We start from the raw sequence: 144,179 nt of genomic DNA, 5'->3' as shown, positions 1-144,179 counted from the left end.
TTTTTTGAGGCATAGGACTTTAATTTATATAAAGTCCAATTTACTTTTTTCTTTGGTTGCTTGCACTTTAGGTATCAAATCTCAGAATATATGGCTTAACCCAATGTTAGAAAATTATGCTTGCCTTTACTTCTAAGAGTATTCTAATTTTAGCTTTTATCTTTATATCTGTTTTGAGTTAATTTTTGTATACTGTGAATATCCATTCGTCCCTATACCATTTGTTGCAAAGACTACTCTCACCATTGATTGGTCTTGGCACCCATGAGGAAAATACAGGTGTGTGTGTGTGTGTGTGTGTGTGTGTGTGTGTATGTGTGTGTGTGTGTGTGTGTGTGTGTGTGTTTTAATTCTCAATTCCCATCAATCTATATGTCCTTATGTCAGAACCACAAAGTTTCATGTAACTTAGTAAAGTTTTGAAATCAGGTAGTGCAAGCCCTTCAAATTGTTCTTTTTAAAAATTTAAAAATTGTATTGGCTATTCTGGGGCCTCTTACACTTCCATACAAATATTAACATCAACTTGTCAACTTCCGTAACAACAACAAAACAGCTGGTGTTTTGGTGGTGATATTGGATTTGTAGACCAGTTTGGGGAGCCCTCGTCATTTCTCCTCACTATTTCATGTGTCCATATGATGTCCTTGATTCTTAGTGTCTCACTGTCGTTAAGTTTTCATCTTGTATTGTCTAAGTGCCTGCTTTGGCTGATACGTTCTCTCTGCCTTTAGTCTGTTTTTCTTCCAGTTACTTGTTCTGTTTGTTATCAGGATGATTTATCATCTAAAAGGCTTAAGATCCTTTGGTGACTCCCCAAAGGTTTCACAACTTATTCAATCATTCACATAAACGCCTCCAATTCCCTATTGTGCCAGGCATTATCCTGGGACTACAGCAGTAACAAAACATACAAAAGTAATTGCCCTCATGGAGGTTACATTCTATTGAGATGTAATAGAATAAATACAATTACTGCAGTATATAATGAGAAATGCTATGGCAGGGACAAAAAAGAAGGGATAGGAGAATGTGCAGTTTTAAATAGGGTGATCAGCAAGGGCCTACCTGAGGTAGCTGAATAAATATCTGAGGAAATAAGCGTGCGTAAGTCTGAGAAAAGCTTGCAGGCAAAGCAAATGGCCACTATAAAGAAAGTTGGTACCATGCTTGAGGAACATCCGGGAGGCTAGTAGGCTGGAGAGGAGGCAGGAAGGTTAAGAGATGAGGCCAAAGTGGCCTCGTGGACCATTGTTAATGCTGTGGCTTTTCCTTACAGTTGGGAAGTCGTCGATTTGAGCAGAGTAATAACAGGCTGTTACATGAGTTTTAACAAAACTGCTTTAGCTGATGTGTTGAAAAAAAAACTGTGTGTGTGTGTGTTGGAGGGTTAAGTTGAAAGCAGACCAGTTGTGGTTGGCAGCCTCTAAAATACCCCTAATTCTTCCTTTCTTTGGAGTTTCACACTGGTGAGTGATCCCCTGGAGTGGGCTGGACCTAGAGACATGTTTCTAATAGATAGACTATGGCAAAAGGGATGGGATGTCATTTCAGAAATTGGGCTGTAAAGAGACAGTAGCTTCCATTTTGCATGTTCTCTCTGGCTCCCACCTGCTCACTGGTGGAAGCCAGCTGTGAGTTGCCTTTAAGAGGCCCACGCAGCAAAAGCTGAAGGTGGCCTCTAGCTAACAGCCAGTGCGGAACAGGCTGTTGGTCCAGCAACCCACGGGGAGCTGAATCCTGCCAGCAACCACGGGAACAAGCTTCCGAGCCGATCCTTCCAGGTGAGCCTTCAGATGAGACGGCGGTTCTGACTGACGGCTCACGGCGGCCTGAGGAGGGTACCCTCCCTGAGGTACCCAGGCACTCTGGTTCCACGGAAACTGGGAGATGGCTATTTAAAAATGCTCAGTTTGGGGATAATTTGTTATACAGCAACAGATAACTAATGTCAACTAAGAAGTTTATGCAGTTATCTTTTTTATTAAATATATTTACTGTTTATAGTTTTACAGATATATCCTACCCCTTCCTCCCCTCTCCCCCCATTTCCCCACTCCTACCTACCCCTCACTCCCAGGGTATTCGCCACCCTATTGCCCATACCCATGGGCAATGCATGTAAGTATATGAGTTTTTTGGTTTATTTCTTCTCACCTCCCAAAACCACATCGAGGTGTGTTAATCTGTTCCATGCCTCCATACTTCAGGTTTTTTGTTGGTCAATCCATTTTGTTCATTAGATTCCAAAATAAGTGAGATCATGTGATATTTGTCTTTCTCAAGATTGGCTTTATTTCACTTAGCTGCTAAGTCTCTTACCCATTGGGACAGCATGGATGGGCCTGGAAAATATGCTGAATGCCATTATCTTGATGAGAGATGATGGTAACCTAGGCCAGGGTAATAACTGAAGTTGAACTCTGGATATATTTTAAAGGTAGATTTAACAGGATTTTCTGAGGAATAAGACATAATGGTGGGGGTAGAGGAGGGGGGTAGGGCTAGTGTGGTTATCATAGTTAACGAGAGTTCAAAGACCGTTCCAAGAATTTTGGCCTGAGCAACTAGAGGAATGGAATTGCTATTAACTAAGATTTAGAGGATATGAGAGAAGCAGGTTTTGGAGGAAAGGATCAGGAGCTCATTTGAGGATACACGTGTATGATTCCTGTATAATTTAATAATTTTTTGAGTATGTACATGTATAAATCATGTGATAAAGGGTGAAGTAAGAATTGGAAGATACATACTTAGGAATTGTCAGATTGTAATGGTTAAAGTTTTCGGACAGGATTAAACCACCGAGTAAATAGGGACAGAAAAGAGTTTAAAGACTGAGTCCTGAAACGTTCCAAATTAAGATAACAGTTTGGTGCGGAAGAAACAGCAAGGAAAACGGAGATGGAATGACCAGTGAGGCAGGAGGAAAAACAGAAGTGTTGTAGGAGCCAAGTGAAGAGACTGTTCCAAGGAAGAGAGGAATTATGTCAAAGGTTGCAAATAGCAGAAAAACACGTATCTCCAAGTAAATACTGTATTTGGCAACATGGAAGCCATTGCTGACTCTGCTGAATAGACTTCAGTGGAATCCCGTTAGGGAAGGGAAAGCCTGACTGGAGTGGGTTCAAGAGAATTAAGAGGAATGGGATCGGGGTACAGACGACTCTCAAATAAGTTGTTATCCATGGTAGCTGGAAGGGGAAGCATAGCCAAGGAAATATTTTGTAAAGGCGGGAGAAAGAATGGTATGGTTGTGTGCTGGTGAAGGATCCGGTAGAGAGGGAATTAATGCTGCAGGAGAAACCGGCAGCAGCTGAGTAAGCAAGAGTGTTCTTCCTGATAACATCCCCACCCTCCGCACAGCACAGCCTGCCTGCCGCCCTCTATGTGTGGGTGGGTGTTTGCACCTTGGGGGCTTTTCACAGTCTTGTCTTGGAGTTTCCACTTTCCACACCCTTTCCTTTAAACGATTCATACGAATTTTTACAATAGCAATAGCAACAAGCCCTCTTCTTGAGTCCCCATCCTGGGAAGTTTGTCTCTGCTGCCACAGCCTGATGTAGATGGCTTTCCTTGGTGCTTCTGGGCCCTCCCTCTCGAGTTAGTATTTTAGCAGCACTTACCGTACACCCCATGGTAATCCTGTGTGTCTTCCATAGACCGTGAAGGACAGCATTGGTAACGAGGCTATGCTCTATTTGATTCTGAACTCGTCAGCCCACAGTGATCATACATTACATCTTTGGCATTGATTTACCAGTTAAGAACGTTATTTGCTGATCTTGTATTGAATTTGCCTTCTTTCTAAAATCTATTTGTAACCCCCAGATTGGTACTGGCAGCACCTAAGCAGTCATTCGAGGCTGCATGGCGAGTGACAGAAATTTGCATTGGCTGCCTCACACATTCCGAGCTGAAATTGAACAAGGTGATGTTCTGCCATTAGGTTTCAGCTCTCAGACTGTAAACAAGTATCTTTTTGTGACATATTCAGTTTCCCACATTTTTGTGCTATGTGTGGGTGATTTTGCTATTTAAAATGGCCACCAAGTGCCGTCTAGTGTCCCTAAGCACAGGCTGTGATGTGCCGTACAGAGAAAATACAAGTGTTAGATTAGCTTTGTTCAGGCATTGAATTAGAATTCTGAGGCTGTGAGTTCAATGTAAATGAATCAACACTATATGAAATGAAGTATTTTTAAAGAGAAACATAAAACAAGGGTGTATATATATATATATTTTAAAATGTATTTTATTGATTTTTTACAGAGAAGGGAGAGAGATAGAGAGTTAGAAACATCTATCAGCTGCCTCCTCCATGCACCCTACTGGGGATGTGCCCACAACCATAGTATATGCCCTTCACCTGAATTGAACCCGTGACCCTTCAGTGGCCAGGCTGACTCACTCTCCACTGAGCCAAACTGGATAGGGTAAAAAGTTATATATTGATTGGTTGATGGAAATGTGACCATAGGCTTGCAGGACCTGTTTTTACGGTCACTTTATAGACCATAACTACTGTGAATTACTAGTAGGACTGACTGTAGTTTGACCTCATTCTAAAGTTGCTGATCAGGCTCTCTCTATTCCCTATAGATGGGGAAGCGGGTGGATTTAGACTGTCACTTGTAAAACAACCCTAATCAAATGACTTTCTGTTTATACCTTTCTATTAATGAGAAAAAGTGAGGCTCCAAGACAGTAACTTATAACTGGCTAATAAGTGGTAGAGCCATGATCTGAACCATGACTTAGTTCCAGAGCCTTTAAAAATCGTTACAGTGTTCCTATTTGTAAGCACCTGATTCTACTTTTACAAATCAACCCATGAACAATAGTCATTAAGGACTAGAACAATACTGCACAATAGCTGTCTCATATTGCATTTGTATGTAATCTTCAATCAGTATTTTTTCTTCTATGGCAGGATTTTTAGAAATAGATTTTACTCAAGATTTTTATTCAACAGAATAGAGACATCATGGAATGAACTCAACGATGTCTCAGTAGCTTAGAAGTGGTTGTATGACTAGCCAGTTATTTAGTTGTACATCTTTTGTTGTTGTTAATCCTCACCCCAGGATATTTTTTCCATTGTTATTTTTAGGGAGAGTAGAAGGGAGGGTGAGAGACACACAGAGACACATTGATTGGTTGCCTCCCAGTGTGATATGGCCCGACCGGTGCTAGGATTGAGCCTGCAACTGAGGTATATGCGCTTGACTCTTCAGTCCGAGGCTGGCTCTCAATGCACAGAGTCAAACCAATTAGCGCAGTGTGTACCTCTTGATTACTAGAGTTGGCAATTGTGGGAATTGAGAACATGCAAGTATAAGAAAAATTCCACTACTGATCACTGTGACTTTTGAGGGTTAGTCTGTTTCACACATCAGTCAAATGAAGATTCCTTCTATCAATATATCAACAATCTCTGATTCCATAATGCCTTCATGTGAAATATATGCAACCAGCTAGCTTCAATCTGTTGGGTCATTCTGCCGTAGAACAGATGTCCTTGAGTAGCCGTACGGGTTAAATAAAATAAAACTTGCTCCATATACACTGGCAGAATCCATCAGACCTGCTCTTCCCTGCTTCCACAGTTGTGGCTGGCAAGTGGTTACCTGTTTGGCTCCAGCCTTTAGTTAGGTGTAGCATATGACTAAGTTCTTACCAATAGAATAAGATTTGATGAGTCTTAATTCTGGACTAATGTCTTACACAGCATGACTTCTAAATTATTATATCTTCCGTCAACTAGAACCCATGTCAACGCAACCTCAACCAAATAGGTGGTGATAGTGCCCTTGGATGACACATCATCAGGATGAAAAAAAAAATTGTGAATCCCTGGATGACTTCATGGAACAGGCTGGCTGCTGCCTGCAACCCTCTCTGGAATGTAATAACAGAATGTTACACCTCTCCTCTTTAGGCCTGTATATTGCTGTTGGACATGTTGCACTGATATGTGGCCTTAACTACCAACTACATGCACTGAATGTAAAACGGTATTTCTAAGGGAGACAAGAAAACTTATTGGATACTCAGATACTTTTCATTTCCGGGTTCATTAACCTGCTAACCAAGCGGGACCTATAAATACGTCAAATGTAAACAATATCGGGAACGGGTAGGACATATAAATATGTCCTTGAAATATATGTTGCGCCCCGAGAGGAACGGTATATATTTTTTGTAATCTTTTTTTAAAAAATATTTTATTGATTTTTTACAGAGAGGAAGGAAAGGGGAGGAATAGAGAGTTAGAAATATCGATGAGATGAGAGAGAAACATTGATCAGCTGCCTCTTGCACCCCCCACACTGGGGATGTGCCGGCAACCAAGGTACATGCCCTTGACCAGAATCGAACCCGGGACCTTTAGGTCCGAAGGCCGACGTTCTATCCACTCAGCCAAACCGGTTTCGGCTACTTTTTGTAATCTTTATCATTGTTTGTAAAATTTATAATTTTTTAATTCAACGTGTCCATTTTTTTGGTCGGTATTCTTTTCTATTTTTTTTTTTGTAATTTTGTATTTTCCTTTGTGCTTTATATATATAAATAAATGAATATATATATATATATATATATATATATATATATATATATATATTTCATTTATTTTCATTAAGTATAAATAAATAAAAATATGAAATTACGTTCTCCGGGCGTGACGTACTGACACGTCCTAATGAAAGAGTACGCGCCCGTTACAGGTTGTGTCATTAAAAAGGGAACTCCCCGGTTAACAGGTTAACAAATCTGAAACTTATAGACATAAGGAAAAGGAACTCTAGCTTTTTGGTTCACAAACTTTGGTGTATCTGAGTTTTTTTGGTTTACTTATTTTTAATCTATCTAGTCCTGTTTCTACAATAGATTTCGAATTGGTTCAGCAGGCCAGAGCTCCAAAAGGAAAGAAGATAGAGCCACATGATACAGCTGAGAGAAACGTTCCGTGTACCAGGTGTACCGGTTAATAATGCGGATTTTTTTCAATAGATGAAGTTACACACATGTTGATATATATGTGATTTGATATGTATGCTGTTTTGTTGTATTGACAACAAGCTTCAAAACTTAGATATTTTTACGCTTAAAAATGTTGAATTTGCCGAAACCAGTTTGGCTCAGTGGATAGAGCATTGGCCTGCAGACTGGAATGTCCCGGGTTCGATTGCGGTCAAGAGCATGTACCTTGGTTGCAGGCATATCCCCAGTATGGGGTATGCAAGAGACAGCTGATCGATGACTCACTCTCAGCAATGTTTCTAACTCTCTATCCCTCTCTCTTCCTCTCTGTAAAAAGTCATTAAAAATATATATATTTTTTAAAATGTTGAATTTGTGCCAAAAAAGGGAGTATTTGCGGGAAGTCTTAATTATTTTATTTTGAAGAAAAGTGCTGCTGAATGCACTTTTGGGAAGCTTATGGTGAACATGCTCTATCTCAAGATACTTGTGAATGCTGGTTTAAATGCTTTAAAAGTGATGATTTCGATGTGAAAGACAAAGAACGTCCAGGTCAACTGAAAAAGTTTGAAGACCAACAATTACAAGCATTATTGGATGGAGATATGTGTCAAACCCAAAAACAACTTGCAGAAAGATTAAATGTTGCTCAGCAAATAATATCTCATTTACAAGCAATGGGAAAGATTTTGAAGGAAAATGGGTGCCACATCAACTGAACGAAAGACAAACAGAAAACTAAAAAGTCATCAGTAAAATATTGCTTCAATGGCACGAAAAAAAGTCTTTTTTGCATGGAATTGTGACTGACAAAAAGTTCTTGCCTGAAAAGTATTAACTCACCCGTCAATTTCACCAGATCTTGTTTCTTCAGATTACCATTTCTGATTGATGGCACATGCATTTTCTGAGCAGCACTTCAAAACGTACAAAGAAGGAAAATTGGGTCTCTGAATGGTTTGCCTCAAAACAAAAAAATTTCTATTGGGATGGTATCCACAAATTACCTGAAAGATGGGGAAATGTGTAGCTAGCGATAGACATTACTTTGAATAAAGCACTTTTGATGTTTCTCTTGAAATTACCATGTTTTCTTTGATTACAAAATCCACATTATTAACCGGCACACCATAGTGCAAAGTCCCTGAGGCATAAGTTTGAGGAACAGAAGGGAAGGCAATGAGCGAGGGGGAGTGGCCTGGGATGAGGTCAGAGGGATAGGCAGGAGCCACATCTCAAGATTTTTTGAGCCAGCACTTTAGTCTGAATTTCTAAGTACAAGGGACACCTTTGGAGACATTACCAGGAAGCAAACTTAATTGTTTGGTTTTAAACGATGACTCTGGAGAATGATCCCCATGGTTAGTAGGTTACTCTCTAGGTTAGAGGTGATGCTGGCTTGAACTGGTGTGACAATGGTAGAAGAGGGGTGAACAGACTAGAGATACACTGAGTGGCCATATTACTATGATCTTTGAACGCATAATAATCTGGCCACTCAGTGTATATATATAATAAAAGGCTATTATGCGAATTGTCCACTCAACCAGGCTGGCCAACCACCCATGTCCCCTCCCGCTGGCCAGGATGGCTGAACCCCACCCATGCACGAATTCATGTACCGGGCCTCTAATACACACACACACACACACACACACAGAGTGTGGCCAGATTTTTATGCATTCAAAGATCATAATAATCTGGCCACTCAGTGTATATTAAAAGGGGATTAAAATTTTAATGGTAGAGCCCTAGCTGTTTGCTTCAGTGGATAAAATATCAGCCTGAGGACTAAAGGGTCTCAGGTTCAATTCTGGTTTCAAGCTTGATCCCAGAGCAAGGGGAGGGGGGGGTGAGGGGGGGGGAGAGAAGGAGGGGAAGCGGGGGAGGTGTGCAGGAGGCAGCTGATCAATGATTCTCCATCATTAATTCCTCTTCCTCTCCCTCTCTGAAGGCAAGAAAAATATTTAAAAAAATTTAATGGTGGATTATATATCGGAGGGGAGGAGATAAAATTTTGTTTTGAACAATTGTATGGATGATGGTGTCATTTACTGTGATGGGGAACAATTGGATTACCTCATCTGGGGGGGGGGTGTGTAAATGTAACTGGTACTGTTTTCCATTTCAAATTACACTTGTTCATTGCTGGTAAATGATTGACTTTTGTATTTTAACCTTGTGCCCTGCAACCTTACTATAATCATGAATTCGTTCAGAAGATTTTAAAATTTATTTTCTTCATACATGGTCATGCCATCTGTGAAGAAAGACAGTTTTGTTTTTTCCTTTTCTTTCTGCGCTAGCTGGAACTTTGAATAGGATGCTGAGAGGGATGGTGGAAGGGGCTTCTTTGTCCTGTACCTGGTCCTAGTGGGAATCCGTTTTTCATCGTTAAAGGTGTTAGCTGTAGACTCTTGGCAGATGCTCTCCAGTTGAGGAAACTGCCCTCTGTTTACTGAGAGCTTTTTTGGTTTTTAATCATGAATGAGTGTTGAATTTCATCAAATGCTTTTTCTGTATCTATTGATGAGATAATATAGTTTTTCTACTTTAGCCTATTGATGTGATACATTGATATAATTAATATACAACACCATATAAGTGTGTGTGTGTGTGTGTGTATATATATATATATATATATATATATATATATATATATATATATATATATATAAATTGAATTTTTACAGAGAGGAAGGGAGAGAGATAGAGAGCCAGAAACGTCGGTGAGAGAGAAACATCGACCAGCCGCCTCCTGCACACCCCCCACTAGGGATGTGCCTGCTACCAACGTATGTGCCCCTGACCGAAATCGAACCCGGGACCTTTCAGTCCGCAGACTGATGCTCTACCACTCAGCCAAACCGGTTTCGGCAACACCATATAAGTTTAAAGTGTGCAGCATAATGACTTGATTTCATGGAATCTAGAATGTTGAACCCAGCCTTGCATACTTGGAATAAACACTGGATTTGATTTTTTTTTTTTTTTTTAGCTCTATTATAAACTTTATTATTTAAATGTCTTTAACATTGTGTAAGTTTAAGGTGTATAGCATGTTACTTTAATACATTTACATATTGTAATAAGATTATCACAGTACATATAGGACAATAGTATTATTTGCATTCATTATACTGTGTCTTAGATCTCTGCGGCTTACCACTCATTATAGGTTTGCATCATAAACACCATTGATCTTGTCTCCCACTTCCCAGGCCTGGTAACTACCATTTTATTGCCTTTTTTATTTTTTTCAGATTTGAATTTTTTAGATTCCACTTATAAGACATATCATACAGAACTTACCTATGTCTGTCTTGTTTCAGTTAGCATACACAGTGTGCTCAAGGCTCATCTGTATTGTTGCAAATAGCAGGATAGCCTCCTTTCTCATGGTTAAATATTCCACTGTATATGTGGACATCATTTTTACCTACCCGTTGGTAGACATTTGTGTTGTTTTCATATCTTGGCTATTGTGAATAATGCTTTGTAAACCTGAGAGTATACATATCTTGTTGAAATCTTGTTTTCTATTTCTTGGGATATGTAAGAAGAAATGGAATTGCTGGATTGTACGAAGGACCTATTTTTGATTTTTAAAAATGTTTCTTTATTGATTTCAGAGAGAAAGGGAGAGCAAAAGAGAAACATCAATTATGAGAATTATTGATTGGCTGCTTCCCCCACGTCCCTTACTGGGGATCAAGCCCACAACCCAGGCATGTATGCTTGACTGGAATTGAACCTGGGATCCTTCAGCCCACAGGCTGACACTATCCACTGAGCAAAACAAGCAAGGGTTATTTTTGATTTTTTAAATAATCTCCATATTGTTTTCCATGGTGCTTGGACAATTTACATTGCCAACAATGTATGAGAATTTCATTTTCACATTCTTGCCAGCACCTGCTGTCTCATTTTCTTGATGATAGCCACTCTGACAGGTGTGAGGTGCTCTCATTGTGGTTCTGAGTTGCATTTCCTTGGCGATTAGCAATAGTGAGCATCTTTTCATTTGTCTGTTGGCCATTTTGATGTTCTCTTTAAAAAAATGTCTACCTCTTCTGCCCATTTGGAAATTGTATTGTCTTTCTCTTTGTTAACAAGTTGTATAAGTTCTTTGTAATTTTTGGATATTAACCCTTTATCCAGTGTGGTCCGTAAAAATTTTTGCCCATTCTGAAGGCTGTCTTTTCATTTCTATTGCTGTGCAGAAGCTTAATGAGTTTGATATAGTCCTATTTGTTGATTTTTGCTTTTGTTATCATCCAAAAAAATCACTGCCAAGACCACTGTCAATGAGATTCTTCCCTATCTGTTCATCTAGTCTTGTGGTATCAGGCCTTATGTTTAATTAATTTTGTGTGTACCCTGACCAGGAATTGAACCAGCGACCTTTTGGTGCATGAGACCACACTCATGAGCCACATTGGCCAGGGCATGTTTAAGTCTTTGTCTAGTGTGAGTTAATTTTTATGAGTGGTATGGATACAGGGGTCCAACCTCACTGTTCGGCATCTGTTTCTCCAGTTTTCCCAGCACTGTGTTGAGGAAATTATCCTTTCTTTCCTTGGGTGGTTTTGGCTCCTTTGTTAAAATTATCTGATGTTATATGCTGGGCTTAATTCTGGGATCTCTATTCTGTTCTACTGTTCAATGTGTCTGTTACTGCGCTATTACCATACCTTTTTTTTTTTTTAATTACGGCTTGTAGTATAATTTGAAATCTGGAAGCGTGTTACTTCCAGGTTTATTCTTTTTTCCTCAGGATTCTTTTTGCTATTTGGGGTCTTTTGTGGTTTCACACAAATTTTAGGATTGTTTTTTATATTTATGTGAAGATTGCCTTTGGTATATTGATTTGAATCTGTAGGTAGCCTTGGGTAGTATGGCCATTTTTAACTATTCATTCTTCCAGTCTATGAATATGGACTGTCTTTCCATTTGTTTGTGTCTCATTGATTTCTTTCTTTTTAAAAAAAAAAATATATTTTATTGATTTTTTTTTTTTTTTTTTTACAGAGAGGAAGAGAGGGATAGAGAGTTAGAAACATCGGTGAGAGAGAATCATCGATCAGCTGCCTCTTGCATACTCCCTACTGGAGATGTGCCCGCAACCAAGGTACATGCCCTTGTCCAGAATTGAACCTGGGACCTTTTTTTTAGTCCGCAGGCTGAAGCTCTATCCACTGTGCCAAACCGGTTTCGGCTCATTGATTTCTTTCTTGTGTCTCACTGATTTCTTTCGGCAAAGTTTTCTAATTTTCATTGTACAGATTTTTCACTTCTTTGGTTAACTTTATTCCTAGGTATTTATGCACAAGAGTGGGATCATTTTGTTTCATTTTTGGATGCTTCATCATTAGTGTATGTGACTTTGGACCCTGCCTCTATCCTAAAATTATTGATTCCAATTGTTTTTAAAAATGTATTTAAAAATTTATTTTTAGGGAGAGGGAGATAAACAATGTAAGAGTGAAATATCGATTGGCTGCCTCCTGCACACCCCATACCAGAGATTGAGCCCGAAACCAGGGATGTGCCATGACCAGGCATCAAACTGGCAATCTTTGCTGCACTGGATGATGCCCAACAAACAGACACACTGGCCAGGGCATTTCCAAAAGTTTTTTGACTAACGCTTTGGGATTTCCTACATATATGACACCATATCAGCAAGTAGTTATAATTTTACTCTATCCTTTTATTTGGATGCCTTTTATTTCTTTGTTCTGCCTATATGCTCTGGCCAGAACTTTTCAGTACTTACTGAATAGTACTAAATAAGAGTGGTGAGAGTAGGCATCCTTGTCTTGTTCCTGATCTCAAAGGAAATGCTTTCAATTTTTCTCCATTCAAAATAATGTTTGTCTGTCATATATGGCCATATTTGATCTTTATTACCCAATCTGTGAAACATTTTTTTTTAATCATAAAAGGATTTAAGTGCTTTTCTTGAGTCTATGAAATGATGATGTGATTTTGATCTTTCATTTTATTGATGATTTGTTACGTTTATTGATTTGCATACGTTTATCCTTGTATCCCAAGGATAAATCCCACTTAGTCATATAATCCTTTTAGTGTGATCTTAAATTTTATTTGCTAATATTATGAGAATTTTTGCATCTATATTTATTAGGAATATTGGTCTATAGTTTTCTTGTGGTATCCTCACCTGGTTTTGAGTTTAGAAGTGTGCTCACCTCCTTGATATTTAGGAATAGCTTGAGGAGAACTGGTGTTGTGGTGTTTAGTAGAATTCTCTAGTGAAACAACCTAGTCCTGAAGTTTTCTCTTTTGGGAGTTATTTATTCAGTTTCTTTGCTTCATTATTGGTCTGTTCAAATTCTTTTTATTTTTTCTAATTCAGTCTTGGTAGTTTGTGTTTCTAGAAATTTACCCATTTTTTTTTATAGGTTGTGTAATTTGTTGGCATATAACTGTTCATAATAGTCTATTATATGCATTTCTGTAGTATCCATTGCAATGTCTCCTCTTTCATTTCTAATTTTGAGACTTTTTTTTCTTTCTGAGTCTAGCTTTGTTTATATTTTCAAAGAACTAGCTCTTGGTTTCATTGAACCTTTTTATTTTTTATTTTATTTTATTTATTTATTTTTTCCCTGTGGAGGGGAAGAGACACACACACAGAGAAACATTGATGTGAGAAACACATTGGTTGCCTCCCGCATGGGATCAAGCCTACAACCAAGGAGCATGCCCTTGACCAGAATGAAACGTGGGATCCTTCAGTCTGTTGGCGGATGCTCTATCCATTGACAAACCATCTAGGGTGAAGTATGGTTATTTTTAAATGGTCCTTTCTTTTAAACAGTATAATTGTAAAAATACTATTTTTTAAAGAGTTGCATTCTTCTTATTCTGACTGTCCATTTATCATCTTAGTAAGTTTTGTGTTCCAGTTTACAGAGCTCCTTTCAGCAATCCTTGTATGGTACGTCTAGTGGCTGTGAACTCCCTCAGCTTTTGTTTGTCTGGAAAGGCCTTTGTATCTTTGAAGGATAACATGTTTTTGGCTGGCAATTTTTGTCTTTCAAAACTTCAAGCAAGTCATTCTACTCAACTGGTCTGTAGAGTTTCTGCTGAGAAATCTGTTGATAGCTTAAGGGGGATTGCTTTGTAGCTTATTGTAGCCACTTTGAAATTTTGTATCATTGACTTTTGACTGTTGTGTCTTGGAGAAGATGTTTTTGTGTTGAGATAAGATGTTCTTTTAGCTTCATTGACTTGTATATCCAGTTCTCCAGATTTGGAAAGTTTTCAGCCATTATTTAAACATGTTCCTGCTTCCTTCTCCTTCTGGTATATCTATTAATCTTATGTTGGCTCTTCCAGGAGTCTGAAAATTCTTGTAGCACCTCTTCACTTTATAAAAATCTGATCTCCACTTCCACCTGGAATATTTTTACTATCTTTGAGCTCATTTATTCCTTCCCTCTTTCATCTGATCTGTTCTTTCCAACACTTTCTAATGCATTGTTCTTCTCATTTATTGAGTTCTAGAATTTGGTTTCTTAATTTCAGTCTCTTCAATAAAGTATTCCTCGTTTGTTCATTTTATTCCTGAGATCACTGTATTGCCTTTTTGAGTTTTCTTATAGCTTATTGATTTTTTTCAAAAATGTTTAAAATAAATTTATTGTTGGAAGTATTACATATGTCCCCTTTTTACCTCCACTGACCCCTTCTAGCCCCACCCCAGCATAGGCCTTCAACGCCCTATTGTCTGTGTCCATGGGTTATGCATACAAGGTCTTTGGCTGATTATCTCCCACCCTCCCCTGCCTTCCCTCTGAGATTCTGCACTCTGTTCCATGCTTCTGTGTCTCTGGATCCACTCTATTCATCAGTTAATTTTGTTAAATTCCACATGAGTACGATTATGTGATACTTGTCTTTCTCTGACGACTTATTTCACTTAGCATGATACTCTCCAGGTCTCCATGATGTCTCAAAGGGTAAGAATTCTTTAATTTTACTGCTGCATAGTATTTCATGGTATAAATGTACTACAGCTTTTTTTTTTTTTTTTTTTTTTTTTTTAATCCACTCATCTGTTGGGCTGTTTCCAAATCATAGCTATTGTAAATTGTGCTGCTGTAAACATAGGTGTGCATAAATTCTGATTGCTATTTTGGGTTTCTTATGGTTATATTTCTAGAAATGGGATCACAGAGTCAAATGGCAGTTCCATATTTAATTTTTTGAGGAAACTCCATACTGTTTTCCATAATGGTTGCACCAGTCTGCATTCCCACCAGCAGTGTATTAGGGTTCCCTTTTCTCCACATCCTTGCCAGCACTTGTCATTTGTTGATGGTAGCCATTCTGACAGGTTGTTTTGATTTGCATCTCTCAGATGATTAGTGACTTTTGAGCATTTTTCGTGTCTCTTGGCCTTCTGTATGTCTTCTTTGAAGAAGTGTCTAAGTCCTTTGCCTTTTTTAAAAATTGGATTGTCTGTCTTTCTTTTGTTAAAGTGTATGAGTTCCTTATGTATTTCGAGTGTTAAGCCCTTATCAGATGTATCATTGCCAAATATGTTCTCCCATTCAGTGGGCTCTCTTGTTTTGTTGACGGTTTCTTTTGCTGTGCAGAAGCTTTTTATTTTGATGTAGTCCCATTTGTTTATTTTCTGAATTTCTTCACAATAGCTATCTTGAATTTTGTTAAATCACAGTATTCTGTGTCTTTGGGTTTGGCTGCTGGAATATTGTATTTTTTGTGTGTGATAGTATTTGGTTTCTCTTACCATCATTAAACAAACTGGTGGAGGGAAAAAAGCAGGGGTGTTGGCAGTAAAGGGAGGTGTGTGCTTGGGGTTTGGGTGTGTCCACTGCCTGGTAGGGACATCCTCTAGTAGAGTTGGAGGTGGTCTCAAAGGTTTGTGGGCAGACCTCTTGCTAGAATCTCAGGATAGACAGCAGGAAAAGTGTTTTCAACTCTGTCTGCCTTCTTCTCTTTCCTGCCTTCTAAGTTACTGCAATCACTCCTCAGAGAGAGCAACAGGTCCCTCCAGCTGCAACACAAGTGCCAGGTGGGTCCCCCCATTCATCTTCTACCGTCCACGGTCATGGTAACCTGCTGCTGCCACGCTTTTGGGTCCTCACTCTCTTCCCTGGTCCAAGCCACGTTTGGGTGCACAGGTAGATGGTGGATGATTAGTTATAGGACAAAGAGGAGGGGGAAAAGGAATGATTTACACCGCCATGATGCGGATGTCACTCCTCATTGGCAAAAATTTTACTAAGGATTTTTATATCTATGTTCACAGGAGATATTTGTCTGTAGTTTTATTTTTTATAATGTCTATAATTATCTGGTGTTGGTATTAGGGTAATGCTGGGCTCATAGAATTAGGAGATATTTCCTCTGAGTCTACCTTCTGTAAGAGATTATAGAGAACTGGTGTAATTTTTTTCCTTCAATGTTTGTTAGAATTTACCAGCAAACCCTGGGCCTGCTGCTGTCTGTTTTTGAAGGCTATTAATGATTGATTAAATTTTATAAAGGTCTATTCAAATAATCTATTTCTTCTTGGGTGAGTTTTGACACATTACATCTTTCAACGAATTGGCCAGTTCAACAGTCCTAAACTTTATAACTTTTTTAATGTAGTTGGTATCTGTAGTGATATCTTCTCTTTCATTTTTGATATTAGTAATTTGTGTTCTTGTAGGTAGCCTGGCTTAAACTGTATTGATCTTTTCAAAGAACAAAATTTTGGTTCATTAATTTTGTTTCATTTAACTGATTTTTGCTTATTATTTTTTGCTTACTTTGAACTTAATTTGGTCTTTTTTTATTTCCTAGGATAGAAACTTAAAATATTGATTTTTTTTTTTTTTTACCTTTTCTATTGAATAATATATACACTCAATGTTTTACATTTTCTTCTAAGCAGTGTTTTTGTTGCATCCACAAATAAGTTGTGGTTTCCCTTTTATTTAGTGAGAAATATTGTAAATTTTTCTTGAAAATTCTTTGTGGACCCACATGTTATTTAGAAGTGTTTGATCTCCATGTATTAGGATTTTCCAGTTATTAATTTCTAGTTTAATTCCACTGTGGTCTAAGAGCAGTCATAGTATGGTTTCAAATCTGGTTGGTCTATCTTGGTGACTCTTCAATGTGCTTTCTGTCACTGTGTTTTCTGTCACTGTCAAATAAAGCAGTTGATAGATGCCCATTATATTCAGTTGATTGGTGCTGTTTAGTTCAACAACTCTGTCCTTACTGATTTTTGGCCTGCAGGATCTGTCACAGGGAATGTTGAAAGTTGCTAGGAGTGTAGATCTTAAAAGTACTCATCACAATAAAATTTTTTATGACTCTGTTTGATGATGAATGTTAACTTATTAATCACTCTGCAATATATACATACAAATATAAAATCATGCTGTACACAGGAAAGTAAGGTTACATATCAATTATAGTCCAGTGTTTCCCAAACTTTTAAGATGGTAGTCCAAGACCTCTCAAGAAACCTCAAGGCCAAATGGTTTTAAGATAAATTCTAACAAACTTTCAAAATAGCTAATTCCTTACTATGCAAGCTTTCCCAGAAAACAAGGAAGTGAGAGGCCATCCCTGGCTCATTTTATGAAATTAATGTAATACTGACTCCAGAACCAGAAGGAAAAAAAAATCCAATAGAGTAAATAAAATTTATAAGCCCATTTTGTTTATATATATATATGTAAAATTCTAAATAAATAGTTAAATGAATCCAACATAGCACTAAAAATAATACACCATGAAGAATCAGGATTTATCTAATTAATGCATCAGAAAAATTCATCAATACACTTGTCCACATTAATGAATGATAAAGTAATTTAATATAACTAGTGGCCCGGTGCACGAAATTCGTGCATGGGGGCAGGGGGTGTCCCTCAGTCTGGCCTGCACCTCTCCAATCTGGGGCCCCTCAGGGGGACATCCCTCTTACAATCAGGGATCAATGGCTCCTAACTGCTCACATGCCTGATTGCCCCTAATCACTCTGCCTGCCAGCCTGCTCGTCCCAACTGCCCCCCCTTGCCAGCCTGCTCGCCCCCAAATGCTACCCCTGCCGGTCTGATAGCTCCCAACTGTCCCCCCTGCTGGCCTGCTCACCGCCCAATAACCCCCACTGCCAGCCTGCTCTCCCCCACCTCGCTGGCCTGCTCACTTCCAACTGCCCCCACCCTGCCAACCTGCTTGCCCCCAAATGCCACTCCTGTCAACCTGATTGCCCCCAACTGCCCCCCTCCACCAGCCTGCTCACCCCCCAACTGCATGCCCACTCCCCCCCCACCCCCCCCGGCCACCTGCCTTCCCACCCTGCCAGGGCTCTGTGATCAATGATGCAGAGGGAAGCCTTACCCACCAGGCCTGGGCTCTGCAATCAATAGCCGAACAGAGGGAGGCCCTGCTACCAGGCCTGGGCTCAGCATTGATCCCCTGGCCACGCGGCTGGGGCTCTGGGATCAATGGCAAAGCAGAGGCAGGTGTTTCCCACCCGGCCTGCCCTCTGCCATTATCCCCAGATGCTCGTCCAGAAGGTCTCTGGCCTAATTAGCATAGTACCCTTTTATTAGTATAGATTTTAATTAAAGCAGAACAATCATTTTGCAGAGTTCAACACCTGTCTATAAGTGTTAGCAAGATAGGACTAGAAAGGAATATTCTTAATTTGATAAAAGTTACATATATTCAAACCCTACAGCATATATCACAATATATGGGTAAACCTCAGACACTCCCTTTTAGATAAGAAACAAGATTAAGAGAGCCGTTATTACCACAAATGTGCAACCTAGTATCGGAAAGCCTGCCTAACACTGTCAGAAAAAAGCCAAGGGCATAAAAGGGGAATAAAAGTATATGCCCAAAATATTTACAGACCAAACAAAACACTGTTAAGTAATCCGGGGATTAAAAAAAAAGCATAAAGGAAATATTCTGATTCAAATGACAAGGAAAATAAAATTTGTGGGATGTATCTTAAGCAGTGTATCTTAGAGGGAAATGTATAGGTTTAGTGATGGACGAAAAAAGGTTTAATTAATGGACAGATATGCACAAAAAAAAAGAAACTAGACCACCTTCTTAAACCAGACACGACAATGAACTCAAAATGGGTTAAAGACTTAAATGTTAGACTTCAAATCATGAAAATCCTACAAGAAAACACAGGCAATAAAATCTTGTACATTTCTTGTAGCAGTATTTTTTCCTGATATATTTCCTCAAGCAAGGGAAACAAACAAACAAACAAAATAAATGGAGCCACATCAAACTAAAAAGCTTTTGCACACCAAAGGAAACCAACAACAAAATGAAAACACAATCTACTGAATGGGAGAACATATTTGCTGATACATCTGATAAGGGCTTAATATCCAAAATTTATAAGGAACTTATAAAATTCAACATGAAAAAAAACCCCAATCCATTTATGAAATGGGCAAAGGAACCGTAGACTCTTACCCAGAGAGGACATACAGATGGCCAATAGACATGAAAAGATGTTCAATGTCATTAATCATTAGATAAATTTAATGGCAGAATGGCTATCATCAATAAATCACCAAACCAGTGTTAGCAAGAATTTGGAGGAAAGGAAATTTGTGGTACATTTATACAATGGACTGCTACTCAGCCATAAAAAAGGAAATCTTACCTTTTGTGACAGCATACATGGACCTGGAGTTAGCAAGAATATATGCACCCCTATGTTCATTGCAACGTTCTTTACAGTAGCCAAGATTTGGAAAGAGCCCAAGTGCCCATCAGTAGAAAAGTGGATTAAAAAGCTGTGGTACATTTATACAATGGACTGCTACTCAGCCATAAAAAAGGAAATCTTACCTTTTGTGACAGCATACATGGACCTGGAGAGTATTATGCTAACCCTCATGCACTGCTGATGGGAATGCAGATTGGTGCAGCCAACTGTGGTGATTCCTCAAAAAATGAAAAATCGAATTGCCTATGACCCAGAAATTCCACTTTGGAGAATACATCTGAAAAAAGCCCCAAAACTAATTTGAAAGAATATATGCACCCCTATGTTCATTGCAACGTTCTTTACAGTAGCCAAGATTTGGAAAGAGCCCAAGTGCCCATCAGTAGAAAAGTGGATTAAAAAGCTGTGGTACATTTATACAATGGACTGCTACTCAGCCATAAAAAAGGAAATCTTACCTTTTGTGACAGCATACATGGACCTGGAGAGTATTATGCTAACTGAAATAAGCCATCCAAAGAAAGACAAATGTCATATGATTTCACTTATATGTGGGATCTAGTGAACAAAACAACAAAATAGTAACAGACTCATAGATACAGAGAACACACTGACAGATATCAGAGGGAAAGAGGGTTGGGAACTGGGTGAAAAAGGTGATGAGATTAAGCAAAGAAAAAACAAACAAACACAGATGCAGATAACAATATGGTGATTACAAGAGGGAAAAAGGGGTAGGGGAAATTGAAGAAGGTAAAGGGTGATGGAACGAGTCTTAACTATATGATGTAGAATTATATACCTGAGACCTGCATAATTTTATTAATGTCAACCCCCCAAATTTAACGAAAGGTTTAATTAAAATCAATTATCTATAATTCAAAAAATCCATAGAAGAAAAGCAAATTTAAACCAAAATAGAAATATAGAATTATAAAGATGAGCAGAAAAGGCAATAAAATAGAAAAGAAACAGTGGATAAAGTTAACAAAGGCAAAAGTAGATTGGTTAAAAAGATTAATAAAAAAGTTGGTTAAACCCCTAACAAAACTGGTCAGGTTAAAAAGTCAGGAAAAAGCTATTAATATATATATTAAAAAGCCGGAATATTATAGATACCATTGTCATAACAATAATCAGAATATTCTAGACAACTTTATATAAAAAATATTTGCAGTTACATGAAGTAGACAAGTTTCTTAAGATAAAATTTACCAAATTTGACAAAAGAAATAGAAAATATAAATACTTATGTATTTGTTTCAGAAATTGAATTTGTGGTAAAAATGTCCCCAAATATAAATTCCAGGCCCACATAACCTAAATGGTAAATATTGGCCAAAATATTAAAGAGAGAAATAACACCAACATTCGTACAAAAACTCTTTCAAAAAAGAGGGGAGGAGGAAACACTTTCCAAACTATTGTATCAGGCCAGCATAACCCAAACACCAAAACCTGGTAAAGATAGGGTAAGAAAATGAAATTACAGATCCACTAGTATATCCTTTATAAGCACATATACAGAAGAAGTCCTTATCACAGTGTAACTATATTAGAGACTATAAAATATTCCTGTGTATCTGAAACCTGTATAATTTTAGAGAAATTGAAGACATGAACTAAATGGACAGTTGTATCTTGCTCGTGGATTAAATGACTCAATATTGTTAAGATGTCAGTTCTTTCCAAATTGATTTGGAAGTCATAATAAAAATATTAGAATTTTTTTCATTTAGAAACTGATCATATAATTCCAAAATTTACTTGAAAATGCAAAAGACCTAGGATAGCCAAAACAAGCTTCATGATAGAGTGAGAAGTTATACTACAATACCTGGTTTCAAAGGTAAGTATACTAATAAAAGGGCAATATGCTAATTAGACCGGGAGAACTTCCGGACATCCTTCTGGACAAAGCCATGGAGGTGGGGCAGAGGCAGAGGCGGTTAGGAGCAGACTGCAGAGGGGGAGGCGGTTGGGGGTGAGCAGGCCAGCGGGAAGTTGGGGGCAAGCAGCTGGCAAGGGGGGCAGTTGGGGGCCATCAGGCTGGAGGGGGGGGTGCAGTTGGGGGCGATCAGGCCTCCAGAAGGGGCAGTTAGGGGTGATCAGACCAGAAGGGGGGCAAATTGGGGGTAACCAGGCCAGCAGGCAGAGTGATTAGGGGTGATCAGGCAGTCAGGTGAACGGTTAAGAGCCAGCAGTCTCAGATTGCAAGAGAGATGTCTGACTGCCAGTTTAGGCCTGATCCCACAGGGCAGTTGGACATCCCCCAAGGGGTCCCAGATTGAAGAGGGTGCAGGCCAGGCGAGCGATTACCCGCCCCCCCCCCCCCCCCCCCCCCGCCCCGTGCACGAATTTCATATACCGGGCCACTATTAAAGCTATAGTAATCAAGACAGTTTGCTATTAGTAAACATAAATGAATAGAATATGAGAATCCAGAAATAGACCCATATTTATATAGCAAATTAATTTTAAACAGAGACACCAAAAAAATTAAATGGAGATGTATATTTTCAACAATGAGAATAAATAAACATACCTTTATGGGGATTAGCTTCACATCATACACATGAATGAATTTGAGATGGATCACAGACAAACATAAAAGATTATAATGCTTTCAGAGAAAAAAAAAGGACAATTTCTTCATGACCTTGGAATAGACAGAACAAAAAAAGAACATAATAAGGGAGAAAAAATATTGACTACATAAAAAATAAAGTACTTCTGTTCCCCAAAGTCACCATGAAGGTCTTACTTCATAGGTAAGCCACAGACAAGGGAGAAATGCTAGCAAAAGACTTACATCTTTACATAAAGGATTCCAAAGACTCTGTATTGACAAGAAGGCTAAATAAAAAATGTCCAGAGACATAAACATTTCAAAAAAAAAGGATAAATTGCAATAAGCATATGAAAAAGAGTTAAATATCATTTGTCATCATGCAATTTAAAATCACGGGATCTAATAGAACATCTGGAATTCTCATGACATAAATGTACATAAAATGGCACATACAATCATTTTGGAAAACTTTATGGCCCAACAATCCTATTATTTCATAATGAAATGAAAATATGTCCACAAAGCATGTTCATAACAACTATTTATAACCACCCCAAACTCCAAATAATCCAAGGGTCCATAAACAAGAGAAAGGATTAGAATGTTCATAAAATGAAACACCACTGAGTAACAAAAACAAACGGGGAGGTATATGTAACAACACGAATGAAATGTATTTTGAGTAATAAAGACACCTACAAAAGTGAACACCTTGTATAATTCCACTTTTTTAAAAAAATTAAAGGACAGTTAAGACTTTCCTATGAAGAGAGAACGCAGGAATATGGTTGCTAAGGTCAGGGAGGGAGGAATACACTCCAGGGAACTTTTTGGGATGATGGGAAGGTTCTTTACTGGGTTGAGGAATGATTGCCAGCAAACGATAGAATATAATCCTAAAGTCTATGCACTTCGTTGTATACAAAGTTTACTTGAATACAAACCACTTTACCTCCAGAATCAGTTTTTAAAAAGTCTGATTTATCTGAGGGCTCTCTGCCACTCCCCAAAAGAGCTGTTTGGAGACATGTGGACTTATCTCCATTTACAGTAACTTTGTCTTTTAAGTCAGTTAGCTCTTAAAAATAAAACTTGAATTGCTTTTAAATTTACTAAATTTTATGGTGAAATGCTGCTCATAAAATTTTTTGTCTTAAATCGCTTACTCATTAAAAATACAATCCATCATATCTATATAATAAAAGCCCACGTGACCATTCTGGCAGAACCGGTCACTATGACACGCACTGACCACCAGGGGGCAGATGCACAGCGCAGGAGCTGCCCCCCTGTGGTCAGTGTGCTCCCAGAGGAGGAGCGCTGCTCAGCCAGAAGCCAGGCAGTGGCGAGAGCCCCTCTGCGGCAGCGCTAAGGAGCAGCGAACAGGCAGGTGGTAAGGAGGGATGGGTCCCAGACTGTGAGAGGGATGTCCACCTGCTGACTTAGCACAATCCCTGGGGGTCCCAGACGGCGAGAGGACGCAGGCTGGGCTGAGGGACCTCCCTCCCCCAGTGCACAAATATCCTGCACCGGGCCTCTAGATGTATAATAAAAGCTGAAATTACCCTAAAGGTTGTCTAAACCCTCACCTCCTTAAAAGAAAACCATGCTTAGATGAAGTGACCTTTCCAGGATTGTATTCATTTCAGAAATAAAAATACGTTACATATATCACACACCTTTGCAAATACTAATTCTTGGGCAAAGTTAACAGCTTACCTTTAAATGAAAGTTGGTTAAACAATTATGTGTGTTTTAACTGGCAACTGAGCAAGCATCAGGAATAACAATTGTCATTAGAAGGTTAGAATATTTTATATGTAAATATGCACTATCAGTTATATTTAATTTTTTAAATATGTATTTTTATTGATTTCAGAGAGGAAGAAAGAGACCTTCATGAGAGAGAATCATTGATCAACTGCCTCCTACCAGGGATCAAGCCCACAACTCTGAGCATGTGCCCTTGATTGTAATCAAACCTGGAACCCTTCAGTCTGAAGTCCAACATCCTATCCACTGAGCCAAACTGGCTAGGGCTCAGTTATATTTTAAAGAAAGCATGTATTTTCCATGGACCAAGGCATTTCCAAATTCTCCCTGGCTAGCTATTTATGAAAGATGCACTTTCTAGTTCAAAAGTGTTCGTCTTTACAGCTGGTACATTTCGATCACGCCCCCTTTTCAGGAGCTGTACTGATCCTCTACACCTGTGTAACCAAACAACTTTGAAAACTACAGTTAGAGAAAAGCATAATGGTATTACAACGCAGGGTAAATGTAGTAAAATGTATTTCAACACACATTTGGCAGTGCTGGTTGTGATGAGCAGAGAGGCTTAACATGCTTAAATGATGAAAAAACACTTAATTATATAGGAAAAATTTTATTAGATAAATATAATTTCATAAACTTTAAAAATTACTGAGATCTGTACAATAACTACATTTACTAAAAATGCAGAAAATTTTTATAGGCTTATATACTAGACAGCCACAGTGTCTGAGGTCCAAAATTTTAAACTAAGTGTTGCTACAGTATTTACAGTTACTAATTCCTCATAAAAATCTAACAGTCACCATTATTACAAACATATAATTAATTATGCTCTATTTTTGTAGGAATGTCATTCAAGTTATCTCACATAAACAGCACATTAATAATGTTTCATTTTTATGAAAATAGATTAACTCATTTCAGGATAGAAATAAGTGTCTCTAAAAGGGGACCCAAAATTAATAAAACACGTTTTACATAACTCTTTGGTGTTTCTTTCATCAATACCTAGTATATCATACACCAAATTGATCTTTACATAAAAAATACTAACATGAATGATTTTCCCTTTTCCCTCAGACCCCAATCACTTTCAGACTAGCATACTTGAAAAACTTGGTGTAATTTAAATTTTTTACTACACTTGACTCCTGCCTATCAGATAAGAGTCTCAAGTTTATCACACATGCCCAATAGCCCAATTTCACAACCTTATGTAGCAGAAAACACCCTGGTGTAAGTGAAAGTATTTCTGAACAGGGTGATGTGCCTCTTTTATCTTCTAACCAGGACAGTGCCAGAGCTTGGGTCAGGTCTGGGAAGCCTTCGGATATAATGGAAATTGAAACCCAAGGCGGATGGTTTTTAAGAGAAATTCACACTGTAAATTCTCCTCTTTCTTCATTCTCAACCTGGCAGCAAACCTGTAGTTCTACCAGCCAACACCCTGCCCCCCTAGGTGAACCTAATGCTTGCTAACGCTGCTGCGCAAGGTGCTGAGTCATAAAACAGCTGACAGGCCATTTTGGAAACTGACTTGGTGCTCGCTACTATCTTCAGTGGTACAGCCTGCAGGCAAACACGTGAGGAAAACAGATCTGAGACCAATAATTAACTAGTAATAACACACGTAGCATCTTACTCTGGTTTTGGCAGATAAGAGTCAGTTAATTAACATCGTATTTTCCAAAGGATTTTAAATAAATATGCAAAGGGGAAATTTTCTGAGATTCCTGGTTATGTAGTAAAAGTTTTACAATATGAGTATTAGCAATAGAAAACTATTGGAAACTTACAGACAACACTGATATTCTCTTAAATAGAAGAAAACCTTTTTTCTTACAGTTATAAGATAATCTTCCTTTAAGTGGAGTAGGTTTTGAACAAAAGAATAGGATAAGCGTTATCAGTAGATGCATTTACATTTTTTTTTAAATATAAAGCTTTTAAATAACGTCAAACAGGAATGCAGGAAATTACATCAACCACACCTTAACCTAAGCACCGTACAGGTTAGCTGACTTGCCTTGCTGCAGTGGTTAGAGACTTCTTGATGGCTTAGTAGTCCTTCTCTAGTGTCAGCAGTCAGTCTAGTTGATGGCAAATAAACACTGCTAGGTAGATATAATTGAATGTCATTTTGTTATAAGACATTCTAAGAAAAGTAAATTCCATAATATCCTCCATGAAATTAAACTACTGAACATTTTTAGCAATATTTCCTATTCTGGAATGTGAATTGGTAAGTGTAGCCAATGTACATTTTATTGGGCTAATTTGGAGTATTTAAGTTAAAGAAAGGCTATTTATAAAAATTAATATTTAAGCTGAAATTCATAACACAATATTCTTGCATTATTGAAACAAAGGTTATTTTAGCAAGAAAACAGTTTACCAGTGAACCAAGGTCAAGTCTTAATTCTTGACTATTCCCTATTAGCCTAATTCAAGAAGTCTAATATTCATGAAATGCGGGATGGGGTGGAAGGCTGCAAAATCAATCTATAAAAGAGAATTATTCTGTCAACTGTATGGAAAACTTTAGCAAAACCTTATTTAACCATTTCCACATAGTTTAAATGAATATGTACACAATCATTAAATATGCTTAGGGCTGGGTAATAGTTCTTAAACCGTAAAATTTAGCGTTTTAGACTGTTTCACTTACATTCTTTAGCCATACCTGCAAATATACCTTATAATGAAACACTGGGCAGATTTCCCTTTGCTGTAGTAGTCTGCCATAACTCAGATAACATATACTAACTTAAAAATAACAGGATTCTTATCTGAGATCCTTTACACTATAATCTAGCTTACTGAAAGGCAAGCCACAGAAAGAGGCTCTTCTCTTTATTTTTTATTTAATTACTCCAACATTCTGATTTGCACAATTAAAAGTGTTTGCAATATTTAAATACTGTCCAAACTTACTTTTTATTGATATAGTTGAACTTTACAACAGTGTCATAAAATGTTATAAACAATTTTTAGAGAGAAAAAAAGCAAATTTAAATATATTAACTAGATTAAAGCATGCTAAAGATTAAATGAAAACACATCAAATAATAATATGTTAATGATACTAATTTACCCACTTTATATTCTGCCATAAAAATATCAGTAAACATCAATTTGAAATTTGGTGAATGGGCTTGATTCCCGATTTATGTATAAGATATGATACACACTTTGCATGTATATGGTTAACTTTACTGGTGTGTTATGTACATTAAGAGCAGTTTTGTACTGGTATAATATTTACTACCCACAGTGCAGTAAATAATGGTTAGAAATGCATTCTCCTAATTTCCTCTATGTACTTAGAAAGCAGTAATGAATTCACAACATGGGTCACTAAGGGACCAAAATTTCTTACTATTCACATTTACTTTTCCCATGAAAAGCTTCAAATATAATTCTAATAAAAAAATAGAGTTTTCAAGGCAAACTTTTCAGCATAATTTACAGAAGCAGATTTAAATAGAAGACTCAACAAGTAAGCTAATACTTAAAAATACAATTAACTAGGAATTACCTTTTCAACCTTGTTATTAAAATATGGTGGCCTCAGCAAGAGGCTGAAATGCCATTAGGAGCCCCACAAACACAAGGGACAACCCAAAGAGATGGAAAATGTCTGTTCTCAAATTTTAACACGTTCAGGTTTAAATTAAAGGGGTTGAGAGTGGCTCATGTAAATCCCTTTTTGTTTGCCATTGTAACTTTGAGTGGGTATGAACTACAGAGATTTCAGGAAGTAATTCTGCAGAGCTGGTGTGGCCATTACCAGGATGTCACACTGAGTTTTAGGAAAGGAGTTGAATGGCTCCCACAAAGCACTACTGCTCTTTTAACAAGTAGATGAGTCCATTGTGGAGAGAGTCAAGATGCTCCTGTCGTTGGTATTGAAAGGATCCGATGCACTCCATAATCTAAATAACAATAAGAGAAAAGTTTGCTCACCAGGACCTATGTTTTAATTGAGAAAAAAAAAATGTATTCTAAAACTTAGAACCAAAATGCAATTTGAATATTAAAATAATCATTAATTTTTAAATGCTAAAAGGAAGTACTTCATACTTGATGAGTTTAACAAACATTTCATTTATTTTATACAAAACTTGAGGAAAATAATGCTCTAATCATTATCTATCTATCTATCTAAAAGCCTAAGCAACCAGACAACGGGCTGGTTGCTATGATGTACACTGACCACCAAGGGGCAGATGCTCAATGCAGGAGCTTCCCCTTGGCGGTCAGTGCGCTCCCACAGTGGGAGCACTGCTCAGCTAAAGGCAGGTGCCAGACACTGGGTTCACAGCTGGCCAGTGCAGCTGTGGCGGCAGGAGCCTCTCCTGCCTCCGTGGCAGAGCTGCTGAGCGGCAGCAGTGGGGGTGGCAGGGACAGCAGGGCCAGGATGTGTGGGAGAGGCACGCCGCCCAGCCTGGGCCTTTCCCTGCCCACCTGCCCCTTCGTGCACTACATCCCCCAGGGGTCCTAGATTGTGAGAGGGTGCAGGCCAGGCTAAGGGACTCCACTGGTGCACAAATCTGTGCACTGGGCCTCTAGTATAAAAATAGCCAAAATTTAGACATTCATTAGCATTAAAACATTTTCTATAGGTAGCAGAATATAAGACTCTCTTAAAATATTAATTTAAAAACTAAGTATGTTGCCGAAACCGGTTTGGCTCAGTGGATAGAGCATCGGCCTGCGGACTGAAGGGTCCCAGGTTCGATTCCGGTCAAGGGCATGTGCCTTGGTTGGGGGCACATCCCCAGTGGGAGGTGTGCATGAGGCACTGATTGATGTTTCTCTCTCATCGATGTTTCTGACTCTCTGTCCCTCTCTCTTCCTCTCTGTGAAAAAAATCAATAAAATATATTAAAAATAAATAAAAAATAAGTATGTTATTAAGAGTTATGCAGTGAAAAGCAACTAGGCTGTATTTTGATATCACAGAAGCAAACAAATATCACACCAAAAAATTTGGAACAAAATAGCAGTATGTTCTTAATTTATTTCTTTTCAGCTATAAATTCTAAAGATTTTAGCATAATTAGTTTGAATGTAGTGAATGATTTATTCAATAGGCATCAAAGACACCTCTAAGTCTAATGAAATTAGGGTTTTCATTTAATTAAGAACAAATGATCTTTTACCGGTCTGGAAAAGTCAACTACTGTCTGAATGATAAGGCCCATAAAGCATCTTCTATATATATATATATGCAAAATGTCCTCTCAGTTGTTCAACAGACCAAAGTCAATGTGTCGCTATGACATATGCTGACCACCAGGGGGTGGCGCAAAACAAAGGAAAGCCCTGGCTGGCAGTCAAGGAAGGGAGGGCCCTGCCAGCAGCTGGCAGCCTCGAGGGACCCTACCTCTGCATAAATTTTGTGCACTGGGCCTTTAGTTCATTACATAATACTTATGTGCAGCTGTATTAATTTAAGCTTAAGTAACTTAAGATCAAAAATAGCCTGCCATACTTAAAAAAGCCTAACCTACTTTAAGGATTCCCAAGTCAAAGCTGGCTTTTCTTAAAGACTAAAAGAATTTAAAATAAGTACATTTTATGTACTTTCCTTAAACAAAGATGTGAGAGAAGAGATTAACATTTAAAATGGCTCATATTCACTTTCTGCTGTTTGAAGACAGCGGTCTCCAATCAGTGGTCCCGAAAGGTTGCTGACCACTATTCTAAGAGACTCTGTATGTTCAAATTTAAATCAATTAAGTGAGCAGTCATAATGAAGTTTGGAACCTGGAAATTTTACGAAGTTGGCATAGAGGAAGACAAACAACAAGCATACCAATGGTTTACAGAATTTACTATTTACTATAGTTTCCAGAAAACCTTAAACAGTATCTACTTTAGTTTAAGGAAAGGCTTGTTAACTACTCTATTTTTAGCACCTAGAACTGCACCTGGTACATAGTGGGCACTCAGTATTTGTAAAATACATGAATGAAACGGAACTATGAATATTTCTTAAAATAAGTATTCGTGCAGGAAAAAGTGTGCTCAGACATATATGATAAAACATAAGTATCAACACCTCAATTATATATCAATTATTAACTCCTTTCTAATTAGAAAACAGTTTTGATTAGGATGAATTAACTGTTGATAAAACACAGACAGAAAATCATTTATTGCTAAAAAACAGCTCTTTAGGGTACAACATGACATAGCCTTTCATATAGCACCTTGATGCTACCTTTTTAAAAAAAACATTTTATTGATTTTTTACAGAGAAGAAGGGAGAGGGATAGAGAGAAACATCAATCAGCTGCCTCCGGCACACCCCTTACTGGGAAAGTGCCCTCAACCAAGGTACATGCCTTTGACCAGAATTGAACCTGGGACCCTTGAGTCCACAGGCCGACGCTCTATCTATCCACTGAGCCAAACTGGTCAGGGCTGATGCTACCTTTGAAAACAAGCTTGCAAAATGGCAAATTCCTTTGATAATCAAATGTAAGTAGAACTTATATGTCTGGATAGTAAAAGATCAATCAGCAGAGGAATCTGTCCTATAAAAGCACTAGTTATATTTCTGAAGCGATGCCCTTTTATGTTTAATATGTTAATGGAATAGGCCAAGGGCTTCTACATCTGGTAACAAGTATCAGCCTTGCCCTACCGTTTAAATTAGACATAAAATAGAAATGTAGAATAAAGGCTGCTTCAAAATCAAAATAGAAATGCCAAAAATATTTCACTAATACAATTACATGTAAAAAACAGGAATAAAACTCTATGTATCAAAATAACTTTCAAAGTCCAAATATAACCTTAATAGAATTATGGCAATTTTCTATAGCCCTTTGAAAATACCAATTGGTTTTACATATTATATGATTTTTACCACTAGAAAAAATAAAAGAACAGATCTCAAAAACACTTTTTAGATTATTAAAGAACAAAAAGGAGATAATTAAAGTAGCATCTGATAATTATAACCTTAGATGTTGGACAAAATTAGAAAGATATTTACAGTCTGTGAAATAAGATATTGATTGCTGTTAAAGATTTTAAGAAAATAAAAAAATAAAGTCTACAAAAAAAAAAAAAGAATATGATATAATTCTAAGTGAAAAAAAGTATGGATGTTAACAGCCAGCTTTAAGAGAACAGGCTGAAATAAATCTCATAATGCCTGGGGCAGGCTCAAGAGGGATAATGCAGTAAAAAATGACTATGTAAAAATAATGGAGGCATATTACCTAAACAATATCAAGAAAGTGGGAGCATATATAACACAGAAAAATATTATTGGCTCACTTAAAATCAATTCTAGTTTCTTTGTAGCAGTGAAGATGTATCCTGTCATTAATGAGAACTTCCTGTTGAAGTACAATAGAAAATTTAAAAATTCTGTGACATTAGAGATATATATAAAGTATTCTTTTATTCTAACTCCCACCTTAATTCTATGCAATAAAGCTGTCTTAGTAAGTAAAATAATATACATTCAGTCCTTTTGGAACCTCCTTTGGGGAACTTTTTGGCCTGGCACATGACAAAGCTGCTATCTTATAATGCATTTTACAATACAATTGTGTAAGTAATAACATGTAAATCCCAATAAATTTAGCTACTCATAGTAATTCTTTTATGTGGAATAAAATTATTACAAAATGATATCACAGCATTATGAGAATATTTTTGATTAAGTTATGATAAATATGTAGGACTGACACAACAGACATTACATTAACATAAAAAAGCTATTTACAAATGCAACTGTACCATAAAGACGTGGCTACAATTAAAGGCAAGTGGGAACTATCAAGTTCACAGGAAAAAGTTACCTGAATTTTATCATACATGAATATCATACTTATCATTTTTAAAACATAAAGCTAACCAAATACTAAAAATTCCTTTATCAACAGGTAAGAGTAGTGCCTCCTCCACCCTTCATTCTCTATTCTTGTACTTTCTTTAAAAAAAAAAAAAGTGTTTATTGATTTCAGAGAAAGGAAGGGAAAAGGGGAGAGAGACAGGAACATCAATGATGGAGAATCATTGATCCATTGCCCCCTGCCCGGGCTCAGGCCCGAAACCCAGGCATGTGTCCTAAGTGAGAATGGAACCAGTGACCTTCTGATTCATGGATTGACGCTCAACCACTGAACTACACCAGCCAGCTTTTATTTCTTCTTGCTATACTTTCCAACCTTTTCCAAGCCATGGCACATATAGAAAGTGATACTATTCACATGGTTCACTATGGACAATGAAAATCACCATCTATCCATGCTCATCTGTAACCCTTCATGCACAGCAGTGCATTGCTGCTTTGATTTTAACAATGACCTAAAGAACACCAAAGTGTGAAAACTTATTACTACTCCTTAATATCCCCTAAATAATATCTCCTAAATAATAAGTCCCTTGGGGAAGTATATGAAGAAATGAATACATTTCACTTTTAAATTTACCAAAAAAACTGAATTGTTTGTTGTGACCCACAAAAGCCATCACTGATAAATCTTTTAAGAAACAGATTTGGGCCTGGCTGGCATTGCTCAGTGATTGAGCATCAACCCATGAATCAGGTGGTCACGGTTTGATTCCTGTCAGGGCACATGCCTGGGTTGTGGGATTAATCCTCACTGGGAGGCATGCAGAAGGCAGTCAATCAATGATTCTTTCTCATTATTGATGTTTCTCTCTCTCTCCCCCTCTTCCTTCCTCTCTGAAATCAATAAAAATACATATTATATATATATTAAAAAAAGAAACAGATTTTGGAAGAGACAAAAATGCAAAGATTCTAATAAACCATAATTTAAAGAGCCTATTCTAGCTTAACAACTTTGAATTAGACCATAAATACAAAGTAAAAATTTAAAAATCACAACTGATTATAAACCTTATTACAGAGATAAAAAGGGGTAGGAAAACAGCAATACAGTCTTATGTGTTTATAAATACCTCAAAGTCTCAAATGACTGACTAGAAAATATAGACCAAGAATAAGAAAAGCAAAATCTTTTGATTTTACTATTATAGGTAGATTATTTTGTACTGGTAAATACAAAACCCAACCAAACAAAAATATAAATGAAATAGAACAGCAGCATAGTAAAAAGTTATAAAAACCAAATATGAATACTACACGCGCACTCCTATTTACATTTTAGAAAGATTATGAACAAAATTTTTTGTTCATTAGATGAGAAGTCTCTTCAAAGGTGCTTTTTCTTCCTTTGTTAGTGAAAGAACCCCTTACCCAAAGCCATGTAGTGAAATCTACCATCAAAGAGTGCTAATAAATAGCACACTTCCTGCTTCAGTTGGTAAAACCAGCTGTTGATTTATTAGGTATCTAGGGATGCATGTTCATCTGTTCCACTTTACAGGCCACTCATCTGCTGCAAAATTAGAGAAATTTCACACCTGCTGACATGGGCCGGACTGCATCTTCCTATGACTCGTTCCAGCATTCTTCCAACAGACGCGCACGCTGTCTCGCCTTCTGAGAAACAGCACATGGAGTCCAAGCACTTGATACTTGAATTTGTTTCAGTAAGCTGGAGAAGTTGCAGCAGAAAAAAATTAGTTATTTTTTCAAAAAGCATTAAAAATTACAAGCACTTTAAAACTACAAGTAATGTACATAAACATGTTTTCTGCAATATGAAAATGTATGGTATGAATGGCTTAATTTAAGAATAATCATATGTAGATTTAAATTTAAGGTTAAGTAAAATAATTATACAAAAACAATTAACATTATTAAAATATGCAAAGATTTTGGATTTTAATGTCAATATTTTATTATGGTCAAAATTATATCAACTACTCAGAAGCATAATGAATTGGAATTCTTGAGGTTTTTGTTTAGGTGAAATGCTCCTGTAATTTCAACTAAAATGTCTAGCAATCAAAAAAAAAAAAAAAAAAAAAAAAAAAAAAAAAAAAAAAAAAAAGGACTGTGAACTATTTTGAAGCCTAGGAGATAAAAACCAGGCAGGATCTAATCCCAACCTTCAACAACTATCATAATTATAACAAAAATAGTAGCAAATACTTTATGCAGTATACTATATGCCAGGTTCTAAGCACTTACATATATTCACTTTATAATTATCTTTGAAAAAAGTACATGATTTACCTTAAGTTGCTAAGCAACTCTTAAGTGCCAATCATACCCTTAATCAGCTCATCTTATTTTTTTTTAATTAACTGATGATACATGTATTAAAATCAATTAAACAAGTGACTAAATAGTACTATTGAAATGTAAAAATAAATTAATTCTTGAAAGTATGCATGATTTATATTGATTCAGGCATAAATAAACCCAGCAAGATAACTTTAAGCCATACTACTAATAATTTTAATCCTGTTAAATGAGGACAAGATGGTATGACACATAGTTAATGAATCCCAAACATGGTTTTGAGAGTCAAGAGTACTGCTAAATTTCTCAAGGTTTGTCATTTTAAGTAAACTTATTTTCATTTACTTTCCTTTACATATGTAACATATTGCATAACAAATCTTTCAAAAGTATAGAAGAACAACAAGAACAATAGACTCATTTGAGGATTGCAATTCTCAAAGGTTGGGAATCACCAAGTGTTGAGAGCAGGCATGACAATGGGGGACATGTGTGGAGACACTCACAATGGATAGAAGAGATGGAAAAGGTGGAATATAAATAACTGCCATTGAGAATGAACCTAAGCTACTGGTGAAGTCCTGCAAAATCCCTGCACAGAGTAATTCTCCCCAAGTCAACAGCTCCTGATTGGGAATTGCCTGACTGCACCAATCAATGTCCTAGGATCTGGTAAGCACTGAGAAAAAACCATTACTTAAATGACACAAACACTTAAAATTCAATTTATATTTATTAAGAAAGGAACTGTGCTTAATAAAGGATAATAGAGAAGTCAGGAACAAATAATGCAATGCTTATTATGTGTGTGCCACCTCCTATGTAAGATGCTTCTCATAGATTATCTAAGAATTATAACCACCCTTTGGGATAGATACCATATTCATAAGCATTTTATAGATGAGGAGACAGAGAGGTTAAGAACTGTTCATGGTCACCTAGCTAGGGCTTGAGTCTTGGTTTCTTTGATTCCAGAGCCCAAACTTCTTTACTATGACTTTATACTGCCTTCTTATAATTATGGCATGAGGCAGACCACAAATATCAAGAGAGAAGGGAAAGCTCACACCCAGTTGTTGTTGGTAATGGTGGGAGGGCATGGAAGATATGGTGAAAAGATGGCATCTGAAATACACCTTGATGGCCATATGGGATTTCAATAGCTGGAGATGGCGGAGAGAGAGCACTCCAGGCTAAGTGAAGACAATGAGTAATAATTGTGTGGGCAGAAAAATATGATGTGTACTCAGTATGTTTAGCCTCAGCATAGAGAGTAGTTGATACTTCTGCCCCCTTGCAAAAAGACCAGTACAACTCAGTGCATGATCCACAAATCAGTATTATCCAAAAATAATTGCTGACTCATGAGAATATAGGTGTTTCTGGACTCTGAGAATAAAAGATTAGAAAATTTTAAGGTACTTTGACATAATACGTTTATAACTGTTGAATCTAAAAATAATTTTACAAAGTTGGGGCGTATTTTATATAGCTGTTAAATTTCATTTTCTAGTAATTAATTTTTATTATATTAAAAAAGTATTGGTCTGTGATGGACTGGAAATTAAAAACAACAAAACAAAACAAGCAAACAACTAACTTGTTGTGCACCACATTTACCTGGAAAGCACTGAACTAGACCAGAAACTAGAGAGAGAAGTTTAACAACTGTGCTTTGCCTATAGAGCTAGTGCTCAATCAACTGATGGGAATTCACTGAAGATGACATCTGTGAAGTCAGCAGCTAGATGGACAGAACACTAATCATGTAACGATCTTGCTTTGCATTCATCAACTTTCACTTTAAAATCTAAGGGCAGGTATTAATATATGAGCAACCCAACAGAGTAAACATCTTGAAATATAAAAAATAATATAGCTGAAACTGGTTTGGCTCAGTGGATAGAGCGTCAGCCTGCGGACAGAAAGGTCCCAGGTTCGATTTCGGTCAAGGGCATGTACCTTGGTTGCGGGCACATCCCCAGTGGGGGGAGTGCAGGAGGCAGCTGGACGATGATTCTCTCTCATCGATGTTTCTAACTCTCTATCCCTCTCTCTTCCTCTCTGTAAAAAATCAATAAAATATATTATTAAAAATAATAATATAAAGAAACCAGGAGCCCAGCGCGCTATTTGAAATCATGCGGCACCACCTGCCATTGAGTCACTGGCCTGGCCCTGCCTCCCTCTCCGGCCCTTGAAGCAGCAGTGGCTGCTGCTGATCAGGCCCTCCCCCAGCGCAGGTGCTCAGAGGCCCCTGCTGCTCGGCCCCTGATGCTATGCGAGCAACTTCCTCCTGTCCAGTAGACCCGTTATGGCATCTGACTAATTAGCATATTTCTCTAATTTTATATATATATATGACTTTCTTGGATCACCTTTTTAACTAAGACAAATGTTTCTTTTGTTTTCCTAAAGAGAAAAAAACTCCACCTGCTTTGAAAATGCTGAATGCTAGTTAACTATGTTTTTGTATAGTATCTAATAAAAGAGTAATATGCAAATTGACAATCGTTCCAACACATAAAATGGTTGGCAGGGGAGGACAGTTGTGGGGGACCCAGGCTGCAGGGGAGGGCAGTTAGGTGTCAAGCAAGCTGGCAGGGTAGTAGATAAGGGATGATCAGACTGGCAGGCAGAAGCAGTTAGGGGCAATCAGCGGTCAGGCAGGCAAACAGTTGAGAGCCAGCAGTCTTGGATTGTGAGAGGGATGTCTGATTGCCCATTTAGGCCCGATCCTAAATGGACAGTCAGACATCCCTCGAAGGGTCCCAGATTGAAGATGGTGCAGGGTGGGCTGAGGGACACACACACACACATACACGCTGTGCATGAATTTTGTGCACCGGGCCTCTAGTAGATCTATAAAATAACACTACACTGCTGTCCAGTGAACTTTCAAGCTCTATCACTTTCCCATACAGATCTCTGATCTCATATTTAGGAACTGGGAGCCCAGCCAGAGTACATTTTGCCACAGTTGCCAGTATGACTGGGGTGGAAATGGGGTGTAGCATTTAGAGAGGAAATCAATTTTTTTTTACTAATTGTAAATACTAAAAAAGAAAAGTATAGTAATGGAAGTGAGACCTTAACTCGTGGCACAGAGAAGAAACTTTTAATTTATGAGGGATTCTGACTAATTTGTATGACACACTCCATCACTTTCTTCCCAGGAGGAACCACCACGTCATTTAGAGCTCCGAAGGCTCCCAAGCAAAACAACTACAGAGATTCAACATGACTATGTATGGCTAATAACCATTTTCATGTTTATAGAACTTGCCTTTCAAAATAAATTTTGGCTCTCGGCTCTATTTCCATTATTTTTTTTTATCAGTGATGGTAAACACTTAGAAGTTTCTCCTATTAGAAGCTTCCACAAAATATCTTCCCTAAATCTCTTAAATGTTAAAAAATTTTCATGCATTTCTAAATCTTGTAATCACTTTATTACAAATTACCTATCAAATCAAGTAATGTTTTTAGTTTAGATAATAATTGCCAAGCTATTAACCATATTTGTTCATATTGTTTTATATACTTGATATTCAAAATGAGTGCCCTTCATAGCCTTAAAGGAGATATTTGGAAAGGAGCCTTATACTATAATTATGAAAGGAGAAAGTTTGTGTTTAAGAAAATGTTTTTCCTTTAAAGGTAAAATCAAAAGTCATAAAATATTACTGATTCCAAATTTGGTTAGGAATAATAACATCCCTAAAACAAGTAATAACTTCATCTCATTATTAAGAACTAGAGGCCTGGGGCATGAAAATTCATGCAGTGGAGGGGGCATCCCTCAGCCCGGCCTGTCCCCTCTCACAGTCCAGGAGCCCTCAGGGGCAGGAGGCGACCTGGCCATCAGGGGAAGGCAACACCCCATGACACCTGTGCTGCTACCACTGCCGGCAGCTAAAGCCTTGGCTGGCCCTGGTAACCTGAGCCTCAGGTGGCTTGCCTACACGTTGGGCAGGCCCTGGGTGACTGGGGGGCTGAGGAGACTGGGGGACTCCAGAGGCAGGTACATAGGGTGGGCCTGGCCATGCCGCACACCTGCAGCCCCGGCAGGGTTGAGGGGACTGGGTGCTGCCATCTTTGAGGATGTGGCAGTCAATTAGCATATTCCTTCCTTATTGGCTGTGGGCGCTGCCATCTTTGTGAGGGTGTGATGGTCAATTAGCATATTCCCTCTTTATTAGATAGGATTGCAACAAGCAGCCATTTGATGAAGGCAGTTAGATAACTGCTCTGTCTTACTCAAGGCCTATTTCTCCAAAATATGCCTCAAGCTTACAGTCACTCCTCTAAGCTTCCTTCTTTCCAAGTAAAATGAAAAACTTGGAAAGATAGTTATAAATATAGGTAGACTACCTCCACACTGTCTTTGAGGGATCTCCTAAGAGGAGGAGATTTCTGTATGTGTTGCCTAAATCTAACTATGAAAATATACATATAATAATTATATTTTAAGGTAAACTTATTTGAATAATTTTGCTTATTCCTAGTTTCAAAAAGATGGACTCTTTTATTTTAATAATGTGGTTACGTAAATAACAATATATAACACAGAATTTGTAGTTTAGGTGAAGAAAAGTATCAGCATCTATGAAAAATGGTAGGATCCCCACTTTTAATGGAGGGGTAAAGCAGAAAAGCATTAATTAATGCACCTAGTCATGGCACAGCTGATATTAAGAATTCAGTTTTTTAAGTATCATTCATTTTACAGCATGTCATAGGAAAAGTGAATGGAAGAAATACCGTCAATATTAATTATTTTCCTTCATTTTAGCCTCCAGATGAAAAAGCTGTTCAGTAAGTCAGCACCCATTTTAAAATAATACTAGCGGAGACCGGTTTGGCTCATTGGATAGAGCGTCGGCTTGGGGACTGAGGGGTCCCGGGTTCGATTCCGGTCAAGGGCATGTACTTTGGCTTCGGGCATATCCCCAGTGGGAGGTGTGCAAGAGGCAGCTGATCGACTCTCCCTCATCGATGTTTCTAACTCTCTATTTCTCTCCCTTCCTCTCTGTACAAAATCAATAAAATATATTTAAAAAAACAAATAAATAAATAAAAATAATACTAGTTGTATAAAGTGTCAGTCATATTTACCAGACATACATCTAGTTCCTGCCACAGGAGGAACCTTATTAATATTAACTAGTCTTTTAGTCATTAAGATTTTCTGTCACTGCTTTGTTAAATGAGGCAACATCTGTACCTTTGTCACAAGAGAGAAAAGGGACTTGCAGTTAGTTGAAACTGCTTAAAATGTGTGCTCTTTTTGGCAATAGCAGGTTTCAGGTCTGAGGTGTAAGCACCTGGTTCCAGAATGAGAAAGGTCAGTAGCCATAGCATCCTAATGCTATCCCTGTGATTGTTAGATACAGCCTGCAAGAGGGCATTCAGAGCAGTAATGCAAAGACAAAAAAATGACAAAGCAATAGAGGCCTCTGAGGCAGGTGACAGTAGAGGGAGATATAACTAGAAGACCCTGGCCCACTGCAACATTCAGGGTGCGGCGTAGCCTTCTATCTGATTTTGCAAGGCCAACCAAATTTTGAGTGCAGGAAAAAGAAAAAAAAAGAATATTATATAACACTTATTTTTAAAAGTGGTTTTTATCTTAAAAAAAAATATATGCCAAAGGCAAAATACATGAGAAGAAAAATATTCAGGTTATATTTCATTCAATCAATTAAAATTCAGTGATAACTAGAGAAAAACTGCAGATCAGGGTTATACCTCCAGCAATTTTACTAAGGTCACATTCACAGTTTGAGGATTTTTCTGGCTTCTTGTTTATAGGAAATAGGAAGAGAGACCAAATGTCAAGGGAATGATGAGAAAATTCACTTTGTAAAAGTAACATAGTTTAAAAAAAAAAAAAAAAAGGTAACCAGGCCCCTGTTATTTAACAGTAACATTCTAAGAACCCAATTCTCACTGTATTGTACATTTTAATGGGCATATAAAAGTTTAGGTGCACCAAACCCATGTCTTTTAAAATGGCCAAATTTGCATTAGAAACAAAATAAAAAATCAGAATTATTTTAAATTTCTTTTCAATTAATAATAATAACCAAGAGTTGATTAATTATCTTCAACAATTTCTGAAATTCAATAAAGGAATCTAATTTTAAAAGTATGTCTTCCAAAATAATTTAGATTTTTCATATTATTATACCTGTAACATGGTTTGATTTACAATCTACAAATAGTGTATTTTTTAAAAAAAGTTTTACTACTTATTAGGATTTACCTCAGGTAAGACAATAACACCTTCTTGACCAGTAATTACAGAAGGCCTCATTTAAGAATTATTAATAGGCCGAAACCGGTTTGGCTCAATGGATAAAGCATCGGCTTGCTGACTGAAAGGTCCCAGGTTTGATTCCGGTCAAGGGCATGTATCGTGGTTGCGGGCACATCCCCAGTAGGGGGTGTGCAAGAGGCAGCTAATTGATGATTCTCTCTCATCAAGGTTTCTAACTCTCTATCCCTTTCTCCTCCTCTCTGTAAAAAATCAATAAAATATATATATTTTTAAAAAAGAATTATTAATAGGGTTGTGGGACTTTTAAGTGAAATGACATATGATGAGACCAATTTTATCATAGGCTAATTGATATAAACAAGAGTTAAGTTCCTACAGCATCTCATCAATGTTACAATGAAAAGCCATTAAATGAAATGATATTATTCAAAGACATGCAGTACAATATACAAAATGGTAAGTAGATCAAATAAAAATACATCAGTGGTAAGAATTATCCTCCATAATTACTACAACTCAGAATATTTTGCACATCCCAATAAGGTTGTCAGGGTTTTATTCCTCAAGAGGATTTATTAATCAAGCCCTCATAAATTCATACTTTTTTTTTTATTACAAAGAAATAACTATTAAAGCTATGAAAAGAACTGAGAGTTTGGTGAATATCAGTCAACAGAAAACTATTTAGCACCAATCCTAAAACTCATTCATTTCATCATTCAAGAGAGAGACTCAGATAAGCAACTCAGAGTCTAACTACATTAAGATGTATAAAATGATACCCAACTACAACTTCAAGTGGGAAAGTGATTTCAGAAATAATAGAAATAGCATGACATATTTTCAAAAGAAGTGACAAGGAATAACTTCTTGAATATAAGACAATATGTTGTGAAAATACCTCACTAGGTTAGAATTTGAGATGAAGTATGTATGATTCAACAGTGTAACTCTAGAGGAAGATTAATAAAGTATACAGAATGGACATATTAAAAAAGTGAAGATCAGAAAAAAGGAAACATGTAAACAAAAACAACAATGTGAGAAACAATGAGTGGTTAGTAAAGTAAAACTAAAACGTCAGGCCAGTTCTCCCACAGCATGCCCCAAACGTGAGAACTTAGCAGATACGTCCCCTGGAAGATCCAGCGCGGTACTACCTAGTGCACGTAAGACTGTCCTGCTGGCTGCAAGCCTCAGCTAGCAGGTGCCTACTGTCCTCCCCTCTGTGCTTGCTTTCAGCAAATTCATATGCTGAGCTGACTGAACCCTTATCTTCTTCCATCTAGAAGGATAGAAAAGCAACAAGTCTCATATTACAGACAATACTCTCACTGTATACAGGTTCAAATCAAAACAGTAAGTTGGGGTCCACAATCTGTGAGGCACAAATGAATGTTCACACACCATTACATTCATTCACTATCACAAAAGAGAGCTAGCAGCAGTGCTTACAGGGCGTACAACAAAGCGCACAAAGTAAAGCCATGATTTTCCAGTGCACAAAGGACAAATTAAAACCAGGTTTCCTTCAATAAAATGAAATTTCTCCTATTAAGCAAATTCCCTGTCATCAAGATTTAGGGTTCTCATTGCAAAGATAAGTCCCATTTTGCACCTCTCATGCTCCCTTCTCAGAAGACTTCTCTATTTACAAATAGCCAAACTAATTGGAAACTTTCTACAATTATGAGTCCTCACTGAATAAAACACAGAATTTTCCTCATTTCTATGTATTTTCTGTCTTAGAACTATTAATTATTTCAGTGAAAAATACATACATAAAAAATAAAGTACAGTAGGTCCTCGGGTTACATCGGAGATCCATTCCTACGGCACTACATAAGCAATGTTCGCTGTAAGTCGGAGCACACCTACGTAAGCACCTAGTCACTCACATGGAGCACACACACAGCAGTAATGAAGTGAAACAGTAAAAAAAAAAAGAAAAAAAAATTTAAAGATAACAATTCCTGACCTTTGCTTGTGGTAAATAAGTAATAAAAAACATAAAGCACATATGTATGTATATATGTTGAAATGATGAGACTTTTTAAAAAAATAAATAAATAAAAGGGAGAGGGTGACGTAACCATGAAACGACTACATCGAGTCCGACGTAACCCGAGGACTACCTGTAGTAGAATTTTTTGGTTTCAAGGGTACAATAAGTTTATGTAAAGATAGCTTTTCACAATAGCTTTGCCCATAATACAGGGGAGGAGAAAATACTCACAATGAGTGTTCTTTTATTCAAAAGAAAATTCCTAATAGTTTTGTATTAATGGTTCTTAGGGTACCGGCCTGATTTAATATTTGAAGTCTGTTAAAGGTAATAGATATCTGTATAATTTTCCTCTCTGTAAACAATCAAGCTACCATGGATCACACCCAGGAATATAGCTCAATGCAGCTCAAAACCAAGATATATTCAAAAGTCATAGGAGGCATCAGGAGGTGTATGTGGGCACATGGTCTTCATGCAGCTCACTGCTCATTTAAGCAACTGTCATTTCCCCCTGGCCTTTGGTTGAGGCACAGCATTTCTCCTTTTTTCCTTTGATACTGATCGTAAGGAAATAACTCACAATATGTGAAATGACCCTGGAAGCTCAGAGAGGTGAACTTTGGTTAGGCCATGTAGGAAGCAGTGCTAAGGACAGCATTAGCATTTGACAGTCCACTATCTCCCCTTTCTTCGTCCACCTGATTGGAGAGTGGCTTGCAGCAAAGACTACCTGACCAACATAGCCTGCTATCACTGTGGTCTTGCGGAGATGAATGTCAAACTTACTGTTTTGTTACATGATTATGGAGCCTGAAATCTCTAGTTTATGATCTTTTTACCGCATTCTTTTTTTGTGGCTTCATTTAAGTCAACACAATATGTAAAATATGATTTCATAAAAATATTATTATTCTCAATGCAAAAGTTACCTTTACTTGACAAAATAATGTTCTTTAAATAATGAACTTTCCTATTGCCTTAGAGTTAATTAGCTATTCAAATATATAATGAATACCCAGTGTTTTCAGAGAAGCACAGACAGATAATAGGTGATAAACATATTTGGCTCAACCAAAGGTGAAGACAAATCTTCAAGATTATTTTAGTTTTTGTTTTAAACATAAAATTTAGATGACTAACACTTAAACTAATTTGTATATTCATCTATAATTCTTATAACTGTAATTCAAAGTAGAATATTTCAAAAATCTTGAAGATAATAATAAATTCAAAAGATTTGGTAAAACTTTAGAACAGTTCAAAATTGTAAATTCACAGAGTTCCATAAGAGGTTAAGTGGTGTTTTGTCCAAAATATTGATTTGATCAAGTGAATGTAGAGATTAGAAACCTTGAAAATAAAAAAGACTTAAAAACTATAGGGTATTAAAAAAAATGTATACATACTTTAACAGCTGAAAGCTCAATTTTGAAAATGAAATCTATTTTAATAAACACTGCCTTTATAATTATTCAAAGTGTATGCATACTTTTTTGGAGCATCCGATATATATAAAACATATGATTAAGAATCCACAAAATACTGATAGAATGAGAAACTGAAGAGTGCCAAAATTAAACAAATATTTTAGTTATATTACTTTTTCCTCTTCAAACCAGACTGGAATTAAAGTTAACACTATTTGATTTTGGTATCTTAATACTAACAGATCTAGGATGAAAGCTTTCATTTTCTTCCATCAAAAGAATTCTCTAGATTACTGGGTGTGTGGTTTTTTTGTGTGGTAACTGACAGAATGGGACTGTCTGTAGAGATAAAGGTATATATAAGGTATATATAAGAGATATAAAGTATATGTTCAATTTATAGATGCACTAAACAGAAGCAAGGATATGAAATGCTTCAGCAGCCATTACAATGTACAGACAAATATGCACATGAGTTCAGCCGCCATTACAATGTACAAAGACAAATATGCACAGATTGAGGCAAGATAAAAAATGAGCAACTCTCACTTTCAAGTAACAGAAACTTAAAACTTTACATTGTGGTGAATTTTGTTAGCTTAAATTTCTCAACATGCAGGAACATTCTTAAATATGAATATGACAAGCAGAAGCATTAAAATTGTGCTACAAAAAACAGTGTAAAATATATAACAAGGTACAGATCTCTGTCCTGTTCTGCTGAATTTTCTTCTCAATGAAGAAATGGATTTTTTTTTTTTTTTTAGGTTTTAACATACATAGTAATAAAGGTCAAATTAGAGACAGCTGTGCTAACAAAAAATGGCCCACTCTGAATTCATGCCTCTGCCCATCTTTTAAATAGTGTTTAATTGACCTTTAGCATGCAGAAGTTAATAAGGGTCTACTCCTACTCTACCTAAATTTGCTCAGCTGATTCCTTGCCCTTGACAATGGCTGCAGTGCGATGAACTCGTCACTTAAAGCAACTGTGTTGGAGTACATCTATAAGTGGACAGAAAAGGGATTGGACATACAAAGAGTCAGTGAGCTGTATTCATCATCTAAGAGACAGACACAGGACAAGCTATATAAAGACACATCTGTCCCTATAAAAGCAGGAACTATCATACATCATATATATATACACACATGACTGACATTTGTAGGACTCCTCGCTTTCTTCACGCTTAATACCACATTGTTATTCTGGAGTAAAACAAAGTGCAAGATAAATGCTGACAACTTTTCTTTTGATATGATTTTTCTGGTAAGCAATAAAATGGCTGACAACTTTTCTAATTATTCTTCATCATATGAACTGAAAGGTGAAAGTATAAGGCTGAAATAATAAAGATTACTGCTTACAGCAAAGGAATGATGTTACACATGGGATCTGAATGACCATATACTGCTGAAGGGGAAAAACAAAACACAGAAGATTCCTGAGTGGAAGCAGAGATTTCCTTTTTGGATTAGAAAACATAGAACACCTGTCAAGTCATTTTAAAGTAAATTTAGAAGGACAAAAAGGGAGATTATGGCAGCTTTCACACACCGATAGAATGAGTGATTTATTACACATTCCATTTTTAATCAATTTTAACCTATGGTTAAAGAACCACAATATTGCCTTAGCCAGTTTGGCTCAGTGGATAGAGCGACGGCCTGCGGCACATGACCGGGTTGTGGGCTTGATCCCCAGTAGAGGGTGTGCAGAAGGCAGCCATCAATGATTCTCTCTCATCATTGATGTTTCTATCTCGCCCTCTTCCTTCCTCTCTGAAATCAATAAAAAAATATATTTAAAAAAATAAAAGAACCACAATATAAATAAGGTACTTTTAACCTTTTCTTGTCTAAGAGTCCTCCTTAAGGTACAAAATATTTCCTATGTAACCCTTTAGAAAGAGGCTATCAAAAAGGTAACAAGAACTAATATTATCACCTTTATTAAGAAGTCTATAAAAATACATCATAATTTGCAAATGCACTGCCTATTATAGATTTTTAAAGGTAAATGTAAATAAATCTAATTATTTACTTTTTTAAAGAACAAAGTTTTGCTTGACCAGTATGGCGCAGTTGGTTGAGTGTTGACCCATGAACCAAGAGATCACCGGTTCGATTCCCACTCAGGGCAACTCTGGGTTGCAGGCTCAATTGTGCAAGAGGCAGTAGATCAATGATTCTCTCTCATCAATGATGTTTCTATCTCTCTCTCCCTCTCCTTTCCTTTCTCTGAAATCAAGAAAAAAACATTAAAAAAATAAGAATAGTTTTTAAAGTGATGTCATTAATATATTTTGGTGAAATCAACTTTTTATAGACCCAGGGGGAGACCAATGTGTAATCTTCATAAAGGTCTAGAAAAAATATAATAGGCAACTATTAAAAACTAGAGGCCCAATGCATGAAATTCGTGCAAGGGGCTCAGCCCTGGCTGCTGCAGCGGCTTCATCCTTCCAGACGTCAGGTCTAATTAGCATATTGTGATTTTATTATTATATATATATTCTTCTGTTACTGTAAATATTTCTCTCTTAAGATTAAAAAAGGTAGATTAATTTTTCTGATATACTAGTATATTTAAGTAATAGACTGCAGAGTAGAAGTTTTTCCATACTGATATAAATATATGCATATGTAGAGTAATCAGATTATGCCAATTATTTAGCCTTATTTGGAGATCAATTATCACAGAGTAACATCCTCATCATTCTTGTAATTATGATTTTTTAAAAACTGATTTCAGAGAGATAGAGGAAAGGGAGGGAAAGAGAGGGAGGGAGGGAAGAAGGTAGGGAGAGAGGAGAGTGAGATATATATATTAATTTGTTGTCCCATTTATTTACGTATTCGTTGGTGGTTTCTTATATGTGCCCTGACTGGGAATCGAAGGCTAATTATGTTTTTACTGAAGATTTACTACATACAGCCCAGTGTTAGGTGTTTTATATTCATCATCTCTAAGAATCATGTAGGACAGTAGTTATCATTCTGATTTTACAGAGGACGAAACTGAGGCTTAGGAAAATGACTTGATTAAAGGCACACATTTTATAAATGGTTAAAACAGCCTCTGAATTAAGTTTGTCATGCTTTGGAGGCCTATGCTGCTTCACTGGTGTTAAAATGTATATTGGTTAGGACTGAGTTACCAAAATAAATAAAGGTTAAAAAAAATGTTGACATGATCACTGAAATTAAAACCAATACTGCCCTGGCCAGTATGCTCAGTGGTTAGAGCACTGGCCTGCACACCAAAGGGTCATGGATTTGATTCCCGGTCAATGGCATGTACTTCTGTTGTAGGTTAGATCCTAGTTGGAGCACGTGTGGGAGGCAACCAATTGATGTGTCTCTCCCACATAGATGTTTCTTCTCTCTTTCCCCTCTCTCCCACTCTCTCTAAAAAATCAATGGGAAAAATATCCCCAGGTGAGCATTCACAAAAAAGCACCACAAAACAAAACAAACAAAAAGCCCAATGCACCACGTAGGAAGCCTAACTCAATCCTTACTTAGGGAAACACATCCTATTTGTAGAATATGTAACTAAATTTCCAAATTTAGATAAAAAAATCTGTGTTTACTGAGACATAAATGTTAATTAGAATGTATTCTTGAGCCTATGGATCCAATGCTATGATATAGTAATAAGACAAATTAATCATTCTTCTGATTCATGTACAAGTCAAATATATAAACAAAGCACAATCAACTAAGTAGCTATTATTTCTTAAGCATCTACTATGTGTCAAGAGTCATACAATTAACAGAAATAACTTTAGAAAGATCAGACTTAATATTTACACTGTAAAATGCTTAATACAGAAATGAATTTCTTATTTTCTGATATAAGCAAATTATAATGATAGCTATTCACTGTTAAAAACCCCTAAATAAAGGTTTTGTATATAAAAATGGTTACCTGTGCCTTTTCAGTATTTGTAGGATGGAAATGTCTGTCAAATACTTTCTTCACAATATCAAGAAGCAGACATATTACCACCATGAGGATTATGGCAAACCAAACAGAACCACTTGATAGGAGCTGGAAAAATACAAAGTACATATCCTGGGAGCCCAAAAATGGCCTGCAAAGAAAGGAAGTGGGATTAATAAAAGTAGAAACTGATAAGGGTTTTTTTTTTTTTTTTTTAGTATATTTTATTGATTTTTTACAGAGAGGAAGGGAAAGAGATAGAGAGCCAGAAATGTCGATGAGAGAGAAACATCGACCAGCTGCCTCCTGCACACCCCCCACTGGGGATGTGCCTGCAACCAACGTACATGCCCCTGACCGAATCAAAGCCGGGACCTTTCAGTCCGCAGACCGACGCTCTACCACTGAGCCAAACTGATTTCGGCTGATAAGGGTTTCTTAAATAAAATCATGTGGCTTTACATGTGAGTTTACATGTAAAGATTTACAATTTAATTTGGAATACAAGTTTGGAATAATGTTCAAAATTTAGAACCAGCAATTAATTGAATAACTAATAAAATAAGATAGACTTTATTAAAAATAAAATTCAATTTAATTACTTTCAATGACAACTATAGTTTTTATTAGAAAAGTGGCAAGTAGTTGACTAGATAACTCTTATCTTAGTAGGTTATCAAAAGAATTACTTAGTAATACAGACTAAGAGACCAATAAACAAGAAAAAGTATGTAATAAAATATTCTCTACTAAGCAATTAAAAGATTGATTATCCAAATCTTAGGTTGAAAAGTTCTACTTAGAGGTTCTTCTCTACAAATATATTTTAAAAAGGGGAAACAGAGAAAGAAATGAAAAAAATAAAGAACATTAAAAACAAACATTATAAACAGGTGTTATTCAAAAGAGTATCCTTCTATGATCCTAAGTGGAAGATAATTATTTAGCTAATCTAAGTTTTTTTGCTCATCTTCTATAATTTTTTGCCCAATACAGGGGTCAAAGGCACAGCAGACAAATGTATTATAAATTCTCCAAATGAGAGACTTTAGTTATTCATCACTTATAAAAGATTCTTAGTAGAAGCATTAATTTTTAATCTATCATAGTAGCTGAAAATATGAGTGGTAATTTACCAATGAAGATGAAGCATACTATTTAGTTTTCACAGAAAAGTTGTCATTCATGAAAACTTAATGGCTCAATATGACATTTTGGTATGTATATTAGTAAATAATATAGAGAAAATATGGCTAGTGTTAAGGACATTAATTGTGGGATAAAATAATTGGGGTTTGAATCCTAGCTTTATTCTTTTTTAACCTTTGGAATCTTAGGGCTCAGTTTCCATATAGAAAATATGGAGACTAAAAGATTATTGTGATGAATCAATGTAATATCTTAGGTAAAACACCTAGAACATACTATTCAGTAATTGTTAGTTTCTTTTTACTCTATATCAGTAAGATCAACTGAAAGATGTAAATTTGTAGGACCTCAAGATTATTTGTTCAAAATAAAATCTATCACAACACAGGGGTAGGGAAAAAAAAGTTTACAGTTGTGAGTACACAAAAGTTTATTTATTTTTTATTACTGTTTATTAATTACCAGAGGCCTGATGTACGAAATTCGAGCAAAGGGCTTGGCCCTCACAGCCCCTCTTAGCCTAGCCAGCCCTTGCAGCCTCAGGCGGCCCTAGCAGCCCTGGCTTCATCCAGATGGTCATTCTGCTGTTCGGTCAAATTAACATATTAGCTCTTTATTATATAGAATTGTATTATTTTTCATACTAAAACCTGTAAACCTACTTTTGCCCACCTGTATTTATCAGAGTTGAATCAATGTAATTAAAATACAATATAATCACTCACCAGAGAATCCCTCCATAAAACAGAGAAAATACAAAATAGAATATAATAGATCCCCAAGTAACAAAATGGTTGATCCAGGTCCAAAAATGAGTTTCCAAAGCCATCTAAAAGGAAAAAAAAAAAAAAATTAAATCCATAAGTGTTTACCTCCAAGATAAAAATCATGAGTTAAATATATTAATTTTAAGTGAGTAAGGTTCCTATGACAAAGTTTCTTAGAAGACAAATATTAATGTAAGGATCCTAGCATTAAACTGAACAATTAAAGTTTATAATATTTTTTCTCCTGTGAGGAAAAAGCACTGAAATTTCATGAATACTTTTTAACTCCATTGCCTGAAAGAACTTGTGCTGTCATGCAATATATACAGAGAAGCAAGATTTCAGAGATGAGTACTGTGGGTTAACCGTTATTGACCCATAATAATCAGCAGATGCTTTTCAAAATAATGAACTTAAGAAAATATTTCTGACAAAAAATGAATTATTAAATAGCAATCAGTGAAATAATTCATGACTAAAGAAAGAAAAATGAAAAATATGCATCTATGGCTAAAGAAATTTAACTATGAATTATATATATACCAAGTGTGTTCATCTGTCTAATTTCTGTGCCATACCTTTACTGTGACTGTAATAAGCATTACTGTGAAGACCAAGGTGCCAAATGTCCAGTTTCCAAACATCTAAACAGAAAGAATAAACCATTATTGCACTATGTGTCACCATGATGCTAAGTTGGATGTTAAGCAGTAAATAACTTCATTCTTTACCAAAAACACTTGCATTATTTAAGCCAGTTACATTTGAAATCTGTGACTAGATTAGTAAAGTTAAAGGAGTATGAGAAGAAATATCACAAGAATTATTATGTTTATTATTATCCATTGCATAATATTATAAGACTGAAAACCCAAAATGGATTTGGAATTATGTGGCATAGACTGTTTTTATTTAGAAAGATCTAGTGACTGCTTCATTCCTGTCACACAGTAAAAGTGATAACAAAACCGTTTGATAACAATTACTTTTTATAACCATTTCCACCGGAAGTTATACCAGATAACTTACCACTGTATTTCTGGACATGGCACAGGCAGAGCAGGGGAAAAAAATTACACAAAAAACCAATACCTGAAAGATAATGGCTAATAGAATTATGTAGTCCTCAAGGATTCCTTATAAAAATGGTGTTAATGTCGGTCAGAAAGTATTCATTCCCCTGGGCTTTTTTTAATAGCAAAAACTTACATAGTTTATTAAAAATGCAGAATCCCCAAAGAATGTCAGGATTTAAGTTCCACAAATAAGAACATAACTAGAAATCTATGTTAACTTAGTTCATAAAATAGTCATAGTCTTTACTATTGGTTAAAAAATTATTTAAAAGACTGTTTTGTTATCATAGATTTCTAACAATTAGCGTTTACTTGACAAATTACTTAACATCTCTGTATCTCTCACTTTTTTCATTTGTAAAATGGGGAAAAACCTTATAGGTTTTTATAATTAGAGTCTGCAAAAAGGACTGGGTGCCTGATAAACAGCAATCTATAAGTAATAGTTATCAACAATAAAATATTAATTAATATTCTTTTATTTAAGGGTATTAGGAGTTTATTGGTTAAAAGAATGAAAAAGCATAATGAATCCCTCCTTTTTCTGTTTTTATCATCTGTAGAAATTACCTAGAAATACTGAAAAACAATGGGCCTCACTCTACTCAGCTCTTGCAGGAGTGCCAGTCTCCTCTGTCAGGGCTATGTGGACAGATGTTAAATGCAGCCAGGAGCCTGTGCCTGGATGTGATAATCACTGCACATGTCTGATCCCTCAGTACAGTATCTGGTTTTACAGGGGCCAGTTACATGGAATCTTTCTTATAAGCAGTTTATTTAGGGCTTCCTCTTGCATTTGAGGCCCTAAGGAGCTATAAAAACACATTCACATGTTAATATTGTTTTTTATGCAATTAGCAAAAGTAATGTATTTCAACTGCAATTAATCAGCTAAGACTACTGCCTCTTTCCATTCTGACTTCCCCTTGAGTTGGTAATGAAAGAAGCAGAGGGCATTTGGGGATCTGGCTAAAGAGAAGTTAGTTGGGCTTATTGTATTGGCTTGGGTTAAGTGGGATCTATTTATGCCAGTCAGTTATTTTCAAGTATACTTAAGCTTATACTTACAGTTGTATGTTCTTTCTCGGTTAAAGAAGGTCTGCCAAAATGTGTAAAGTTTAAACTGTACTTACCCTAGTTCTACCCTGCTCAGAAGAGACAGATGCTCAAAACACTATCACTATTTGCTTATTTTTTGGATAACTTCTTCTAACTGAATTTGTTACCTAATCCTATGTAATAAAAGGATAATATGCAAATTGACCATCACTCCAACACACAAGATGGCTGTCCCATGTGGTCAAAGATGACCACCCCCATGTGGACACAAGATGGCCGCCACAAGATAGCCAGCAGGGGAGGGCAGTTGTGGGCAATCAGGTCAGCAGGGAAGGGTAATAGGGAGGGACCTGGTCTGCAAAGGAGGACAGTTGGGGGCAATCAGGCTGGCAGGGGAGGGCAATTAGGAGGAACCAGGCCTGCAGGGGGAGGCAGTTGGAGGTAACCAGGCCTGCAGGGTAGGACAATTGGAGGGGTACCAGGCCTGCAGGGGAGAACAGTTGAGAGGGGACCATACCTGCAGGGGAGGGCAGTTGGGGGCAATCAGGCCTGCAAGGGGGGGGGGGGGCAGTTATGAGTGACTGGACTGGCAAAAAAGAGCAGTTGGGGGTGACCAGCCCTGCAGGGGAGGGCAGTTGAGGGGGACCAGGCTGGCATGGGAGGGCAGTTAGGAGCAATCAGGCTGGCAGGGAGCAGTTAGGGCATCGATCAGGCTGGAAGTGGAGTGGTTAGGTGATCAGTCTGAGAGCAGAAGCTGTTAGGGGCAATCAAGCAGGCAGACAGGTGAGTGGTTGGGAGCCAGCAGTCCTGGATTGTGAGAGGGCAGTGGGGCATTTGCCTTTGCACGCCTGCCTCCGAATCCCCCTGACCCCTCAGTCCCCCAGCTGCCCAGGTGCAGGCAAGCCTTGGATGGAAGTTGCCCAGCCGCCTAGGGCTGCCCAAGGCTCAGGTAACCAGGGCTGGCTAAGGCTTGTGCTGCCAGCAATGGCAGCAGTAGAGGTCTGATGGAGGCGTTGCCTCCCACCCCTGAGGGCTCCCAGAGTGTGAGAGGATATAGGCCGGGCTGAGGGACCCCCCCCTCCAGTGCATGAATTTTCATGCACTGGGCCTCTAGTTATTTAATGAAGCCAAATTAAAAAGACTCATTCATTATTTATGTATACTCAGCAAATAGAAACTGAGCATCTATTATATCCCAGGCCTTGGGAATAAAGCAATGATAAGACAAAATTGCTGACCTCATGGAGTTTACACGTAGTGAAGGAGACAGATAAACAAATAAACTAAAAATATGTACCTTGAGGGACGGATTAGTGCTATGAAGAGATGTAAACGTACAGTAAGGGGCCAGTAAGTGATAAAAGTTGAAAGAGACAGCATTTTACAGGAGTGGGCTAGAAAGACTTTCTTGGGCCAGTGATGTTTCAGCAAACCATGTGAGAGAAAAGCATCCAAGAAGAAATACAGGAAGTGCAGAGGTCCTAAGGCAGGAACAAACTGGTCTGTACAACTGACAAGAAAATCAGTGTGGCTTATAATAAAACACCAGATGATTTTGAGCATATTAGAGAGATGATCATATTATCATTTCTAAAAGATCATGTGGACTGCTGTGTAGAGAACAGCAGGAAGGGCAGAAAACTCTGTAGCACTTCCTAAATATACCAAAAAAATAATTCATGCAATTAAAAGCAAATCCTCATTTCTAAATCCTCATTTCTCATCTAAAAAGGGTGAGTCATAGTATCTCTCCAACAGAATTATTGTGAGGATCAATGGATTTGGGGTATGTAAGAGCTTAGCACAAAAGTAGCTATTATTAAAAACACAGTTCTGGAGTGAACATCATGCAGGGACATGAATCTATCCCCTTGTATTTTTGAAGAGCAAGTTTGCCTGGTACCTTGAGCTTCATATTAAGATTACATTGTATTGCCTTGTTATTTTAATTTGCATAAAATTTTATCAAGTAAAAAACGTTTAAACCTTTTTATAACTGCATTTTAATATCTGCAATTTTATAATTTAAACTGAATTTCACTTTTATTTTTTATGACAGAAAGTTATCAAAAACCAAATTAAATCAAACCATTAACAAACAATTTTTTAAAATTATAAATTTTACCTGGCCATTTCCAAGGAGAGATATATCTTTCCCCATTAGAAAATAGGATCCATAAAAGAAAATGAAGGCATGACTGAAACCCAGGATGGTCCAGTAAAGAAAATTTGCAATGCTTAATTGACAGTTTTTACTAATGTCTCTGTACATTTTTTTTTAAAAGAGAAGAAAAAGGAACATATTAGAATTCATATTTATTATTTATATAATCAATAATCATTACAATCAAACCACTACTTATAATAATATATAACTGCATAACATCTCAATAGTTCACACTAGAGCAGTGTTTTTCAACCGCTGTTCCGCGGCACACTAGTGTGCCGCGAGATGTTGCCTGGTGTGCCGTAGGTGCAGACAAGACAAGAATTTTATAATTTTTCACTATTTTGTTTACTTAATATTTCATAATGAAGTAATTATAAAATACTTTCTTTGTGTTTATTTGATTCCTATTCAAGAGAATTACTTTATATATAGTCAATATAGGCACAGAGTTAAATTTTTTAACTTTTCTAATGGTGGTGTGCCTCGTGATTTTTTTCATGAAACAAGTGTGCCTTTGCCCAAAAAAGGTTGAAAAACACTGCACTAGAGGACCAGGGTCACGCACCAGTGGGAGTCCCTTGGCCTAGCCTGGGGGTATTGGGTCGAAACCAGCTCTCCGACATCCCCTGAGGGATCCCGGATTACGAGGGGGTGGTTCTCGGGTGACGCATACTGGAATTGGGCTCCCTCCTCTCTGGTTCTGGATGCTTCCCCCGAGAACCACAGCTGCCAAGTCACCACAGCTTGGCAGCTCCTACATTGAGCATCTGCCCTCAGGTGGTCAGTGCACATCATAACTACTGGTCGAATGGTCAAACGGTCGCTTAGACTTTTATATATATAGTCTGGAGGCCTGGTGCATGAAATTCATGCATGGGGGAAAGGGGAGTCCCTCAGCCTGGCCTGCACCCTCTCCAATCTGGGACCCTTCAGGGGTTGTCTGACTGCCTCTCACAAGTTGGGACTGCTGACTCCTAACTGCTCGCCTGCCTGCCTGGTCACCCCTAATTGCTTCCCCGATGGCCTGATTGCCCTACTTCTGTCTTGCCCTGTACCCAGGACCCAGGATTCCCTCCTCTGGCTAGTCATAGGCATCAGGGACCTGGGCTTCCCTCCCTCTGGCTGGCCGCAGGTATCCAGGACCCAGGCCGGTTTCGCCCTGGCTGGCACAGCCGCAGGAGGCCAGGGGCGCGTGGCTTTGCCCGGGCCGTAGGCGCTGGCACCTGGGACCATGGGGTAGGCGGCTTGTCGCTTTCCCAGGCCACAGAATGGCTGGTCCCCATTCCTCTCTCGCAAGCTCATTTGAGCCTGTCTGGTCCCCATTACTCTCTCGCAAGCTCTTTTATGCTTTTCTAGTCCCCATTCTTCTCTTGCTAGCTCATTTGTGCCTGTCTGGTCCTCATTTCTCTCTCGTGAGCTCATTTGTGCCTGGACGATTCCCATTCCTCTCTGGACAGTGCTAAGTATCTAAGCCCTTACAGTGTGATGGCCATTTGCATATTAGTTCTTTATATATAGGATAATACTTTCAAATTCATTTTCTCATTTGAAAAAATTTTTTATTTTAATTGTAAAAAGTTGATTTATCTGCATTATATTCTGTTGTAAATATTTAGTCACTCTGCCATGACTGTTCTTTTTAGTGAAGTCATTTTAGTTAGGTTCAGTACTGAGGCTCCCAATAGATTTCATGTCCATCAATAGCTATCATGAGAAAACCAGTCTTTGCCAATCTTGGGTCAAGCCCAGTCCTAGATATCCTGGGAATTCAAGGTTAAATTTTTGCCATTTCCAGATAATTGAATGCCTCTATAAGAGTGAAGGTCAGGTTAATGTGGAAATAAAACTGATACTGAGGAAAGTTCCACATCTCTGTGATTATTATACTTGGTTCTGTGGAACCAGAACTAATGCAGAAGATATGAGACAAGAATTAATGTCCCTAACTCTACATTTCATATTGATTACTACTCATAAATTTGGCAATGCCAGTACATAAAAATTAATATTTAAGAAACTCTAGAGACAACCAATTACTGAATAACTTCATTTGTGTACATGAAATAGACTATTACTGGCTTCCAATGGTAAATGTAAATTATACAACTGCTGCCTGATGCATTACTAGGGTAAAAGTGTTCATTCCTAAAAACATTGGAATAATCATGTGTTCAACAATTATAAACTATACAACAACTAAAGTACTTTCCTTAGTAAAGTATTAAACACCAAATATTTACTTATTTTTAAAAATTGGTAACTTGTAATCAGAAATGTTATGGAAATTTAATACTGGAAAATACTTACCGATAGAGGGTGGGCTTGTTCTGTAATACATGAGGATCTATATGCTGTTCCAGTAGACTATATATCAGAATAGGTAGGGAAGTAAAACAAATATTGTATAAAGTCAGGTACACGCTGTCATACAATGTCTAGAAAGAGAAATTGATAGGAATTTTGAGATTCTGAAATATGTATTATACTTATGCATATTAAAAACAAAGAAGCATATCAAAATAAACAAAACTATGTAGTTTTTTCAATTTATACAAAAATCAATTTTAATAATCCCAATTTGTTTCTGTCATAAGCATTTACATATAATGTTCATAGATTTATATTCTTGTAGAAATTGGAATATTTTGTTATGCCAAATAATTCTGGAAATACAATGATTTGGATCTACATTTCAAGCTTCTCCACAATTTGGTCACTGTGATATAATTTTACATAATTCTCCTACATGCTTCTAGGTTTCTTACTATCCCTTTGATACATTACACATTTAGTTTTGCTTTCACTGTTTTGTCTTTGCCTCTAAGTCCTACACTTCCTTTAAGGCATGATTCATGAAACTTTACATATTTATGATAGTTTTCTCTTCTAAACAGTCCTATGTGCTACTATTGTTACTAATTTGGTTAGCACTTTGTCTATGGTTCACATATTGTTTTTATTGTTATTAATATTTTACCTTTAAATATACTGTTAACTCCCTGAAACTTAATCAAAAGAGGTTCGTTCTCCTTGTCATATGCTCTTATAGCATTCTTTACTTCTTTCAAGTAAACAAACATTATCGGCAATCAATGTCTAAGCAGATATTTAGAATTTTAAGTTACAGATTGTAAACTGGAGAAAACAGTAATGGTAGAACAAAATCATGGAAAACCTAAAGTAATTAAGCTCTTATTGTTTCAATAAACTTAAAACAAATGTCTTGATCAATTAAAGATGTATAGTGCAATTTGTGAAGAGGGTGCTTAATTAGTCAGAAGCAATAGATCCAAATATGGTATAGTTATTAACTTAGCTATGAGAACTTGGGCAAGTTACTGAATCTCTGTGTATTTTAATTTCCTTTTTTATAAAGTAAGACAGAGTAGATCAGGAATGGGAAATATGTGACATGTGTATAGCTACTGCTAATTAAGAAAAGGGTTTTCCTTCTGAGCCTATAGCTTGAGAACCCATTTCAATATAGTGCTCCTGCCGATTATTTAGTAAGCTTCTAAGATTAAACCTGTATGTCATCCCTGAACTCGATCACTAGGTAAGTAAGGTTCCTTCCAAATGTAAAAAAATTATGTTAAAAAAAAAAAAAAGGTAATACCCCCAACAATTTTCTGTCCTGGCTTGATATGGGTTTTACAGAAATATTACATACACTAATTAGAAAAGTTTTATCTAATTATCAGTAGGACTAGGAAAAATTTCCTTCAAGGATTTATCAAACACTGAATACACATAATTTATTCTGAACGTATAAAAACAAAAGCTTCTATTTACTTACTTGTTGAGAAAACAAACAGTAGAACTGATATAAAAATTGGGGTGTGATAAAGCACACATTCTGAAAAACAAGATTAAATAGAAATAATTAAAATATTTAGGTTCAAAAGAAAATTTTTTAAATGAATAATGAGTCTAAATACACAGTCTCAGTTGATATGGAAAACAGATCTGCCTATAAGAACTTGTCCATACAAAACAGAATTCCCATTTTATTAAAAAATGTCTGAAAGTATTCTACACAGAACTGCAAATGTCAGAATAAAAGGCTCTCAACTTGTATCATTGCCAAGCAATACCATAATTCTGAATTTATACCTTCCAATTATTATTCAATATTTTCACATACAGCACAAGTTTTATTTCAACTTTAGGGTATAGTAGCTTTAAAATATTTAAAACAGAATAAATGGAACTGTCAAAGATCTGATTTCAATATACTTATGTCACAGCAAAACTATAAGCTAGAAAGAAAAACTGCCACCATCATTATTAACAACTACAAGATTCATGCACGGGTGGGGTCCCTTGGCTTGGCCTGCAAGGAATGGGCGAAAACATCTCCTGAGGGGTTCCACACTGCAGGAGGGTGGTTCTCAGGTGACGTATCCTGAAATCGGGCTCCCTCCTCTCTAGTTCCAGGTACCATCACCCAAAGACCGTAGCTGCCAAGTCACCGTAGCTTGGCAGCTCCTGTGTTGAGCGTCGGCCCCCAGGTAGTCAGTGCGTCTCATAGCTACCGGTCAGATGGTAGAATGGTCACTTAGGCTTTTATATATATATATAGACTAGTGGCCTGGTGCACAAAATCTGTGCACATTAAAAGGGATTAGAAGAAATATTTTAATATTGCTATTAGCCCTTTCTCTATAATAGAAGTATCAGAGATGAAAGAAAATTAGTAAAATGTATATGAAAATCTTCCTCCTGTCAGAGTATGGGGTGCACCACAGCCTCAGGTCCCCTGGCCTGGTGCCGGGAGGGGGGCACAGCCTTAGGTCTCCTGTCAAGCCCCCTGGAGGTGGGGGGGGGAGAGGGACACAGCCTCAGGTCCTTGCTTATTGCTCGTTAAGCATTATGGGAACTCGGCCTCCGCTGTGGGTACAACCATCTTGTGTTATGGAAACCCAGCTTCTGCTGATGACACTGCCACCTTTGTAGCAGAGTGATGGTCAATTTGCATATTCCCTCTTTTATATAGGATACGAAATCTACCTGTGTTCTTTCATTGGCTTGCAGCTATACTTAATTACAGGTATATAGGCAACATAGGATATTTTGGTGTATTAAATGTCTTGCTACTCAGGGGCTCTTAACTGGAGTTCCACTGAATCCTACCTTCTTTAAAAGAGTCAAGAGACAGAACAGTACTTCAACATAATTGGTTCTCTTGTAACCCTATGTATTTAATTTTACGCATTTAACACGTTAAGCGCCAAGCCTGTTTTGTCTTCCTTTCTAGAAAGTACAGTGTTAGTCACCGGTGATTTACATGGTACTTAAAGTGTTAAAAACCCTATACATCTCACTTGATTACCAGTTATTCATGACACAAAAAGATTTAGAATGCCTGCTTGAAACCATATTGAAATTAAATTAAAACTACTGGTTCAAAACAGAATAATATAAAAGAAATCAAATTAATTGAGTTCAAATATGCATAAAATAAAATGTATCAATTTTAACTGTAAATTTTTTATGTGTTTTGACAAATTTATACACCTGTGTAACCACTACCACAATCAAACTAGATTAACTTTTCTCTCATGCAAAATTTTCCATATCCCTTTCCAGTCAATTGTATAACCTGCACCCTTGGCACCAGACAATCCTTGATTTGCTGTCAGTACACATCAGACTGATGACTGATAATCAAACTATATTCTATAAACTGTTATTTTATGGAAATGATTTTTAAGAAAAACTGTTATGGGAACAATTTTTAAGAATAATTTGTATGGTGATAGTATTCCTTAAACTGAAGCTTCAACTTACTGTCAATAAATGATTCTAAAATATTTTCATGAGTCTAGCCAGTGTAGCTCAGCAGCTGAGCATCGACCCAGGAACCAAGAGGCCACTGGTTCTATTCCCGATCAGGGCACATGCCGGGTTGGAGGTGCAATCCCTAGTAGGGGGTATGTAGGAGGCAGCCAATATATGATGTTTCTCTTTCATCATTGATGTTTCTATTTCTCTCCCTCACTCCCTGCCTTTCTCTCTCTCTAAAAAAAAAAAAAAAAAAAAAAAAGAAATCAATAAAAACATTTTAAAAAAAAGAAAGTAAAACATAAAATATTTTCATGAAACTCACCTTATAAAAAAAATACTGTACAAGGGTAGCTATTCTAATATAATAAAAGTGACCATGAACAAAGAGCAACTTGGAGAGAAATTTAAATCTTGCTATTGCATAGTCACTGTTTCTTGCAGCTTGTCTTCCTTCTTTACCCATGATTCCTGCAATAAAAGGGACAAAAAGGTAAATTCACTGAAAACTGTTAAGTACAATTTTCATGATATATCTACGAATGTGTTAATTATAGCAGCTGAAGTTGGACTTAGGATACCTATATCCTAAGATACAGCAGAGAGTAGATTGCCCAAAATTTGTTCTAAATCAAATATATAATTAATATAAAACTACAATATATACTAGGCAGGTAGCATCAATTTTCAAAGGTCTAGAATGTAATGTAAAATATAATTAATATAAAAATAATGTTGAAAGTCCCAGATCTAGTAAGAACATATGTTACACTAATAAGTTCAAAGTATTTAATAGATTTCTAATGGAGAGGATGCTATAAAGTAGTTTTAACTTCACTGAACATAAATAATATCCAAACTGAATAATTTGAACCTACCAAAAATGAGCATGTTTGAGTTCTTTAAATTTTTCACACATAACTCAAACAAAATGCATTTTTAAAGTATACTATCATCTGAAATCAGTACATAATTCTGCCTGATAAATGAGTATATTTTTTTAGGTTATGATAATATTTTAGTTTTCAAAAGAGTTATTGCCAAGTTCACTTTTTAAATCTGGAAGCAACTTTGAAAAATTATTTTTGAAAATTAAAAATTAAAATTTTTGTCATAAAAGGATAGAAATGTTCGAAAGTGTTATAGGTAAAGACAACTCTATTCATAGCATCTAGAAAAAGAAAACTATTTTTGGTATATATACTTTCAGGATTTTTCCTTCCATATATTCTGTATGTCTATATATTTATTATATGTAAAAACAAGTGTATAAAAATGGGATTGTTTTGTAATCTACTTTTGTCTCTTAATTTATTATTATGGACACTGTTTATAACAAATGTCTTTGTCAACAATATTCACATATTTTCTTAAAAGAAATTTCAGAAAGAAACTCACTACAGACTGATTCATTTGCCTCTCAGCATAACCATTATTGCTTGTCTCATTTTGGGTTCTTACAACTGTACTAGAGGCCCAGTGCACAAAATTCGTGCATGGGGGCAGGGGGATGTCCCTCAGACCAGCCTACATCCTCTCCAATCTGGGATCCCTCTCCCAATCCAGGACTGCTGGCTCCCAACTGCTCACCTGCCTACCTTCCTGATTGCCCCTAACTGCTTCTGCCTGCCAGCCTGATCACCCCCTAACCACTCCGCTGCCAGCCTGATTGATGCCTAACTGCTCCCCTGCCAGCCTGTTTGCCCCCAACTTCCCTCCTCTGCTGGCCTGATCACCCCTAACTGCCCTCCCCTGCAGCGTTGATCACCTCCAACTGCCCTCCCTTGAAGGCCTGGTGCCTCCCAACTGTCCTCCCATGCTGATTATCTTGTGTCCACATGGACGCAGCTATCTTGATCTTGTGTGTTAGAGAAATGGTCAATCTTCATATTACTCTTTTATTATATAGGATAGAAGCCTGGTGCACAGGTGGGGGCCAGCTGCTTTGCCCTGAAGGGTGTCCTGGATCAGGGTGGGGGTTACCTTGGGGGGTGGGGCAGCCTGGGCGAGGGGCCTGTGGTGGTTTTCAGGCCAGCCATGCCCTGTGGCGACCCAAGTGGAGGCCCTGGTATCTGGAATTTATTTACCTTCTACAATTGAAACTTTGTAGTCTGGAGCGAAGCCAAGCCTTCTGCTTGCTCCTACGCCATTTCTGTTTGGATTTGTTTACCTTCTACAATTGAAACTTTGTAGCCTTGAGTGGAAGCCTAGGCTGGCTAGGGCAGGCGGAAATATTGAATTCTAAGCCCTCAATTCTTCCGTTGCCTGGGAAACCCAAGCCTTCCTCCTACTCTCTGTAGCCATCTTGATTGGGTTTATTTGCATACTCGCTCTGATTGGCTGGTGGATGTGGCTGGTGGGCGTAGCTTATGGGTGTAGATTTGCATTGCAAATGGTTAATTTGCATATTACTCTTTTATTAGGTAGGATTTCTAGTATCACATGACCCCACTCATCTAGGGGAAATAATGAACAACATATACTGATGAACAAAAACACACCCGGAGACAGAGAAGCATTCAAACCTCAGAGGGAAAGTAGGGGAGGGTGGGGGTAACGAGGAGAGGTCAACCAAAGGACTTGTATACATGCATATAAGCCTAACCAGTGGTCACAGACAACAAGGGGGTGGGGGCATACATGGGGATGGGTTTGGTATGGGAATGGGGGGATGAGGACAAATATGTGATACCTTAATCAATAAAGAAATTAAAAAAAAAAAAAAAAAAAAAGGAAATTCCAGATGCACAATTGCCAGGTCAACAGGCTAATATTTATAATTTGACTCCTACAAACAACTAATAAGAGCATTTACTAATCTATACCTTTACCAATTCCAGATTTTATCAATCTTTGTAATATTTGTCACTCTGATAGGCAATATAAACTTGGAATTCTTTTGTTTGTGAGAGATTGAATCCTTCTTTCATGCATTTAGTATTCATTTTTGATTTCTCCTTTTCTGACAACTGATGGCTCACATCCTTCCACGTATTTCTACTATAGCATTTTTCTTATTCTTAATTTGTTAAGAATTCACATATTAGGAATATTAAGACTGTCATCTATTTTGAAAATATTCTTTAGTACTCTGTCTTTAAAATTGTTTTGGGATAGTATTTACTTTTGTCACACATATTGATCTTTTTCTTGCTTTATGTTGGTATTGTACTTAATAGATAGACCTTTTTACACCTCAAAATACACAAATATTCATTAAATTTTTCCTCTATTACTTTTTAAGGTCTTTAACAAGTTTTATCAGTACTTTTTATCAAGTAAGTTGTTTCCCTACTGATGTTTAAATAGCTTTACCAGGTAAGTATCTATCTGAATCTATTTAAACATCTGTTTAAATTTACCCTATTCATTAGTCGATCTATTAGCATACTAGACTCAAACTATTATAAATACAGTAGCTTTTTATGCTTTAATATATGATATAGGAAGGTATCAAATTATTAGGGAGAATTATGGGAAACAATATACAAACTGAAAAGAAAATTAAGCTTTCAAAATGAAGATTTAATTATCCTAAAGAAGTAGGAGTTTATTTGAGATAAAATAGAAGCATTAGACCCAATAACTACTCCTCACAGGATATTACAGAAATTATTCCAAAATAGGACCAGTAACACTCTTTTCTAAAACTAAAAATTTACCCTTTAATGAGAAACCCATACTTTTCTCTTTACTTCTGTATTTGTATAATAAAATTATTGAGGAAAACAGGTCAGAATATGGTTTAAGTAGTAAATGACTGATAATTTAAATATAAATAAAATAATTATAAAATGCTAGGCAAAAAATTTAGAATTAAAGTTATTAAGTAGGAAGGCTATTTGGAATTTTATATTTTATTACTGTTTGGTATGATTTTCTGTCTTTAAAGTTCTCTTTAAAATAAGCTGCAGAATCTTTAGATTGACAAAAAATAACAATAACATTCTAAAACGAAAATTTAAAACCAGGAAAGTATCTATGTAAATTACAAATTTAGAGTTTAAACGGGATAAAATAATATATGAAAGTACTTTAAAAAGTATAAAATTGCATGTAAAAATAAAATTAATTTATTATGAAGGAGAATTGGAATAGAAAAATTCATTAATGTGGTCTTCATGTCTTTGAAAATTTGGAAATAAAATACTCTAAATATTGATAAGGAAATACTATATTACCATGTTGCATTCAGTTTTCATTCAAGTATTTGATACTATCTTTTAAGCTACAAAAGAAAAATTCAAAATCCCCAAATAACTGTACCAATGTTAAAAGCTCAGGGAAAAAGGAAAAATCAATCACCTATGCCAACATGTGCTTCTTGTATCATGCTTACATCATTAGCACCATCACCAACAGCCAATGTTATAGGTTTCTCAGGTGAGATTTTTATCAGTCTTATTACCTGAAAGACATACATCTAATTAATCACGGTAAAATTTCAACTTCTTATATTTATAGAAAGCCATTTATCAGAAATGACTCTGTTGAAGGAAGTAGAAAAAATTAATTTTATATCAGACAATAATATTCTCTATGATTGATTTTTTGAGGGGTGTCTTTTTCTACTAGGATGTTAGAAATGTCTTTCAGAATGACACTGCAGAACAGTATTATCTTATATACACAGCCCATGGACATGGGCAATAATGGTAGTGAAGATCTGGGGGGATGGGTAGGGGCGGGGAGGAGGAGGGTAAAGTGGAGAGGGAATGAGAGATATCTATAATACCATCAATAATAAAAAAAATACTTAAAAAAAAAAAGCAAAAACACACACAGTTATTATCTTGGATTTATTATGGAAGCAAAGATCTTTAAATACAGTTTAACTTTGTAAAAAGCTTAATAACGGTGCAAAAAGTAATAACTATTTGAACTTTGTTAGGCAAAAATAATTATTTTCAAATATTTAAAAAGCAATCAAAATTAAATTAAATGAAATTTAAAAAATGTTTCTTTGAAATTCTTGAATGTACTGTTATAAAGAATCTAGATGTTAGCTCTGTTTGGTTTTTAGTTTTAGTCTCCATAGCCTAAGGGGTTATGCATTATAATAATATAGGCATTAAAAGAAAGTTCTGTGAAGCCAAAAACTACTGAATGCCTAATTTATTAGATCTATATATGAAACAAACCAGTGTTTAGATGTACATTTCAAAGGATACTATTTGTGAAGGATACAGTCTAAGACCTCAAATTACAAATTTGGAGTTATAAAAAAAATTTGTATAGGCTTTCACTTAGAATCATAGCTGAAATTTAAATCTTTTTGTATATAGTTTAATATCACAATTGGCTTTCCAACTTCTTACTAAAGTTCAATTACTTAATAGCCATTTTTAATAAAGAGAATTTAAATTTCACGAGAATGCAAGAATAAGCAAAGATCAACAGAACCCTCTGAAAGTGCATGTGAACTGAAGTCTTACAGGCTCCCTCAGTAGGTAAGTAACTATTGTAAATTCTGAAACTTTAGTTGTCAGAGCTCAAATTTGTGTCTCAGGAAAAATCACAATTGCTAACCATCACAGACTTTCTAGGTTAGTTATTATGCATAACTGAAATTTCTACATTGACTCTGAAAATTCCAAAGGTCTAATAACATACATGGTTAAAATTCATAATATGAGAAATGACTGACCCGTAGTTAAGAGTCATATACTGCATACCTCCAAATAGGCCTAATTCAGTCATTAATCTTAAAAAATACTTTTAGATCTATGTATCTTTAATTTAACTTTTTATAACATAAACATACCTTAGCTTTCTGCAGTGGTGCCATACGACAGCATAATACTGCTGAGCAATTTCTGCAAACATCCATAAATAGTTTTTCATGCTCCCTGAGTGCAAGAGATAGACTGGTCCCATCCACCACCAGCCCATGCTGAATCACATGATCGTCTGTAATTCTAAAACAGAAAATAATTATGTCCTCTGTAAGATACTTTGAAGTCATATTATTTACACTAGCTTACTAAACAAAAGATTTACTGAAAAATGGACCATTCATCTACAGACTTTATTATTACAAAACTGACATGTCAGGGAACAAACCAAATTTAATGAGGACAACTAATATATTACCTTGAAGTTAAGATTAAGTACAACTGAGAGTGACCGATATCATGAATTAAAAAGATGATATTCAATTTTACAATGTACTGATATGTAGACACAGTAACTGTATTTTCTAAATGTGAACTGTAACATATCATCTCAGTATATTCTCCCAAATTGTGAGCATAAAGTCTTACTAAAATAAAAACTTTGTTATATTTAGTAAATCCTAATTTTAAAAAATTGGATAAAAATATTCAGAAAAAAATCATAAAGGAATGAAGGAATCCTAACTATTCTTGATATTAACTCCTCCAATGGACTGTAACATGAGATATTACTATGGTGAAAGATGGATAACACTTCCCTTGTGGGCATCCTAATATCCTAATATATAAAATTCCAGGGTCCGTAATATCCAAAACAACCAAAGGCTCAACTGACGGGAAGTCAGTGCTGGTTGCCGCTGATAGAGCCCCAACCCAGCACTGACTGCCAAGGGGGCTGCAGATCAGGCCTGACGAGAAGCCTGGAGAAAGAAGCAGGGTCTGATCCGTAGCCTCCGTGGCAGGTGTTGATCAGCACTTGCCTCTCTCTTTTGCTCTAGGCCTGGCCAGAAGCTGTGCCTCTTTTTCTCTCAGGCCTCCAATGGGGCTGCTGATCAGCCCCATCTCTCTGATCAGGCCCATTGATAGGCCTGGAGATGCTGACTGGCATTGAAACCAACCAATGAGAACCAAATATGAGTGAACTGCAAGGAGCCATTGGCTACCTAGAAGGCAGAGCTTTTGATACTCACTGGCAAAGAAACTGATCAATCAGAACCAAATCTGGGTGAACTGTGAAGGCAGACCTAAGGTGGGGGCTGAGAAGGGGTTTTAAGGGCAACAGCTGTTTGGTGTAAGGTGTAAGAAAGTGATTCAAATTTTTAATGACTGGTTTGCCAGTATAGTGCATATGGCTGGCTATCAGTCCAGATATAGGGATTATGTATTTTTGTGTGCCAAGAGCATCTCCTCCTAATGAAAAAGGCTTCTCCCTCAACCCCCCCAATTTAAGCAATCATATCCTATAAAATCTATAATACTAAAAGGGTAATATGCTAATTAGATCAGGTTGACAAGCCATCTTCCAAATGTCTGACTTCCTTCTGGACAAAGCCATAGTGGTGTGTGCAGAGGCTGTTAGGGGCAATCAGGCCAGCAGGGGAGGGCAGTTGGGGGAAACTAGGCCAGCAGGAGAAGGCAGTTGGGGTGAGATCAGGCTTGCAGGGGAGGGCAGATGGGGGCAAGATCAGGCCAGAAGGGAAGGGCCACTGGGGGTAAAATCAGGTTGGCAGGGGAGGGCTATTGGGGTGAGATCAGGCCTGCAGGGGAGGGCCGTTAGGGGTGAGATCAGGCCAGCAGGAGAGGGCAGTTGAGGGCAACCAGGCAAGCAAGGGAAGGCAGTTGGGGGCAAGATCAAGCCAGCAGGGGAGGGCAGTTGGGGTTATCAGGCAGGCAGAGAGGTTAGGGGCGATCAGGCAGACAGAAGGGTTAGGGGCAACATGCAGAGGCAGTTAGGGGCAATGAGGCAGGCAGGTAGGTGAACGGTTAGGAGCCAGCAGTCCCAGATTGCGAGAGGGATGTCTGACTGCTGGATGGACATCCCCCAAGGGGTCTCCGATTGAAGAGAGTGCAAACTGGGCTAAAGGAACCCCCACCCCTATGCATGAATTTCATGCACTGGGCCACTAGTATGCTATATGAGTACTACTCATGGTCTGATTACTGGCAACTGGGCAAACTATTTGTTGCCAGGAAGAGATAAGCTTGCATCAGTATCTAAATCAACTACATTACTGATCACACTATTTGGTTCCACTGTTTCTCTCCAGTCCTCTTTTGTAAAGATTTCCTTGGTAAAAGAAGCAATATACAGATTTACATTCTGGTGCAAGCATTGTATTTATTATTCAGAGATACTTAAATATACTGTTGAAGGCCAGCACTCAAAGTAGCATTGCGCTGCATCTAATTTGATAAAATAATCAACACTTCTTTGTGCTTTATCCACTGAGCCAAACTGATTAAGGCTTTACTGTGCTTTATAAGTGTGATATTAGCTCTAGCAAGTTAGGCTCAATGAATAGCGTGTTGGCCTGCAGACTGAAGAGCCCCGGGTTTGATTCCAGGCCAGGGCACATGCCCGGGTTGCAGGCTCGATCCCCAGAAGGGGTCATGGAGGAGGCAGCTGATCAATGATTCTCTCATCATTGATGTTTCTTTCTCTTATTCTCCCTTCCTCTCTGAAATCAATAAAAATATATTTTTTAAAAAGTGTGATATTAAAAGTCCATTTTTTCCCACTGTAATTTGACAGTCTGTCCAATGCTTCTCTGACTCTGTATCTATCTTTTTGTTTGGGGTAGGGGCACCAGTAAGAGGCATGCATATAAGCATAACCAATGGACACAGGACACTGGTGGTAAGGGTGAAGGCACGTGCCAGGGGAAAGGTGAGGCCGGGGGAAGGTCAATGGGGAAAAAAAGGAGACAATAAAATAAAATTTAAACAAACAAACGAACAAATAAATGAAAGTCCATTTTTTTGTTTGGAGATGATGAGTAAATAATGATAATTAAAATACAGTAAGCCCTGGCTGGTGGCTCAGTTGGTTAGAGCATTGTCCTGTACACCAAAAGTTGCAGGTTTTGATTCCTGGTCAGGGTACATACCTAGGTTGCAGGTTAAATTGTACGGGAAGCAACCAATCAAGTTTCTCTCACAACGATGCTTCTCTATCTCTAAAAACCAATGGAAATATATTCTCAGGTGAGGATTGAATATAGAAAGTAAAATGTCATATGGCAGTATGTGTGGCACTCAAGACACTATTGAATTAAAATTGAGTTGCTGTTAACTTGAAGTGTATCAAGCAGCAGTGAAAAATGATAAAAATGCTTCATAAGGTCTCAGTTGTAACTACTCAGCTGTGTTGCTAGAGTGCAAAAGCCTTTACTTATGACATGTAAATGAATGAAGGTGATTGTGTCCCAACAAAATTTTATTTACAGGCATCAAAATATGAATTTTATATAATTTTCACGACATGAAATATTCTTCTTTGGATTCTTTATTGATCAAATAATATAAGAATTATTTTGAGCTCATGGGCATTAAAAACTGGCAGTGGGCCATAGTTTGCTTACCCCTCAATTATCTGACTCAGATAATTATATTCTTACCTTCTGGCAAGCTGCCTCAATTGTTCAGCACATTCGCTGTCTGATTTCTGGTTTATAAGTTCAAGGATATTCATGGTTCTGTGAAAATGTCCACATGATAAACTCACACTAACAGCAGTTTCACGTTTATCTCCAGTAAGTACCCATACTTTGATACCAGCCATTCTCAATGCTTCAATAGTTTCTCGAACTTTATCTTGTAGTCTGAAAATAAATGAAACAAAATTAGCAGTAGAAAATACTTTTCTGATTGTATTTTAAATATAAATCATGGAGTATAGGTAAGATAAATTCTGGATTCCTTGACCTAAGAATGTTATAGTAACATTCAGTTCAGTGATAAAACTGAATTTTCTTTTTCTCCATTAAGGAAGAGACAAGAAAACCAAATCAGTGACCATCTATGTAACATAAAATCTACAAGCATGTCAAACTCTCAGTCAATGGGTCACATGCCTCATTTATTACAAACTCATATTTTAAGAATATACTTTCAAAGTTGATTTTTATAGAAGCAATTAAATATATGGCCTACATAAACTATTTTATTAGAAAGTCTTTAAATTTCACTATAAGATTTTTCTCTTATTTTGTTAAGAAAATCTCTCATATCAGCAGTTCAAAAATTAGACTGTGGACAATAAAGGACTATATAACCTCAGGTGAGTCTCAGAAATTTCATTAGGACAACTAAAAAGTAAATGAAAACCTAGGGTTGTTTTTTTTAAATGCAAACACACATAGATCTCAGAAGTAGAGAAAAATATAACAGGATTAATTTGTAGAATTCAATTTAATTCACAGATTTCAATTTAACTCAAGAACTGTGCAAAGCATATTGACAGTGGAGCTGGAAACAAAGACAAAGAATAAATGGACCTCAAGAAATTCACAGGCTAATAGAGAACAAAGTCGTTAAACAAATAATAGAAATATATTGCCACAAGGCCAACACAGATCTACAAAACATGGAGACTTCACAAAAAGAGCTTTCTAAATTCTGTTAAAAGTATGGAAAGGTTTTAGTGGAGTGGGGTAATACCTGAACTATATTCTATAAATATGTATTCACAAATGGGTAAGAGGAGTAAGATCAGGTAGAAGGCATTGCCTTGACAAGGAACAAAGCTATAAAATAGAACAATGTTAATTATATTTGTTGTTCAGAGGAAAACTACAGAGCTTGGTACTATCCTATCTAATAAAGACAGAATATGCTAACTGACCATCACACACTCACAAAATGGCAGTGCCCATAGCCAATAAGAAGATAATATTTTAATTTACTGACATGCCCTCAAAGATGGCAGCACCCACAGCCCCAAGATGGTGGCACCCAGTCCCCTCAGCTCCCCCAGCTGACCGGGGCTGGCCTGAGGAACAAGCAAGCCTTGGATGGTGGCTGCCTAGCCGCCCATGGCTGCCCAAGGCTCAGGTAACCAGGGCCAGCCGAGGATTACACTGCCAGCAGTGGCAGCAGCAGAGGTGTGATGAGGGTGTCACCTTCACCTGATCACCGAGTCGCCTGCCGCCCCTGAAGGCTGCCAGACTGAGAGGGGGCAGGCCGGGCTGAGGGAACTCCCCTCCATGGCATAAATTTTCATGCACCATGCCTCTAGTGTAAGTATAAAGTGGAAGGACACAGTAGTGGCAGGTGAGGCCGGAGAATTAAGCAGGTGCTTAAAGTCTTTGTATGGCACATACTGCAGAGTATCCTAAAAATTTAAGTCTATGAGCAAAATTATACATAGCTGTATGTTTTTTCAACTATTTCAGATAAATGGCTAGATGAAAATTATACACACTGATGGGACAAAAAGGCTTTAACTGCAGATTTTGATTTTAAATATATTAATTACATGATGTTAATAAATAAAACTTATGTCATAAATTAGGAACACTTGGCTAAAAAAATTCTTGCATGAGAAAAATAATGTTGCCTATTTATCTGATACTTACCTGTCTTCTACTGCTGTAGCTCCAAGTAATATTAGGTCTTTCTCTATGAATTGGAAGGCATTTGCCAATTTTTCTTCCCGTTGTTGCAAGGCAGTCCTGGCTTCAAATAGGCGTCTATCTATTACTTCATATTCTTTAGATGCCAATTGTTTATATGCTATGCACAGAGTTCTCAGCCCTTTCTAACACAGAAAAATTAAAGACAAAAATTAAACAAAAATAACTAATGGGGAATCAAGAAGTCACTGAAATAAAACTGAGGATCCCATTACCAAATATCAATTACAAATAATTTAAAAAGTACTATGATCTAGTGACAGAAAATAAATGAGATGATACAAAGTCCTAGTGATCTGAGTTATAGAACACATATTATCATAACTCTTTCAATTTCTAAGGAGTTCTTAATAAGTTGCTCAAAACAAGTAAAGTCATTGAATTATATATTAGAGAATAGATAGAATCATAGATTATCTTATCTGTAGTTTTAAAACTGTTTTACATGGAAAGCCAGAAAGTTCCATAATGGAACCTTCATGATTATCAAGAGAGGCAGCCCCAGGTTCTACTTTTCTGTTTTAACTATTACAAATCCACTTTTACCAACTTCATAAGAAATTTTTTAAACAAAGGGACTATCATTTCCTGAGGGTTGATGGCAGGGGTGGGGAACATCCGGGCCATTAAGAGGCTGTGAAATCATCTGGTCTGGCCCTGCCAAAGCATTAGGGGTGAGTTAATGAAATGTTTGACCAAATATAGCAGGCTAATTTTTAAGATGATAATTTTGGTAAGTGGCCCTTGCCAGAAAAAAAGTGCCCCACTCCTGATTTTATGGTATAATAAACTTGCAACTCAAATAAGTCTATAAAGGTGTCCATTATAAAACAACCAATACTTTCTAGAGCCACTGAATGATTTAAAATTGTATCATTACATCTTCACTGGTGAACTGGAATTACATAGAATTTTAAAATACATATGCTGGATTCAAATTTTTCTTATGGTATTAGTATTTGAAAGTTGGTATATAAGTCTACAAACTTATAAAAGTTCCTTTTCCTCAGAAAAACCCAAAGTAAATGTTCTAATTACAGAACTTGGAAAGGTAGATTTAAAAATACTTTATGACACTATTTAGCAGATTTCTAAATATTGGCATTTCTTGATTTGCAAATGACCCACACCTATAAATGCATCTTTTAAACAACAGTTAAAGTACTATGAGATTTATTAACAAATGAACTTAATTTTCTCTATAACAAACATTTATTGTCAACTATGTGCCAGCACTGTTCTGAATACTGATATGAGAGATAGTAAGGTAAAACAATGTCTTTGTTCTCATGGGTGTTACCGTGTGGTAAATGAACCAGATCGTAAACAATTAGGGAACAGTAATAGGAAAAAAGAAACCATAAGTAAAGGAGGCAGTTGAGCAGAGATGAGTACTAGCATACATTTATAGAAAATCAGGAATGAGATATCATGAGGTCCTAAGACTAAGAGAACTGCTTAATAATTTTTCTATTCACATAATTCGCACTTTATTTCTGTAAAATTCTCCTTCGTTATTTTATTGAAAGACATAATTCACATACCATAAAATTCACTCCTTTCAAGAGGAGATAATTCATTAATTTTTAGTTAAAGCGTTGTATAAATATTTCGGTATTTAATTCCAGAACCTTTTCATCACACCCAATTCTGTATCTATTAGCAGATACTACACTTCCCCCCCTTCCTCTATGTGGCAATCACTATAAATTGGCTTATTTTGTATTTTTCATATAAATAAACTCTGTGGCCAAATAGTCCATTATGTGGATATGGATATGACATATTGTTTAATCCATTCATCAGTTGATGGACATATGGGTGTTTCCATTTTTTGGCTATTAGAAGTAGTGCTGCTGAGAACAGTTGTGTACAAGTTCTTGGTAGACATGTTGTCATTTCTCTAGGATGTATGCCTAGGAGTGAAATTGCTGCATCATTTCATACTCCATGTCCTATGAAAAACTGCCCAACTATTTTCTAAAGTGGCTATATCATTTATAGTCCCACCAGTGTCTGAGGGTCCCAATTTCTCCACATCCTTGGGATTTCCCCTTTATTTTTTTAGTAATCCTCCCCACTTTTTTTTTTTTTTTAAATATATTTTATTGATATTTTACAGAGAGGAAGGGAGAGAGATAGAGAGCCAGAAACGTCGATGAGAGAGAAACATCGACCAGCTGCCTCCTGCACACCCCCCAGGGGGGATGTGCCCGCAACCAATGTACATGCCCTTGACCGGAATCGAACCCGGGACCTTTCAGTCCGCAGACCGACGCTCTACCACTGAGCCAAACCGGTTTTGGCCCTCCCCACTTTTTAATATAGTAACCTAAATGGTCCTGGCTGCTGGAAGTACCCTGATTGTAATAGGTTCAAAGAGAAGACACATTTTAACAGGTTAAAAGTAAACTTTTAACTAAGGAACATGGAGCCAACACATAATTCTATAATTTTTGATAAATTAATGCAAAAATGAAACCCCAAATCTTTCAAATATTTATATAATATATAGGTAGATACACATACCTTTCAGAGTTTTTAAATCATAAAAATTTACACTCACCAAAGCAAATTCATCTACATGAATTCTTGTTTTTTCTATTTCTCCACCTATACATGCAGGGAGAATTGATGACTCAGCTCCTTTAGCAAATAAAAACTTCTCACCTAAAAAGAAAAATGAGTTATCACGCTTTTTATATTAGATAAATAAAAATTCATAAAAGTTCAGGTTGGTTACCTGAAGGTGCCTGAACAATTACACTCATTCTCCTGCGATCTGAATCAAATTCCAGAATATGAAGCAGTCTGTACCTAATGGGGGGAAAAAAGACAACTTTTTTGAATAATATCAAGCAAATATTTAGAAAGAGTCCTTATTAAAGATAAAAACGATTAATTTAGAACAAGAAATTAACCTCATCTACATTTTCAAGATGACTGGTTATGAGTTATTACTAACAAAAGAAGATACAAATAGAAGGAATTAACATTTATTGAGCACTTACAAAATGCCAAGTACTTTACATGCCGTGCTTTAAGTCCTACGAGAACCAAGGGAGGTAAGTCTTATCTCGTTTTACAAATGAGGACTATTAAACACAGAAAGATTAAGTAAATTTGCCTAATGTCAAATAAGTTTGTGAGTGAAATCCAGATCTGCCCATAGCTCCATGTCTTTCGCACTAAAAAATGTAATTGATTCTCCGATTTTCTGCCCAAACACACCTAAGAAATACACACACACACACACACACACACACACACACACACACACACACGAATAACAGAGGCTCACTATAGCAGTGATTTTGAACCTGGGTTGGAATACATGTATATAGGTGGGGGAACAAATGCCTCTCTAAGGAGCAGTAAAAGAATTTGCATGGTCAGGTGTACACTAAAATTTTCTGGATGAATATATACAACTAGAAGCCTGGTGCATGAAATTCATGAAGGGGGATGGAGGGGATGGGGTGTCCCTCAGCTGGCCTGCGCCCTTTTGTAATCTGGAACCCCTCAGGTAGGATCCCTAGGCCTGGCCAGCAAGCAGGGCCTATCAGGGCTTTCCTTCCTCTGGCTACCTACCGGCAGGTGGCCCAGACCCTACCTGTCATCTGTGCAGCACTGCCCCCCCTCTTCCCCATCACTGGTCACCTCCCTTTGTGGGCGACAGCTGTGGGGTGCGATCGCTTGGCTTGCCTGGGCCTCATTCTGCGGGGCGATCACTGGCCAGCCCCGCACCCTGGCCACAGAGTCACCGGCTGAGTGGCCTAGGCCCCCCTCTCTGTGGGGCGATAAATTGTGGGGCCCTTCTATCAATGGCTCCTCAGAGGGAGGCCCTGCCTATCCAATCGGGGCTCCGTGATCGTGCTGCCAGCTGCTATCCTGGGTCTGCCTCTTTGGGGTGACAGATCACAGAACCCTCTTTCCCCCATCGATCATCCCACAGAGGGTGGCCTGAACCTCCCTCTGCAGGGCAATCATGGGGTGATGGCGGGGGCCCCCGACCAACTGCATGGCACCTGCCTTGGCTGGCCTGGCGCCAGTGCGTGTCATAGCACGGTCGTCCAGAAGTTCACCTCGACGGTCATTCTGCTGTCTGGTCGTTCAGTTGACTTGCATATTATGCTTTTATTATTATAGATTATTATAGATGATGTACATATATAATACTTTGCCCATCAGAAAGGTAAACACTGGTTGGAATGATAGCTTCTAAGTTGATGGAATGAGCTAGACAGACTCCCACATGAAAGCAAAGAATAAGCTCTACTTAGTTTGGAAAAGCATAGTCTAAAAATTTACAGCCGGAGTTGAGATGACTGGAACTGATAAAATCATGAAAGAAAGATTTGATTATAGTAAGAATGGGCCTAATTTATCATACAGTAGAAATAAGATAGCTGTTTTTTAATGTTTAAAAGATAAAATCATAGAAAATATAAGTTTTTCTTTATTAGTAAGAAACTTATAAAAATCATTCCCCTAGAAGTGTGTAAAAATAAATATAAATAAATTCAAGAACCATTAAACTAAAATAGAGATGAAAGATTCAAAGCAGTATATTATTACTGTGATGAAATACAATGTAATAATAACATCATTTTAGAGCAGGGTTAGTAAACTTTTTTTGTAAAGGGCCAGACAGTAAATATTTTAGGCTTTGTATACATATATGGTCTATGTTAGATATTCTTCTTATTTTTTTTTAAACGATCTCTTTAAAATGTAGTTTATGGGCTATACAAAAACAGGTTGTAGGCCAGATTTGGCCTTTGAGCCATAATTTACCTAAATCTGTTCTATACTAAATGCTTGATATATAGAAAATTACAATAAAGAAAATAATTACCGTTCCAGTTTTCCAAGTATTTTAACTTCCATAGTTTCTTCAGAATTGCCAATAAATACAATGCCAATCCTAGGATTAAAATGAGAAAAAAATATAAAATTTAGGGAATATTTCATATTTCACAATATATCATTATAACGTAGCTTGAATAAAAATATTTAAAATACAAGTTTAAGATGGATTTTATTTTATTTTATTTTATTTTTTAAAAATATATTTTATTGATTTTTACAGAGAGAAAGGGAGAGAGATAGAGAGCTAGAAATGTCGATGAGAGAGAAACATCGACCAGCTGCCTCCTGCACACCCCCCACTGGGGATGTGCCCGCAACCAATGTACATGCCCCTGACCGGAATTGAACCTGGGACCCTTCAGTCCACAGACCGATGCTCTACCACTGAGCCAAACCGGTTTCGGCTAAGATGGATTTTAAAATATTTCCTTTTAATATAGCACTATCTTTAAGAACTTGAAGGATCAGAGTAGGTCCAAAACAATACACATGTATTCTCACGGATTATATATATTATTCATATTAACCAGATTTTTAGAGATCACATCAAAAATATGACTCTATTGCAAGCTTAACAATTAATGACACATTTCAAAGTCTCATTAAAAAAACAAATAAATTTCTACCTCTATGTGTTTATGAATTTTGTCTGACAATTCAAATACCGTGTTTCCCCGAAAATAAGACATCCTCTGAAAATAAGACCTAGCGCATGGAAAAATAAGACATCCCCTGAAAATAAGACCTAGCGCAACTTTGGGAGAAAAAATTAATATAAGACACTGTCTTATTTTTGGGGAAACAGGGTACTAGTATTTTCACATTTTTTATTTAAAAGTTTTTTTTCTGACAATTTGGAAATCAGATTAAACTACCTTGCAGCAGCTTCCACTAAAGCCTTTTCATCTGGTGAAGACGCATAGTACTCCAACTGGGGGGGTGCAAGTCTGGCTTGCCAGGGACCATCCCCAATGCCATCAGTCTGAACATTACTAATCTGTACAGTGTGACAGAGACTGACTGCTTTAAAGAAGAGATCGTGTTCTTCAATCTGTAAATACATAATTAATATTCACACTATCAATACCAATCCCAAGTAACATTTAGGAAACCGGAAACAGAATTCTAAAAAATGCAAATAAATACAGTTCATATTTTGGTAATCTAAGAGCTAGAGTAAGAATGCTACAATTCTGAAATGCTTAAATAACAGCTGGTTGCTTCTAACTTTACAGAGTAAAATGTCACATTAGCTTATGACCAGTCAACTTTTTAGGAGGCATAACCAAATTGCAAGTAATGGTGAAACCTCTTTTGTGGAAGAAGTGAGGTCTCAGAAAGTATTAAATAAATTTAAGCTCTATCTCAGCATCGTCTTTTTTTACTTAAAGGCAGTAGGCTTTCCTTAGCTTAGTTCCATTTACAAACACATATTAAGTAACTGTAAATTCTCAGTATTAAACCAAAGGATATACATTTCAAATATATTTCTTGCCCCACTAACACAAACAGAACTATTTCAAATGAAGCTCCCATTTATTAATTTAAAAATTGCTTACTAGTTCAGTTTCATTTTCAGGACTGGTTCCAAAAGAAGTGGATGTAAGATGGGGTAAGTTGTTAAGATGGGAAAAACTAAGATAACTTAAGTTTCCATCTGAAGAGTCTGGTGTTGGTCCTTCAGATACAAGTCTACCATTGATTTCCTGGTATTTTATGCCATTAATTGAACATTCCCGAAACTGCATCTCGTTTTCTGTCAGTGTGCCAGTTTTATCTGTAAACACATATTCCACCTAGAGATAGGAAACAACAACAAAAAAAAACACATAACCTTTGTGTTCACGATCACTACGTTAAACAAGAAAAGTTGGCCTCTGCTCCTTAAGCCAAGTCTATTAAAATTGATATATTGATGCTGATTCTGATAATCCATTAAATAATTAAAGATGCCATGGAACCAAAAAAGGGTAACAGAAAATACTTTTAAAATATACACTTTGAAGTCTGTGGCATTTTATATGTGCATGTTCATCTGTGGAGTTGATTATAAATGTAGTATTAGTACTTTTTATCTCCTGGATGTTTAGTAGGACTCAAGGATGATCTCTGAGCGTTGATTGGGTAGCTCATTTGGTACAAGTGTTGTTGTGATTCGTTAAGGTTGTGGGTTCAATCCCCGGTCAGAGCACATACAAGAATCAATCAGTGAATACAAATCAATGTTTCTCTCTCTTTCTCTCTCATCAATAAAAAATAAATAGAGTGATCTACGAGCAGGGATGGAAGGCATGCTTAATTAACCTGGAATGTGAAAGGGAATCTGGTCCAGAAGAAATGGTATAGAGCTGGAACCAGAAACACAAAATGATAGAAACACAAATCAGAGGTAGAAAGTTGTCTAAAATAGAGGAAATTGAAACTGAGGGCACGAAACAAACTCAGTAAAAAGAAATGTATAAAAACATATTTTAAAAAGTAAATAAGACAAGTAATTTTATTACTCTTTGAGACTAATTCTAGAAAATTAACCCTAAATGAAGATAGGTCCATAAAGAGAAGAATAAAATACTCAATTCATGATACAACTAGAATTATGTTGAGGACATGCTTATTGCAATGATGACTTGAGAAAGAAGTCATTTAAAATGGGAAGTAGCTATCCAAGGAGATAAAAACTATAGATCCCTTATAAAAATAGACACAAACCAAATGCAGAAACATATAAAAAGGATTATATACCATGAACATGTGAAATTTATCCTTGGAATGAAAGATTGGTTCAACATATAAAACTCAATCAGTGAAACCCACCATAATAATAAATAGTACTTGACCTTTATTCTAATAATAAAATAGTTATCTCAATAGATGTAGAAAAAGCATTTGACAAAATCCAATACTCTTTCATGATTCAAAAAAACACTCAATAAATTAGGAATATAAGCATACTCCTCAACCTGGTAAAATGTATTTACAAATACCCATAGATAGCACCTTACTTAATGGAGAAAGACTAAATGCTTTCCCTCCAAGTTCAGGAATAAGACAAAGATGTCTGCTCTTGCCACTTTTATTCAACACTGTACTGAAGGTCTAATCAGGACAATTTGGCAACAAAAAAGAAAAAGTATTTATTTAGGAAAAAAGGAGGTAAAACTATCTCCATTTGTAGATAACACAGCTTTGGATATAGGTCATGGAATCCACTGAAAAAACTACTAGAACTAACAAGTGAGTTCAGCAAAATTGCAGAATAAAAAGATCAATATGTAACAAGGGAGGTAGAATTAAAGTTGGAACAAAATTGTTTTGACCAAGACATAATGATACATGAGAAACTATTTCTCAAAGTTCATTTTTTTGGAAATAGTAAAGATAAACAGAAAAAGTAAGTAATCCCATCATATAACTAGCAAGTGGTGAAACTAGAAATAAAAGATACTTTACCTTTGCTGTGTGATATTAAAAGTTGCCCAGTATCTATAGCAAATGTTGAATTGTAATTTAAAGAGGATATTTTAGGTGTCACTTATTTAAAAAAATATATTTTTATTGATTTCAGAGAGGAAGGGAGAGGAAACATCAATGATTACAGAGAATCACTAATAGGCTGCCTCCTGCAACCCAAATATATGCCCTGACCAGGAATCGAACTGTGACCTCCTGTTCACAGGCCGATGCTCAACCACTAAACCACGCTGCCTGGATGAAATGTCACTTATTTATACAAGTTAATAAAAAACTTTTAGATTAGAAAGAGAATGAAGTATTAAACAAATATGATGATATAAAATACATCACCAGTCAAACAAATAACAGCTTTACAATTAAAAAATGGAAAACAAAATTAGGTGTGGAGCAAAGTAGGGTTGTTTTTGGTAAAAGCCTTCTAATGTTTTCTGTTTTATTAGTTTTTGCACATGTATTGTTTTGATTATAACAAGTCAGGAAAACAAATTAAAAGAATCATTACCTGTCCAAGCTCTTCATTCAGATCAGAAGTATTGACTAGAGCTTTCTGATCTGATTCTTCATGATAGAGATCAAGATCCCAACCAATAAAAAATGATCCAAGAAATTTCTGCATTTCGACTGTCACATATAATGAAATTGGAATGATGAAATTGTAGAGTACCAAAAAGGCAAGGAAGTCTGAAATAAATCTCAAAATCTAGAGAGGAAAAAATGATTATTTGATAAGTGAAAATATGAAACTAAGTGAAACTATCTTCAGTATTACTGCAGAAAAATTATCACAAAGTTTCATGTTTAAACAGACTACTAACTATATTTTGAAGCAGAATAGTCTCATGGATTAAAATTCATTTATTGAGTTGTCTTTTTAACACATTTCCTCGGTAGTTTTATTGCTCATTAGACTCTCAAACAAACAAACAAAAAAAAGAAAGAAAGAAAAAAAGATTAGATTCAAATTATTGAAATTTGTTACTTTTCAGAAGCTACCAAAAACCTGGTGTGACTGAAACTGCTTTGGGCAAAATTTTAATTATAAGCTCTGGAATATGCTTACCATTCTACTTTTACTCTTCAAAATTACAGATAACTAAAAATTGAGTGTACTTTTTAAAAATTATAAAATTGGTAGGCTGGAACTGGTAGAATTTAAAACTCTTAAATTACAGATTTCACAGAAATAGCCCACTTCAATGGCATAGTAGCACCACATTTAACATGCATTCTGTGAAAGGTCCTGAAAATATGTTCCTGAGATTATCTGTTTTGTGGTCTCTTGAGACCCAAATTTGTATTCAGTATTTGTATTTTAATCTAAAATGAAATTTGGAGAACAATTATTTACCCAAATTGTATGTTAAATTCTCTTGATAGTCCATATTTAATCAGTTTGAAACTTTATATGACACAAACTGTGTTATCAACTTCATTCTATTACCAGAATGACAATAAGATTTCTTGAATTATTCTGACAGAATTGAAAATAAATCAAGTTACTCTTTATTTCACTTATAAGATACAGAAATAAAAAAATGAATTTATAGTATTCAAGTGGAAGCTAATACAGATTTAAATCTTTGTGATCTCTTGTAACTATTCAAATTATGACATAAAAATATAATTGTCCTAAAATGCTAAATTATATATATAAATTATAATTATTAATATACCAGTACATACAGGCTGGCTACCCTTCTCTTGCAATGTCATTTGTCTTTGTTTTATCATCTACTGTGATTCTTTTATTTTAATTAGTTTAATTTCAATATTTTGTATTGGTTTCAGGTGTGCAATGTCCTTTTGTCATCCTCCAATAGTAATGGTTTTAGGAAGATCAGAGTGGTCACTCCTATCAGAAGTTTCCTTTACAGCAGCAGAGTCAAGAACAGAATAAAATACCTTACTACTATTTCTCTGATGTTCTGTTTTTTGGTTATACCAAGGTTCATCCCATTTTTCTTCAGTTTGCCATGTGTATTTCAAGATAGTACTGATGATGGCTTCAGAAATAAGGATTATTAGATAAATTATCAAAAATGTATTCATTGACCTAAAATGAGAAAGAATATAAAACATATCAATTATATGCTACCTTTTAAAAAACTTAATTTTCCTACTGTTTCCTAGTATATAGATACTAGAGGCCTAGTGCACAAAAATAGGGTCCCTCGGCCTGGCCAGTAATGAGGGCCCATTTGTGGGGCGACTTGTGGGGCGATGGGAGGAGGGGGACTGCTGGCACTCGCCTTGGCTAGCCTGGCACTGCCCACTAACCAACCCCGCCCCTGCTGGCACCTGCATTGAGCGTCTGTACCCTGGGGTCAGTGTGCGTCATACCTACTGGCAGGTCGGCTGGTCACTTAGCCTTTTATAGATAGATAGATAGATAGATAGATAGATAGATAGATAGATAGAGATAGATAGATAGATATAGATGAGCTTTGCAAATATTTTCTCTTACTCTATGGCTTGTCTTTTTTCATTTTCCTAACAGTGTCTTTTCAAATGCATAAGTTTTTAATTTTTACGAAATTTAATTATCAATTTGGGGCTTTGTTTTTTGTTCACTTTTTTTTTTTTTTTTGTATATTTCCTATCTAAGAAATCTTTCCTTAATCCGAGGTCACAAATACTTTCTCCCATGTTTTACCAATTTAGCTCTTATATTTTAACTTTACATTTGGAGTTAATTTTATATATGGTGGGAGGAAGGGGTCATGGGTCAGTTTACAGAAAATAGATGTCGAAATGTTCCAGCACCATATATTGAAAGACTCACTATACTTTTGTGTGGAGATATTTTTTACAATAAATTATAAGTCTTTGATAGATAAAAGGTGGTTTAGATTTTCTGTTTTATCCTGTGTCAATTTCTGGAAGTTGTGTTTTCAAAGAATTTGAGATTTCATCAAGGAAAATTTAGAGACATAAAAGTTGCTTATATTTGTTTGTGGATACAGTGACCACAGTAGGTAAGATCTTTAGTGATAGCCTCTCTTTCATCCCTAATACTGGTAATTTTCCAGTTTATCTCTCCTACAACTCTTCTCGCCCCCGCCGCCGCCCCAATCCCTCAATGTAGAAAAGAACCAACTTTTGGCTTTGCTAATTTTATCTATTATTTGTTTTCTATTCTATTGATTTCAACTTATATCCTCAATATTTCTTCTCTTCTCAGATTGGGTCTAATATCAATAGCTCCTCTTTATCTAGCTTTTTAAGGTAGAAATTTAGATGACTGATTTTAACTTTTTCTTCTTTTAAACTTTTATTGCTAGGAATTTTCCTCTAACCTAAGCTTTTGCCTTTTTGTTGTTGTTGTTGTTGTTGTTGTTTTTTTTTTTTTTGTGTGTGTGTGTGTGTGTGTGTGTGTGTGTAATTTTAGAAATTTTCAGTTATTTCCTCAAATATATTTATTCTGTTCCTTTTATCTCCTCTTTTTCAGGGATCTTGATTATACTTATGCTAGACAGCTTAATACTGTGCCAAATGGCTCTAAAACTGTTCATATTTCTCTGTTGTTTAGATGGAATAATTTCTGTTGCTCTTTGAAGTTCACTGATAATTTCTTCTTTTTTCAACCTGGTATAGAGCCCTTCTAATAACATTTACATTTCAATTATTATGTTTTTCAACTAAAGAATTTCCACTGAGTTCTTTTTTTTCTAGTTTTCATTTCTCTGCTGAGATTTCTCTTATGTTCATTGACATGTGCTTTAGACTTTTAAAACTATCCTATCTAATAAAGAGGGAATATACTAATTGACCCTCATGCCATCACAAAGATGGTAGTGCCCACAGCCAATAAGGAGGGAATAAGCTAATTGACTGCCCTACCCTCAAAGATGGCAGCACCTACAGTCAATAAGGAGGGAATATGTTGACTGCCATATGCCCAAAGATGGCTGTGCCCACAGCCACAAGATGGCGGTGCCCAGCCCCTCAGCTGCCCAGGGCCAGCCCAAAGCCCAGGCAAGCACTGATGGTGGCTGTCCAGCTGACACCAGAGGCGCAGGCAAGCCTTGACTGGTGGCTGCCCAATCACCCAGGGCCACCCAAGGCTCAAGTAACTAGGGCTGGCCAAGGCTTGTGCTGCCGGCAGTGGCAGCAGCAGAGATGTGATGGGGGCGTTGCCTTTCCCTGATCACAGGGTCGCTTCTCACCCCTGAAGGCTCCTAGACTGTGAGAGGGGTCAGGCTGGGCTGAGGGACCCCTTCTCCAGTGCACTGGGCCTCTAGTTTATAATATATATTTTAAAATCTTTGCTAATTGCAATATCATTTATGGAGGCAGTTTCAACTGAGCACTTTTTCTATTTAGAAAAAGTTACATTTTCTTCCCATCTGCTTATTTTTTGATTGCATAGTGTATCTATTCTTTTAGGTTCCTCAAAAAGTGTGGTTTTTAATTTTAACAGGAAGTTAACTTGGCTAGGCTCAAACACCAAACACTATCTCCACTGCAACAGGCAACAGCAAAATCCTCTGCTCAGACCTTTCAGCTTGCTGATACATACTGTTACTGTTTCATTGTCAAGCCCGCTGAGGTCTCCCCTGCACATGTATAGTTCTAACAGACAGCCAAGGATATGGAAATAATTTATGTGCAGGCTTTAGAGCTGATTTCCTTCTGTGGGTCCCTCCTGTATAAGATTTTCTCCTTTTTAGATGCTCTTCCCTATCCTCTGACACCTACATCCTGTAAAGACTCGGGCTCTCGGATGCCCTTTGCAGTCCATGAATTTGAGAGTGCCCTCAGGAAAAAAGCTACATTCTTAAATTTTCCCCCTTGATGATACTGTCTTTCAAGAGTACATTCTTTGCCAGTTTCTGTCTCTTTTTGGGCTACTCTCCAGAGCTTTTAAAATTATCATTTATTTTTTAAAAATATTTTGTCCAGATTTTACCACTGTTATCTGCAGGAGGGTTAGTCTGATCAAGTGTTTCCATTATTACCAAATAATATTTAATTTAAAGTTATAATTTGGCATCTGCTATATGCCAAACATTGTATAAAATGCTACATATATACAAAAATATAAGAAGCCACCCCTATCCTCAAGGTTATCATCCTGCGTTGATGTGATATTATACAGGTGTCAAATATTTTTTATACACAAAAAAATTATACACAATGAATTATATACACATCCACAGTCATATTTATGTGCAAATAAATGAAAAGTTTTACTTTTCTACTGCAGATCGCTTCTGTGACTTGCTCTTATAATTTAACGCCATCTTTGTTTCCATTCCAGTATATACAGCAACACCTGCAAAACAAAACAAAATAGTACTTTAAAATAATGCCCTAGCATGCTTCACAAGAAAAATGTACTCACCAGCATGAAAGCATCTGGGGAAAAGCATCATCTGATAGCTGTTAAAATCTGACTTTCCTTTCTTTGAATTTTTTAAAGGTTTTCTGATACTAATTTTAGAAAACTCCAATTACTCAACCTACTGGATAAGGAAGGCATGAAGGTTCTGTTGCTGAGTTATAAATGAGATATAAGAATGAGATACTATTTCAGTTGAAATTGATAAGAGAAAAAGGATTTGGGAAAACAAAAATGGCAGGGCAGGCCATTATAGATAGAGCAAACACTGTTAACAAAGACAGATATGAAAAAGCTCTTTCTGTTCTGATGAAACAATAGATTATGATCAGAGTTTGAAAACACCTGGATGCCAGAATCTGAACTCCTAGACATAATTTCATAAGCACTGGAGAGATAATATGAAAATCTATCAGGGTAAATAAACACAAGGAATGGGCCATTTAAAAAATTTGTGCCTACGTGAATGCCTATGAAATTAGTGAGAATGACAGTATTAATGGGATTAAAACTGGGGAGTGAATGAAATTAGGTAAAGCAGCTTTCTAAAATACTTTGTTGGAATTAGACCTTTGTTTGAATGCTAGCTCTGCCACTTATTAGTTCTGTATCAATGGGCAAGTTATTTAATCTCTGAGTCTCAATTTCTTCACCTTTAGAGTGAAAAAGTATCCTATATAATAAAAGGCTAATATGCAAATTGTCCTCTTGACCAGGAGTTACCAAGAGTTCGACCAGGGGGCATGGCCAGTTGGTCAACCACCCCTGATTGGCCCCCCCAGCTGATCAGGGGTGGGGTCAGCCAGACCCCACCTGTGCACAAATTCGTGCACTAGGCCTCTAGTACCTCATTAAATTGTTGTGTAGTTTGTATGACAAGTTAGCAAAATGCCTAGAAACAGATAATCAATAAATGTTTACACCCATGCCTAAATAGTAAGATTTGAGAAGCAGTGTAGGATTCATCATGTCCTCTTCTTAAACATTTGTCCTGGAATTTTCACCATTAAAATTATTCCATAAAGGCAGAAATTATAACTCAAATGGCATCAAAATTATAGAAATCAGCTAGAATTATACAATAGAGAGAGGTGGGTCTGAGGCAAACAATAGCAGACCCATCTAAAGGCATTCAAATACACATCTTTTAAGAGTGTGAAAGGTTTTAAGGCTAGAGAGATGTTTTAAAATACAGCATTACAAGAGAGGGTCTAAAGCTTTGGAGGTTTTCTTTGGCTTTTGCCATAAGAACATTTATTATAGTTTCTTTAAATTGTGGTAAACATACAATTACCATTTCAATCATTTAAAAATGTACAATTCAGTGGTACTTAGTATATTCACAGTGTTGTGCAACCGTCCCCACTATCTAACGTGAGAACATTTTCATCACCCCCAAAGGAAACCCTGTACCTATTAAGCATCATTCCCATTCCCCTCCACTACCCAGCCCATTAATTTACTTTCCGTCTCTATGAATTTGCCTATTCCAGGTACTTCAAGTAAATGGGACCCTACAATATGTGACATTTTGTCCGGGTTCTTTCACTCAGCAAATATTTTCATTTGTTTAATAGTAAATAATTTTCCCTTATGTGGATATCCTACATTTTGTTTATATATTCATAAGTTGATGAATATTTGGGCAGTTTCTACTGATGATTGTAAATAGTGCTATTGTGCACATTCTCGTAGAAGTCTTTGTTTGAAGATGTATTTTGAATTCTTTGGGGTACATATCTAGGAGTAGAACTGTTGGGTCATATGGTAATCCTGAATTTAATTTACTAAGAAACTGCCATACTGTTTTCCACAGCAGTTGCAATATTTACACTCCTACCAGCAATGTATGAGGGTTCCAATTTCTCCACATCCTTACCAACACTTGTTAGTTTCCATTAAAAAAAAAAAAAAAAGTATATGGACTTCTTTATCAGAGAGCCTGATACTGAGAGTTAGGACAGATGAAAGAAGAAAATGAGGAAGAGGACAGACTCCTAAAGCTGCAAACATTCAGTAAATAACATAAGCTGGCTAGTATATGAAGGGCCATTTATGAAGAGGGAAGAACTAATTGACAGCTAAAGATTATCACTGTTTTCACAATTTGCCTAAAATTGACTCAGAGCATAAGTTAATTAATTAATTGATTAATTAGTAAATCTCCAATGCAAGAACATTATTTATTCATCATTTTGATCCAGTCAATATAATTTTAACAGTACCTGGTATATAGTCATATTAATAAGAATTTGTTGAATTAAAGAATAAGTCAGCAGTTTTATTCATCCAATCTAAGAATAATCATAATAGAATTACACAGGTGGTTCACTATACCATAATGTCAGATTATACTGGTTCTTATCCACCATGAATAGAAAGAATTGCCAAAATTATCTTCTTAGCACTCAGTTTCACAAGTATTAACAAAGAAAATATAACAGTAAGATTCTAGTCTATTACTCAAAAATAGAGATGAATAACAAACACTACAACCAAAATTATAGTAACACAATTTTTGTAAGAAAATTATCACAGGCAACATGTAACTAAGTAATAAGTTACCCAGCACAAATACTGTGCTTTTAAAAATACTTCATAAAGTATGAACATGAACCTATAATTAAAAAGTTTCAACGTATACAAACCAAAAATTTCTTTTGTATTTTTTAATCTGGCTCCACGAAGTAAGAGACTCTCTGGCCCCAGAGGTCTAGAGAAAAACACACACACACACACAAAAAAAAAAACAACACAAACCAAAAGCATTAAATATATTAAACAATTAAATTCTAAAATGGCATTTTTAGCAGAAAGTACTTGAGTTATAGTTACAACACTGTTTTTATATAGAACCAAAATCTTAGCTACTATTTAGGTATATCATAATGTTAGTTACTATAACAAAAACACCTGCGTTAGCATTTCAATTACTTTAAGATCGGTGACTCAGAAATAAGATTACGCTGGTACATAAACTCATAAAGCCACCAGACCAGTTGCTAAAATTTTAAACATAAAACACAAATAAAAGATTAAGCAATGATTTTTTAAATGTTTAATAGAGGACAAAAATTTTGAGCAAAATTAATAAACAGTTTTCAAAGAAAAGAGAGAATTAAAATGCAACGTAAATAAGAATTGTAGCATGGTCTGTGTGTAAATGTATGAGTTCTGCACAATTAAAATTACTTTGGATTATAAAACATCATGTAGTAAGTGAGTTAGTACTTTTGTAAGGCAAGATTGACACTACAACTTTACTACTTGCATTGCAAACTTCTTGGAGCTCAGGTCTTCTTGCTGTTTGAATTTCTCTCCATAAAGGAGATATAAAATGAGAAGGAATAACTAGAAAGGAAATTGTACTTTTTTAGTGATAGCAAAATGATAAGACTGTTATGGATAAGTTAAAAGTCTTAATTTTATTGAGATTCCTTATGCTTTTCTGAAACATACATATACAGTCATCCAAATCAAACAGAATCGGAACTAAGATGTCTACAAACCCAAACACTCTAAAAAAAAATCAATGAACCAAGGAGGACCAGGCGTTTGGGACATGGCTAACAAGTATGGTTTTACTATTGAATCATATTTGGAGCACACTACATGGATATTCCAAAATCTATTAACCAGAAGCCATAAAATAGCTCCTTTTCACATGGTATTGTTTATAACAAAGAATGGAAAAATTTTGCGCTTACACTGGCATATACAATTGGGATATAATGATAGAAAGCTTTGAATTAAAAGGTAGTTCATCAGCAAAATCTGGTTGCTTCAGCAAAGACCATGGCTAAAGAGTTCATTGAACATGCTCCTGTGTTAATGTTTATTAAAAATGTGAATTAGTGCTGATGCATGATAGTTTTGGTGGCTTGACCCCAGAATTTCATTTTCAGAAATGCTCAACTGTCAGTGACTTATTTCAAGCAGCCAGTTCAACTGAATGTCTCCAGAAAAAAAGGTGAAAGATTAATTTGATTTAGAAGTTCAAGGGATAATTCCAAGATTTATTTTAAATTTGGCTTTGCAGGCATGAGTAACAATGTAATCTCATCCTATTAGCAAATCTTTGAAATGAGCCCACATCCTTTCATGCAGCAGCTAGAAATTAACCTTAATATAGCCACAGTGTTTCCCAAAGTGTGGTACACATACCCCCAGGGGTACGGGAAGAGTTTGGTGGAGATGTGCACTGCACAGTGCTTAGCTGCGCCTAATTCTACATTCTCATGAGTACGAGGGGTACTCAGCGTTACGAAAATTATAGAAGGGGTACACATATGTCAAAAGTTTGGGAAACACTGAGAGGGAAAACAAAATAATCAACCAAACAAAAAACCAATCAGAAGAGTAAATAAGAGGTTCTAGATTGGCCACTAAGTATTCTAGTTTGTGTTAAATTATTTTGAAATGAAGAAGACTGTATCACTTATACTTTTTAAACATTATAGAAAATATTTCTTGTATTCTAGACTTTAAGTGGTGGGTAAGAATTTGAATAAGAATGTTTATGTTTCCTTTTATGTTACTACCTGATATTAGAAAAAAATACAAGTATATAAATAATCTTACTATATTATTTTGATATTATTTTATAAAATTTGCTTCGCTCTCACTTATTGCTGCTATAAATAACTAAAAGATGAAGTGCTAAGTGCTTTCACGTGAACCCTTTTACATTATATAAAGCTTACTTATCTAATATTTCTTTAACTTGATTTTAGTCCCTCCCCCGTATAATATGATTTTGTTCTTACCTTACAATTTCTTCCATTTGTTGGGTTATTATCATTCGTCCCATGAATCTATCAAAGAATTCACCATGTTACCAAAAAATTGCATTTTCAGAAATGCTCAACTCTGAAGATGTTACTTATGACATCATAGATGGAAAACCTTAGAGACTTTTGACACTATTCTTATACATGAAACAAACCAACCTTTTATTTCTATGAATGTTCCAATAATCATGTTAGAAATTATAAAAATAAATATTTATCAGTCAATAAGCTCTAACAATTCTTGCCATCCCACTCCAGCTATGAGGTAATGAATGTAAAAATGTTTTCAAAATGGTGATACAAATGTTATATGTTATTACCATTATTAATTTTATCATCATGAGAATTTATATTTGCTACACAACTATACATTATTTAGCCAACAATGAATACTCACATATTTCATCAATTTATTAAATAAGCTTCCTGTGATTAGAATCATTCACTTACTTATTCATGCATTCATTCATCCAACAAATATTCATTGAGCAACTACTACGTGTGAATTAAGTGGTGGGAATAGAGTAGTAAGCAAAAACCTATCAGTGAACTCCAGAGCTTCTAGAATAAGTGGCTTGCTATCAATAAATTTTCATAACCTGGCCTTTCAGATCCAAATTCCACTACTTAAACAGCTCCATATCACAGAGTCGATTCAAATGAACAATTATTTTCTACTACATTGAGAAGTAAATTTTGAGTTGAAGCAAACAGAGCTTATGTTAATCATTTAACGAGGCAAAGCAATATTAAGCATTCCCTTCCCAATGTCTCCTATTATTCCTCCTGCTTCCAGGTCACAGATGCTTTATCCCTTGGCTTCATTGTTTTTTGCTAATCTCTTACTTCTGCTTCCTTCAACTGTCTGTAACAGGGAAATGCACCGCTGTTTTTCTTTTTTAATCTCCACTTAGTGAATTTTATGTATTCTTGTTTCCAACCTCAACTTTGGATTTAGATGTAAAGAACCAATTCAGCTGTTGTCTCCCTGAGCATCTTTCAGAGATGATGCAGACCATTCTTTTGATTTTCTTGAGCTAAATTCCAATAAGAGTCTAAAAAATTAAGGACCACTACGGCTGCTTTTGTGAGAACAGACTGCAAGGGAAAGAAAGGGGAAAACTGGTAAGAATAGTAGTAAGCCAGGTAGGAGATTATGCTGACTCATAATAAATTAGTAGCAGTGAAATGAGTAAAAGATGGTCAAATTTTGGATATATTTTGCAGGTGAACAGATAAAATGTTCTGATGGATTGGGATGAGATGTGGGAGAGGAGGTGAGGAGAGGTTAGCAGAGAGGGAATGTGACTCCAAGAGGTTTTGGCCTGAAGAATTGGAAGGAGAGACTGTCATCAACTAAGGTAAGGAAAGACAGTGGCATAAAAAGTTTTGGAGGGAAAATTAGCTCAGTTCTCATCATGATTAATTTGAGATTTCTACTAAATTTCTAAGTAGAACTGTAAAACATGAACTTGGATATAACAATCTGGAATTTTGGAAAAGACATCTTGAATGGAGACATAAACCTGAGAGTTAGCATGCAGATGATCTTTAAAGCCATCACGTTGGATGCAATCACCAAAGGAGTGAGTGTAGATAGTGAAAAGTATAGGTAGGGAAGGGAAGAGAAGCAAGGACAGTCCTGGGGCACTCTAACATCAAGAAGTCAAGGGAGAAGAGAACTCAGCAATGAGAATAAAAGGAGAGACTATTGAAGTAGCAGAAAAACCAAGAGAGGAGAATATCCTGGGAGCCAAGTGAACTAATTATATCAAAAAAGAGAAGCAATGAACTATCTAGCTTCTGGATTTTGAATTGATGAACTTATTTGTAACAAGGCGCCATGCAATGTTTGTAATAGCAAAACAGAGGAAGAGTTAAGTACTGAAAAATTAGATAATGGTTAGGTAATAGTATATGCACTTAGACTATTATATAGCCATTAGAAATGATCATTAAGAATACTGTACAGCCGAAACCGGTTTGGCTCAATGGATAGAGCGTCAGCTTGGGGATTGAAAGGTCCCGGGTTCGATTCCAGTCAAGGGCATGTACCTTGGTTGCGGGCACATCCCCGGTAGGGGGTGTTGAAGAGGCAGCTGATCGATGACTCTCTCTCATCAATGTTTCTAACTCTCTATCTCTCTCCCTTCCTCTCTGTACAAAATCAATAAAAATAAAAAAATTTTTAAAAAAGAATACTGTACAGACAAGTCAATAGGGGGGAAAGGGAACATATGTAATACTTTCAATAATAAAGATTTAAATTTTAAAAAAAACTGTACAGTAAAATGGAAAATACTTTTTAAATTACAAAAGCATTCCACATTCTTTTAAGAAATATTAGAAACTATGAAGAACAAAAATAAATAAAAAGCAGCTGAAATCTTATCACTAAGAAATATCTACTAACATTTTGACATGTAATTCCTCCAGAATTTTCTTTCTCTCTGTACTTATCTATTCTTCTCTCTTGCCATTTAACTATCTATCAAGTACACAGAAATATGTAATTGGGATTATGAGAGCTACAACTCTGTATCTTATTTAACATTATATTTCAGTATGTTCTTATGTCATTAAGTTCTTTGAAAATATTTTTATAATCTACATATTTCCCTCTTATATAACTGTACCATGAACCCATCTAAGCATTCTCCTACTTGGACACTTAAAACGCTTTCAATATTCCCCTTATATGTAGCATATAGAAAAGTGAAAAAACACAATTTTATATATATAAATATAATATATATAATGTCTTTACAGCTATGAGTTCCTCAAGGATAGAAACCATGCTGATTTATCTTATTTCCCACTCACCATAATGAACAGACAGGTGCTCAACAATAAGTTGCTGAATGAATAAATACCAATAGCAATAAATGTGAGTTATCTTTCTATTACAAAAGTGTTCTGTAGTAGTTACATATATATTTAAAACAAAATATATACTTTCACTATGGAAAAGGGAAAGATAAAATAAAGAGGAACACCTTATATTTAACAGTTAATTATTTCCTATTAAAAAATGTTTTAATTTTTTCCACATTTTCCAAGATAATATAAAAACTACTCATCATCACATTAGTGATACTTGATCTCATATTAATTTTATGCCTGCTTAATGCTCCATTTCATATAATGTTTTTATAACACCATTTTTTGAGACAAGGAAATAATAGCAATAAAGAAATCTTAAAGTACTAAATTCTTCACAGTTAAATTTCATAGTTTAAACTCTTAAAGCATAGGATAGCAAATTTTTAGCTAATCAGAATGTTCTGTACTTCATTTGACTATAATGAAACCACAAAATTATATAACATCACATAGAAAACTCCATTACAAATAATATATGGATCCAAAACAAATTATGTAAGAGATTATTCTAGAAAAGCAAATGACTAATAAGATATGAACATTTGAACCAATAGAGGGAGACATTATATGACAAGAAGATGAGGGTCAACTTTACAATGTGGTTGTAATTTATATGCAATCATCAGTTACTGAGTAAAAATGAGTTTAGTATATCACTTTCATAATAAAAAGTTGTTCCTATTTCTCAGCCCACAATAATTAGTATATCATTGGAAGATGACTTACATTGTGTTTAGTAAATCACAACATTAAAAGGAATTCATTCCAAGTGAACACAAAGACAGCTCTTGCCTTCATGGAGTACGTGTATACACAAAGTTACTTTCGTCTAACAAAATAATCTTACTTCTCCCTAGCCAGTATGGCTCAGTGGATAGAGCATTGGCCTTTGGACTAAAGCACATGTGGCAAACACAAGGCCCGCGGGCCAAATCCAGCCCGCCAGGCCTTGCAATGTGGCCCGCACCGCGCTGTCATCACTGCACTCCGCTGTCAGTTTATGACATTGTCAGTTTATGACTGTTCAGTAAACCATTCGGCCCGCGATTTAGGCTGGATTTTAGATTTTGGCCCCTTCTCTGATTGAGTTCGACACCCCTAGACTAAAGGGTGCCAGGTTTGATTACAGTAAAGGGCACATACCTCAGTTGCAGGCTCCCCAGCCCTGGCCCTGGTTGGAGCTTGTGCAGGAGGCAACCAATCAATGTGTTTCTCTCACATCGATATTTCTCTGTCTTTCCCTCTCTCTAAAAAATCAATGAAAAAATATTCATAGGTGAGGATCAAAAAATAATAATAATCGTACTTCCCTTATAACTACCATTAAAGATATAAAATTTCCTATAATGGTGATAAAGCCAGTTCATATAGAAATAGAAAGTAATGGAAAGAAACGTCTGAATAAAAGAGCATGTTTTTTAATTAATACTTTGGATTAGAATTCTGGCAAATTCTGCTTTAGCCTTTTTTCCCTTTAATATTTCTCTCCATTACCTCCTCTTCAATAATGTCTTTGATTAGCTAAAGATTTCATTGTATGTTTATGATGGTAAAAATGAGGTCTGTGAACAGGACTTATGAGTAGGTTGATTATCACACAATACCTGTACAAGTCTGCTTCTGGTTGCTGACATTCTATCACAGCTACAAGAGTGTCCAACTTAGCAACTGTTCGTAATACTGCTGTTTCTGGAACTGTCACATGAGTCTAAAAAAACACACACAAGGATTAAACTGTAGTTTCAAGATCTAAATGGGGCCCTACAATCAACTATTTCTTTTTTAAAAAATGATTTGTTTTTCAATTACAATAGACATACAATATTATCCTATCTAATAAAAGAATATGCAAACTGACAATACCTCCGCTATGCCCACCAGCCACGCCCATCAGCCAATCAGAGCAACTATGCAAATTAACCCTAACCAAGATGGCTGCAGCCACGGAGAGCAGGAGGGAGGCTTGGGTTTCCCTGGCAATGGAGGAAGCCAAGCTTTCTGCACACCCTGGCTGTCCCAGGCCTCTGCTTAAGGCTACAAAGTTTCAATTATAGAAGATACATAAATTTCAACAGAAATGGCTGCCACTACTGAGTGAGCAGGAGGCTTGGCTCTGCTCCAGACTACAAAGTTTCAATTTAGAAGATAAGTAAATTCCAGATACCAGGGCCTCCGCTTGGGTCGCCAGGGTAAGTGGCTGGCCTGAAAACCACCACAGGCCCCTCATCCAGGCCGTTCCAGGCCCCATGGGAAACCCCACCCTGATCTGAGATACCTTTCAGGGCAAACCAAGTGGCCCCTACCCATGCACCAGGCCTCTATCCTATCTAATCAAAGAGTAATATGCAGATTGACCATTACTCCAACACACAAGATGGCTGCCCCCATGAGGACATAAGATGGCCAGTAGGGGAGGGCAGTTGGGAGGGACCAGGCCTGCAGAGGAAGGCAGTTGAGAGGGACCAGGCCTGTAAGGGAGGACAGTTGGGGGTGATCAACCCTGTAGGGAAGGGGAGTTAGGGGCAACTAGGCCAGCAGAGGAAGCAGTTAGACACCAATCAGGCTGACACAGGAGTGGTTAGAGAGTGATCAGGCTGGTAGGCAGAAGCAGTTAGGGGCAATCAGGAAGGTAGGCAGGTGAGTGGTTGGGGGCCAGCAGTCCTGGATTGTGAGAGGGATCCCAGATTGGAGGGTGCAGGCTGGGCTGAGGGACACATACCCCCATGCACAAATTTTGTGCACCAGGCCTCTAGTCCTATATAATAAAAGGGTAATATGCAAATTGACCCTAATGGCAGAACGACCGGGAACATCTGGTCGCTATGACATGTACTGACCACCAGGGGGCAGATGCTCAATGCAGGAGCTGCCCCCTGGTGGCCATTGTACTCCCATAGGGGGAGGTCTGCTCAGCCACAAGCCAGGCAGATGGCTATGAATACAGCAGCAGTGGAAGGAGCTTTTCCCGCATCCCCAGCAGCGCTATGTCCACGTGCGGCTTAGGGGTTCCGGACTGCAAGAAGAAGCAGGCTGGGCTGAGGAACTCCTCCGAGTGCATGAATTTCTATGCACTGGGCCTCTAGTCTATATAATAAAGAGTCAGGGTCGTAACGACTATTATGACAGAAGGCTCGACCAGACTGATTGGGGCCTCGACCCAGCACTGACTGCCTATGTGCTGCAGATCAGGCCAGGAGACAGGCCTGCAAAAAGAGAGGCAGGGTCTGACCCATAGCCTTTGTGGCAGCTGTTGATCAGAACTTGCCTCTTTTTCTCTCCTGGCCTTGCCAAGAGCCATGCCTCCATTTCTCTCCAGGCCTCCACGGGAGCTGATCAGCCCCACCTTTCTGATCAGGCCCTGTTGATAGGCCCAGAAATGCTGACTGACATACAAACTGACCAATCAGAACCAAATCTGGGTCAACTGTGAGGAACCAAATTGGCCGGCAGAGGAGAGCAGTTGGGGTGAGATCAGGCTGGCAGGGGAGGGCAGTTGGGGGTGATCGGGCAGGCAGGCAATTAGGGCCAATCATGCCAGAAGGGGAGAGCAGTTAGGGGCAAGATCAGCCTGGCAGGGGTGGGAAGTTATGGGTGAGATCAGACCAGCAGGGGAGGGCAGTTAGGGGCGATCAGGCAGGCAGAGGCAGTTGAGGGTGAGATCAGGCAGGCAGGGGAGAGCACTTGGGGGCTTGATCAGACTGGCAGGGGAAGGCAGTTGGGGCAATCAGGCAGGCAGGCAGAGGCAGTTAGGAGTGATGAGGAATGCAGGCAGAGAGGTTAGGGGCAATCAGGCAGGGCAGGCAGGTGAGTGGTTAGGAGCCAGTGGTCCCAGACTATGAGAAGGGTGTCCAACCACCAGTTTAGGCCTGATCCCACAGGACCCTAAAACGGTAGTCGGACACCCCTCGAGGGGTACCCGATTGGAATGGATGGAGGCTGGGCTGAGGGATGCCCCCCTCTAGTATAGATTATAATATAATCAGGTGTACAACCGTGATTAGACATCTATATAACTTACTAAGTGACTCCCCTCGATAAATCCAGCAACCATCTGACACCATATATATATTTTCCCTATGCTGTACTTTACATCCCCATCTATTTCAAATGTCCCTTATCTAAAAAAAGCACCAAAATATTAAAATATTTATTTTTCCTAACAACACTTCCCATTTCTCTTTATCTTGACCAAACCATGTGAGGCTCCCCTTGAAATAAATATATAACATTATTTCTTTAAAAAAACTTAGTAATTCTTAGAATTTTCAGTAATTTAAAAATATTTCTCCTTTATCAGGTCAAACTTTATTACCTGAACCAAAGGCAAATATCGCTATAATCCAAAGACATTTTATACACATACAAACCTTTAGGTTTGTTTCTCCATCCAAACTAGCAGTTGTAACGTGACAAGAACCATCAGGTCGATCTGAGGACAGAAGCACCAAATCTGCAGGGAAAATTTCATCTTTGGCTACTCGAACAATATCACCCACCTATGAAGAATTTTGGGGAGAGTGAATATACCAATTTTAAAAGGCAAGGAGTTATTTGAGTTCTAAACAAGTAGTCTATCAAAATATTTTAATGTAGAAAAGCAGGCGTTCAGTTAAATATAATCAGATTAAAGTTTATGATATCAAAATATAATTGACATACATTATTTACTAAACGCATACCCGGATGTTTTTTGATCTCGTTTTTACAAGGCCACCACTTCGAACAACATAAACAGGAGCTCCATTTACTTCATTATCTGAGTTATGTCGTAACCAATCTTCATACCCCTATAAATATCAAAAGAATAGAAGTGCCCTTTTCAGTATAATTAGAAGATATATATTCAAGAATTCAGAGGTATAACACAAGATAACAAAATGATATCTGATAGCATTAAGTGATAAAAGTAAAGTACAGAATGTGTTGTGTTCTGTGAGATCATTTGTGGGGGGGGGGGGAAATGCTTGCCTCTGAAAACACTCTCTATTAATATCTGGACTGATGTACAAATAATGGCTCTCTCAGGGGAGAAGAACCAGGAGACGGGAAGGGGAGGAGTTTTAGGAGTGTAACTGTCTTTTATTATATGATATTTCTGGTCACTAGAAATAAAATGGTTTACAAAACAAAGTATCTGCCCTCACAGATCTGAGCATTCAAATGGAGGCAACAGACAAACTAATAAACATTTACTCAATAGAAACAGGTAGCACCAAATGATAGGAAGAAAAAAGACCAGAGCAGAAAATGAGAGAATGACATGTTGGTCAGGAAAAGCCTAAGCTATCCAAGTGGAAAAGTTGCACAATTGTACATGAGTGTCAGAGTTCAGGCAATAGTTTCAGGATACATATATATTTGGAACCATCCTATATAATAAAGTGGTAATATGCAAATTGACCCTAATGGCAGAACGACCAGTCACTATGAGATGCACTGACCACCTCTTGGTTCCTTTCCCTGGCGGACAGACTCCGACTACCTGATGACACCCGCAGTGGGGGTGGGACCAGTGAGCAGGCGGGAACAGCTGACCTCTCGGTCCCTTCCCCCAGCTATCAGGCACCGCACTCGATGGCGAACATGGGGAATCAGGGGTGGGTGGTGGTGGGGAGTGGGATCGGCTGCAGACAGCCGGGGAAGATGGCCCTGATTGCAGGCTAAGCCTAGGGACCAGACCTGTGCACGATTTAAGGTACCATATAAATGGTGCTTTAAACTACTACAATGGATGAAATTACCCAAGAGCGAACTACATATAGAAAATAGGTCCAAGGGACAAATATGTGTAACTCTGATGAAATAAATGACATCTGAAAAACTAAGTAAATATGTGACCATATGAAGTGATTTGGATGCTGACTAACAGTTTCCAAAAGAACAATGAAGAAAGGAAAATCAAACAGTGAGAGCAGTAGCATGATATTCTGACATACTAGATATATAATTGTTAAAATATACTATACTCCAGAATTACAAAATGTTTGTCAATTTCACTTCCAAGCAATTTAAACCTTATCCCTAAACCTTATAAAATGAAAATATATCAACTAACTCTCTTTCAAGTGGAAGGAACAATCTCTGTATAACTGAGGCCCTGCCAAGATATTTAATGGTGGTTATAAAGACATGACCTTTCTACAAATTCCTTTATTTTAACTTGACATGTTCATGCAATAATACTCTTCTATATCTAGAATTTAATACCATTTCAGGATTTGGTTCCAGCTATTTCCCACTAGGGTACAACTTTACATAAAAATCAACTTAACCAGAGAAAATGTAAAAAATAGGAAAGCACTACACAATTTTTATTTAAAACTAGAGGTCCTGGGGGGGGCGGGGTTTCCTTAGCCCGGCCTGTGCCCTCTTGCAGTCTGGGAGCCCTCGGGGGGAGCAGGCCTAAGCTGTCAGTCGGATATCCTTAACGCTGCTGCAGAGGCAGGAGACACCGCTGAGCTCTCCTCTGGGAGCCTGGTCCCCCTGTGGGAGTGAACTGACCACCAGGGGGAACCTCCTGCATTGAGCATCTGCCTTTTAATGGTGCACATCATAGCGACAGATCGTTCCGCTATTAACCTTTGATTATATAGGATATAATTTGGTTTATACATATAAAATGCTTGTTTTGAGTTCTTTCTGGGTGTGCCAAGAAAACATTTTAACAATAGTAAACATACCATGAACCACCTGAAATATAATAGAGTGGCTTCACTCAGTTTAATTTTACCATATGCAACATCAAAAGCATTTGCTGCTTTTTTATGGAAATTATTTTCCCAACAATAAATGTTACCTTGGAGTAGACATACTTAGCAACTTGCAAATGACATGGGGAAACAAGAATAGGAAGTAATTCATACCTGCTTTATGGCCGTTACTGTTATCACAAAGAATAATGGAAGTCCACTGGTAATTGGACTGGTAGGTGTATCAATCATAAGCTGGATTAAAATAAAAGAATGCAGAATATTATATTTTTATATCGTACACATCATGCTATTAACATCTTAAATCTCAAACATATAGGAATTCTGAGAACATTATACAAAATGAGTATCATAGACCAGAGTAAAAATAAGAGGGACGTATTATACAATGAGGATAATTTAGTTCAGTTTTATGAGTTCACTTTATTGGCTCTTATATGGGGTTAGATTACCGGGGTCTTCAAACTACGGACCGGGGGCCACATGCGGCCCGCAGAGGAGTCTGATCCGGCCCGCCAGGTTTTTTGGGCAGTGAGCGCAGCCGCGGTGTTACAGTAGGAATTAGTAGTTCATATAGTCCGGCCCTCCAGCTCTCTGAGGGACCGTGATCTGGCCCCCACTTTAAAAAGTTTGAGGACCCCTGGGTTAGAATATCTAAACTTACTGGATACCCACTAACATTGTTAGAGTAGACTCAGTCATTAATCTGCCTTCTTTACAGAGAGTACTTCAATTCTTCCTCCATATTTGCCTAGGAGTGAAGCTATAGCTCCTCTGAATCTGATTTCACACTTCTTTGCCCATCCTGATAAATGCTGAAGTCTGTCAGTAATTTTTACTCTGGAATTCAGAATAAACACTCTACTTAGGGAGACAGAGCTAGGAATGCAACTAGGAAAAGCGTTTTTCTTCCATAAGTGATTTTGTTAAATCTAGCAGAGCCAGAAGGGTAGAGATAGCTTGGAAAATGATGCTGCAATTATTATCATTCAACTGAGGTTTTAAAAACTGCTGGAGAAGTAAAGAAATGTTTATATTAATTATGCTCGGCTAGTTAGAATATGGCTCTAAATGACTTACTATTAATGTTCCTTTACAGTCACCATGGAGGATAATTAAATATGTTCTATTAGATAAGCTGAATTCCTGAACTTAGCTGGTAATTTCACAAATGCATGTTATGTGGACACAGTTAGTATAAATTTCTCACTTTTCTGAGAAAACCAAGCTGATGTTCTATTGATTAAAAAAAAAAAAATCAGAAGTTTCTTCTCTGCTCATGAAGGAAAACAATTTTTAAAAAATAGTATATGGTTCCTCAAGCTTTAAAATAATAAGTTGGCAAGTGTTTTTTTTCTTTTGAAATTCTAGGTTCTACTGAGAGAAAAGTTCAGAGTTCATACAAAAATTCAATACCACATTGAAAAAGTCTACTAAAGTATTAACAGAAATTTTTTTTTAAATAGTAATAACTAGCCGAAACCGGTTTGGCTCAATGGATAGAGCGTTGGCTTGGGGACTGAGAGGTCCCGGGTTCGATTCCGGTCAAGGGCATGTACCTTGGTTGCAGGCATATCCCCGGTAGGGGGTGTGCAAGAGGTAGCTGATCGATGACTCTCTCTTGATGTTTCTAGCTCTCTCTCTCCCTTCCTCTCTGTACAAAATCAATAAAAATATATTTTAAAAAAATAGTAATAACGATTTTTAAATATTTACTTATACACAAGTTTCATAAGCTATCTCTCGATATTTTGATATTAAGAAAAAAAAGCAATGTGAAATTAAACTATTAAATAGCCTATAACTTATACAGGTTCAAGTTAAGAAAATGGTTTCCTAAACAAAAATCTCTTTTCATGGGGATTTTTAAAAGTGAAAAAAAAATTGTTTTAAATAAAAGTAAAAATGACATTAAAAAAAGAAAAGAAAAATTCACTTTGTACTATACGCAAAAATGTGCCAAAAATGTGTGCTGCATATTAAAATGCAAAATATTTATGTTCTGAACAAGTATTTGAAAGAGGATGTTATTTTCTTGGCTTTGATTATGGTTCTCAGCACCACAGCGTATCAATAGTGAAACAAATAAAATTAATCTTAAAATTTACTGGCTAGCCAAGACCGGTTTGGCTCAATGGATAGAGCGTCAGCTTGGGGACTGAAAGGTCCGGGTTCGATTCCGGTCAAGGGCATGTACCTTGGTTGCGGGCAAATCCCCAGTAGGGGGTGTGCAAGAGGCAGCTGATCGATGTCTATCTCTCATCGATGTTTCTAACTCTCTCTCTCTCTCTCCCTTCCTCTCTGTACAAAATCAAAATATATTTTTTTAAAAATTCACTGGCTAGTTTTTAGAAATTTTGATGTGGTTAAATAATTGTATTCATTAAATATAATGGGGAAGCCTTGCAGAAAAAAAAATATGACTCCAAAATCAAACAATTTAGAATGCTATGTAACTTTTCTCTGACAACATATTTTTAAAAATTTTATTTATAAATTTAACTATTGAGTGATAAAGCTTACCTGAACCAAAAATATAATAAGAAAATAAAAATTTGCCACTCTTCTGAATTGTTCAAATAAATTCTTTGGAACAAAATTCCACACAGTGTACTAAAAAAAAAAGAGAGAGAGAGAAAGAGAAGACAACAATAAGTTAATGTTTAAAAATAATATACACTCTATAGGTAGAATAATAAAAGTAAAATCCGATTTACTAAGCTCTTAGCCAAATTCATATAACTCTTTTTAATGATTGAAATTTGTTGGATTTTTCTTTACAGTTTACAAAAAAATAAAACGCTTCACAATTTGTGTGCCATACTGATCTCTGTATTGTTCCAATTTCAGTATAATTCTTATACTGAAGCGAGCACTTGTGTAATTCTTATTTTATAGATGTCCCCCATTCCCCTACCCCATTTGCTCCTTTCACCCTGTCCCAAGCTATAGAAAGTATCTGATTTTTAGAGTCTACTCTTTTTTCTTTTACTATTTATTGGCAATTTTAATACAATTTTTAAAATGAGGTAAACTGTAACCTAGCAATTTTGCTACTAAATTCTTGATATTTTAGAAGCTGAAGAAGGCAGATCTAAAACAATACTTAAAAAAAATTATTTATGAGCCATGTGCACCGAAACCGGTTTGGCTCAGTGGTAGAGCGTCGGTCTGCGGACTGAAAGGTCCCAGGTTCGATTCCGGTCAAGGGCATGTACACTGCTTGTGGGCACATCCGGCAGGGGGTGTGCAAGAGGCAGCTGGTCGATGTTTCTCTCTCATTGACGTTTCTAGCTCTCTATCTCTCTCTCTTCCTCTCTGTAAAAAATCAATAAAATATATATTAAAAAAAAAAAAGTAAGAGATCTTTAAAAAAAAAAAATAGACTTGGTCAGTGTGGCTCAATGGTGCGAGTGTCAGCCCATGCACCAAAGGGTCTCAGGTTCAATTCCAATCAAGGGCACATACCTGGGTACGGAAGGCAACCCATTGATGTGCCTCTCTCACATCAATATTTCTCTCTTTTTCTTCCCCTACTCCTCCCTTCCCCTTGCTCAAAAAATAAATGGAAAAAATATCCTGTTGAGGATTGACAAAAAAATCAAAATAAAAAATACTTTAAATAAGTGATCACTGGCATACCCACAAAGAAAATCTCATAAAGGATATGAAAATCTTTCACAATGTCAATATTTAAAGTAAAACAGTGGAGCATAATGATTAAGACATATATGGTAGGGGGTTTAAATTGTTCTGGTCTACATCCTAATTCAATGTACTAAATGACCTTGTTAATCTCTATAAAAAGAGGACAATAATAATCATATTGTATTTTGTTATATGTTACTATGAAGATTAAATAACCTAATATATTTATAAAGCAATTAGGAAATAACCTGGCTCATATTAATTGCTATGTATCTGTATATTATTAATCAACTTGTAAGCCTATAATACTATATAATAGGGGCAGGATACAAATCAGTACAAATTTCACTTGTGTCACTCATTACTCACAACACAACTTCATATATAAAACAGGAAAATACTTTACAGCACTGTTACATTATCCTGTGTACATTCTCCAAGTAGAATGTAAGATCCCTAAGGATAGAACATTGTTTTATTTATTGCTCTATCCAGCAATTATACTACTACTTGACACATAGTTGGAGATAAAAACTTGAATAAAACAGATGAATCCTATATAATAAAAAGGTAATATGCAAATTGAACCTAACAGCAGAATGACTAGAATGACCACTTGACCAGTCACTATGAGGAACTCTGACCACCTCGTAGTCTCTTTCCCTGGCTGGCAGGCTCCAATCACCCAATGGCAAACGGGGAACTGGGAGTGGGTGGCAGTGGGGAGCAGGGCCGGCTGTGGGCAGACGAGGAAGATGGCCCTGATCGCAGGCCAGGCCTAGGGACTGTACCCATGCATGAATTTCGTGCGCTAGGCCTCTAGTAAATAAACAAACATTGAAATGTTTGGGACTTTTTCCAGATAATTATCTACCCTGATGTCAAGCAATGAAGCCTTAATTGACAATTCAAGATATTTAAAGAGACCTTTTACTTAATTTTATCTGGTGCAATGTAAGATGGTTCTAATTCCTAAAATTGGGTATCAAGGAAGGGCAGTTGGAGGGGACCCAGGCCTGCAGAGGAGGGTAGTTGGGGGGGGGGGGGGGGTAGAAACAGGCCAATAGGGGAGGGCAGTTGTGGGCCATCAGGCAAGCAGGGAGGGAAGTTAGGGGTGACCGGGCCAGCAGAGGATGATAGTTAGGAGTGACCAGGCTGGCAGGGGAGTGGTTAGGAGGTGATCAGGCTGGCAGGGGAGTGGTTAGGAGGTGATCAGGCTGGCAGGCAGAAGTGGTTAGGGGCAATCATGCAGAGGCAGGTAAGCAGTTGGGAGCCAGCAGTCCTGGATTATGAGAGGGATGTCCGACCACACATTTAGGCCCAATCCCCCAAACAGGCATTTGGACATCCCTCAAGGGGTCCCAGATTAGAAAGGGTGCTGGCTGAGCTGAGAGACACCCCTCCCCCCCATGCATGAATTTCATGCACTGGGCCTCTAGTATGCAAATAATGTGAATAGAGCAAAATAAGCTGATCTTTCCAAAGGATATTGTCCTGAGACATTATCCTTGAGAAAGACCAGATCAGTATTAGAGAGAAAATTACTAGTCACTCTGGAGGAAAGGGAAGGAATAACACAAATGCTTCTTAGGTCCTCTATTAAGCAATATGTATATCTAAGAATGTTACCCTTAGTCTCTTTGATTCACATCCTCTATAAATGCACTGTCCGATAAGGTAACCACTAGATACATGTAACTATTAGCATTTAATTGAAAATAAATTAAGTTCTTCAGTTGCATTAGCCACATTTCAATGCATAAATAGCCCTATGTGTGGCTAATGGCTATCATATTACTGTGGAAAACATTTCCATCATGAAACAAGTTTATTGGACAGTATTACTCTATAATCTTCACTTTCGAAATAAACTAAGAGATTTTAAAAATAAAACAGGAAAGAATATGTAAGAATGAAGCAGTATTTGATACTATAACATGTTTACAGAAGAGGATAAAATTGTAAGAAGTCAAGCTTTTTAAAGTTGCATAGAACTGAGGTCAAACGCCAATCTCATCACTTACTAGTGTGCAACCCTCAGTAAATTATTTCCCATCAAGCCCGATTTCATAATCTGGTACAAAATGAGTGTAACACTTTCTACAGCTATCTCAGAGTTGTTGTAAGGGTTAAATGATATGAAAAGTTCCTAGTACAGTGCCTGGCATTTAGTATAAATATTAGGTTCTTAGTTTAATTGCAACTAAAGATAATTTTTAGTATGTTGGCTACATGCGATTAATAGTTGGCAATTCCTTTTTATTTTACAGTTCACAATTTTGGTTAAGATAAATCTACCAATCATTTCCTTGAATTTTTAAGGTAATAAATGTACACTAGAATACACATATCACTTTACAAAATACACATATCACTTTACAAAATACACATATCACTTTACAAAATACACATATCACTTTACAAAACAAATTTTAATATATAAAATTAAAATTATATATATAATTTTAATAATATTGTTAATTCTTACCTTAGATGAAATGATCCGGTTATCTATAAATTTCTGAGGTGTGTAAAGGCCATTTAGGGGAAACCTGTTGGCTATGTAAATAGTTCTTGTGTCACTTTGATGTGGTGGGTCAAAACCCTATGAAAAAGCAAAGAAAAAGTAATAATGGTCAATAAGATTAGTTGTGACTCTTTACATTTGGTTTTATCTGCTCAGATTACACATATCACTGGCCTTGAATTACATACAGTATAAACTCTATTTCTTTATTAGCAGAGTTAAGCCACATATTTTTTTTTCTTTCACAGGTAAACAGGAACATTTTATTCAGATATAAAATAACCAGGTAACAGCTCTGTTAATGAAAACCAGTCCATACTATCAGAAATGCTACCACAAGAAAAAATATCATAGAAGAGTAGCTAGGACCTAGTTAGCACCTACCACAACATGTGATGAAAAAGATTTATATTTTATTTATTCTACACTCAGATCACCGTGATTTCAAAGAACTTTGTTTACAGAGGATTTAGAATGCATTAAGTCTTGCCAGACTCATTTCATACAATCATCTCCTTGTGCTAATTAAATTATCAAATGACTCCCTGAAATATGGTTATGTTATAATTCTGGCCTCAAATTTAAACGACCATAGCTCAAGGTACATTTAATAATGATCTCTACTGAAAAAGTCTGTACTGATAAAGAATACTAATACTTAATTCCTATAGTGCCGCACTCTTTCCCAGGTAAATCTCTGGATCCCCTTGACAAGCTAAAACCAATCACCAAATGCCAAAACCTTTTTTTTGGTTCTAATAGACGATTTGGAATTTCTTCCCCATGGTGGTCAGGGGTTATTTACTAGTACTTACTAAATTAGAAGGTCAATTAAACTTGATATTCATAAACTAGAATATGAAAATCCAATTTTCAGATATTAACGACTCTAATTTTATAATCTACCGAGTAATGTGGCTGGCATTCAATGCTTAGGATCCCTATAAAATTTCCATTAAGCACAGACACACAAATAGTGGAAATTCCCATATTATCTAGACTGATATTTTATTTAGTACATAAGAATATTAACAGTATAATATATGATTTTCAACTACTGCTATTCCGATTTTTAAAAATTTATTTTGTTTTCTTAGAAACAGCTATTGTAGTACAGGACTATGAATTAAATTTTTATGCTCCATAAAACACACACACACACAAAATTGAAGTTAAATTTTATAGTGATGGCCTCATTTTGTAGATCTGAAGGTGCCATTTGGTGTCCAATTTCAAAATCAGTTTCTTCAAGGATAAAATGGCATGCATATTTAGTTTTTCATTTTTTAACATTATTGTTGACACTATTACAGATGTCCCCATTTTCTCTCCCTCTGCTCACCTCCACCTAGCCCTTCCCTCTGGCCATCACCATGTTGTTATCTGTGTCTGTGTGTTATGTTTATGTATCTTTTGGCTAATCCCTTTACCTTCTTTCATCCAGTCTCCCCTCCCTCCACTCTTCTGACAAGTGTTTTGTTCCATGTATCTATGCCTCCATTTCTATTTTGCACATTAGTTTATTCTGTTCATTAGAATAGAATAAAATTTAAATTTCACATATAAATGAAATCATATGGTATTTTTCTTTCTCTGGCTTATTTCACTTAGCATAATAATCTCCAAGTCCATCCATGCTGTCAAAAAAGATATTTTTTTCATGGCAGAGTAGTATTCCATTATGTAAATGTATTACAGCTTGCTTATCCACTCATCTACTGATGGACACTTATGCTGGTTCCAAATTTTGGCTATTGTAAACGATGCTGCCATGAACATAGGGATATATTCTTTCAAATTAGTGTTTTGAGATTCTTAGGATATTACCACATGTGGGATTATTGGGCCAAAGGCAGTTCCATTTTTAATTGTTTGAGGCAACTCCATACTGCTTTCCACAGTGGTGGCACCAATGTGCAATCCCACCAACAGTGCACAAGGGTTCCTTTTCTCCACATACTCGCCAGCACTTGTTTGTTGATTCATTGATGGAAGCCATTCTCCAATGATGTGATGTTGAGCATTTCTTTATATATCTATTGGTCATCGGTATGTCCTCTTTGGAGAAGTATCTATTTAGGCCCGTTGCCCATTTTTAATTGGATGTTTGTTTGTTTGTTTTTGGTATTGAATGGTAAAAATTCTTAATATATTTTAGAAATTAACTCTTTATCAGATATATCAGCAAATATGTCCACCCTTTCAGTGGCTTGACTTTTCATTCTATTGGTTTTCTTTTCTGTGCAAAAGTTTTATAGTTTGTAGTCCCATTTGTTTGTTTTCTTCTAGGACTTTTATGTTTTCACAACTTACATTTAAATCTTTAATACATTTTGAGTTTATTCTTATGTATGGTGTATGTTGGTAGTCTAGTTTCATTTTTTTGCATATACCTACCCATTGTCCTCAACACCATTTATTAAAAAAACTGTCTTTACCCCATTGTATGCTCTTGCCTCCTTTATCAAATATTAACCATAAAGGCGTGGGTTGATTTTTGGGCTCTCTGTTCTGTTCCATTGATCTATGTGCCTGTTCTTATGCCAGTACAGGTTGTTTTTATTACAATGGCATCAGAATATAGTTTAATACCTCCAACTTTGGTCTTTCTCAAGATTACTGAGGCTATTCAGGATCTTTTTGGGGTCCATATTAATTATTGGAATATTTGTTCTAGACCTGTGAAATATGCCACTGGTTTTTTTAATAGGAATTGAACTGAGTCTATAGATTGCTTTGGACAGTATGAACAATTATGTTAATTCTTCCAATCCATGAACATGGTATATGCTTCCACTTATTTGTATCTTCTTCAATTTCTTTAATTTTCTTTAATTTTCTATAATTTTCCAAGTACAGATCTTTTACCTCCTTGATTAAATTTATTCCTAGGTACATTTAAAAACTGCAATTGGGATTGCTTTCTTAATTTCTCTTTATGTTTATTGCTAAAATGCCACTAATTTTAAAATATTAACTTTGCATCCTGCTACTTTGCAAAATTCATTTATTAGTCTAATAAATGTGAGGCTAATGTACAATATCATGTCATCTGCGAATAATGAGTTTTACTTCCTCCTTTCAAATTTGGATACCTTTTATTTCTTCTTGTCTGATGCTGCGGCTAGGACTTCCAGTACTGTGTTGAATAAGAGTGGTGAAAGCAGACATCCCGCCTTATTCTTCATCTTAAGGGAAACGCTTTTGGTTTTTGCCCACTGATTATGTTAGTTTTTCATATATGGCTTTTGGTATATTGAGGTAAAATCACTCTTTTCCCAGTGTACTGAGATATTTTTTTTTATTATTATAAATGGATGCTGATTTTATGCTTTTTTGCACCTACTCACATAATCATGTGGTTTTTATTTTTCATATTGTTTATCTCATGTATCACATGTACTGATTTGCAAATACTGTACCAACCCTGCATCCCCAGAATAATCCCACCTGATCACGGTATATGGTCTTTAAAATGTGTGCTGGGTCCACACATTTATTAATACTTTGTTGAGGATTTTAGCATGTATGTTCATCAGGGATATTGGCCATTAATTAATTTTCTTTTTTTGTAGTATCTTTTTCTGGTTTTGGAATTAGAATTATGCTGCGCTCGTAAAAAGAGCTTGGAAATCTTCTCTCCTCTTGGATTTTTTAGAATAGTATGAGGATACGTGTTAGTTCTTTTGAATATCTGGTAAAATTCGCCTATGAAGCCATCTAGTCCAGGACTTTTGTAGGCTGATAGTTTTTTTTTATTACTACTTCAATTTCATTAGTTGTAATCAGTCTATTCAGGTTTTCTGATTCTTCCTGATTCAGTTTTAAAAGATTGCATGTTTCTAGGGATTTCGCTCAGGTTGTCCAATTTGTTGGTATATAGTGTTCATAGTATTTTCTTACAATCCTTTATATTTTTCTTTCATTTTTTATTTTATTTGGGTCCTCTCTTTTTTTTTTCTTCTTGATGAGTCTGGTTAAAGGTTTATCCATACTATTTATCTTTTAAACATGTTACAATTGTGTCTTGTAATAACTATGAGGGGGAAAAGGCAGGTCTCAAAATCATTGTTGGAAACCATTGCTCCTCTTAAAGGTACATGACATTATTTATTCAACAAATATTTGAGTTTAAGTTGCATGATAAGTAATGAAGGATTATATGATTTGTTATACTGTATACCTGAGCAAATCCAGGTATGTTTCAACTCAATAAATAAATGAACAAGCAACTAGCTTGAATTCTAATACTGTAATCTCTGGCTTTATTTTTCAAAGGGGGGTTCATAGGAAGTTTGCTTATAAAGTTCATAAAGTTACAACAAATACACAGGTAACTAGAGCATTAAAATGCATGAAGCACATTCACTCACTATCTATTCTGTATCCATATTATCTAATAGAGAAACATGTAAATTGACTGTATCTCCACTATGCCCACAGCCAATCAGAGTATGCAAATCAACCCAACAAAGATGGCAGTTAACTTGCATACATGCCTGGATCCCAGGAACCTCCGGGGCACCCAGGTCACTCCTAGCCAGCCATTGGAAGGGCAGGGCTGGAGGCGCTTCCCAACCTAAAGCCTGGAGCTTGGAAAGCAGCTGAGCCTGTGACCAAAGGAAGACCATCCAGAAGTCAGCGCTGGGTTGCCCAGCTGCAGGTTGGTGATTGCAAAATTTCAAAAGCAACAACAACAAAACAAACAAAACTGAAACCACAATGAAAAAAGCTTCAGAGTAAAAAATTGAATAGGATTATTAAAACAGATGATGGAGCTTTATTTAGGTCATGCTTTAATATAAAAGTGATTTGTGTTGGCTATATGTTCCAACATCCACAGGACCATGAAAGTGGTCTAGCAAAAATACGATGCTTCTAGGAAGGAATAACTTAATGTATTTTACCACATGTACAGACTTAACTGTAAATTACTGTTTTCTGGAAAATAGACTTTAAATAAAATATATCCATGTGAAGGTATTATAAAGACAAGATCATTTTACACAGTTAACAGACCAAAGTAAGGTGATAGAGAATAACTTAAATATGCCCTTAATTCTAACACAATTTAATTTTAACTTTTTGTTTCATGTTAACATAATTTTCATTTTAAGATTTAAAATAGTTGGTCATCTATCAGACCGTTCAGATTTCAAGAACTTTGGTTTAGTGCAGGGATTGATTAGGACAAGCTCTCTAGTTACAGGATATAAAATGTAGAGTGATTTTTTTAATTCCAAAATTCTTGAATCACCTACCAGTGCTTTACTAGAGAAAGCTCATTTACGACAGGCTGCATTACTTCCTGAACTTGATTCCCTGCTCCAACAAATACCTCCAGCAAAAGCTTTGTCATCCTTCAAGTTTCAGCTTCAGAGCTTCCTTCTCAGTGGAGCTTTACCTGACACCCCTTCTCCAGAAATAAAGGACGGCATCTGCTATTGACTACACCCACCACACCTTTTATACATTCCCATTCTAGATTTTATTACACTGAATTTTAATTGCTTGTCTGTATATCCACCTGGCCCTCCAGACTTTAAGATTCTTAAAGGTAACATATGCTAGCTATTTAATAAAATCTATCATTACTAGTGAAAGAGAGGCTAATAGGAAACTTTTTAGTCTGGTATTCCTAGACTTACCCCATATGCATCAAAGCCATTTGTACAGCTTTACAGTTGGTGGGGTTCATTCCACATGTCAAAGAAACCAACTTATTAGGAAAATGCAAATCAAAACCATGATGAAATATGAGGTATCACTGTACACCCATTAAAATGACTATTATTTTAAAAAACAACAACAAACAAGTATTGGCAAGAATGTAGAGCATTTTCCAAACTTTTGGACTTTGCCAAGTGCACGCAATTGATTGGAAATTGTTTTTTGTAAACAATTTAAAGTTGTCGCAAGCTCTTGTTGGGTAATTTGAGGATTTTGCACCAAAAGAGCTTGAAGAGCTTCTTGATCAAAATTGGACACACGGCCTCGACCACTCTTGTCATCTAACGAAAAATTTCCTTCGCGAAATTTCTCAAACCAACGCTGGCATTTTCTGGCGCTAACTGCATCTTGACCAAGAGCACTACAGATGTTTTTTGCAGCCTCACTTGCTTTTCTTCCTAATTGGAACTCGTAAAGCATGCAGTGCCGAATATGCTCTTCATCCGCCATCTTCTTAGCCCTAGTTTTGCAACAAAAACCAAACCAAACACAAACTTTTTCAAGCAAAACTTGTTAATTGCACTTCACACGTTCTGTAGATACCACGTGTTTGAAGGTTATGTCAATACAAGTCAACGCCAAGCAAGATTTTAAACGTATATTTAAAAACGACATTATTACTAGACCCGATATATACAGGAAACCTGTTTTCAAGAATGTCTAAACTTAGAAACTGCTATCAAATAACAGCAGCAGCAGCAATAACAAAAGCCAACCATCTTGTACCTACTAGTACACTTTCCACAATCTAGACATCATACCTTACATCTTGCCATAATTAAAACACTTGTAATGTTTTTCAAAATCCATAAGACTCTTGATTTTATATAGAATAAAACTGTATGTCAGTCCTGTTATCAGATAGGTACAATAAAATACCAAGCATTTATATTTAACAAATCAATCCAAATAATTTGGAATGATTTACTAAAATAATGTTTCTAAATGATCATATACTTTGCTCTATAGGCTTTTCTACTCATCTATCATTTCCTGATTGGTTGCTTTAGTATGATTTCCAATTCTCATTGAGAGAAACTATATGTAATTGTTCTCTATTACAACCAAGAGATTAAATGTTTCAAAGTCAAAATTCCTTTTGGAGAATGAGCCTAAGGCAGGATAAAAGACTTCTAGAGCCCATTTCAGAAAAAAAAAGTAATAATTTTCCTAATCATTGGGAAGGGGGTGTCTACTGGCATTTGGTAGGTGGGTAAATGGGTTGGTGGGGCAGAGATATTAAGAGACAGGGAGCAGGCTTAAGCCACCAGTCGGACATCATTAGTGCTGCTGCAGAGGTGGGACAGGCTCCCGCCACCATGGCTGCGCTCGCCAGCTATGAGCCCAGCTCAGAGCTTCTGGCTGAGCAGTGCTCCCCCTGTGGGAGTGCACTGACCACCAGAGGGCAGCTCCTGTGTTGAGCATCTGCGCCCGTGTGGTCAGTATACATCGTAGCGACCAATCATTCTGCATATTACCCTTTTATTGTATAGGACTTGAGGCCCGGTGCACAAAATTCGTGCACGGGTGGGAGGGTGTCCTTCAGCCCAGCCTGCACCCTCTCCAATCTGGGACCCTTCGAGGGATGTCCCACTGCCCATTTAGATAGTCCTCAAAAACAAGGAATTCTATAAATTTAACCAAAGACATACACACATATGCATACACACTCACAAACACACACACATACAAATATGACCTAGTTTTTCTCGTTTTATAATAGACCACTAAAAACTTTATCTCAATTTACAGGTAACATCATTGGGAAACTAACCCATGGTCTAAGACAGTGATTTTCAACCTTTTTCCATCTCATGGCACACATTTATTAATTACTAAAATTCTATGGCCCACCAAAAAAATACATTTTTTTACTGATCTGATAAGAAATATGCATAACTTTGATTCATTCACTCCGGATGGCTATTGTTTTGTTAGCTATTGTCATTTTTTTAAATTTAAAGTTCTAAGAGAAAAAAGGTCAGTGCCCTGACTAAATAGTCAGGTATTGCCCTAGCCCTGTGGTCAGCAAACCATGGCTCTTTGGCCCTTTGAGTGTGGCTCTTCCACAAAGTACCACAGCCTGGGCGAGTCTATTTTGAAGAAATGGCATTAGAAGAAAATTAAGTTTAAAGAATTTGGCTCTCCAGCCGGGTCTGGTGCGGCCAGTCCCAGAGCAGCGGCTGCCAGGCTGGGAGCGGCCAGGCCTGGAGCAGCCGGGTCTGGTGCGGCCAGGCCCGGAGCAGTGGCTGCCAGGCTGGGAGTGGCCAGGCCTGGAGAAGCGGCTGCCAGGCTGGGAGCGGCCAGGCCCGGAGCAGCCGGGTCTGGTGCAGCCAGGCCCGGAGCAGCGGCGGCCAGGCTGGGAGCGGCCAGGCCCGGAGCAGCCGGGTCTGGTGCGGCCAGGCCTGGAGCAGCGGCTGCCAGGCTGGGAGCGGCCAGGCCCGGAGCATCCGGGTCTGGTGCGGCCAGGCCAGGAGCAGCGGCTGCCAGGCTGGGAGCGGCCAGGCCCGGAGCAGCAGCTGCCAGGCTGGGAGCGTCCAGGCCCGGAGCAGCCGGGTCTGGTGCGGCCAGGCCCAGAGCAGCGACTGCCGGGCTGGGAGCGGCCAGGCCCGGAGCAGCCGGGTCTTGTGCGGCCAGGCCCGGAGCAACAGCTGCCAGGCTGGGAGCGGCCAGGCCCGGAGCAGCCGGGTCTGGTGCGGCCAGGCCAGGAGCAGCGGCTGCCAGGCTGGGAGCGGCCAGGCCCGGAGCAGCCGGGTCTGGTGCGGCCAGGCCAGGAGCAGCGGCTGCCAGGCTGGGAGCGGCCAGGCCCGGAGCAGCCGGGTCTGGTGCGGCCAGGCCAGGAGCAATGGCTGCCAGGCTGGGAGCAGCCAGGCCCGGAGCAGCGGCTGTCAGGCTGGGAGCAGCCAGGCCCGGAGCGGCCGGGACCGGAGCAACCGGTCCCAGAGCAGCCGGGTCGGGTGCGGCCAGGCCTGTAGCAGCAACAGCCAAGTCCAGAGCAACTAGGTCGGGAGCGGCAGTGACCAGACCCGGAGCAGCTGGTTGTGGAACGAACCAGAGCAACAGAGGCCAGGCCCGGAGCAGCCAGGCCCGAAACAGCTCGCTCCTCGCCTGTACCTGCCCACGGCTGCCTCTCAGACATGGCTGGAAACTTTTGCGGGAACTTGAGGGTCTGCTGAATCAAGTGATGAAGGCTTAGATCTGGATGTGTTGAGTTAGTATAGCGCTGGGGTGTTGATCTGTAAGTGCCTTGGGTGGGGCCTGGATGAGGCTGGTTGACCTATTTGGAAATGTCTTTTGTGTGAAGTGTATCATTGGGCATGTGGAGGTATTATTGATATGAGATAATGCTAAGTAACAGATTTACTATCTGAAAAGGGATTTACTATCGGGGAAAGGGAGGGAGGAAGAGACTGAACATAAACTGTGCACCTATGGATGAGGACAATGGGGGATGGGGAGGGGGCGGAGGGTGGGGTGGGAACCTGGTGGAGGGGGGAAGAAATGAGGAACCTTTGTAATAATATGAACAATAAAGATTGATTTGAAAAAAAATAAAAAAAATAATAAAAAAAAAAAGAATTTGGCTCTCAAAAGAAATTTCAAACAATGTACTGTTGATATTTGGCTGTGTTGACTAATGAGTGTGCCGACCACTGCCCTAGCCAGTTTGGCTCAGTGGATAGAGCATCGGCCTATGTACTGAAGAGTCCTGGGTTTGATTCCAGTTTAGGGCACATACTTAGGTTTGCAGGCTCCTCCCCAGCCCCAGGCCCTGGTCAGGTTCATGCAGGAGGCAACCCAATTGATGTGCTTCTCTCACCATCGATATTTTTCTGTCTTTACCTCTCTCTAAAAAATCAATGGAAAAATATTCTTAGGTGAGGGTTTTTTTTAAAAAAAAGTCAGTAATTACACGTTTTATTTATTATTATTAAAATATTTTATTGATTTCAGAGAGGAAAGGAGAGGAAGAGATAGAAACATCAATGATGAGAGAATCATCGATTGGCTGCCTTCTGCACTCCCCAAACTGGGGATCAAGCCCACAACCCAGGCATATGCCCTGAACCAGGAATCAAACTGTGAACTCTGGGTTCAAAGGTCAGCGCTCAAACACTGAGCCATGCCAGCTGGGCCAAATATTGCATGTTTTAAAATTTCTTGCAGCATGTCAGTTGAAAATCACTGGTCTAGAAGACTATAGAGCTTCTTAAAAGTATCTCTGATTATTTAAGAATTTTGACTTTCACTAAGTTTCTTTTTTTTTCTTTTTTTAATTCTGCAAGTATATGCTAGGATAGTTTATCAACATTGACAGTAAGCACTGCATCAATTCCCTTTAATGGTAGATAGAACTGGATACACAAAATCTGTGTGTCTCCTGCATATCTAAGTTTAGAGGCAAATTCCTTCACATTTAAATTTCAACAGAAAAACACAAAGTTGCCCCCCACTGCCCTCCCCTGCCAGCCTGGTTGCCCCCAACTGCTCTCACCTGCCGGCCTGATCTTGCCCCCAACAGCCCTCCCCTGCCAGCCTGATCGCCCCAACTGCCCTCTTCTGCCAGTCTGATCTCGCCCAGAACTGCCCTCCTTTGCTGACCAATTTGGTTCTGATTGGTTTCTATGTCAGTCAGTGTCAAAAGCTCTGCCTCCTAGGCAGCCATTGGCTCCTTGCAATTCACCCAGATTTGGTTCTGATTGGTCGGTTTCTATGCCAGTCAGTATCAAAAGCTCCGCCTCCTGAGCAGTGGCTCCTTGCAATTCACCCAGATTTGGTTCTGATTGGTCAGTTTCTATGCCAGTCAGCATTTCTGGGCCTATCTCCAGGCCTGATCAGCAGCCTCCCCAAGCTGCTGGTTAGTGGCTGAACTGCTGACCTCTGGAAAAAAGAGAGAGAGGCTTGACTGCTGGTGAGGGAGAGAGAAGCAGGATCTGATCACTCTGCTTCTCTCTCCAGGCCTAGCCAGCAGTCGCTGCCACTGCTGATCAGCCCTGCCTCTCTCTCTCTCCAAGAGGTCAGCAATTCAGCTCGCTCGCCTGCTGCGCGTACAGCCTAGTGAATGGTTGAGCCTCCTAGTCGTTGCAGATGTGACAGTCCCAGGGTTTTAAATATTAGGATAATGAACTCACAGAAAGAGAAACTAAAAAAATTAATAAATAGAGGGCGGAGCTTGAAGATGGCGACCGAACAGTCGGACTTGTTCTGACTCTGGTCCCAGAACAGATAAAAGTAACATCTGAGTCGCTCAGGGAGGGTTGATTGGCAGCTGAGGGGCAGCAGAGGTTTCAAGGAAGCTAGGCAACGATCCGCTGGACAGGATTTCCAGCCGGTGGCCAACACAGCCACAGCGGCGGCCGCGGCGGCTGCGGCGGTGGCAGAAGTAGCGGCGGCGGCGGCGCTGTGAGAAAGGAGTGGCTTCTCTGAGGCCTGGAAAGCCCACTGCGGAGAGGTCCATCCAGTAGCTGAGACGCCCGAGTTGGCGCTGGCGTGTGGATTCAAAGGAGTTCTTCGGTCACCCACGGAAAGGTCAGAATTTGCGGGGAAAGCCTGAGAGATCGCGGTCCCGCGGTGCCGGCAGCCACAGTAGCCGGGGAGTTCCGGCCCTGCCTCCATGCAGCGCCCGCAAAGCTGAGCCCTAAGAAGGCTGCAGCGACATCTAGTGCTGGGTTTGGCATAAGCTTCCCCAGAAGCGGGAATTTTTTTTTTTTTTTATTTTTTTTATTTTTTTTTTTTTTAAAAAAAAGCCAGGGGACACGGGACAGAGTGTTAAGAATCGCGGCTGTCCCGCCAAGGGCGGAACATCTGGACACCTCGGCGCCTGATCCCCTTCACCCCCTAGCTTCGGAATACTAGGGAAGATCAGCCTAGTTGGGCATATCCGGGGAATTTGCAGGGAGAAAGTGCCTCCCTGGAAACAAGGGATCGGAGCCAGAAGAGATAGTCTGGGAGCCAGCTGGCACCCTGCCAGCTAGAGCCATAGAGAAAGAAGGCCGGAGCAACCAAAAAGACTGGGAGGTCAAACCGGAAACACTGACACCTAAGAGCTGAATTACAAACTGCCCTTCTTTTTTTTTTTTTTTTTTCCTTTCTTTTCTTTTGTCTTTTAATTAATCAAAAATAAATGGACACAAATATCTAAGATATAGTCTACTAAAAATTAAGGATTACCTTACAAAACTGAGGTGCAGTGGAAAGCTGGGAACTGCAAGACTGTCTGGTCCGAGAATCAGAAGTGCCAAATACATTAACTGAGAAAGTGAGTGACCAGTACTGGTCATTTTTATGCTAATTTTGCTATACTTTATTTTATTTTCATTTTTTACATCTCTTATTTAATTTTCATTTTTCATATCTTTTACTTAACAATTTTTTTTCTTTTTTCCTTACTTGATTTTACCTTTTCAATTACTACATTTTTCAATCTCTATCACTATTACTACTGCTATTTTGCAATTTTTTTAAAAAAAAAATTTTATTTATTTTTTTTTTTCTTTCTTTCTTTTCTTTTTTTTCTCTCTCTCTAGTACCATTTTATTTTTTCTTTATTTTACATTGGGAGTAACCTTCATTCTATTTTAATCTCTACTATAGCATCATTCAACCCTATCTCAACTCAACCTTTACACTATCACTCTCTTACTAAACTTTACCCTTTAGTCTACAGTTTATCCTATCCCTTTCCGGCTTTAGTTTTTCCTCTATTCTCTCTCTATACCCCCTGCTAAAGCTCTCACTATACTTATAGACCTAAGTTCCAACCCCTGATCCAAGTGTATAAATACCAATCTCTGCACTATATTAACTAGTTAAAAAAAAAAAAAAAAAAAAATCCATTCTCCCCTCTATCCTTTTCGCATTGTATGTGTGAAGGTTGATTATTGTGAATTTTTATGCCTTTTAGTGAAATTGTTATGCTTTTTCCTGAATTGTTATTGTTGCTTTGTATTTTTTTTTAAATCCTCTGTTTTTGTTTGTTTATTTTACTTCTGTATATCATAGCCTTACTTAATAATAGTGGATATTGTAGTTTGTATTAATCTCCAAGTATTGTTACTGGCATTGGCTGGGTCCAGAGGTTTTTCTATGGCAATTTTCTCCATATATATACAGTTTGTTTCCCATTTCTCTTTTAGTTTGCTTCTTCTCTCTCTCTCTCTCTCTCTCTCTCTCCCTCTTCTTTTTTTCCCTGTTTTCCAACTTCATTTTGTCATTACTTTTTTCTTCTTCTTCTTTTTCTATCTCTTTATCCCTCTTTTTTTTTAATTTACTTAATTTTTTTTAATTTTAATTTTATTTTTTTTTAATTTTTCTTTATTTTATTTTTACCTTTATTCCTTCTCTCCTATCCCCTAAGTTGCCTTTCTCTAGTGGTCACCTTTATTAGAGGTTATTAATATTGTAAATACATTCCTGTTAAGTGCCGCTTGTGTTGTACCTGGTAGTGTTGTATTTTGTACCTCAAAATCAACGCAGGAGAAGGAATACCACATAACCAGACATCCTGAAAAGAGAGGCCATGGGGAGACAAAAACATAGTCCGCACTTGAAAGAAAAGCAGGCATCACCAGAAAAGGAAGTAAACGAGCCAGAGGTAGCAGCCTGCCAGAGCAAGAATTCAGAGTAATGATCATAGCATGGCTAAAAAGAATGGAAGAGAAATTTGACAAAAGCCAAGAAGAAATGAGAAAGAACCATGAGGAAATGAAGGAGAGCCATGAGGAACTGAAGAAGAACCAAGAAGAAATGAAAAGTGACATCGCTACCATGAAGAACTCAATAGAAAGCATCAAGAGTAGACTAGATGAAGCAGAGGACCGCATCAGTGAGCTAGAAGATAAGATGGAAAAAAATACCCAAGTAGAGCAACTTCTAGAAAAAAAGATTAAAAAGCAGGAGGAGAGCCTACGGGAGCTTTGGGACAAAACAAAACAAAATAATATTCGAATAATAGGGGTTCCAGAAGGAAAGGAAACTGAGGTAGACATGGAAAAAGTATTTCAAGAAATAATGACAGAAAACTTTCCTGAAATAGAAAAGAAAAAACCCACACAAATCCAAGATGCCCGCAGAGTCCCAAGCAAAATGAATCCCAGAAGACAGACTCCAAGGCACATTATAATTAAATTGGCAAACAACAACGACAAAGTAAGAATCTTAAAAGCAGCCAGAGAGAGACAGAAAGTTACATACAAAGGAACCCCCATCAGACTAGCAACTGATTTCTCAACAGAAACTTATCAGGCCAGAAGGGAATGGGATGAAATATACAAAGTCATGCAAAGGAAGGGTCTGAATCCAAGAATACTGTACCCAGCAAGGCTATCAATCAAAATTGAAGGGGAAATCAGGAGCTTCACAGACAAAAAAAGACTGAAGGAATTTATCTCCACCAAACCAGCAATGCAAGAAATGCTAAAGGGTCTACTGTAAAAATAAAGAAATAAGAAGTGAAGAAGGAACACGGGTATAGAATAAAAATGGCGTCAAATGAGTACCTATCAATAATAACCTTAAATGTAAATGGATTAAATGCTCCAATCAAAAGACATAGGGTAACAGATTGGATAAGAAAACAAGACCCATACATCTGTTGTCTACAAGAAACCCACCTCACAAAAAGAGATGCACACAGACTGAGGGTGAAGGGATGGAAAAAAGTTTTCCAGGCAAATGGAAATGAAAAAAAAGCTGGGGTAGCAATACTTATATCTGACAAATTAGATCTCAGAGTGAAGGACATAACAAGAGATAATGAAGGCCACTTCATAATACTAAAGGGAACAATCCAACAAGAAGAAATAACCCTGGTAAATATATATGCACCCAATACAGGAGCAACCAAATACATTAAAAAACTGCTAGAGGACATTAAGGGAGAGATTAATAGCAATACAATCATAGTAGGAGATTTTAATACCCCACTGTCACCCTTCGACAAATCATCTAAACAAAAAATCAGCAAAGAAATATCAATCCTAAATGACTCACTAGACCAGATGGAATTAATTGACATCTTCAGGACACTCCACCCCAAAGTCACAGAATATACATTCTTCTCAAGTGCACATGGGACATTCTCAAAGATAGACCACATTTTGGGACATAGGCAAAGTCTCTTCAAATTCAAGAAGATAGAAATCATATCAAGTATCTTCTCAGACCATAATGGCATAAAACTGGAAATTAACTACAATAAAAATAATCCAAAGAAATCAAACACATGGAGACTAAACAGCTTGCTATTAAACAAGGAGTGGGTTACCAGAGAAATCAAGGAAGAAATTAAAAACATCCTGGCAACAAATGACAATGAAAGCACAACAATCCAAAATCTTTGGGACACAGCAAAAGCAGTTTTGAGAGGGAAGTTCATATCCTTACAAGCCTATTGCAAAAAACTAGAAAAAATAGTAACAGATGATCTAACTCTACAACTCAAAGAGTTAGAAAAGGAGCAACAAGAAAAACCCAGTGTAAGCAGAAGGAAGGAAATAACAAAAATCAGAGCAGAGATAAACGACATAGAGACCAAAAAAACAATACATAAGATCAACAAAACCAAGAGCTGGTTCTTTGAAAGAATAAACAAGATAGATGGACCTCTAGCCAGGCTAACCAAGAAACAAAGAGAGAGGACCCAAATAAACAAAATCAGAAATGAAAGAGGTGAAATAACAACAGACCCCACCGAAATACAACGGATTGTTACAAAATACTACGAACAACTCTATTCCAACAAACTGAACAACCTGGAGGAAATGGACATATTCCTAGAAAAATACAAACTTCCAAAACTCAATCAGGAAGAATCTAAAAATCTCAATAGACCAGTGACTTGGGAAGAAATTGAAACAGTCATCAAAAAGCTTCCAGCAAACAAAAGCCCAGGGCCAGATGGCTTCACAGGAGAGTTTTACCAAACATTCAAGGAAGAACTAAAACCTATCCTCCTCAGACTATTCCAAAAAATTCAAGAGGAAGGAACACTTCCAAACTCCTTCTATGAAGCCAGCATCACCCTAATACCAAAACCCGATAAAGACAACTCAATGAAAGAGAATTACAGGCCAATATCCCTCATGAACATAGATGCCAAAATCCTCAACAAAATTCTAGCAAATCGGCTCCAGCAGAGCATCACAAAGATCATACACCATGACCAAGTAGGATTTATACCAGGAATGCAAGGTTGGTACAATATCCGCAAATCAATAAACGTGATACATCACATAAACAAGTTGAAAGATAAAAATCATATAGTCATATCAATTGATGCAGAAAAAGCATTTGATAAAATCCAACACCCTTTCCTGATAAAAACTCTTAACAAGGTGGGAGTACAAGGATCATACCTCAACGTAATAAAAGCTATATATGATAAACCCACAGCAAACATCATACTCAATGGGCAAAAACTAAAACCATTCCCTCTAAGAACAGGAACAAGACAGGGATGCCCACTATCGCCACTCCTCTTTGACATAGTACTGGAAGTACTAGCCATTGCAATTAGACAAGAGGAGGAAATAAAAGGCATCCAAATTGGAAAAGAAGAAGTAAAGTTATCCTTATTTGCAGACGACATGATATTGTATATAAAAAACCCAAAAGACTCCATTAAAAAACTAATTGGCTTAATAAATGAATTTGGCAATGTAGCAGGATACAAAATTAACACCAAGAAATCTATGGCATTTCTATACACCAACAGTGAGTTTATAGAAACAGAGACTAAAAAATCAATTCCATTTACGATCGCACCAAAAAAATTAAGATACCTAGGAATAGACTTAACTAAGGAAGTAAAGGACCTATTTGCGGAAAACTACACGACACTGAAAAAAGAAATAGAGGAAGATGTAAACAGATGGAAGAACATACCATGTTCATGGATTGGTAGAATCAACATCATCAAAATGTCCATACTTCCTAAAGCAATCTATAAGTTCAATGCACTCCCCATTAAAATACCAACGGCATATTTCACTGACCTAGAAAGAACTCTCCAAAAGTTCATTTGGAACAATAAAAGACCCCGAATAGCCACAGCAATCCTGAGAAAGAAGAGTAAAGTAGGAGGTATCTCAATACCAGACTTCAAACTGTATTACAAAGCCACTGTTCTCAAAACAGCCTGGTACTGGCACAAAAACAGACATATAGATCAATGGAATCGAATCGAGAACCCAGATATCAACCCAAATCACTATGCTCAATTAATATTTGACAAAGGAGGCACAAATATACAATGGAGTCAAGACAGTCTCTTCAATAAATGGTGTTGGGAAAATTGGACAGATACATGCAAAAGAATGAAACTAGATCACCAACTTACACCATACACAAAAATAAACTCAAAATGGATACAGGACTTAAACATCAGACGGGAAACCATAAAAATACTTGAAGCATCCACAGGCAACAAAATCTCAGACGTATGCCAAAAAAACTTCTTCACTGATACTACCCCTAGTGCAATGGAAGCTAAAGAGAAAATAAACAAATGGGACTACATCAAAATAAAAAGCTTTTTTACAGCAAAAGAAACCATCAACAAAACAACAAGAAATCCCACGGTGTGGGAGAACATATTTGCAAATGTTACCACTGATAAAGGTTTAATCTCCAACATCTACAAACAGCTTATACAACTAAATAAAAGGAAGATGAATGATCCAATTAAAAAATGGGCAATGGACCTAAATAGAATATTTTCAAAAGAAGACAGAAGGAAGGCCAAAAAGCACATGAAAACATGCTCAAAGTCACTAATTATCCGAGAGATGCAAATCAAAACAACAATGCGGTACCATCTCACACCTGTCAGAATGGCCAACATCAACAAATCAACAAACGACAAGTGTTGGCGAGGTTGCGGAGAAAAAGGAACCCTCGCGCACTGCTGGTGGGAATGTAGACTGGTGCAACCACTGTGGAGAACAGTGTGGAGTTTCCTCAAAAAACTGAAAATGGAACTCCCATTTGATCCAGTAATCCCACTTCTAGGAATATATCCCAAGAAACTTGAAACACCAATCAGAAAGGATATATGCACCCCTATGTTCATAGCAGCACAATCTACAATAGCCAGAATTTGGAAACAGCCTAAGTGTCCGTCAGCAGATGATTGGATCCAAAAACTATGGTACATCTACACAATGGAATACTATGCTGCCATAAAAAAGAAGGATTTCTCATCATTTGCAGCATCCTGGATGGAATTGGAGAACATCATGCTGAGTGAAATAAGCCAATCAATGAAAGAGAAACACCACATGACCTCACTCATTTGTGGATAATAAAGAACATTATAAACTGGTGAACCATAAGATAGATATAGAGACAGTATATCAACAAGTAGACTGTCAAGTTACAGTGGGGACGGGAGGAAGATCTGGGGGAGATAATAGATCAACCGAAGGACTTGTATACATGCATATAAGTGCAACCAATGGACACAAAACTCTGGGGAGGGAGGGGATGTGTGGGAGGGAGGGAGGGGGTAAAAAAAAAATCAATAAAATATATTAAAAAAAATAATAATAAAATAAAAAAAAAATAAAAATAAAAAAATTAATAAATAAATCCCATTTACTGTTACAACAACAAAAAAAATTAAGATATCTAAGAATGAAATTAACTAAGGGGGTAAAAGACCTGTATTCAGAAAACTACAGGACATTTGAAAAAAGAGATAGAGGAAGACAAATAAATGAAAGAATATACTGTGTTCAGGGGTTGGTTGAGTCAACATTATTAAAATGTTCATATTACCCAAAGCAATTTATAGATTCAATACACTCCCATTAAAATACCAACGGCATATTTCACAGACCTAGAACAAATGCTCCAAAAACTTATCTGGAAAAAAATTTAAAAATACCCCGAATAGCAATAGCAATCCTGAGAAAGAAGAATAAAGTTGGAGAGATCACAATACCAGATATCAACTATATTGCAAAGCCCCAGTTCTCAAAACTGTGTGGTACTGGCACAAGAAAAGACATATAGACAAATGGAACAGAACAGAGAACCCAGAAATAAAGCCAAGCCATTATGCTCAATTAATATTTGACAAAGGAGGCAAGAGCATAGAATGGAATCAAGATAGTCTCTTCAATAAATGGTGTTGGGAAAATTGGACAGATATATGCAAAAAAATAAAACTAGACCACCAACTTACACCATACACAAAAATAAACTCAAAATGGGTATAGGACTTAAACATAAGATGGGAAACCATAAAAATCTTAGAAGAATCCATAGGCAGCAAAATATCAGATATATATTATAGCAATATCTTTACCAATACAGCTTCCAGACCAATGGAAACTAAGGAGAAAATAAACAAATGGGACTATATCAAAACAAAAAGCTTCTGCACAGCAAAAGAAACCATCAACAAAACAAGAAAGCCTACTGCATGGGAGAACATATTTGCCAATGTCATCACCGATAAAAGGTTTAATCTCCAAAATTTGTAGGGAACTCATACAACTTAACAAAAGGAAAATAAGCAATCCAATCAAAAAATGGGCAAAGGACCTAAATAGATAAGAAGAGGATGTGCAGAGGCCAAGAGATAAATTAAAACATGCTCAAAGTCACTAATCATCCGAGAGATGCAAATCAAAACAACAATGAGGTACCATCTTACACCTGGCAGAGTGGCTATCATCAACAAAACAACAAATAAATCCTGGCGGAGAAAAAGGAACCCTCGTGCACTGCTAGTGGGGATGCAGACTAGTGCAACCACTATGGAGAACAGTATGGAGCTTCCTTAAAAACTTAAAAATGGAACTCTCATTTGACCCAGTGATCCCACTTCTAGGAATATATCCCAAGAAACCATGAACACCAAACAGAAAGGATATATGCATCCCTATCCCTATATTCAATTTACAATAGCTAAGATTTGGAAACAGCCCAAGTGCCCATCAGCAGAAGAGTGGATAAAAACCTGTGGTACATCTACACCAGTGTTTCTCAAACTTTTGACATATGTGTACCCTTTCTATAATTTTCGTAACGCTGAGTACCCCTCATACTCATGAGAACGTAGAATTAGGCGCAGCTAAGCACGGTGCAGTGCATATCCCCACCAAACTCCGGTGCAACACGTACCCTCACCAAACTCTTCCGTACCCCTGGGGGTACACGTACCACACTTTGGGAAACACTGATCTACACAATGGAATACTATGCTGCTATCAAAAAAGGAACTTTTTGCAACAGCATGGATGGATCTGGAGAACATTATGCTAAGTGAAATAATCTAGTCAAAGAAAGATAAATATCACATGATCTCACTCATATGTGGGATATAATGATCAACATAAACTGATGAACAAAAATAGATCTAGAGACAAGGTAGCATTGAACAAACTGTCCAACCTCAGAGAGAAGGCAGGGGGGGGAGGCGCTAAGAGATCAACCAAAGGACTTGTATGCATGCATTATTAGGCATAACCAATGGACACAGACAAAGGGGTAGTGGGGGTTTGCCCTTGGGGGTGGGAGTGGCCAGAGGGGTGTCAATGGGGGAAAAGAAGATATATGTAATACTTTAAACAATAAAAACGATAAAACTGTGGTACATCAACGCAATGGAATACTAACCTGCTATAAAAAAGGAGAAACTTTTACCCATTTGCAACAGCTGAACAGACCTGGAGAGCTTTATGCTAAGTAAAATAAACCAGTTGGAGAAAGATAAATATCATATGTTTTCATTCATTTGTGGACTACAATGAACAACATAAACTGATGAACAAAAATAGATCCAGAGACAGAGAAACACTGAACAAACTGTCAAACTTCAGAAGGAAGGTGGAGGAGGGGGATAACAGATCAACCAAAGGATTTGTATACATGCATATAAGCATAACCAATGGACATGGACATTAGGGCGGAGGGGTAAGAATGGTTGGGGAGAGGGAGGAGTGGATGGGAGAAAAAGAAGGCATCCTATATAATAAAAGCCTAATATGCTAAGTCCCATCATCTGTTCAATCAATAAAAGCTTAATATGCTAATGATATGCTAAAGCCACTAAACCGTTCGCTCTGACGTGCATTGACCATCAAGGGGCAGATGCTCCGACCAGCAGGTTAGCTTGCTGCTGGAGTCCAGCTGATTGGGACTAAATGAGATGGGCTGAACACGCCCTAGAGACCTCCCGCAACTCCTCCCCTATTGGCCAACCTCCCGCATCCCTCTCCAGCCCCGATGGAGTCCCTTGACCTGGTCTGCACCCTCTCGTAATCTGGGACCCCCCCAGGGATGTTAGAAAACCATTTCAGCCCGATCCCGCAGGCCAGGCCCAGGGACCCCACTAGGTGCACAATTTCATGCACTGGGCTTCTAGTAATACTTTAAACAATTATATATATATACATTATTGGTGCCCCAATAGATCAACAGATCATGAAAACAGAATAGAGAACCTAGAAGGAATACAAGACATGTGAAAGAGAATGCTTGCTTATGACAGAGAAGGCAAACAACATAGATTAGTGGTGAAAAGATGGCTCATTCAATAAACTGCACTGAGATAAGTAACTTTTCATATGGAAGAAAATAAGTTACTTTATTCCTATACAAAAATCAATTCCATCTATATTGAGCATCTAAATGTTGACAAACTAAATTTTAAGGCACTTTGCACAAAACATTAGAAAAACAGCTTTCTGATCCTGGTATAGGAAAGGAATTTCTAAATAAGTAAAAAAGAAGCAGAAATCATGTGCCAAATGCAATTACTTACAAATAAATTTTGCATTTCTATATCAAAAGACATTATGAACAAGTGAAAAACAAGGGACAGACTGGAAGGTATTTACAACATACACAACAAATAATTAACAGCCAGACTACAGAAGGAACTGTAAGAAAATGACAAACTACCCAATAGAAAAATGGGTAATCTATACATATGAATGAAATACAGGACACTGGAATTTCACCAGCAATCAGAAACATACAAATTAGGGGGGAAATGAGATAGAAATCACAGCCATCAGATTGTTAAATTTTTTTAAGTCTAACAGTACAAAGTATTGACCAAGATAGAGGGAAAGGGGAACTCTTCTGTTTGGGAAAATAATTTGGCAACATTTAGTAACAGTCATACTGTGTATACCTAATGACCCAGCAGTTTCACTGCTAAGTATTTCCATTTAAAACAAACACATAGCCCTGGCCCCTGGCCAATGTGGTTCAGTTGGCTGAGCAACATCCCATGAACTAAAGGGTCAAAGGTTTGATACTCTGTTAGTGCCCATGTCCAGATTTCAGGCTGGAGGCAGCCAATCAATGTTTCTCTCTTTCTCCCTCTTCCCTACCTCTCTCTCTCTAAAATCAATTTTTTAAAAATTTAAAATACGTAAATAAGAACAGTCACTAAAACACTTTTTGTAATGGGGGGGGGGGGGAGAGGGGAAGGCAACAATGCAATATAAATCCATTAAGGAAGAAGAGACTCCTAGAAGACTGGCTAAAACAGGGGTTCATTTTGGTACTTACAGAACCTAATAACATGCTATCACAGAATAGGTGCTCAGAAAATGTGAGTGAATGGATGAATGAATGAGAAAGAAATGGTATTACCTAAATGTGGATGCAGAGTTGAGAAACAGCTGTGGTTATATGGAGAACTAAAACAAATAGACCAAAATCATTGCCTTCATAGAATAAATGAGATAAATAATAAAAATACAGAGTATATTGAATAGCGATAAGTGCTAAGAGAAATAAAAAGCAGGGGAGGGGGATAGGGAAGTGTTGGGGAGCGTTACAATTTCATTCTAATTTCCAGAAAAAGGCCTCACTTATAACAAGACATGAAGGGAGCAAAGGAGACAGCAGATAACTGGAGGAAGAACATTCCAGGCAGAAATAACAGCCAGGACAAAGATTCTGGGATTTAAGCACTGTAGGCCTGACACTTCTGATGAATTGCAAGAGAGTCAGCGTGGATAAAGTGAGTGAAGAGTGATGGGAAATGAGAAGTGATTGGGGGAGATGGGGAGACAGATCAAGTAGACTTTGGTTTTTACTGTGAGCAAGAAGGCAAGTCCTAGAAGGTTGTAAATAAAGGAATTACATGATCTAACTTACGTTTAAATAAGATCACTCTAGCTGCTAAGTTGAAAACAGGCTACAGGGATATTTAATGACAATACTGTAATCATAAGGTTCTTTAAGGATCTGGTCAAGATACCAATTGTAGTACTGCTGGGATAGTTGGGATTCTTCTAATACTTGACTCTCCCTAACCAAATGAAAAACTGGGTATCTAAAAATATATGTCTGAACATAGAGATAAAAGCAGCAAACATTCAAAGATTTAGGTTCTTAAATATTAACTCATGAGACTAAAACTTATTAGCCACATCAAAATAATACTATCAGAGGCCTGAGCTTCCTTTTCCTACTCTTCATTCCTTGAGAGAAAGGCAAAGAATGCAGGTACTAGTACTTCCAAACTGATGCTGAAATAAATCTGACACTCATTTGGTATATGAGTATTTACAATGGGCCAGCTGCTGTCTTGAGAGCAAGGGATATAAAGACAAGCAAGACATAGCCCCTACCCTCAGATATTTGGTCTACTGAGATATCTAGACTTATATACTATACTAGAGGCCTGATGCATGAATTAGTGCACAGGTGGGGTCCCATTGGGCCGGGTCAACAGGGGGGAAGGGCTGCAGGCCAGATCAGGGTGTTGGGGGCTGATGGGGGCACAGCTGGTGGGGGGTGAAGGGTTGGGGGTGGGGGGAAGAACGGGGAAATGGGCATCTCAGGGCCCAGATCAGGCTGGTTGGCTGCCACAGTGCACATCATAGCCACCAGTCACTCTGGTTGTTCTGCTGTTCTGGTCACTGGGCTTTTATATATATAGATAGAAACACAGCAGCACTAGCTGAAATATAAATGAGCCACAAATGCAAGCCACATTTATAATTTTAAAATTTCCAGTAATCATATTTTTAAAAGTAAAAAGAAATAGATAAAATGGATTGTAATATTTTACTTTATTCAATATATCCAAAATATTACTTTAACATGTGATTCATATAAAAAAAACTGTGATTTGACATTCCTTTTTTCTTTATACTGTTTTTGAAATCCTGTGTTTATTTTATACTTAAGAATATCTCACTAATAGCAAGACACCCATAAAAAACACCCATGGTGTCAAAACAAGCCAGAGGAAAATCATTTGGGCAAAAAATGAAAAAGGATCCCAAGTCAAATTTATAGAAAATATTCCTTTATTAACTTTTGGTAGAGAATATGTTTGTATATTTTCAGAAAACAACTCCAAGACCATGTGGATTCCTGCAACAGAGAAGGATTGACAGGACTGCTCTAACCACGAAGATAGAAGACAAACAGTCCAGAGATGAAAGACGCTGACAATGCCTCGCCATAATAGCAGTCAACAGCTGTGTATCACTGCAGGATGCCCAGGATTAAACCAGAGACAGTCGGACCTGCATCACCACCATTTGTCCACCATCCAGAACTGAAATATCATTGCTGACTGACATGTACACTTAAGGAACTGTTTGACATTGAAATTGGGACTCAAAAAAACTGTTGGCCCAGAAAGAAACAAACTACAGACTGATTCATTTGCCTCTCAGCATAACCATTATGGCTTGTCTCAGTTTCGGTTCTTATAAGTGTACTTCTTGAATCACATGATCTCATGCATCTAGGGGAAATAATGAACAACATAAATTGATGAACAAAAACAGAGCCGGAGACAGAGAAGCATCGATCAAACTGTCAAACCTCAGAGGAAGGTAAGGGAGGGTGGGAAAAAAGGGGAGAGATCAACCAAAGGACTTGGGTGCGTGCATATAAGCCTAACCAGTGGTCATGGAAAACAGGGGGAGGGGGCATACGCGGGGAGGGGTTTGGGGTGAGAATGAGGGGGGGGGGGGTTTGAGGACAATTATGTGAAACCATAATCAATAAAGAAATTTAAAAAAAAGATCTCTCAATTGGAACTAGCCACACTTCATGTGTATTAGATGGCATAGTTATTCAGAAAAGACCTATTTTTTAGAAATTTGAAAAGAACATGACATTTTCAGGTACAGTACAAATTAAAATAGAGAGAGCCTTAAAAATGTTCACAGGTTAAAGGTAAAGACTAAACATACAAGTACAGATACTTGGTGGGGACTGTGGAGAACAGGATTAATAGCACAAGCAGCTAATTTTAGTGTGAGCAAGAAGGCAAGACCTTAGAAGGTTGTAAATATAGGAATTACATTATCTAACTTGTGTTTAAATAAGATCACTCTGCTGCTAAGTTGAAAACAGGCTACAGGATCAAGAGGATTAGCACACCTTCCTTGTGACAAGTGGAAAAGGAAAAATTTAGTACAATTATAAACAAGTTCAGTGAACGTGTGGTGAGAAAACAGAAAGTTGAGACAGTTTAGGTTAAGAGCTTTCCTTTTTCTCAGTGAATCAGAAGACAATTTTATCAGCCCTTCCACTACTGCCAAAACAAATATGAAAAAATTTAAGAAACAGCATCTTACTATAACAACGTTCAGTTGTATTTTTGTAAAATTACAGCCATTTTCTAGCTTTCTTCTGAACTGGTCACTCTTGGATTTTGTCACTGTATCTCTGAACACAGAAGCAACACCATGGGATTCATTCTTTCTTGGCCTATTTATTGAGCAAACATGAACCCAATGTCTGCTCTATGTCAAGTACTGTGGAAGACACTGAGCATAAAAAGATGAATTAAGGCGCTCACTGACCTACATTTGTATCCTGAGTATATTTAGCCCATTATAATGTCTGCACACAGGATGTGCTTTAAAAACATAGCATTACATTGCCCTGTAAATATTACAAATCAACTAAAATATTTATTGAAAAAGACTTTCAGTTAAAAGTCTGCAGTACTGTCCAGTAGAATTTTCTGTGATAATGATAATGTTCTACTCTGATCTGTCCAATATGGTAGGTAATAGTCACACAAACTTTTAATTTAATTAGAATTTTAATAGCAAATATGGTTAATAATTACTATACAAATTTAATTAGAAAACAGTAGCTAATGACACTTCCACTATTATATAATGAAAATGTTGTCATCCTATCTCTGAGTTAATACACATATGCTGCTAGAAATGAGTACACTATGGATAATACTAAGTGTACCAAAAAGACATAAAAATTTTTTCTTAGTGTAAAATAACTTCATTATGAGTCACAAAAGAGAAAGGGATCCCTAGCCAGTGTGGCTCAATTGGTTGGAGTGCTGTCCCATAAACTGAAGGTCATGGGTTTGAGTCCTGGTCAGGGCACATAGTTAGGTTGCGGGTCAATCCCAGGTCAGGTCAAACCATTTGTTTCTCTCTCTCAACGATGTTTTCCGCACTCTCTCTGAAAAAAGGGAAATGATATTCTTTCCACTCTATTTCTCTAACAGAAAACATCAAGCTTCTGATAAACTCCTGATTTTCCTCATCAACTCTAGTTAATGAAAATACTTTGTGGAGATACGGAGTCAAGCATTTCTTTAATTAAGGAGAAAGTACTAGAGCATAATATTTATTTCTATAATAAAATGACTATAAACTTTTTGGGCAAGAAGTTGTTGAAAATCAGGTTTCATATAATGAATAAAGTGTGTTTAGAACTCCAAAAACCTACCCTTAGTTTGCATATTAATTTTCCCAATTTTATTCTATTTATATCAATTTTTAAAGTAAGTCTCTTCCTAAAAGACATGGATGACTCAACCCATTGTAGTATAATCTAGCTGAAGTATAATCTAAACTAGACTTTGAGTAATTCCCGGTAGAGTAAGTAAAATAACTGCTTATGACTGGGATAGTAAAATATGCTTTCATTACTACCCTTAATGTATAATTTGAGTGACTGTACAAAGTTAATCAAAGGTACAAAGTCCTAAATTGGCACAGGTCTGATTATATACTTAGAAGATCTGATAACTTAAAAATAAAACCAATGAGCAGAGACAGCATTTTTTTTTTTTTACGCACAGCAACCTGTCCGACTTGTTGTCTTAGAAATTAGCCACACAACTTCCCGCCCTTCCTTTAGATTGCATTCACTTGAAGTCATTTTTAAAAAAACATGACCAAGCTGAAACCGGTTTGGCTCAGTGGTAGAGCATCGGTCTGCGGGTTCGATTCCGGTCAGGGGCATGTACATTGGTTGCGGACACATCCCCGGTGGAGGGTGTGCAGGAGGCAGCTGGTCGATGCTTCTCTCTCATCGACGTTTCTAGCTCTCTATTTCTCTCCCTTCCTCTCTGTAAAAAAATCAATAAAAAATATATTAAAAAAAAAAAAAAAACATGATCAAATTGTCTGTCTTGAACATGAGAGGTTACACAGCAGGATTTTATTCAGATTAACAAAAATACCTAACACCGAGAAGTAGTGTCTTCACAGGAAAAGCTTTCAGAGAACCACTTCAGAAGGATCTTCCTACCACACAAAAACACCATCAGGCTAACCCTTCCATACAAGGAAGGCTGGCAAATCAAAAGCATGAGATCAGACCTATAATAATTAACTTCAGGAAAAAAATAATTAACTTCGAGTCAAGCTACTGTGCTGCGGCTTACTGCAACCAAGTCTCACCACAACATGGTGTTATAATGACACCAGAGGCCCGATGCACGAAATTAATTCGTGCAAGGGGCTAGGCCCTTGCAGCCCTGGCTTCCTCTGGAAGGTCGGTTGGCTGTCTGGTCTAATTAGCATATTATGCTTTTATTATTACAGAAGATCATTAGCTTGATTTCCTAATAAGGCATATATCTGAATTCACAACTAACTAAAAATAGCCCAACATTTGTTCGAGGGCGTGGCAGGCAGTTCCAGTGTCATATAATTAGATTTTTTAAATTTCATTTTTAGAATAGTGCCCACTGCAACATAAAGGCTGGCTCTGACCCGGCATACTTGGCAGTCTTAACGTCAAATTGCTGTTGTAGGGACAGTTGGGAAAGAGACTTCCTAACGCTTTCGTCTCCAAAAAAAAAATAAAATAAAAAATCGGTTTGGCTCCGCTGCCTTTTGAATGAACGCACGGAACCCCTGAGCTTTGGAGCCTTTAACCAAAGCCATTTGGAAACGAAGCAGCAGCCGGGCCCAGACCTCCCTCCTCACCCAGACGAGGTTAGGCTTCCTCCGCCAGCAGCAACTTTCGCCCCACATTCTCCCTGCTGCCCTCGCGCTACGTTTGCCAAGAGGCAGGAAAAGATGTCTGTCTGTCTCTCTGTCTCTGAATTAATTCTAAGAACGCGGCGCTTTTCTATATGCCACACATCATCCGCGTCTAAAGATTTCATCTCTCTCCCCCCAGAGATGTTCCACTGGCTCCAACGCTATTTCACTCAAACTGCCTTCGGGAGGACGGACTAAATAAATAAATAAATAAGTAAATAAATATAAGGTCGACATTCCTAAAGTTTCACCTGGGGTGGCGTGAGGACAAGGTTCCGGGCACGCAGTCCTACCCAGTTCCCATGCAAACCTCTTCCGAAACTACAAGGGGTGCCGGGATGTCTTCGGCCCTCACCCAGGCTCTGGGGGACCCTCCTCCCGCGGGGAGTGAGGGGTCAGCCCAGGACCGAACCCGCCTTCGGATGACGAACGCCGCCCCGGCTCTCGCACTCACTGCAAACGGGGACGAGGTCTCACAGCCCAGTCCTCCCCTCCCACCCGGAGGCAGGAAGCGCCGGCCTCTCTGCACGTTCCGTGCCCTCGCCAGCGGCCTCGGAGCCCCGCGTCGGGCCGCGGCCGCCGAGGAGCGGCGAGGAGGAGGAGGAAGAGGAGGAGGGAGTCGCCGAGAAGCGCGGCCAGGACACCGCCGCCTCCCCGCGAGCCGGCGCCGGCGACCCGGGCTGGTGGGGAGGCGCGCGCGGGGCGGCGCGGGGTTCGCCCGCTCCGGCTCCGGCTCCGGCCCCGGCCCCGCCGCCCCGCTCCCGCCTCCGCCGCGGCCTAAGCCCGACGCCCCAGGCCGGCCCCGCGCCCCGGCCCTGCCCCGCGGGAGGTCGGAGGTACCTACCAGCTGCTGCCGGACCCAGCGCCACATGCCCCCGCCGTCGCCGCCCCGGTCCCGCGGGACGCGGGGGCAGCGGGGCTGCAGGTGGAGGCCCACGAGCCCGAGGAGGAAGTGGGAGAGCCCCTCCGGCTGAAGTTGCGCTCGCCGCTCCCGCCGCCGCCGCCGTCGCCGCCTCACTCCCCGCGCCGCCGGGCCCCCATCTCCCCGCGCCGGCCCCCACCGAGGTCTCACAGGCGCGGCCCCGGCGCCACCCCCACCCGGCGCTGCGGAGCCGGGCGCCTCGCCGCAGCCACCTTCATTATGGACCGTTGTCACCCAAAGCACCGCCACAACCCCACCCCCGCCCGGCCCGGCCTCCCCCCCGCCCCCCCACCGGCGTCCCGGCCCCACCCGGGCCCGTCCCCGGCGTCCCGGCCCGCCCCCCGGACGTGACGTCAGGGACTGGCGGGCCCAGGGGCGGGGCGCGCTCCGCCGGCCTCTACAACGGGGCTCAGCCGTGTGGGCGGGGCTCAGCCTTGTAGGCGGGGCCACCTGATGAAAGGGGCGGGGCTATAGGACGCAGTGTCTACGCTCCGCCCCATCTCGGGGATGAAGTCGCCTCTGATTGGCTGCCTGTGGAGCCTGGGGTTTCTGACTGACTCCTTTATTTCTACCTCCTGTTGCAGGTGGGTTTCTGCCGTGGCTTTCTGGGTACACCCCCTCTTCCCCCCCATCCCGCACCCGTCCCCCCGACACGCATAGGCAACAATCTGGAGAGTGGGGACTGAAGGTTATAATCCCCAGAGGTCTCTGCTTTGGGCTCAATCGTCAAAGCCTTAGCCCCAACGCAGAACGCAAGCCCTCTTTAACAACTGAGTTGGGGTATCGCTCCCTTTTATTTTATTTTTTAAATATATTTTATTGATTTTTTTTACAGAGAGGAAGGAAGATAGTTAGAAACATCAATCAGCTGCCTCCTGCACACCCCCTACTGGGGATGTGCCTGCAACCAAGGCACATGCCCTTTAGCGGAATCGAACGCAGGACCCTTTAGTCCGCACTAAGCCAACCCGGTTTTGACTATATTGTTTTTAAAGGTCTCAGACCTTTTCTTTTAATCATTGAAAAATTAGTCCTACCAGTTTCTTACTATCTATATGGAATGTACTGTAGTTCTCAATTTAGTGCTTCTCTGAGTGAACAGAACTTTTTTCAGAAGTGAGATATGCATAGAGTAATTTTGTTCCCTGTTTTGATTGATCTACCGTACTTCTAGTTTAATATCTAAGTTCTAATTCTTCTGTTTATAATCCATTTCTGACATTTGGACAAATTTGGCTAGCTCCTTTCTTTATAGGTAATGGATACCACCAGGGGATTCTCCCATTGTGGTTTCTTGGCATATGTTACCCTAAGCAGGTGGTAGGGACCTAATCTTCAGAATTTCTTGAGGATTCAGACAATTACAGCAACAGATATTTCACAAATGTTGTGGTTCAGATGAAAAGTAATTAATAAAAATACATTGCTTTGAAATAATTATCCATAGATCTAATTAACAGAAATATATTTTTCTAATGTTAAATATATAATTGTTTGGAGGGGATGGGGAACAACTTGAAATGAATCAGAAAACACCTTCACATTACTCATTCTTTTCATATACTTCAAATTTTTACTTAATGCCTTTTTCCTCCTGGACATCAGAAACAACACCTGGGTACTCTGGGAGAAGTTTGTATTTCTCCAAATCATTTTCTGGAAAAAATGTATCACTTTTCAAATTCCTTCATGATCCTTGTCACAAAGAGTCGTTGATGGCTGGGCTTGTCCTTATAAACGGAACTCCCTCCCACTATCCAAACCATATCCACTTTATTTGTTAATTCTGGTTCCTCAATAAGTTTTAAGGCATCATCCAGACTTTTGGCGAGAAAATGAGCTCCTTTTGGAGGTTCCTTGAGTTCTCTACTGAGAACTAAATTAATCCTGTCCTTTAAAGACCGACTCTTCTCGGGAATGGAGAACCAGGTCTTCCTACCCATAATCACCAAGTTCTGTTTACCTTCTGCTGCCGTCGTGGTGGTCATTCTTTGGAAATACTTGAATTCATTCCTGAGCGGGGGCCAGGGCAGGTCCCCATTCTTGCCGATGCCCATGTTCTGGGACACCGCGACGATGCTGTTCGGTATCGCTCCCTTTTAATTAATCTCGATTGCTCCCTTTTAAGTAATTTTGGAAGGAAGGCAGATCCCCTGTGCCTGGTTTACTCTGGGTCAGTGTTTCCAGGAGAATGGACGAGACACTGTTTTTGCAGGGTTAAACTGAACAGGTTAGGGTGAAGAATGTACTCTGTGGAAAGTTTCTTGTTTTCTGTTCATTGCCAAACTCCTGCAATCAAAAACACTCTAGATGTAGCAAGACCCAGGTAAGATAAGGGTGGACAAAGACGAGGAATATAAAAATAACTGGACAAGGCTTTGATTTGGAAGGCTGAAATGAAGCGTCAGGTCTCCCTTTGTTCAAATGCAGCCCCGTGAACATCTTAGGTGTTATGTATTAAGTATTGTGTGCAATAATTTTGCTGAGTTGAAGCGCACTTCATTTAACACAGGCACTTGTGGTTTTTTAAAAAACGACATTTTATAACGTGAAAAAGAAATCTAAATGAGATTAGTATGACTGGGCAAGCTATTGCATATATATGTTGTTTTAGTTTATATAGACATTTCTTATTATATAATGCTTATTCAGCACCATAAATAGAGCCTTTCCTCAGGGATATTTATGATTTCTAAAACCAGCAGTGGAATTGTATATAATAAATATTAAGCCAATCACAAAAATTAGCTAGCTCAGCGATTTTCAACCATTGTGACACAGAGACACACCGGTATGCCATAAGAATTTTTAAAATATGCAATACCTGACTATTAGTCAGGACACTGACCTCTTTTAGATTGACAAATAAAAAAATGACAACAGCCAATACAATAACCGTCCCATGTGAATGAATCAAAATTATACCATTTTTTGTTAGATCCACAAAAAATATATATTGTTTGGTGGTGCACAGAATTTAATAATTAGTTTGTGTGTCGTTAGATGAAAAAGGTTGGAATTCGCTGAGCTAAAGGCCCTGTCCAGATAGCTCAGTTGGTTAGAGCACTACCTGGGTAGTCTGGGTAAGATAAGGTTGCTCCATCTCTGGTGGGGGCAAAACAATTCAGGAAACAACCAAATGAGTGCAAAAGTAAGTGGAACAGCAGATGGATGATTCACTCCCTCTATCTAAAATCAATCAGTAAAATTTTAAAAAAGAAAGAAAAGTCGCTGAGCTACATATTTAAAGAGAAAAACTAATCTTACTTTTGTTCTTATGATTGAACCTTGCTTTATGAACGTAAAGGAAGTTTTATTTGTTATAGTGATAAGCCATTCATGGAACACTTGTGTGTCCTAGGCTCTGTCCTAACCTCTGTTCTTGCACGATCTACTTTAACCCTTCAAAATTCTTTGAAGTTAGTATTATTATTCCCATTGTATGGATGTGAAAATAAAGGCTCAATGTAAGTAACTTTGCAAAACTGGGATTCAGATTCTGTATGATTAGGCAATAAGGCTCATGCAAGTTCCTAAGATATGTAAAGACACAGAAGTATGACTATACCTGCTTTTATTCATCTGCAAGTGGTCTAATTAAAATTAATCCTGAAATGTTTATTTATATGTCACTAAAATCTGTCAAGATAGCGTAAGAAAGAAAAATCTAGATGATACTTTGTTTTATTTTACGGTGTCCCAAATTTCAAAAAGTAGAAGTGGGAGGAGGAATTGATTCTAAATGCTATGGTAGAATGTGGTAAGAAGTGATCTCAAGATAACCCTAAAGATAATAATTGTAACTCAAACTGTCAGGAACAGAATGAGAATTCAAAATACTATTTTGTTGTAAGCATTTTTCAAAAACAATTTTATGCACCTCATTTGAATTCAAGGAGCATAAAGTATTTTATATGTAGATTATAATCCTTTAGTCATGAGTAATCAATTTAGTGTGTCATGATTGTTTTTTTTAAAAAATAGAATAAAAAGATCAGGATATATCACACACAGCTATTTCTTAAATGTATTAACCACCAAATGTTTGCATAACAACTGCCTAAAACTAGGAGGAGACACAAATGCAACTTTTAAGGTGAGCACCTTCGCTCTGAGTGCAGTTTATAATCTAGTTGGAAAGAGAAGATGCTGACAGGAATCAATTAAATAACAATCCAAGTCAATATGGGATTAAGTCCTAAAGAAATATACCAATAATGGTCACTATTTTCAGAAATGTGATGTGCACAGTAGTAATTGGGGAGAGTTCAGAAGAAAGGAGCTGAATTGAAACTGAACTTAAAATGGGAGGGAGAATGGGAAGGGTGCTTTCCAGCAGGATGAACTGCAGGAAGAAATACTTTTCAGAGTGAAGAATATTCAGGGTGTTTGAGGAACAACTGCTAATTTGGAGTAAATAAGAGGTGGGGTTTGGTTAAGTATGATGAGGCATAGTAATTGGGAGAGTTTCTGGCTAGTCACAAGAGTTTATAGGAAATGGGTGATCCCTGGAATTTTCTGAACAAGAAATGACAGGATGAAATTAGAATCTTACTCCATAAGCATTCTGTGTGATAGGCTGGAGAGAGAAGGGTGAGGTAGGAAATCATTGCTAGAGCGAAGCGTTGAGTTCAGAAGTGCTGGACTGGCAGAGATCCAGAAGTAAAGCATGTTATAGGAAGTTGTGCTCTGATGAGAGATGGAAACTGAAACTTAAGCCATTCCAAGAGAGGTGACAGACCTTCTGAGAAAGTAAGTTTACCAGCATCACATAACAGCCATTGAATTAATGGAAAATATGGTTGTTTTTGATGTGTTCACTCCCAAGGAAAAAAACAAAACAAAAAAAAACCCAACATCACTTGGTGTGATTCTCAAGTGTACCAAAGACAAAACCAAGAGGGATATTTTTCTTTTCTTTTTGAATGGAATTACATTGAATCTATGGATTGCTTTGGGTAGTATTTTATTGTTAATTCTTCTAATCCATGAACATAGTATATATATGCTCCCACTTGTTTCTATCTTCCTAAGTTTCTTTCTTTAATGTCTTACAGTTTTCTGAATACAGGTCTTTTACCTCCTTGGTTAAATTTATTTCTTGGTACCTTATTTTTTTTAATGCAATTGTAAATGGGACTGTTTTTCAGTTTCTCTTTCTGATAGTTCATTATATATATAATAGAGGCCCGATTTATGAACTTCATGGAAGGGGCTTGGCCCTCGCAGCTGTAGCTGCAGCGGTTTGCCTCGGCTCAAAGGCGGCAGACTCCAGCCAGAGTTAAAGATTTATTACTCTTATTTATCTTTTCAAAGAACCAACTATTGGTTTCATTGATCTTTTGTATTTTATTTTTTAGTTTCTATGTCATTTATTTCCACTCTGATCTTTATTACTTCCTTCTACTTACTCTGAGCCTTTCTTCTCGTTATCTTTCTAATTCCTTAAGTTGTAGGATTGGATGGTTTCTTAAAATTTTTTCTCTTTCTTTCTTTCTTTCTTTCTTTCTTTCTTTCTTTCTTTCTTTCTTTCTTTCTTTTTTAGTAGGCCTGTAGTGCTATGAACTTACCTCTTATAACTGCTTTCACTGTATCCCATAGATTTGGGGTTGTTGTGTATTCATTTTCATTAGTTACCAGGTAATTTTTTATTTCTTTCTTGATCACATTGGAAACCCATTCATTGTTTAGAAACATGCTATTTAGCCTTCATGTGTTTGAATATTTTTGAGGAATTTTTTATCATAGTTGATTTATAGTTTCATGTATTGTGATTTGAGCAGATGCTGATATAATTATCTTCTTGAATTTATTCAGACTTAGTTTGTGTCCTTGTATGTGGTCTATCTTTGAGACTATTCCATGTGCACTGAGAAGAATGTATATTCTGTTACTTTGGGATGAAATATTTTGTAAATATCAATTAAATCCATGTGGTGCAGGGTGTTGTTCAAGATCAGTTTCTTTTTTTATTTATTTTGTCTGGAAGATATATCCATTGATGACAGTAGGGTATTAAGGTCCCCAACAATGACTGTATTGATGTCAATGTCATTTTTTAAATCTACCAAGAGTTTCTTTATATTTTTAGGTGCTCTGATATTGGGTGCATATGTTTACCAGGGTATCCTATTGTTGGATGGATCCCTTTAGTATTATGAGGTAGCTTTCCTTATCTCTTGTTATGTCCTCTGCTTTGAAATCTATTTTGTCACATATGATTATTGCTACCCCAGCTTTATTTTGTGCTTCCATTTGCATGAAATTTTTTTCCATCCTTTCATTTTGAGCCTATGTGTATCTTTTGTTCTGAGGTGTGTCTCTTGTAGACAGCATATATGTGGGCCATGTTTTTTTTTGTTTGTTTGTTTGTTTTTTTTAACTTCCAATGATTTCAGAGAGGAAGGGAGAGGGAGAAAAAAGATAGAAACGTTAATGATAAGAGAAAATCATTGATTGGCTGACTCCCGCTGGGGATTGAGCCTGTAACCTAGGCTTGTACCCTTGACTGAAATTGAACCTGGGACTCTTCAGTCCACAGGCCAATGCTCTTTCCATTGAGCCAAACCAGGTAGGGCTATTTTTCCTTCAATTTTAAATGATGGCCTTGTTGGGTAGAAGAGTCTTGGTAGCAGGTCCTTGCTTTCTATTATTTTGAATACTTCCTGCCAATCCCTTTGGCCTGAAGTGAATCTGTTCTATCTCATTTTTTAAAAGAGCAACTTTATACTTTCTCAAAATCATAAATCTACTAGATTGTAAATTATTCCACTTAAAAATCAGTTTCCTTCTGGCCCTGGTTGGGTGGCTAGTTGATTGGAGCATCATCTACTACGTCAAAAGTTTTTGGATCTGATTTCCTCTCAGTACACATATCTAGGTTGTGAGTTCGATGCATATGAGAGGCAACCAACTAATGTTTCTCTCTTGCATTGATCTTTCTTCCTTCCTTCCTTCCTTCCTTCCTTCCTTCCTTCCTTCCTTCCTTCCTTCCTTCCTTCCTTTCTTTCTTTCTCTCTTTTTCGTTCTCCCTTCCTCTCTCTAAAATCAATTGAAACACATCCTTAGATGAAGATTAAAAATAAATTAAAAAGCAGTTTCCTTCTGATTAATTATCCTTCCAGAATTTTCAGACCAGACTTTAGATAAAAAAAAATTAAAACACACACACACACACACACACACACACACACACACACACACAGAAAACACTCTTCAGACAAGCTTTTCCAGTATTGCCCAGGATTATATATTTTATCACCTTGTGAAGAAATTTACTAGGAACAGTATCACATTACATTTTGGAACGTTTCATGAAAGATTCTCAAATAGTTATCAGTTGTGGATTAAGTTATATGAATGCAGCTTTAATTTTTTGGCTATTTATGTTTATACAGAATTAAAACTCAAAAGCACAGTGAGAGTTAGGATCCATAAAAACGACAAGTCAATGCATGTAAACCATAAATATGTTCTGCACCTTCCTTCTTTCTTATTTTTAAGTTGCCCTTTAATAACTCCATACTAAGTTTGCATGAATTAGATCCAGTGTTCTATCACTTCTCTTGCAACAAAACAGAAAAATGAACGTGTATACTTTTGGACTTAGCTTTACTTGTTGTAAGAGAGGAGGAGCTTAAACACACAAGTATCCTGCGATTGAATTACTGACAGAAAGATCGATGGCCTCAGAGCAGCTGCAGCAAAACCAAAGCTGCTATTCATAGTCTTCAACATTTAACCAACTTTGAGTTATTTATGCTAAACAATAGGTCAAGTTATTTAGCCATTGAGAGGCATTCGTTTTGTAATACTTTATCCTATGCACATCACGAGGAAGTTTCATTGCTTGAGGTTAAATATTTTATGAGTGTGTTTTTTCCTCATTAAAATGACTGCATTTGGTCCTGGCCAGTGTGGTTCAGTATGTTGGGTGTCAGCCCATATCCTGAACATTGCCAGTTCCATTCCTTGTCAGGGCACAAGCCCGGGTCTTGGGCTCAATCCCTGAGTAGGGAGGGGACATGCAAAAGGCAGCCAATTGATGTTTCACTCTCACATCAATGTTTCTCTATCTCCCTCTCCTGTTCTCTTTCTCTTAAAGAAAAAAAAGAAAAAAAAAGAAAAAAGAAAAGACTGCATTAGGTCTTATAGACAGTCTTAGCTTACAGAAAGTAAAATGAAGTTGCTGGGGTCTGGAGAGAGGTGGGACTGGGATGCTATTGTCTAATGGGTATAGATTTTCATTTTCACAAGATGAACAGAGTTATGGAGCTGGGTTGTGGTGATGGTTGCACATGATAGGTATGCTAGAGGCCTGGTGCTCAGATTCTTGCCCCGGGGGGTCCGAGGAAAATCTTGGCTTAGCCCACACATATTTTCCCAGTTGCCCTCTGTTTCCTTAACATTTATGAAACAACATTAATATTATCCTTAATTCTGCTGAGTATTAAAGAAAATGAATATGCCAGAAATTGCCAACATACCTGTGTGCTTTACAGAAATGAACAGTGGGGAATGTAAGTAATGTTGGTGGAGAATTTTCTGAAGACTATGCAACCTACTGTGATGCCCAGATTTCATGACCCCCAAAGACCACCAGGAAGCTGAGTCCAGTGCAAAAGCAAAAGAGCCCTTTATGCCGAAACCGGTTTGGCTCAGTGGTAGAGCGTCTGTCTGCAGACTGAAAGGTCCCGGGTTCGATTCCGGTCAAGGGCATGGTTGCGGGCACATCCCCGGCAGGGGTGTGCAGGGGGCAGCTGGTCGATGTTTCTCTCTCATCGACGTTTCTAGCTCTCTATCTCTCTCTCTTCCTCTCTGTAAAAAATCAATAAAATATATTTAAAAAAAAAAAGAAAAAAGAAAAGCCCTTTATTCTGGCTAGCCCGAGCTCAATTCCACGTACACCAATGCAGTGGCAAGGTGGAGAAAGAGAGCGGGTTTCTCTAGAACAAAGGATTTATAGGGGTGGTGAGGTCACTGCTTTGGCTGACCCCGATTGGTTGGGTGAGGGCTAGGGTCCAGTTACATAGTGACATAGTTATACAAAATGGAGGACGTAGCACAAGATGGAATCAGGAGTTAACTTTTCTATTGAAATAGAAATCTTCTTTCTATGTCCTTTTAAAAATGCATAACCATGCTTTAGACCTTCTACTCAGTATTCTTTATTCTTTGAATCCTCAGCTTTTTAATGATTCCTAAGCAGCAAACAGCCAGAATTTCTTTTTAAACTAGTTGTAACATTAAAGATATTATATCTTAAAGTTACCTTGCTGAATATTCTACCACTGCCCAAGAAGTACCCAGTAACCCCACCCTTGCCGGGCTCAGTCTTTATTGGAAGGGTTAAGAAGAAAACGGGGCAGAGGAAGATCCACTGTGTCCTGCCAGCATTGTTCAGATAAGCAAGAAAACAAGGACACCAGCAGAGTGGACTGTAGCCAGTAAAATAAAATAAAAACCATCTCTCTCAGCTCTCACCACCTACAGCTTCTCTTTTCTGTATAAACCATTTATTCTGTCCTCTCACTACCTACATTTTATCTTTAGACTAGAGGTCCAGTGCATGGATTCATGCACCCGTGGGGTCCTCTGGTTGGCCTGTGGCTCTCTGTCATCTCCCAGAAGGGTCCTGGATTATGAAAGTGCTTAAGCCAGGCTGAAGGACTCCACCAATGCCGATTGGTGCCAGGGAGGGACCACGTGAAGGCTCCCGGGCGTGTCCACCCCATCTCGCCCAGTCCAAACTGGCCGAACCTCAGCAGCAAACTAACCTGCCAGTCAGAGCATCTTCCCCCCGGTGTTCAG

General features: G+C 37.7%; 1 protein-coding gene and 1 pseudogene across 2 annotated transcripts; both read right to left on the bottom strand.

Annotated features, from left to right (window-relative positions):
- Positions 1–24,692: 24,692 nt before the first annotated feature.
- On the bottom strand, positions 24,693–134,700 carry ATP11B (ATPase phospholipid transporting 11B (putative)). The gene is made up of 31 exons (XM_084874188.1): positions 134,292–134,700; positions 105,432–105,548; positions 101,819–101,908; positions 99,449–99,529; positions 97,265–97,372; positions 96,953–97,081; positions 94,190–94,293; positions 89,679–89,726; positions 87,561–87,625; positions 84,765–84,846; positions 81,474–81,624; positions 80,074–80,271; positions 77,657–77,893; positions 76,973–77,148; positions 76,084–76,152; positions 73,969–74,042; positions 73,792–73,895; positions 71,169–71,350; positions 69,210–69,413; positions 65,682–65,835; positions 64,223–64,325; positions 60,243–60,388; positions 57,930–57,989; positions 56,441–56,568; positions 54,089–54,227; positions 50,407–50,472; positions 49,787–49,890; positions 47,898–48,063; positions 44,883–44,968; positions 33,519–33,652; positions 24,693–28,033 (listed from the first exon to the last, which is right to left on the bottom strand). The coding sequence occupies exons 1-30, from the start codon at positions 134,316–134,318 to the stop codon at positions 33,547–33,549; spliced, it is 3,504 nt and encodes a 1,167-aa protein (XP_084730314.1). The 5' UTR covers positions 134,319–134,700; the 3' UTR covers positions 24,693–28,033; positions 33,519–33,546.
- Positions 134,701–135,441: 741 nt separating this feature from the next.
- Positions 135,442–136,447, bottom strand: LOC311617658 (dihydrofolate reductase-like; annotated as a pseudogene). Its single transcript, XR_014797030.1, has 2 exons — positions 135,598–136,447; positions 135,442–135,551 (listed from the first exon to the last, which is right to left on the bottom strand). The product of XR_014797030.1 is annotated as a dihydrofolate reductase-like (transcript).
- Positions 136,448–144,179: the final 7,732 nt, after the last annotated feature.

This window comes from Pipistrellus hanaki (assembly GCF_964339955.1).
Source record: "Pipistrellus hanaki genome assembly, chromosome: 2".
In the NCBI taxonomy this organism is placed as follows: Eukaryota; Metazoa; Chordata; class Mammalia; order Chiroptera; family Vespertilionidae; genus Pipistrellus; species Pipistrellus hanaki.
This window is presented reverse-complemented; position numbering and strand designations above follow the sequence as displayed.

What these genes read in the sequence shown, in the direction of transcription:
- ATP11B (XM_084874188.1), bottom strand. Translation starts at nt 134,318, where the DNA reads ATGTGGCGCTGGGTCCGGCAGCAGCTG. An exon ending in GCTGGGTCCGGCAGCAGCTG is followed by an intron (nt 105,549 to 134,291) that starts GTAGGTACCTCC and finishes GCTTTTTCATAG; the next exon opens with GGTTTTGACCCACCACATCA. An exon ending in TGAATGAAGAGCTTGGACAG is followed by an intron (nt 77,894 to 80,073) that starts GTAATGATTCTT and finishes TCCTATCTCTAG; the next exon opens with GTGGAATATGTGTTTACAGA.